This window comes from Antechinus flavipes, chromosome 1, assembly GCF_016432865.1.
Source record: "Antechinus flavipes isolate AdamAnt ecotype Samford, QLD, Australia chromosome 1, AdamAnt_v2, whole genome shotgun sequence".
NCBI lineage: Eukaryota > Metazoa > Chordata > Mammalia > Dasyuromorphia > Dasyuridae > Antechinus > Antechinus flavipes.
This window is the reverse complement of record NC_067398.1, coordinates 562,954,898-563,099,076: the sequence shown is the minus strand read 5'-3', so window position 1 is coordinate 563,099,076 and position 144,179 is coordinate 562,954,898. Positions and strand designations below refer to the sequence as shown.

Below are 144,179 nucleotides of genomic sequence, written 5' to 3'. Positions count from 1 at the left end.
ATTGGAGATTTGGAAGTGATGGTGGTGTGCATACAATGCACTTAAGAAACTGACTTATCCCAAGATCCCTCCTTAAACAAAGGTTTTGGAGCACATTGCCCCACCAAGAGGGTAACAATGAAATGTATATCAAGATTGTCTTCATACACTTAACTCTGATAAACCCAATAACCAAATATGTTTCCAGGGGACTGATAATGAAACATGGTACCCTTATTCTAGGAGAGGTGAAAGACTTGGTAAAAAATGAGACATTTCTTGGACAAAGAGTGGGAATTGTAAACAACTGTGTATTGTCATGAAGGATTTAATTTGCTTTTTTCTTCATCAGAAGGTAGGGGAAGAGGTGGGTTGGGGAAAAACAAGATTTTCATCAACTGAAAAAAAAATGTATATATGGAAAGCTTTTGTCAGGTGTCTTGCAGATTGAATCAAAAGGACTTCAAACTAAAAGGGACGGGAATGGGGAATAAGCCTTCTTATGTATATCCTTACAAGTACTACAGAAAAGCTACAAAGAAAGAAACCCAAGTTTCAATAATAAAACCAATCAATGGTCATAATCAACAAAGAAAACCTAGGGGTCCTAACACAAAGAGGTAAAAGTTACTTCTTAGGGATCACTAAGATTTGGTGGGTGATTGGACCAAGGCTCTAGATTTATATATTTGTAATACACAAACACAAGCTTCACTTGCCTCCTTTGTCATAACAGTTTGTTCCATTCTTTAAATTTGAATCTCAATCACCTAACAAAGCATTTGGCACAAAGTAACTATTTCAATTAATGAATGAATTAATGAATTCAAATCACATGGCCTAGAATTATATACTCCTCTGGAAAAAAAGACCTGACAGATGTAACTTTTGAATCAGTCAATCAACACTAGGTACCTGTTATGTGCCAGGCACTGTGCAAAGTGATGGAGATACAAAGAGTCAAAAGATCCCTGATCTCAAGGAGCTCACAATAAAATGGGGGAAATAACAAGCAGATATAAACAAACAAGTTATATACTGGATAAATAGAAAAATAGCTAAAAAAAAAAAAAAAAAGGAAGGCATTAGAATTAAGTGAAATTGGAAAGTGGAATGGAAAGATTTCCTAGAAGATGGGGTTTTAGTTGAGGCATAAAGGAAGGCAGAGAAGCTGGCAGGTAAAGATGGGGAGGGAGAGAAGTCAAGGCATGGGCAACAGTCAAGGAAAATGCCTGGTGCTGAAATGAAGGAGGAACTTGTTTTTAGAAAACAGAAAGGAGATCAGTGCCACTGGAATGCAGAATATTTACATGGCAGGGAATGAGGTCTAAGAAGAATGGCAAGGTAGAAGGCATTATGAAAGGTAATACTTTTGCATTTCACAAGGATGATAAGGGAAAGGCATGATCAGAACAACTGATGAAATAGATTTGTTTTAGGCAGACTCTAAACTCACTTAGTCAGCAGTGTGCTATGGCAGGCAAAGGAAAAAAAAAGGGGAGGGGGGAGAAACTTGGGGTATACTAGGAGAGCCATGGATTTCAAAAATAAGGAGATGGATGCTAATCATACTATATTCTGCCCTTCTCAGGAATACTGTTCTGCTCTGAACCACAAAGCATAATTTACATAGAACTTCAATTAGTTGCAGTGTTGAGAGGAAGGCAATCAGGATGACAAAAAGCCTAGAATTCTTATCTTTTGAAGATTCGTTGGAAGATGTTTAGTCAAGAGCCTTTAGTCAAGGCTCTTTATAAAGGAGAAAAAGGCAGAACATTAAAATTATATTCAAGTAGTTGAAAGGGAATATTGTTATGGAAGAATGATTAAACAAGTTCTGTTAGTTCAGAAGGCAAAAGTTGGGGCTGTAGGTAGAAGTTCCGTAGAAGTTCCAAAGAAATAAACTGAGCTCGACATCAGGAAAAACTTATCAACAATCAGGACTGTATAAAAATGGGATGGGTAACCCTAAGGAGGGAGGCTGTCAGAAGTTGGATGACAACTTGCAGGGTATGTTATAACAGGGATTGGTTTTATGCATGGATTGGACAAGATGACTGCTTTGGTCTTATAATACTCTAAAATTCTGCCACTCTATGAATTATGACCACCATAAAAACACAAGTTTCTTGCCACACTGTCAATTTTAGATTTGATGGATAGTTTTCCTAAGAGTTAAAGTAAATGTGTGTGTATCTGAGTTTCAAATATACCCAAAATATGTAATAGAATGAGACAACTTAATTTGTAAAAGCAGATTTATTGGATGTTTCTTTTAGCATGCTTTGTGCATTTACTATTTCACTATTGAGCAACAGTGAATAATCTGCATGTAATAAATAGAATATTAACTAGTCAGGGGTTCTTAAGTATCTTTTTTACTTTGATAGGATGGGGAAGAATATCACATCAATAGTAAATGTACTCTGACCATTTATTATTTTAAATGATAGCCCTAGGGTTTGATACTACCAAATTGACATTTTAATTAATTCCCATTTTCTTTTTAAGCTACCCCAGAAAGCAGCAGGAGACAAAAATCTACTCAATCCTGTTCTACCACATACTTTAGCACTCAGAGAGTGCTAAGAAGCTAATATCAGAGAATGATATATGATATAAAGTTAACTCACATTTGTATAGAAATTTAAGGTTTAAAAAGCAATTTCCTCAATAATTTTGTGAGGTGTACAGTGCAAGTATTAGCTCCATTTTACAGAAAAGGAAACTGAGGCTCAGAGAGATTATAACTTTTTCAAAGTCTCAGAACTATTAGATGTCAGAGCCTAAACTCAAAGGTAGGTCTCTTCAGAGTCCAATAGCAGTGTTTTTCTACCTCATCATACTCCTGCTAAGCATTCTGTAAGGTCCAGCTGTACCAAGTTGTATAAATAGCCATAAATTCTTGTCTCTTGTCACAGATACTCCCTCTGGTTAAAGTGATCAAATCAATAATGATTTGAGAGTAGTATTATAATGACATCCCCTTTTGGAAAGATTTCTATAAGGGAAATTGTGAATTAGTTTGAAAGTGATGGTTGGTTAAGTGTCAGCCAATGGAGGTTCCAAATTGAGGTGGTATTTTTTAATATGTTTCCGTAGGAGCTGCTTATCAGGAGAGGAGTAGCAGCAAAAACTACAGCCAAATGTCTCGCCTGTGTGGTGTCGCCGTACATGAAGGTCCAGACTCTTCTTCTGAATACTGCAATAAAAAAGAAAATGGGCAAGTCTTTTTTGTGAAATTTTCTTAAAATGGAGCCATAAATATTTCTGTTTTCTAAAAGCAGTGCCTTTTGAAAGTTTTTAGAAAAAGGATAAAGAATAAAGCTTCAGAACCTTGTAATCTGAACCAGAATGTCATAGGTGTAGTTTATGACTGAGAAACTCCCCTAATGCCAATTACTGTTTCAGTCAAACAACTCACATCAAACAAACATCAAACTAAAATGGCACATTATACAGGGCAGAACTCTATAAATCTGTCTCATGGAACATATTCACTTAGGAATAGTGAGGCTGCATCCAAATGTTTTGCTATGTTGTTGCACTGTTCTTATCCTTGAGAAAATTATCATTTTTTTGTAATTTGTTCCTTAAGTCACTATTTTTCAGGATTAATTAATCTCCATGTAACTTGAATTCTTTCTTCAAATGCCCTTCATTGATTACACTTTTTATTACATTATGGTATAATTATGAGAGTTGTTTTATGCCATAAGCAGCACATTTTTATTTTTATAAAAGTGCCATACACAGCTATTCTCTCATTTTGCATTCAACCATAATATGCCATATCTAGCTTTTTAAAGATTCTCTTCAAACTGTATTTATTTTTTGGTTGCCTGTTTCTTCTTATAAGTTGAATAGTTCTTTAAAAAAAAATGACATTTTTTGCTCAATATAGTCTCCTGTTTATCTTTTTTAACCATCTGTTTTTCCTATTGCCTTTTCTGAGATCCTAATGGCTATACTAGCTTTTCTGAAATTTCCTCAAGTATATTAATTCTTCTCTAGTCACTCATTTTAATTCTGTGTAATTCTTTATGTTTTAAAATTTTGTTATAAATTTATTGTTGGATATTGTCTTCTAATCTGTTAAGCTAACTTCATCTATTTTATGGGTAAGTATAATCACTTTACATTCATGGTCAGAACTATAATTTTGTCAAATGCAGAAAAGATAAAAAAAAAAAAATCCTAAAAAATATCCTTTCCATAACCACCCCAAACCACAGTAGGTAGCATAGAACAATCAACTGTAAACATTTCACATTATTATAGGAGAATAACCCTTTAGTTATTCATGTCAGTATTTCTAGAAGATAGAGCCTTAGGGGAAGCAAAGAGAATGAATATAATAACTGTGAAAACAACAGAAAAGGTATCCTTACAAGACAGAGACAATGTTAATAAGATAAAATATCATGTAGAGCACATTAAACTAATAATTTTGTTACAATATAAATAAACATATATGACTGATCTTTTTTTTTTTCCTTTTTTTGCCAGGAACAGCAGAGTCTTGTCTCCAACTTATTTTTTTTTTAATGGGAAATTTGTCAACTTACCTACTATATGAACAAAGTTGGCATTTGTAGGGTCTTTCCCGTGTGTGGGTCCTAAAATGTCTGCGAAGGGAACTGGCATCAATTGAGGCATAGGAGCAAACTTCACATTTAAAAGGTTTCTCACCTATTGAGAAATGTAAAGTCACAAATGGAGACATCAATTGCATATAAAAGATCAGCTCTTCAAGATGAAAATAAAATATATTCCAGAATTTTAGAGAATCAAAACTGGAAGAAAGTTTTAAGTAGTTTAGCTCCTGCTGATTATAGCCACAGAAAGAGTCTTAAAGGAGGAAAAAGGAAGAAAGGACTGAAAAGGAAAGGATAGGAAGAAGAGGGATTCCTAACCAGACACATTATTCTGGGCAAATGCTATAAATATTATTAGCATCTCAAGCTGTCTGAATAGTCAATTCCATGGACATTTCCTGCTTATTTTTCAAAGAAGTAAAATAATTTAGTACCATTTAATCACTTGAAAATTAAGTTGGTAATATTTCTAGTCACTGTAAATCTAAAAATAAAAAAGTTGTAGTATATGAATGTAATGGAATACTATTATGCTTTAAGAAATGATGAGCAGGCTGATTTCAGAAAAACCTGTTAAGACTTATATGAACTGATGCGGAGTAAAGTGAGCAGAACAGGAAAATAGTGCACATAGCAACAGTAAATGTGTGATGATTAATTGTGATTGACTAAACTCTTCTCAGCAATACAATGATTCAAGACAATTACAAAAGACTCATGATGGAAAATGTTATGTACATTCAAAGAAGGAAAGAATGAATTCAGATGGAAGCATATTATTTTCACTTTTTACTTTGTGTTTTTCTCCTTTTGTCCTGTTTCTTTTTTCACAACATGACTTACATAGAAATATGTTTTACATTATTGTACATATTTAACACATAAGATTGCTTGCCATCTTAGGGAAGGAAAAAGGGAAGGACAGAGAAAAATTTTCAATTCATAATCTTTCAAATAATGACTTTTTTTTAAGTGATTTGCCCATGATTACACAGCTAGGAAGTGTTAAGTGTCTGAGGTCACATTTGAACTCAGGTCCTCCTAACTTCAGGGCTGGTGCTCTATCCACTATACCAACTAGCTGCCCTAAAATGAAATGCCCCCAAAAAAATGAATCTTGAAGACTGTCTTTACATACATATAATTGAAAAACTTAAAATACTATTCATTAAAAAAAATTTTAAATGAAATTTATTTAATGAGTTACCATGACAAAAGAATTAATCATCATGTGATCATAGATTCTCAATTTAAAAAGGGTTTGGAATTTATTCCATATACAAAAGCAATAAGAAACCTATTTCATGGGATATTTGATTATTTACATTACAGAGATTAATAAGTATTTAGAAAAATATCATCATAAAAATCATAAACATTTATGCATTTTTATCTATTATTAAGAATGAAGGGGTACATAAATTCTATAAAGAATTCAAAATCCTTCAAATTAAATAAACATATTGATCCCATGACAATCATAATTTCAATACAAACACAAAAAGAAATATGGTGAAAAATAACTTTAAAAATAGTGAATTAATGAAATAATGAATGAAAAGAGGCCAAAACAGAAACTTTATTCACACATTATAAATATTTTCTTTGAGAAAGGAAAAGAAAGGTGCTAGATAAGGTTAAGTACCTAATAAGAATACAATAACAACAACAACAAAAAGAACATGATTATACTGATAGAAAACTACTCATTATAAATGAGTCATTTTAAATTTTTTATTGAAGTGTTTTATTTTCAAAACATATGTAAGGATAATTTTTTCCACACTGACTCTTAAAAACCTTGTATTCCAATTTTTCTCCCCCTTCTTCCCACACCCTCCCCTAGATGGCATGTAATCCAATACATATTAATAATAATGTATGTTAAAACATGGTAAAAATATATATTAAATCCAAAATAGGCATACATATGTTTTGTCATGAGTCATACTCGGTTCCCACAGTCCTCTCTCTGGATGTAGATGGTTCTCTTCATCACTGAATAAGTGGAATTAGCCTGAATCATCTCATTGTTAAAGAGAGCCATGTCTATCAGAACTGATCATCATATAGTCTTGTTGCCATGTATAATAATCTCCTGGTTCTGCTCATTTCACTTAGCATCACTTCATGTCAGTCTTCCCAAGCCTCTCTGAAAACAACCTGCTTATCATTTCTTACAGAATAATATTCTATAATACTCATATACCATAACTTAACTCTCCAACTAATGGGCATCTATTCAGTTTCCAGTTTCTAGCCACTACAAAAAGGGCAGAAACAAACATTTTTGTACATATAGGTCCCTTTCCCTTCTTTAAGACCTCCTTGGGATATAAGCCCAGTAGTAACCCTGCTGGGTCAAAGGGTATGCATAGTTTGATAACTTTTTGAGCATAATTCCAAATTCTGCTCCAGAATGGTTGGATGCATTCACAATTCCACCAACAATGTATTAAGAAAGTCATTTTTTAAAAGTCTAACAATTTGATCACTGTATAAAAAGTGGAATATGAAAATAAAAAGGGACTTAGACACTGAGGGGTTAGAACAACAAGTAGTCGTGGGAATTGAGGGTGCTACCTTGAATCAATTTTGGAACTAGCTCAGTGCTCTTTCTATTTAATTGTGGATCTAGTCCAATTTCTATCTTGTGATAAAAGTAGTCATTTGTGAAAACTTTGAGAGAATTTTATTGCAATGTTTAATAAATCTAGACCTGTGTGACTAGGAAATTGGACCAACTCTACCTCCTGCTTAGATACCCTTAACTAAGGACTGAGGTTATGCTAATCAGAATCCCACATAGGTCCAAAGATTGATCCAAGTTTCCTCACAATTATACATCTCAAGTAACCTATATGTCTTATCTGAGAACTGGCCTCACTCTGATTAATCAGTTATTGTTTCTATGTTCCTTTGATTGTTCACACACACTTGGGGGGAGTGTGATACCTTTTTTTCTGATTTCAGGGAATTGTACCTATTTGCTCTCTCCCTCACAATTTGAAAGCCCCTATTCTTTCCTCCAATTAGAAATCAGATTACTTACTATTGTTTTCTGGTGTTTTCATTAATTGATTTTACTTGATTAATTGTTTTTAAGTATAAGAGTCTGTTCTCCTCCCACATTGGGGGGTCTAATGCCAAAACTGAGGAAGGTGACTGGTGCTGATTTATCTTGTAATTGGTATACACTGATTAAAAAAATTGATATGCTTGAAAGCTCCAACCTTTTGTTTTCTCAGTCACTTCATCCTTCACCCACTGCAACACTAATTACAATAATGGCATAAGAAAATCTAAATTGAAGAAATAAGTTGCCATGGCAAGGTATCAAAGAGCCTAAACACCATTTGAAACAACAGCACTTGACTTGTCTAGCAAAGAGATATAGCAACCAATGACAATAACAATTTGAAACAAATTCTACCTCTTTGTAAAATCTTATGGAGATGGACAGCAAAAGATTTTTAGCAGTATCCACAGAGAGAAGCAATGGTAGATTTTTTTTAAGAAACCTGGTAAGAAACTCAACTAACCAGTCATCCTAAGGGTAAATACCCAAGGGAGAAAGATGGGGCAGAGTTAAGACAGAAGAGTAGAAGTAACAAATCAATTGAACTCTCCCAACATTCCCCTCCAAACAACTTTAAAATCACAATTCAAATTAAATGCCAAAGTAGTTTCCCTGTTTTGACTTATTTATTTCTATTTCTGCCGTTTTACTTTATAAGGGATAATTGTCACTTTTTTTTTTCCTTAAGAGTGTCTAGTGTTTTAGTGATATAGTTTACAGAATTCATTAATATACACACAAACATATAATATATACTAAATAGACACTGCAGACAGACAGATTGGGCACATAATTTAAATAAGAGAAAAGCAAGCTTAATTAATTACAGGGAATTATAGCACCTCCTTCATGAACTCAATTTCATGGTGGAATGAAGACCTATCTTTTAAGTGCCAATCAGTATTTTATAACCATTATTAATAGTGTAACATTATGTTTTCCAAAGAATTAAAATTGCAGATCTATTTGAAGCTAATGGTGAATGTAAACAGGTCAAGACACATAATAAATAAGGAACTATGTAGGAGATGTAAGAAAAGCAAAGGAATAACCAATAGATTATCATGTGTGTTTCACTGGTTTATTTCAAGAGAAGTCAGAGCTGTGTTCATTCAGTGAAACCCCCGTAAAAATTCTATTCTTATCCACACTTTCTATTCTAATCCACACTTTTTATTCTAATCCACAGACTCCAATCATTGTATGAACACACAATCTGCCAAAGTGATTTTCCTAAAGCACATTTTTATTGTCACTTCCTTACTAAAATGTCAGTACCTCCTTATTCCCATTATTCCTTATTCACTAGAATCAAATATTATTTCACTTTTATGTCATTAAAATTTTTTATTGTAAAATTTTAATGTACATATAATCCCTCACATAGTAACTGATATAACCAAAGCTAAGAAAAGCTCACACATAGAGGCTATAACAATGTAAGTAGAAAGAACAACCAATATAAAACAATCAAAAATGAATGTTAAAAAATTACAAAGCAGCATAGTTTCAAAGAAGAGATATGAGAAGACAACTCCATTTTAGTCTTTTATGGAAATAAGAGGTCCATGGGTACAGAACGTATACATTTTCAGACTTTTTCTATTTAATAAATTTGGCTCATCTTTTTTTTCTTTTTAAGTTTGCTTAGTATTCTCTAATAACATAAAATATTTTTATTAACTGGAGAGTATGTTGACCAGGCTTTTTTCAGAAACCTTAATGATTATGTTTAAGTATACAAATGCTGCCTGAAGTGACTAATTAGCATTATTTATAAATGTATGTATGCATGTATGGTTGTGTGCGTGTGTGCATATGTGTATCAGAAAAGACTACATCACTAGGGGAATTAAATCCAGAGTGTATCATAAAAATATTTGTTCAAATTAGCCTTAGGTCAGTCATTAATAGAAAACTCCCCTTATGCACTCTATACCACATGATTCCTTGGTTCTCAATGTCACAATATTCTTTAAAAGAGAAAAATAAAAATGGCCAATGCCTTGGTATGCCTAAGAATCCCATATAAAACTAGATTAAAATAACACTTTGTGGTAATCCAAGAACTCTATTGACTGCCACTTATGTTCCATCAGGAAGAAGGAAATGAATGTAACTATGGAAATGTACTTTTCCATAAACATAAGTCTCAAACAATCCTCTCACTCCACCAAACCCATCAACATCAATGAAATAAAGAGTCCTAGTTCTCTAACAAAGAACTTAACATTACATGAAACAGTAAATGAAAAGAAATCTTTCCTGAAATGAACACTTCATCAAAAGATCCAATCTCATACTTTTTAAGCTGAGGCAGGTGCCTTTTATTTGAGGAAATGAACAACTGTTAGGAACTATAGAAAAAGGCTTTAAAAAAAAAAAAAGCAGACTATATATAACACATAACCTAAATTTTGCCACCTTATCAAGAAAAATCACTTAATTATACTGTGATATTTCAGTTCTGGAGTAGATTTAGCTATTTCTGTTCTATTTGCTGACATGGAAAGGTGTGTAGAAGAGTTAATAATATTCCTCGATTGAAACCTACTTAAAAATACCTGGAACCCAGGCAAATTTTTAAAAGTTGACACTTTCTTGTGCCAAGGGTCTGCCTGTCATGTCAGAATGTTCTTTTTCCTTTCAACTAAACCACTAAGATGAAGAAGAAAACAAGATGCTAAAGGACCATGAGGAAACTTTTTACTTCACCTCCTAAACTCCACCTTGTGGCTAGTCTAAAACAGAGCACACTGAGAATGGGGTCTAAAAAGTATTTCTCTGCCAGGGGCCAAACAGTGGGAAAAGACAATTCATAGTAGGAAGGGAATGTTAACTCACGCACTTTTTGAGTCACTATGAACTTTCCATTCATTTAAATCCTAGAATACACCATGCCATTAATATGTGTAAATGAACATTTAATAAACGCTTAGTGACAATAATAATTCATATTTTGAAAGGTACTTGGCATATAACAAAGAACAGTGAATGTGGAGTCAGGAGCTAGACAGAACTATAAAAATATGATATATTATTGCCAATGGAAAGGAAGAAGGGATTATTTATAATGGCTGTCAGAAGCCACCAGCACTAAAATTCTATTATTTCCTAGCTTTAGAGAAACAACTTTTACTGGCTAAGTAACTGAAGGTTCTTCAAAGCCAGGAAAGGTGAATGAAAAAATAAAAATCTATTAAGTACTATTCTTGTGAAAAAAGGAAAGGGGGGGGGGGTGCTAAAAAATAAGCAAGATGTCATCACTTTATATATATATAAAACTTAGATTTTCCCATCCATTATTTCTGATCCAAAGAGCTTATATATACCCCAGCTCATTTTAATTTTAGAAAGCAAAGGAGGATCAGCCTTTCTCAAAAGTAGGAAACAATTTATTAGCAAAATAGAAATGGTTATTTTGGGGTAAAAGTTGGCCCAAAAATTCTATGCAAAAACTATTGATATTTCAGCTTTAAAAGGCATAAACATGTTAAAACAAAAATCCCAACTCTTCAAAACTAAGCTGCTGGCCCTATTTGTAGTGGCTAGAAACTGGAAAATGAATGGATGCCCATCAATTGGAGAATGGCTGGGTAAATTGTGGTATATGAATGTTATGGAATATTATTGTTCTGTAAGAAATGACCAGCAGGATGAATACAGAGAGGACTGGCGAGACTTACATGAATTGATGCTAAGTGAAATGAGCAGAACCAGGAGATCATTATACACTTTGACAACGATATTGTATGAGGGCATATTTTGATGGAAGTGGATTTCTTTGACAAAGAGACCTAACTGAGTTTCAATTGATAAATGACGGACAAAAGCAGCTACACCCAAAGAAAGAACACTGGGAAACGAATGTGAACTATCTGCATTTTTGTTTTTCTTCCCGGGTTATTTATACCTTCTGAATCCAATTCTCCCTGTGCAACAAGAGAACTGTTCGGTTCTGCAAACATATATTGTATCTAGGATATACTGCAACATATCCAACATATAAAGGACTGCTTGCCATCTAGGGGAGAGGGTGGAGGGAGGGAGGGGAAAAAAATTGGAACAGAAACGAGTGCAAAGGATAATGTTGTAAAAAAAAAAAAAAAAATTACCCTGGCATGGATTCTGTCAATATAAAGTAATTATTAAATAAAAATTAAAAAAAAAAAAAAAAAAGCTAAGCTGCTGGAAGAACATGTTAGAAAAGAATAAGGAGCAGAATATTTGTTGAAGAGCTAATTCTACTTTTAGGCAACTCTCAACTACTCTAGACAACAACAAAATAATCACAACTTAATGCTTCAAAATGATAACGACTGAGCTTGGCCTTAAAAAAGATAGATGAGGCGGTATCTCTCCTGAATCTTTGCAGAGGTAAAGTCTGTACATGTGGAACAATGCATATTACTTTTTCAATATGTTGGTTAGTTTTGTTGGTTTCTCCCATCCCCTACTTTTTTTTTTTTTTTAAGGGATGACTCTCTAGAAGAGAGAGTGAAGAAGGATATATTGGAAATTGTAGATGAAAAACAAAATATATCAACCTTTCTGGGCTTCAGCTCCTTTATTTGTAAAATGAGTGGTTTGGATTAGAGTTGCTAACAGTCCTCACAGCATTAATACAATGCTAATTTCCCCAATGAAAGTAAAGGACAGGAGAGTTAGAAGTTCTGTATATTTAATACAGTGATATGATTGAGTTTATGACTTTTTTCTAAGGGAGCAACACCTGGGTACTTTGAAAAGTTCTTTTTTACCATTCTCTTTTCCTTTATCCTCCTATCTCTTGACAGTTATCTAAACCTTGCCTTTGTTGTAGGTGGGAGTTCAGTTAAAAATTACTTAAGTGCTTTAGCTTTCAAATTCTGATTCTGGTTTTTGCTTTCCCTTTTTATACAGACCTATAAATTCTAAAGGCTTATTTATGGTGACTCATCAAGCTTTAGATAACTGTCAAGAGATAGGTGAATAAAGGAAAAGAGAATGGTAAAAAAGAATCTTTCAAAGTACCCAGGTGTTGCTCCCCTAGAAAAAAGGCATAAACTCTATCATGTCACAGTATTAAATATACAGAATCAATTTAAAAAAAGAAAAGAAAAAGGGAAAGAGGGGAAAAGAAGCCTGTTCTAAAAACTATAAGATAGGACTAGAGCACCACCTACTGTAAAAGAACTGGCTCTTTATATAAAACAATGACTTAAGGATTGAAAGGGCTTACTGACTGTTGAAAGGCAGTTCAAGCAAGCAGAAGAAAACCACTGGCTTACCAGTATGAATCCTCATGTGTTGTATCAATGAAGCCTTCAGTCTTGTTTTATAGTCACAGTGCTGGCAATGGAAGGGCTTAACTCCAGCGTGTATACCCATATGTCTCTGCAAGGCCAATTTGGAGGAACATTTCCTATTGAAAAAGAAACAAGATTTGTCAAAACATAGTAAAATAATTTCTTAGGTCCTCTTCTATAAAATGGCGGGATTACAGTAGGTAAACTCAAAGGTACTGAAATCTAGATACTAAGATATTAAGACTATTTCCACACTTTACTAAGGAATATGAATCTAAAGATATGACTACTATTTTAAAAAATCACCTGGAAAGTATCAAAATATCACTACAAATGTTACTTTTCTGATTTAAATGTCTAGCAAGAGGATTCTTTAATTAGGAGCACCACAAAAAATAACTAGTGAGTGGCAGAGTAGATAGAGCACTGGGTTTGACTTCAAAGCTATGTGACCTTAGAAAATCACTTCAGCTCTCCGTGCCTCAGTTTCCTCATCTGCAAAAAGAGAGGGATGGACTTGATGTCCAGTAAGTTCCCTTATGGCCCCAAGTCTATGATCTTATGATTTAATGTCCTCTAATGATTTTTAAATTTCACATATTAATAAGCATTATCAGAAATGCTTATCAGGCTGCCAATTTATCATGGAATCTTGTTTAAAATATCAACTCAGAACAGATCCTATTATAAAAAACAACTTATTGACAAAGAATACATTCAACTAACAAGTATTTATTAAGTATCTATCATGTATTAGGTAGCATAGCATGGTAGATAGATTGCTAGATTTAGAGTCAGGAAAACCTGGGTTCAAATTTTACTTTGTAACAATGAAAAAAGTTCCTACATCAAGTATTTGTTAGAACAAAATTATAAGAAGAGAAAGGGACCTGTATGTACAAAAATATTTGTGGCAGCCCTCTTTGTAGTAGACAGAAACTGGAAACTGAGTGGATGCCCATCAATTGGAGAATGGCTGAATAAATTGTGGTATATGAATGTTATGGAATATTATTGTTCTGTAAGAAATGACCAACAGGATGATTTCAGAGAGGCCTGGAGAGACTTACATGAACTAATGTTAGATGAAATAATCAGAACCCTTCAACAACAATACTATATGAGGATCAATTCTGATGGAAGCGTCTATCTTCAACAATGAGAGGATCCAAATCAGTTCCAATTGACTAGTAATGAATAGAACTAGCTACACCCAGTGAAAAAACATGGAAAATGAGTGTGGATCACAACATAGCATTTATACTCTCTGTTATTGTTTGCTTGCATTTTTATTTTTCTTCCTAGGTTATTTTTACTTTCTTTCTAAATCTAATTTTTCTTGTGCAACAAGATAACTGTATAAATATGTTATACATATATTGTATTTAACATATTTAACATGTATGGGACCTATCTGCCATCTAGGGGAGGGGATGGAGGGAAGGAGGGGAAAAGTTAGAACATAAGTTTTTGCAAGGGTCAATTGTTTTTTGTTTTTTTGTTGTTTTTTTTTAAATTTTAATAGCCTTTTATTTACAGGTTATATGTATGGGTAACTTTACAGCACTGACAAATGCCAAACCTCTTGTTCCAATTTTTCCCCTTCTTCCCCCAACCCCTCCTCCAGATGGCAGGATGACCAGTAGATGTTATAAAGTATAAATTAGATACACAATAAGTATACATGGCCAAACCATTATTTTGTTGTACAAAAGGAATCTGACTCTGAAATATTGTACAATTAGCCTGTGATGGAAATCCAAAATGCAGGCAGGCAAAAATATAGGAATTGGGAATTCAATGTAATGGTTCTTAGTTATCTCCCAGAGTTATTTCGCTGGGCATAGCTGGTTCATTTCATTATTGCTCCATTGGAACTGATTTGGTTCATCTCATTGCCGAAGATGGCCAGGTCCATCAGAATTGGTTATCATATAGTATTGTTATTGAAGTATATAATGATCTTCTGGCCCTGATCATTTCACTCAGCATCAGTTCGTATAATTCTCTCCAGGCCTTTCTGAAATCATCCTGTTAGTCATTTTTTACCGAACAATAATATTCCATAATATTCATATACCACAATTTATTCAACCATTCTCCAATTGATGGGCATCTACTCAGTTTCCAGTTTCTGGCCACTACAAACAAGGCTGCCACAAACATTTGTGCACAAACAGGTCCGCAAGGGTCAATGTTGAAAAATTACCCATGCTTATGTTTTGTCAATAAAAAGTCATTAAGAAAAAAAAAAGACTTAAACACCAATCATCTAAAAAACAAACAAACAAAAAACAAAAAAGAACAAGATTATAGTTATGCCCTCCCATTTTTTTTTTTTTTTTTGCACTCAGGCAGTTTACATTTGCATAAAGTAGTGACAGTCAAAAGACAGAGAGCTAAATATTACTGATTAGTTTTTAAGTTTAAAATTTATTTTATATTAGTAAGAGAAAAGTAGAGAAATTATAGCAAGAAGAGTATCAGAAACAATAAAATTTATGCCAAAAAAAGCTTTTCTTGTTCAGTTATATCTTATCTCTATGGGCCATAGCATACCAATGCTATCCATGGGATTTTCTTGGCAAAGATACTGGAATAGTTTGCCATTTCCTTCTTCAGTAGATCAAGGCAAACAGGGTTAAGTGACTTGCCCAGTGTCACACAGATATTAAGTATCTGAGGCCAGGTTTGAACTCGGGTCTTCCTGACTTTAGACCTGATCTTCTCTCCGCTGAGCCACCTAACTGCCTCCAAGCCACTTATTAAACTTTAGATTGAAAGCTCAAAATTTTCCAGAATTTTTATGTAAATCCATATAATTCCAGTGCTCATAAACTAGAAAAAGATGGGAAGCCAAAAAATTCTACTAATTTAGCAAAATTGACAAAATTTAAGAGCAAACACTTTTATTCTGAAATTCCGATGCAAGCAACTATGGCAAAATAGTGTATTTAAACAATGGTTTTTATGTGATAGTCTCAAAAGCACCAATCAAATCATAATCAGATGCCCATTATGTGTATTATACATACAAATTATGGATATGTTGTTTTTCTCCAATTAAATGTAAGTTCCTTGAGAGAAAGGGACTAATTTTTTTTCTGTACTCCTAGCATTTGGTACAATGCCTGGCACAAATGCTTGAGTGTGAATTGGATATCAGAAATGATTTCTGACCTTTTTTAAAAGGTCCTTTTGAAAAATTCTTAGGGATTTTTCCTACATGAAAATTATTATATTCTCATGAGAGAAATCCTTTAAACTTCTACTTTAAAAAAATTGGTTCTACTTTTAACTAACTATAAAAAAAAGCTGAGTTCAAATCTGTCATCTGTTAAATTCTGCCATTTCCTACCTATGTGACCTTGGGCAAATTATATAATCACCTTGAGCCTTCTACATCTATAAAATGATGGTGTTTAACTGAATGACCTCTATGGTCCCTTTCTTTATGGGTTTAGTTTTCTTTTTTTCAAGTTTTTTTTTTTTTTTTTGAGAAAGAATTTGTTCATTAGTTCCTGAAGCCTACTATGTTCTAGTGACAGAAATGAGGCATCCAAACAGCCATGATAAAAATCAAAATAAAGGGCATCTTAAACCACTTATTAGAAAAAAAAATGGGGTGGAGACTCATTGGGAAAAACAATTTAATCTCAAAATATCATCTGAAAATGCCTTATTAATCCATCTGTAATGCCATTAAAATCTGGGTATAGAAAAATTTAAATGATGAAAGATGTTAATAATGACTGCATAGTTTCCTTTATACAAAATAAGATTTTTTTTTTTTAATATGGAGAAATTATAGAATAAAAATCTTAGAAACAAAAATATAACATCCAGCATGAAAAGTTATGTGATATAAAAAGACTTGATTGAGAGCTGACATAGTATATAATTGAATCCTGATTTGCCATCAAAAGATCAGAATTCCTAAGATCACAGAAATGGAGCTAGACAGGCCCTTACAGGTCATCTAGTCTAACCTCTTCATGACAAAACTGATGCAGGAAAAATTAAGTAACTTGCCCAAGGCACACAGCTTGAACGCATGCTCTCCAACTTCAATGAACCCAACAATATCCCTATCCTAACCTCCCAGCCCAGGTCTCCTACTTACAAGCTGCAAGGCCCTGCACAAGACAATGGCCCTCTCAAAGTCAGTGTCCTCATAGATAAAATGGGGTTATCACTTATAATACCAACTTCATTCAAAGAGTTGGAGTAAAATACAAATGAGAATATATAAAAAGTCAACATAACTATTCATTGTTAAGCAAATAACATTTATAAATTGTGGATAATTTATACAACAGGATCATAAATTCCTGTGACAACCCTTCTTCATCTACAATGATGGCAGGTAGCAATTATAGAAGAAGCAGTTCAAAATTACCATTTTTACATTTTCTATAAACATTAACTTGTTGGTTCTCTAAAGAGTAAAAGAAATTTGCAACCAAATGTAAAGATAATTTACAAATTCCCCTAAGAAATACAGAATTGTCTTAATTGTACATCAAAATATAAGAAATATTTCACAAGACATTTGATGATCTTGTATTGGAGTGCTTCTTCTGTAATGCATTTGCAAAATTCCATCACAAAAATAATCACATCTTATGTTTCAATATTTATTGCAGAGATTATGGAAATAGAAATTCTACAAAGAACTCAAATCTCCCAACTCTTCCCCAATTAAATCAACATATACTGTAAATACATTTCCGTGCATGGTAAGCATAGGTGGTTCAAAAAAGTGAAAGGCCAAAGCTTACAGACTATGCTGAGATCACATATATCCTCATAAATATGAGGATAAAGTCATAAGGCATTGAATATGGCAAATGCCAAACAACAGAACAAAAAACTAAACTGATTTTAATATATGATATTAAATATATGATAATTAATACATAATATTGATGAAAATGTGGCCAACTTTTCCAAATCAGCTATATATTGTGAGACCACTAACTTGTCAATTCTAATGAGATTAACGATCAGCTTTAAGGATCCTGAACAGCTGGTTCTTAAAAAAGAGCTGAAAGACAAGAAAGACCTAGTACTTGGGAAAAAGTCATGTGCCTTCAATATGGAAAGCTACAGGTTTATCTTATATAATTAAAAAAAAAAAAGATGCTATTATGTACAAAGATCTTCAATTTCACAAAACAATTCTCTATTTCTCTTTCACTATGTACCTATTATGTAAGATGTGCAAATTTAAAGATATCTCCATTCCAAATGTTTACACGGACTATTTGTGCACAGCCTTCTGAAGTTGTATTGGTCCAACCAAGTAGACTTGAACACACTGTACCTTGACCCCAACATAGTGATGTTATTTTGGTCCTCTTTTAGAACAAAAGACAATAACCATATATAGACAAGTGTACATTTGATTTAGTGTTTAAGTTCAGAAAGAAGAAAACTTATTTTAAAAACCCTGGACCTTATTTTTTTTACCCATCATCTACCTTCCAAGGGAACCAAAAAAAAAAAAAAAATCCTTCTCATCACTAGTCTATGACAAAAATCCTAAATTTGTAAGATCTTTATCTATAAATATGTTGATAACACTATTAATGAAGTTTTAAGATCAGAATAAGAAGGCTTTCAAGAATATTAGTATGTACCTTGCCCATAACAGGTCCTTAATAAATATTTGATATCTAAAGTATTTGATAACTAAAATATCATCTCTACAAGTTGTTTTATATTATATTTATTTATTTCAAGGGCCTTTTGGCCTTTGAAGTTGGGAAGAGAAAGAAGTATTTTCATATTACTGTTTAAATTTTTTTTAATTTACTTTTTTTTTTTTTTAAACTGAAACCACGAATATAATAATGTAGAGATTTCTCAGTGAGGAAATTCCTTCCAATGTCACAGGTTGGCATCTTCTCTTTAACAAGGAACTTTTTTTTTCAGGAGAAAGGGTCATTTTTCTTTTTAAAAACTATTTGTTTTTAGCATTCTTCCAGGAAAAAAATATTTGAGTTCTAAATTTTCTCCCTTTACTCCCTCCCTCATCCTTTGAGAAAGTGAGCAATATATCAATTACGCATATAAAATCATATTAAACATTTTCGTATTAGCAATGTGTAGCATGTTGTTATTGTTATTTTTATGAGGCAATTGGGGTTAAGTGACTTGCCCAGGGTCACAGAGGTAGTTTCAAGTATCTGAAGCTAGATTTGAATTCAGGTCATCCTGACTCCAGACCCACTATAACTACCATGAACATTTAGTTTTAAAGAATAGCCTGGAACAACCTGTTCTGAGAGGTTAAGTGACTGTCATGAAAATTTAAAGGAGAGTCCCATTAAAAAGATATATAGAGTAACTTAAATCTGAATCATCTAGCATCTATTAGATGTCAAAATGGCAGAGCTGGGATTTGCCTCCAAATCAAGTGTTTTTTCTGTTACCAAGTCAACAAGCATTAAGCATCTACTGCATATCAGATACTGTACTGTGGAAACAAAGAAAATAAAATAGTTTCTCCCCCAGAGAATCTCAATCCACTGGGTGAAACAGCATAAAGAACCTATGGCACAAACAAAATTTACACATGACAAAATGAAGGAAATCACTAGCATTAAAGGATATTAGGGAAAGTTTCTCAATTCCCCTTCAAAGGTAGAAATTTGAGGAAGTCAAAGAAATCCAGAGATAGAAATGAGAAGGGAGAGAATATCTGACAGGGAGGATAACTAGTGAAGATGCACCAAGTCAGGGGTAGTATTGGGTGTAAAGAACAGCAAAAAAACTATTGTTGCTGGATTTCAGAGTACTTGGGCAGGCAGTGCAGTAAAAGAAGATTGGAAAGATAGGAAAGGGTAAGATGTGAAAGGCTTTAGACAAGTCAGAATGAAGACTTCATACTGATTCTGGAGGTAACAAGGAGGTACTAGGATTTATAAATAATGTATGTCTATATGGGGAAGAATGTATATGACATGGTCAGATTTGCCCTTGAGGGTATCAATTTGACTGCTAAGTGGAAGATGGACCAAAGTGGGGAGAGAATGAGGCAGGGAAACCAACCTGAAGATTACTGCAATGGTAGAGGTATGAGGTGATCAGGATAATGGCAGTATTGAGGAAAAGGAGGCAGCCTATGAAGAGATGTTACAATAAAAGAACTGATAGCAAGCCTATAAGAGTCAGTAGTTTCAGCAAAAGGAGCCAGGAAAAGGACATGACTTGGGGGGGAGAGAAGAGGGAAGGGTATCAAGTTTGGTTTTGGAGAAGTTTAAGATGTCTACATAACATCTTAAAAGTTGATATGGGGTCTACTACATGCAAAATGTCCAATTGGCAGTTGAAATGTGAGAGGAGGTCAGAAAAGAGGTTAATGTTGGATAGGTAGATTTGAAAATTATCAGCAAAAAGATAATTGAATTTATGAGTAGACAAGATGGAAGCCATAGGAGAAGAGAAGGTGATCCATGACAAAGACTTGGGGGCCACATAAAAAGGCAGTTTAATTTTGCCTCTCTATTAGGCAGGGAGTTATTTTTAGCTAAGAGAAGAGCCTGTTTCTACAAATGTTGTGTTGCTTATAGATGGCTTATTTATATTTCAAAGTGAAAAGAGCCATTACTGTAAGCAAAATTTTAGTTAATTTTATATCCTGGATGCCCAGGGAAAGTTAAAATCTTAAAGTCACAAGTCTATGTGGACCATCTTTATTCATAATGATGGCCATCAAACTGTTAAATGAGGCCCCAGATGTCTCATCCTCCTAGTTCTTTTTATCATCTCTGTGGCTGAGAGTTTACAGTTTGTTTTATGTCATAATACTTTCAAAACATTCAAAATAAACCTTTGAATCATGAAACATAAACATTATTTTTTGAGGTCTGTTGAGGCCATAGTGGAAAATTATTTTTTTTAATGAGAACTTTTAGTGATAGAAAATAAATCAACTGTTAAAAACAAATTAATTTAAGTTGGTTTAAAAAGCTTTAGAAAATAAGAACTATATAAATATGTTAGCTACCTACATTAAAAAATTAAGATCAGATTCATGAAAAGCAGCAAGGATTAGCAGATTTTAAAAATGGAATTGAAAACAGGAAATATAAAAATACAAAGAGTCTGAGATTACAGGATCTCAAACTATGTTACAAAATATTAATCAAAAAAAAAAAAAGATGTTGGGAGAAGTAGATCCAGGAATAAGATTATAAAAACATGATTTAGAAGAATATTAACAATATTGCTCAATGTTTCTTAATTCTGAGACCTATTGAGGAAAATATTCTGCTTCACAAGTATAATTAGCAAAACCAAAAAGTGATTCAGCAGAAAATAACTTCAGACCAAGATCTCATTCTTCTATCACAACCAGATAAACTATGACTAATGTAATTCAATCCATAATGTTTTGTTTGTAGATGCTCAACCTTTTCTATAGTGATATTTTTACTATTTAGTATTTTTTTAAACAGCAAGTAAACTTCCTTTTCTCAATGACATGAAAATAAACTGATAAGAAAAATGAATAAATTTTGCAGAGTAAAACCACAGAATAAAAAGAATTATTTTTTTTTGAGAGAAAGGCAGAGAGACAAAGAGAAAGAGGAGAAGGGAGAGAAAAAACAAAGTTTAGCATGCATGCCTAAATTTAGCCCAGAGTGATTAAGACAAAAATGTGTGATACTTGAGGAAAAGGTTTATTTTGCATTTTGTCTTTGTACCCCCTAGTGCCTGGTATATAATGAATGTTTAATGATTACTTGATTTAATTAAGTGACTTGTATCAAATCATATAAGTAGTAATTGTTGGAGTTGGAATTTGAATCCAAGTCCTCTATTTTTTTTTCTATAGATAATAGTCATCACTGAAAATGTTATATTAAAAACTTGAGCATGTAGCCACGGTTTTACTATGTTTTAATTATAAATCTAATAACAATTTGAACATATACAAATCAGTAAGATAGTCATAAAAGCCCAACTGTACACTGACAAAAGAATTTTTAAACCAGAATAACTACTTATTTGCTATCTTCTATGATCTTTTCAACTGTGTATCTAAAATTATATATACATGTAAAAACATTGTAATATATGACTTGAATCTTGCATCTATTTCTCTGCCTCATTCCCCACATTTCTTTATATAATTTATCACTTTTATAATGCAATATTCCATTGTCATAGCACAATTAAATGTCATATCCCAACTGTCAGATATGCTAGTTCTTTCCAATTTTTAACAACTATATGGAAACCATGGACTAATTAATACATGACAGGTCTTCTTTCTTTTTTTAGAGCTTGATCTTATCTACCCCTGACATTAAAAAAATTAATATTTTCTGTTTCTTACATCATCAGTTATCTCAGGTATCCCTGTCCCTTGTGTGCTTTCCCAAAGAACCATCTCATATGACAAATAGTATTTTAGAGAGGAATATCAGCATAACTAATCATAGAAAAATTCTGAAAACATGTGCAATGTGTAACATGTCAACCTTCTCACCTCCATGTACAAAAAAGCTTAATTTTCTCCTTTTAATAACAATGTTAGGATACAATTTTTTAAACAGGATCACTGAATAGAAGGCAGGGCTTTGCAGTGGAAAGCATGATGGATTTGGAGTCAGAGAACCTGGTTTTTATTCTTCACTACATTAATCAGTACTCACATAATTTTTGGCAAATCCAAATCTCTATAGGCTTCCATGGGCTATGTAAAATAAAGGAGTTACACAGAAAGATTTCCTCACAATTAAAAGCTTTGATCCAATGAGGATCCTAAAATCACACATCAGTTAAGGGATCTTTAACCTTATTTGTATCATGGATCTCTGGCAGGTGATGATATCCATCAACCCATTTCAAAATAAAATACATATAATTACAAAAGAAATTAATTGTTATAGTTGTCAAAATATTTGTTTAAAAAATAAATTCTAAAACATATTAGCAAGGAAAAACTACTTATTTCAGTAAGAAAAAACTGCTGAGAAAACTGGAAAGCATTCTGGCAGAAATTAGGATTAGACCAACATTTTATACCAGATTCCACTGTTCATTCAAAATGGATATGCAATATTAAGTATCATACTATAAAAAAAAATTGAAAAGAAACTGATCATATACCTCTTACAGTGTTGGTTAGGAGCTATACTTTTTTTTTTTTTTGGGGGGGGGGATAAAGCAATTGGGATTAAGTAATTTACCCATGGTCACACAGCTAGTAAGTTTTAAGTATCTGAGCTCACATTTGAACTCAGGTCCTCCTGACTTTAGGCTAATGTTCTATCCACTGTGCTATCTAACTGTCCTCTACCTTTTTTTTTTTTAAGGAAATGTATTTCTAACCAAATAAGAGAGAAAGCTAATTACAAAATATAAAAAAAGATAACACTGATTATTTGAAACTGAAAAGCATTTGCATTAACAAAGTTTTAATACACACTAGGATAAGAAAGGATAAGTAATCTAATGAGAAAAGAAATCCTATATATCAAAAGTCTCTGGATAAAGATTTTAAAATCCTGTAAAAACGAAACACACACACACGTATGACTAATAGACATTCTTCAATAGATTATTAGGTAGCTAAAGGATATAAACAAGTATTTCTCTGAAAACTGTAGAGAACCACAAGAAAAAAATGCTTGAAATAACCAATAATGACAGAAATGCAAATCAAAATAACCTTGAGATTTTATCACATACTGTGCAAAGTGGCAAAAATGACAAAATGTTGGCAACAGTCAATGTTAAAGGGATTGTAGAATGATAGGCACACTAATATACTATTATGGAGCTGTAAAATGGTCAAATGGAAAGCAATTTGGAATCGAGCAAATAAAGTTGACTAAAATGTCCATATTTTTTGGACCCAAAACTCTATTACTGCTTTTATATCTCAAGGAAGTCTTAGATAAGAAATCCTCATAAATTCCAAAATATTTATGGCAGCATTATTTGGAAACAAAGTAGATCCCCATCAACTGGGGAATAGTGCAACAAAATGTCATATAGGATATGAAAGTAATACAGTATTATTATACTATATGAAAAAATGATAATTGTTGTTATGATACGGGAGCCACCTGCCAGTGGCTGCTGGAAATCTAACTCAGACCTGTAGAATGGATCTCTTCATGTGAGAGGATGATGATGATACAAGGAGACTGAGGCTGTTGAGTTCTCTGATCTCTCTCCTCTTCCCTCTGCCTCCAATTTATTTCATTCCCAATTCACAAGCAACACCTGTCAGTAAAGGCACTTTGCAACTCCTTCAGATGTTATGATCTACAGCTGTGGAGGCTCTCAGAGAATTGATCTGCCCCTTCACTTAGGCATGGTCCTTAATAGATTGTGATGACAGGTAAGCAGAAAATGAAGAACTACAACATTAGCATTGGAAAGAATAGCTATACACCAAAATTAAAACAAAAAGTAAATGTAGCGAGATTATAAATAAATTAGAGGAACATAGGATAGTTTATCTCTCAGACTTGTGGAGGAGAAAGAAATTTGTGACCAAAGATGAACTAGAGACCATTACCGATCAAAAAATAGAAAATTTTGATTATATCAAATTAAAAAGCCTTTGTACAAACAGAACGAATGCAAACAAGATTAGTAGGGAAGCAACAAACTGGGAAAACATCTTTACAATTAAAGGTTCTGATAAAGGCCTCATTTCCAAAATATATAAAGAACTGACTCAAATTTATAAAAAATCAAGCCATTCTCCAATTGATAAATGGTCAAAGGATATGAACAGACAATTTTCAGATGAAGAAATTGAAACTATTACCACTCACATGAAAGAGTGTTCCAAATCACTATTGATCAGAGAAATGCAAATTAAGACAACTCTGAGATATCACTACACACCTGTCAGATTGGTTAAGATGACAGGAAAAAATAATGATGAATGTTGGAGGGGATGCGGGAAAACGGGGACACTGATGCATTGTTGGTGGAGTTGTGAACGAATCCAGCCATTCCGGAGAGCAATCTGGAATTATGCCCAAAAAGTTATCAAACTGTGCATACCCTTTGATCCAGCAGTGTTTCTATTGGGCTTATACCCCAAAGAGATACTAAAAAAAGGAAAGGGACCTGTATGTGCCAAAATGTTTGTAGCAGCCCTGTTTGTAGTGGCTAGAAACTGGAAAATGAATGGATGCCCATCAATTGGAGAATGGCTGGGTAAATTGTGGTATATGAATGTTATGGAATATTATTGCTCTGTAAGGAATGACCAGCAGGATGAATACAGAGAGGCTTGGAGAGACCTACATGGACTGATGCTAAGTGAGATGAGCAGAACCAGGAGATCATTATACACTTCGCCAATGATATTGTATGAGGATGTATTCTGATGGAAGTAGATTTCTATGACAAAGAGACTTAACTGAGTTTCAATGGATAAATGATGGACAGAAACAGCTACACCCAAAGAAGGAATACTGGGAAATGAATGTGAACTATTTGCATTTTTGATTTTCTTCCCGAGTTATTTTTACCTTCTGAATCCAATTCTCCCTGTGCAGCGGGAGAACTGTTCGGTTCTGCAAATATGTATTGTATCTAGGATATACTGCAACATATTTAACATATATAGGACTGCTTGCCATCTTGGGGGGGGGGGGTGGAGGGAGGGAGGGGAAAAAACGAAATATAAGCGATTGCAAGGGAGAATGTTGTATAAAAATTATCCTGGCATGGATTCTGTCAATACAAAGTTATTATTAAATAAAATAAAAAAAAAAAAAAAAAAAGTAAATGTAGCAAAATTATTAAGCAGGACTCTTAATAAAGGGTATCATCTTTGTGCTAATTACTCTCCAACTTAATTAAATTTTCCTCTTACTATCAAGGGCATCACTTTCCTCTCATCTTACTTCTCCATGCTTTTACTCTCTTTTTCTTCACTCAGCCTCTTTAGTTTCCCTGGCTTCCTTCCAAATCCAGCTCAAATCCCATATATGCTGGAGGTCCTCCCCATCTACTCCCACTCCACATTAGTGTTTTCTCTCTGTGATTATATTCTCTACTCTGTATGTATCCTGTATATTCATATTAATTTGCATGCAGTCTTCATCATTAGAATGAGATCCTGCAGGTACAATGTTTCTGCCTTGCTTTGTATCCTCAACACTTAGCAGAGTGCTTGGCACAAAAAAATGCTTAAGAAATGCTTTTTGATTCAGTGAAGTATTTAGGAATGAGAAAACCTGGCACATATTAGCATTTTACAGAGGTTTTTAATACTGACATGACATGTATTGCTCTGCAGCCCAATAGCTTAAAATTTATGGACAAATTAATACTCACTTAAAGCAAATACATAGTGACTTATAACAAGCATAAAATAACATGGCAAAAATTATATCTTGATGCAAAAAGTAGATTGGTAGAAAGGAGATAATTATATTTAAGTAAAATTAACATGCATGAAGGCCCAAAAGAATGAATTGGCAAATTAAGACACAGAATGGAAAGCAGATTGCCAGTTAGTGCAGAGCTATGCTGGGTAACAAGAAAATTAGATCCAAAAGACAGACTAAGGAGTCAATTTTGTTATCTGAAAGTAGAATATCAAAGAGAAACAGACATGCATAATGATGTTTTATATGATCTTTGTTTTGAAATTTAAAAATTTATATAAGACGAAAAGTAGACAGTAGATTTTTGAATAGAGGGATAACTTTTTAAGTTTTCATTTACATCTATAGTTGTTGGTCAAATGCAATGGGTTAGAAAAAGGTTGGCTATGTGACTGCCTGCAATACTCCAAACAAAGTATATAATAGGGGCTTAAAATAGGTTAGTCCTGTGGAAATGTAGGCCATATCTTAGAGATATCACTGGGGAAATGCAAGATAAAAATAAGAAAGGAGTATAAAAGATGTCAAAGCTATAAGCCTAGAAAACTAAGAAGATGATGTAATTATTAATGGAGAAGCTGTGAGGTGGTATCTATTTGGGGAAGACAAAGTTAAAAACATTTTTTTCCTAACACAATAAGTGAATATTTGATCACCATATCCTTTTCCCAACTAAGTCAAATTATGACACACTCTTGTCTATCCATAGATATTTTAGACAATGGTAGAGCCTGTGCTCAAGTTAATCTGATATTTATTAATGTAAAGTGCTATTAAATCCCAGAAGTTAATGCTAAAAAAAAAACCTTTTTATGTTAGTGACAAAAATACCTAAAAAAATGATCATTTTATTATTGACAAAATAACAATTGCCAAATATCAAGTCACTATATGAAAAAATAAGCAGCACATTATATTAAAAAGATAACAAGTATAACACATGAAAGATTTGTATTTTAAAGAGCTTATAGCTTGACTATTTAGAAAAGGAGAATCCTGGGTGAGAGGTAGTTCAACCATAGCAATTCAGTCTTGGATAAGAACCATATCCACACCTGCAGTCTCACAAATTATTTCATGGAATGTATGAACAGCAAAGGAGCTTTTACAACTTAAGAGAAAATGTGAAAGAGTAAATGGATCTTGATCAAGTAACACCTGATTTATACAGTGTTTATATACTCTATCAAATGGTAATGTGTTTTTTTTTTTCCTATTCAGAATACATAGAATTCCAGAATCCAGTAAAATATCTCATTACAGATTTGAAAATAAGGCTTAACACAGATACCAAGTAGCTAATGTAGCATTAAATGAGCAGAAACAAATTCAAAAATAGACAAAATAATATCAAGTAGTAAATGCCTTAATGCTGCTGACAGTTACCATATCTAACCATAATTATCTAACTTTAACAAGTCATACCTGTTGCAAATTTTGCAGGTAAATTCAACAGCATTTTTCCTGGTTCTTGCTGTGGCTTCTGTGCCTGAATAAATGAGGCTAATCTCTGTTTTTTTTCTTTTTTTTCTCTCTTTTATATTCAGTTTCTGATGCACATGCTTATGATGCCTGCTCAATTGACGTCTGTATTTGAATGTCTGGTCACATAATGAACAAAGAAAGGCCCTGGCTTTCTTGTGTTTGGACATATGCATCTTCAAATCTGTTCTATATAAATGGGAAGGAAAAAACCAAATCAAAACAGAAGAATTCATAGCTAAAATAAATTTCAAGAAGTACAGTTCCATTTACACTAAAAAGTGCTTTAAAAAAAAACCCACCAAAATTCTTATGCCTTGGATACAAGGTATTAGGCCCACTAATTAGTACCACATCCAAGCTAATAGGAAACTAATTTAATATTTAACATATCAATGCTGAACAAAATCCAATAAAAAATTCTCCAAGATAGCTTTAAGCAATCAAAATTGAATACTAAAAAGAGATACCACAGTATCCTGTACAATACTTTTCATTTCAGAATCTCAGAGCAATTTAAAATTAGATTTATATTTTATGGATATTTAAACCAGTCTAAAATGATTTAATAATGATTAAAAAATTACTGACATCCAACTAAGACATCCAGACCTACCTGCTATGTTCTAAAGACATACAATCATCTTTCTTATCATTGTAAAAACTTGTTTTGTTCTTGAGCACAGATTAAAGAGTAGCAACTCAACCTAAAGAATTAATCATGTTTAAATAAATATTTGGTGGGTATTTTATTAAGTAGTAAGATGATTTTAAAAAGCAGACTGACAATGAAACATGATGTCCATTTCCATTTCTACTAAAATTATTCAATGAACAACATTTTCAAGTTAAATAAAGATGTAGGGAGTTGCATTATTCCTGTGATGTTTTCCTTTCACTGGGAACAGAACTAGACAAAGAATAAAAATAGACTACATGATGTTATTAAGGCTCAACATTTCTGATCCAGCTGGACAATTACATAACATCATATGATACTAAATGGTGCAATTCTACTAGAATTTCCTGAAATGAAAAAATAAGAGTAAGCAGGATAACATATTTATCTAAAAACTCACTTTCTAAAGTTCAAAAATTGCTTTATATATTTTAGCCTGAAAAACCTGAAAATTCAAAATTCTTTATATCAATAAGTCCTTTAAAAAATATGCCAAATGATTAAAAAGAAAAAGAGAGAAATGAGAGTAATAAAACACCTTTAATTTGGAGAAAATCTCTGAAATGAAAGTCCAGAGTAATGCCCTAAGAAATGGATAAAATAGTAGCTTCTGAAAATTATGAATCAGTTAAATGGCTTTTAGGATTGCCTAAAGAATGGACATTTTTGGGGGGAGAAATTAAATTACCTTCATAGAAAAGAATGTAAAAGATTCTGTGATACCATATATGATATCAAATACAATCTACGTGATCTGAAAGACAACCACAGTAACTATAATAAACATTTCTTAGAGTTTTGCCAAAAATAAATTAACATTAAATTTTTTGCATTATTAGGGGATTTAGCATATTGTCAATCTACCAATGTGACAAACATACCAACCATGAGACAGATTTACTAACTTGATTTTTTTTTAAAAAGTCTTTTTTTTAAAATTTTAATCTAAATCCAATCTATATTTGCTTTCAAACATTAACAAAAAGAAAATCTCTTTCCCAGGATTCTTGATATACTATCATCTCCTTCTGCCACCCTGCTCTCAATTTTCCCACCTGCTCTTAACCCTTGATATTTCAAACAAATTAGTTTCAAAAGAGAGTTATGATAAAGGTTACCTACATTCTGAAGAACTTTTTTTCACACTCAGTACATGGATGTGGATTGGCATTATAGTCATGGGTACTATTCAGATGTTTGTGGACCTTAGGCCAATCGCTATCTGTTTTAAAGATTTAAAAAACAAAACAAAAACAGAAATATATATATTTAGAAGAACTATTAAATTACAATTTTTGGCATGTTTTAATATTAGTGGCTACTAGAAAATTCTTTTATTGTGATTATATACAGTACACGTACTGTAAGCATAATTTTAAAATTACATTATAGATTATCTCCACTGAAGTTCTCCTTGAATGTCTCATTATCGCACAGATTAGATTCTAAATTCTCAAAGCCTATGCCAGTGGGAGGGGCAAATTCCAAGAATTTATAACACGCAGAAAAATCTTCAATTATGGTACTGATGATTATTTTGTATGTCTTGTTTAAAGACTACCCTGGCTCAGTTCAGAGAGAATACCAGGAAATTGGTCACCATTGGTCACTAGAAATATGGCACAATTGGTAATAATTCAAGAAAACATCCTGAGACATGAAGGGATTATAATATGCAGAGAGAAGAAATCGAAACATCAATCTTTTTTAATATATATACACAGGTACATCATTAGATACCAAATAGTCTAGTGCTATCAAAAATAAAGTGTAGTTCAAGCAACAAAACATAAATGTTGCTTCTAAGGTTAACAAAGCATCTTCCCTGAAGTTTCCATAATCTGTTTTGAATAATCTCTCTTGCACATCAATTCTGCTCCTCTATTTTGCTATTCTGCTTACCTTGAATCTGTGCTCCTCTTTTAGGACAGTAGTTCATTTCATCTAGGAATAACCATCACTAATATACACAAAAGAACTGTGGTTTGTTCTCAATATTTTCTGGATGGTCTGTGGCTAATCTGAGGGTAAAGTAACTATGTCTGAATTTTGTTTCTGGCAAATTTATTGAGAGGAACTTTTTAAAACTTACAAACTCTCAAATGTTCATTCAATAGTTACATTCTCATTTATTTCAGTGAAATTATAGAATTATAACTCAAGAACTAAAAAAGATCTCAAAGGCCAGGAATTCTTTTATGGGAAGAGAGATAAATTAAGCAGTTAATAAGGACTTTTTTCTCTTCCAACATGAAATACTACAGTAAAAGGAAAAAAACAATAACATGACAAAAAGAAACTATAAATTCATTTTCTCAAAAACATAAAAGAATTTTTTCAGGGATTTTTGATTTAACCTTTCTCTTTGGCTCTGATAATCCCTGAGTAAAATTAGCATGAAAAGGTCACTGTGATAAAGTGACCATTTACAATATCTATTAATCATATAAACTAACTGCTATGGAATTTATATTTTTGAGTTTGATGACCTTAAAAAACAAAAAGGAAACTTAAAATTATTTTCACAATTAAAATGAGAATTTGCCATATTTCTTAAGGAAAAAGACAGAGCTAACTACTCAATAATACTTTATCTAGGACAAGATCCAAAAATGTATAGAAAGAAAAATGTACCAAACTGAACAGTGATAATGAAATCACTGACTAAAATGTGCAAATATTAATTTACAGATAGACATGAAATCATTTTACTCAAATCTCTATAATCTCAAAGAGATAAATTTATTGCAGACTAAATAGAAAGATTACTGAAATGGCAAAATTAGATTTTAAAAATTAAAACTTGGTTATAAAAGTTTATAGAAACCCTTTATATTTTAATGTTATTTTTTTTCAAGTAACTACAAGTTGAACCAGAAACATAGATATGGATTAAGTTGCAGAAATTATAGACTAACAGGAGAAAATGTACCAAAAAGTCATTTTCTACATACACATTTTCCATTAGAACTTGTTTATATGAAATTGCCCTGTAATTACCACAAGTTGTAAGATGCTGATAGTAAAATTGGGTGCATTAGGAAAGCAGGGGAGCACCATTAATGTCTAAACAGAAACTTCCAGAGGTTAATGACGAGCACAAATGCTGAAGGCAACTTTTCAGAACTCACCAATAAAATCACAGTGAGGGCATTTAAACAAACCCTCATGATGGCAGGCCAAGGAGAGATTTTCTGCTGGATCTGTCTCATAAAGTGGCTTGCCCTCTGGGTGCTGAAGAAGGCCCTTCCTCCCATGGTGACTCTCCTTGTGCACTTTCCAGGCACTCTGGGTCATAAAAACCTTCTCACATATTAGGCACTGATAGCTCCTCCTCACCCGTTTGTGAGATTTTAAGTGTTTATCCATTAAACTCCACTCAGTCACACTGAAATTACAGTAAAGACACTGAAATCCTTGATTTCCACTATGGCATCTATCATGTATTTCAAGGGCATCTTTGGACATGAATTGCTGGTCACAAGAAGCACATCTTAAATGTCTTTTGTCACCACTCTTTAGGGAGTAAATATCTTTCAATGGTTGAGATGAGTTATTTTTGTCAATTGTGTCTTTTTTATGACTTCTACCTATTTCCTGTTTGGTACCTAATTTGGGTATCTTTTGTTCCATGGCTAGCGATTTCACACTAGAAATACGGCACAAGCCAAGAGACATTAGATGCTCAGACTGGGCTTCCTCATCTTCCTTGCTATTTTTAGATTCAGAGAGATCTGGTGAATAGGAGAGTGCATTAGATACCATGGAACTGGGCTCCTCCAGATGGAATTGTCCAGATTCTTCTTCAAATAGTGTGTTTACATCGCACGAGTTGGGTACATGGGTACTGTCATTGTGATTATCCAGGCTTATATCACAACATTCAGGGCTCATGTTATGAAGCATTCTGTACATGGGCAAAAGGAAAGACATTTTCTCCAGATTTTCTTCATTCTCTTTGTTTTCTTGACTTATTTCATCTCCAATACTGTAGGAATCATTTTCATCTGGATCTGTACTCATTTCTTGGCATTCAGAACTAGGATGGCAACCATCCTGTTCATGAATATTAAATACGTGTGTCTTGATTTTGTTTTTTATGCTGCTGGTGAACTGGCAAAGCTTACATCTGTATACCTCTACAAGAAACATTTCTACCAGACTTGCAATTTTGGCTTCAAAACCTTCCACAGAAGAGGAAGATAGCTTGGATGTGGTGGTTTCTTCAGATAAATGCACAGTCACAGGTGGTATGTATTGATATTTAAATTTAAATTCATTCATTTTTCAAAAATACAGCTTATGAGGACCTACAAATAAAAAGAGAATAGTTAAAAGATGTTATGAAATTTTGTGAATAGCCTAACAAGAATTTAGGTAGTTGGTAACTTAGCCTAGGTTCCTAAAAATGTGGAGCATAACATAAATGAAGCTTTCTATTGTTGTTGTTAAATGTGGGCTATGTGAGACAATAAGGCATAGTGTGCCACCTATTATCTGGAAGAGTGAAGGAAGTGAAATATTCTACTTAATCACATTTCCCAAATAGATCAATTCCCAGAATAGTAAAGACTTTTATTTATCTATATGGAGATGTTATTTTTTAATATTTATTTTTAAAGTAAAATAAAAATAAAAACCTATATAAGTTTGTGTAGAATATGAGATTCAATTCATAAGAATATTTTAATAAATGTTATTCTTTTTTAAAATGTTTACATTATTTTCATTCCCAAAAATATTCTCCCTTCCTTACCCAGACAACCTTACCCTAATGACAAAGAAAAAAAGAAAAGTAATTCAACCAAATTAACCAAGCCATCCCCCAAATCAATCAGTACATCCAGGATCCCTAACATCTGCAAACAAAAAAAAAGTACATTTTCTTCTCCCTTCTTCAGAGTCAAACTTGGGCATTGTGATTATCTTTCTTCTTGATCTTTCTATTTACATTGTCTCTACAGAACATTTGTAAAATTCTTACCACTAGTTGCCAGATACAAAGACAAAATTCAATCTATTACTTTAGGAATTTACACTCAACTGAGCAAAAACAATAGATACACAAATAAATACAAAGTTAATTCAAAAAGGAAGAGAGTAAAAATACCGGAGAAGGATTGGGGGGGGAGGAAGTGCAAATTTAGAAATGCCTTCTAAAAAGGTAGCATCAAAGCTGTGCTTTGAAGGATGCCTGGGGACTTTAAGTAGTAAAGGTGAAAAGAGTATTTTCCAGATGTGGAAGACCATTTATGCAAAGGCACAGACAGGAAATGGTACAATGTTGTGTATACAGAACAGCCAGAGCATCAGTTTGACTAGAACAGAGACTGCAAGAAGATGAAGTAATACAAAACAAGACTGGAAAGATAGGTGGCAGCTAGACTAACTTAAAGAGTGATTTTGTTTTTTATTACCTCTAAAACAACAGGGAACCATGAAAAGCTCTCAAAATGGTTAGGTTAGTGTATATTTTAAAAATATCAATTTGATTGAGTACAGACTAAAACATATTTTAAAAACTTTTATGTTTTGTTTTGTTTTATGCATGTGTATGTTCAACATGAGTAAGGAGGAAATATATTTTGTATGACTTCATATGTATAATCAATATTATATTGCTTGCCTTCTCAAGAGATGAGAGAGAGAATTTGAAACTCAAAATTTCAAAAAGTCAATGTTAAAAAATTTTACATGTAATTGGGAAATATTTAATGAATAAAAATGTTTTAAAATATCAATTTGAAAGATGGAATGGAGAAGTGAAAAAATGGAAACAATTAAAATAATATTTCAATTGGCCAAGAAAGAGGGGCCTGAACCTGAACTAAGATAGAAATTTTGTGAGTAGAAAAGAAAGGGAATATACTAGAAACAGGACTGACAAGACTTGGCAACTGATTGACTGTTAGGGTTGAGAAAGAGTCCAGAATGATGCCAATTTTGTAAACTTAGGTGGTAATTCACCCATGCTAGCTATCTTAGGGCATCTGGGACAAAAATCATACATCCCTTCCAGGATGAATTAACCTACTCAAGCTGGAGCTCCCTCTGAGGCTTGTTTGGCCAGTAAAGATTATGCAAATTATATCTAGCTAACCTCAAACCATGTTTCACATGCATAGATCCTGGATATAATGCTATCTTGTGTGCTGCTGTCAAAAAATAAAACAAAAGGCTGGAGTAGAATGCTATTATGCTTCTAGAGATTTTTTAAAAGTAAAGATGGCAATCAGATAAGGCAACAATGAAAGGAGATAAATTGGTTACACTTAAAGACACCTTGGATAATGAAATATCAATGTTTGCTAAATAAATAGCATGGCATTTATGTGTTTATTTCCCCCCAATAACATGAAAAACAATTAACATGTTTTAAAACTTCAGAGTTCAAATTCTCTCCCTTCCTTTCTCTCCACCTGTCATTGAGAAGGCACATGTGAAGTTATATAAAACATTTCCACCTCACCCCCCAAAAAAGAACCTTAAGAAAAATAAAGTTTAAAAAATTATGCTTTAATTTGTATTCAGACACAATTGGTTCTTTTTGGGGGTATGGATTACATTTTTCATCATAAATCCTTCAGAGGGGAGCTGCCTTAGACCATCTTGTTGTTGAAAATAACAGTCACTTATAGCTGATCATTGTTTATTATTGTTGTTACTTTGTACACTGAACATTTCACTTTGCATGAACTCATGAAAGTCCAGGTTTTTCTGAGAGCATCCTATTCATCATTTCTTACAGCACAATAGTATTCCCATCATAATCATACAGCACAATTTATTCAGCTATTTTCCAGTTGATGGGCATTCCCTCAATTTCCAATTCTTTGCCTTAAGAGCTGCTATAAATATTTTTGTAATATAGATTCTTTTCCTTTCCTTTAAAAAAAATTTCTCCTTTGAGAAACATGTATAGAAGTAGTATTATAAGGTCAAAGGTTATGCATGAGTTTCTAATCCTTTGGATATAGTTCAAAATTGCTCTACAGAATGATTGAATCAGTTCAAAATTCCATCAACAATATATTAATGTCTCATTTCCCCCCACATTCCCTAGAACATTTGTCATTTTCTTTTTTTGTCCTAATAGACATTAGGTAGTACCTCAGAACTATTTTAATTTGCATTTCTCCAGTCAATAGTGGATTAGAGTATTTTTTTATATGACTGTAAATAGTTTGATTACAAACATTTCATATCTTTTGGCCATTTGTCATTTGGGGAATAGCTTTTTCATATATATATATATAAACTTGACTCTGTTCCCTATAGGCTTGAGAAATGAGACTTAATCAGAGAAATTTGCTTCACAATTCTTTTCACAATACTACTGTATTGTGAAATACTAACTGTATTTCCCTCCTGTTCTATTTTCTCTCTTTTCACCCTGAACCTATTTTGCTTCTGATTATCTCCTCCTCCATAATAATTATGCCCTCCCTTCTCATATCCCCTTCTCCCTCCCCTACTTTCCTGCACACATCTATATCTTTAAAAGAAAGGTTAAATGATTTATGGGGAAATAAATAGAAAAACAATAATGGTTAGGGACCTCAGCGTTGTCTTTTTTCAAGCCTAAACAAATCTAACAAAAAGATAAAACAAGAATCAAATTAAGGACCTAAAAAGAATTTTATTAAAAAGTTAGAATGCATTAGATCTCTGATGATCAACAAATGGGCACAGAAAAGGACATACACTTCTTACCAAACTGGTGAGACATATGAATTGTTATAGAGTGAAGAGAGCAAAATCAGATCCATGTAAACAGTAATAACAACATTAGTGAGACAAAACTTTGTAAGACTTAATTAAGAACTTTGATCAATCCTTTTGCAAAATCTTCTGAGCCTTTTCAATCTTACAAGGGAAGGCTTTTACCCAATTAGTAAAGGTGTCAATAAAAACCAAAAGCAGTTTGAAGCCTCTGCAAGAGGGCATATATGTAAAATCTATTTGCCAATCCTCCCCTGAGTATGTACTTCTCCTCTCGATGGGCTTCAAGAAGGGGGGAGGTTAACAGCCCTTTCAAGATTTACTTGGACACAAACTGAGAAGGCCTGGCAAACCTGTCTAATTGTTTCTTCCAGCTTGAGACCAGTAAAAACAGGTTTCAATAGGGATCAGAGACTTTTTTTTTCAAGTGAGTAGCTTGATGTAGGACAAAGAGAAATTTCTACTTCTGGCTTGTGGGATTAGATACTGATCTTCTGAATACCTTCTGAAGGTGTTTGAAACCACCCAGAAGAAGAAAGCGTGTACTTCCCTTCTTTAGCAAGGGCTTGTCCCTCAAAACTATGAGAGTGTGTAAGAGTCAGAGTTGGGAATTAAAGGTGTCATGGTCAGGGGCAAACTGGTAGCAAACAGGGCAGCCTGTTTCCCTTGGCCTAAAGTGAATCTCCCTTCTGATGTCGTTTGCAAAATATAACAGAAACCTCTTTAGGTCCATGGACTGCTTGCAATAATTGTAGAATTTCTCTTGCATATTTAATGGAGGCTTTATTTATTTATTTTTTTGGCAACGGTCCCTTTTCTTTTCATATAGCCCCATGAGAATGTAAAACATGAAAGACATTTTTGGAATCAGAAAAAAAAAAAAAAGAACTTTGATCAATAAATATGAAGTTCTATGATTGCAATGGACAGATAAAGCATGTTACTCAGAGTGGGATATATTCAAGATTCAGAATGTTACATTTTCAGAAATAGCCAATATAGGAATTTGTTTGCTTGACTACAAAGCCTTTGGTTTTCTTGTTTCTTAATTTGGGAGTGGTAAGGAGTAAAGATGCAGGGAATAGCTAGGGATACAAATGCCCAAAAGGAAAAATAATAATGATAGAACATCAAAATATATTTTTAATAAATTTTTAAAAAGAAAGAAGCCAAAAGGAATCAAGAAATAAGACAGCTTTGAAAGTAAAATATGGGATTATATTTAACATATACTTTAACATATTTAACATGTATGGGACTACCTGCCATCTAGGGGAGAGAGTGGAGGGAATGAGGGGAAAAGTTGGAATAGAAGTTTTTGCAAGGGTCAATGTTGAGAAATTACCCATGCATATGTTTTGTCAATAAAAAGCTACTAAAAAAAAGTAAAGTAAAATATGGGGTCAGCTAAATGGTGCAGTGGATAGAGTACAAGCACTGAAGTCAGGAGAACCTGAGTTCAAATCCAGCCTCAGACATACCACACTTTACTTGCAGTATGATGTTGGATAAGTCACCTAATCCTGATTGTTTCATACACACACAAAAAAGTAGCATATTGAATTCATTCTACTTTTTTTTAAAAAGCTAATTATACATAATAGAGATTCATATACATTCTTCCCCATACTCCTAAGTATATGAAAGTATTCATAGATGAAATGTTAAGTTCAGAACAACTGTAAACCAATAACACTAATGGAATATTAACATAAAAATACTGAATAATAAAGCAACTATACTAACATATTAAAAAGATGATACACTAAGAGCAGATTGGATTCATACTGCAGATGCAAGTAATATTATCAACATTAGGGAAACCATAAACATACCATGTTAACATAAAACAATGGAAAATAATTCATATAATCTAATTTAACTTATTCAGTATCATATCAAACAACTGAAAGATTATTTTATAAAATAAGACTAAACAGAATAATGAAAAGTAGACAGAAGGAAAAGAATCTAGTAGTACTAGAGTTTCAATTATAGTCAAAACAATCACTATTAACAAAAATTGCAGTAGTTAAAAATAGAAAAGCTGATTAGTAGTACAGACAAGATACAGAAGATACATAGCAGCTAGGAATTTAATAAACACTAGAACACTAACTACAAGGATAAAGGACTTACTATATCACCCCAACTGCTGAGGAATCAGAATATAGCCCAGGAGAAATTCAGCTTATGACCATATATCATTTCATATATTCTACTAATCTTCAAATGAATAACAACCCAGATATAAAAAAGGTCTTATAAACAAATTAAAAATGAAAATACTTTTTGCAGTTATGGGTAAGAGGTAGAGTTAATGATAAAACAAGGGACAGGTTATCAGGAAATAAAATGGATAATTTTGACAAGACAAAATTGAAGACTAATGAGTCAGAACAGAAAGAGAAAAAGTTAACTGGGAATAATTAACTTTGCAGCAAGTTTTTATAACATAAGTCTGATATCAAAACTATATTAGGGTACACCAAAAATCTTAGTGCAGTGAGATTTAAACTAATCTAAATAATACTTTAAAACTTTGTTAGCTTACAAATGAAGTAAGATTTTATGGGCCAGAACTCTGAATTTGAAACAAAGGATTCTTACAAGGCATTAAGTCAGTGGAATTGATAGAGACAAAAGTTATCTAATTTAGCATGATTCAGTATGACTGATTTAATCCTACAAGGAAATGTTATGGGCCAGAATTTGAAACAAGGTACTAAGTGGAATTGAGACAATGGTTAAATCTAGTTTAGCATTGATTTAATCCTATAATAAATAATGGTTTCCTAGTGATATAAGGGTTGGTCTAGACTCAGTGTGGAGCTTATAAGCAAGAAGCTTCAGCCAGGGAGATTCAGAGAGACAACGGACAGAAGGCTGAAGGCTGAAGGCTGGAACACAAACCCTTGAACTCAGAGAGATTCATCCCATCTCACACCACTGTGGTGGCAGGCTCACCTCCCTTCACTTCTCCACTGAAACCAAGACTCGGAAGGCCTCCAGAAAACTAGCCGAGCCCCAAGTGAAGGAGATAAGACTTTGAAAAAGATAATAAAGGATTTGGACTTTAATACCTGGCTACACTTGTGGTGATTACTGAAATGAAAGGAAGGCTGCTCCAGGGACCCAAGAAAACCTCAACAGAGAACATTACATTTTAGAGAGAACATTACATAAGACTTTTGGAACAGCCTTACAAATATATAAGAACTAGAGCATTCCTCCCAAAATTTGTGACTCAAGGAAGAAACCCAAGCTATCAATAACTGTCTGAGGGAGGGAAAAAAAGGCCAATTAAAACAACCTTGAGGTTCTATATCATAACCATCATCAAATGAGAAATGACAATCACTGGAGAAGCTGTTAGAGGGCAGATACTCTTGGTAGGTGTGAAGAATAATTCTGGACCAAAAAATTCTGGAAAGTGAACTGAATTATAATCTGAAAGTCATGAAGCTGTTTCATACCCTTGATACGAGGATACCACTTATCCAAAAAGAATGAAGACAGAGAAGGATCTATATGTACCAAAATACATATAGCAGTGCCTTTAATTATAGCAATGAATAGAAAACTAAAGGGGTGCCTCCCCTTAATTGGTGAATGGCTGAAAAAAAATTATTGTATATAAATAGAATAGCACTGTGCTTTAAGAAAAGATAAATTTGGAGAAATCTAGAAGGACTTGCATGAACCAACAGAGTGAAGTGGAAAAAGGGAGTAAGATGATGAAAATATTTACAACACTAAAAAAAACAAACAATGCTGAAAGATTTAAAAGAACTCACATTAGTGAAACAGCCAGTCACAATTTCAAATGGCTAATGTTGAAGCATACTTACCAATTCCTGACAGTGATAAACTCTAAATTGGGAATAGGGGCACCTAGATTACACAGTGGATAGAGTACTGGTCTTAAAGGCAGGAGGACATCAGTTTAAATTCAGCCTCTGATACTTAACTAGCTGTGTGACTCTGGGAAGTCACTTAACTCCAAGTGCCACACATGTCCCCCAAAAAAGTTAGATATAGCATGAGACATATATTTTTGAGCACAATCAACCAGTGCAAATTTATTTTGCTTGAATATGTTACCAGAATAAGGAGAATAAAAGGTGATGAGGAGTTGAGGATAATGATAGGGATAGTAGAAAAAAAGAAAAGTCAAAAGTTTTTCAAATACACAAAAGAAAAATCAAAAAACATAAATAAGAGGGGTAGTGTTAGCTGTACACAATAGATTCACTGTCATATGCAAGACATTTTCTATTCTAAGAATAAGAAAATACTTATGTCATATGTCTCTATCTGTATGTGTCTAATCACACACACATATCACAATAAAAAATTTGCTCCCCAAATTAATCCTACAAATTCTAAAAAATTTCATCTACAAGTCCAGCAAAGTTTATATGAGGACCAATCTAATTAAGTATGAAAACCTTAACACTCTAAGGTTAAAAATTACACTCTATCCCCACCCTCCCTGCCCCATACAGCAACATGACCATAAGATATAGAGGAGTTGTGTGATGTGTCAGCGGAGAGGATACTCAAGCCAACAAAGATAATAAGTAAAAGATTTTAAAAAACATTTTACAGTCAGTTACTTCAATAAAGAGATATAAATATAGTTTGTAATGAGAATTACATACCTGTATTTACATTGTTATTGTTTTCAAAACTGAAATATGCCCATAAAATTTTGGGGGGGACCTATCATGTATTATTAATTCTTCTGCCAAGAAAAACAATCTCTAAAAATATCAAGGGAATTATTTTTAAAAGGCAGGAATGAAGGAAGAATAGCACTTATAGGCCTCAAATAATATTATACAGCAACAATCATTAAAAAAAATTGATAACCAAACTATATAAACTGATATATAACTAAGTCATTTCCCAACAGATAAGTGCCAAGAGAATATGAACAAATATTTCATAAAACTGTAAATAATTTTAATCATATGATAAGATTACTCTATAGCCTTAGTAATTAAATCCTAAGTAGTATGTAAATCAAAGAATAAACCATAAAATAATTATGTAAAATAAAATTATGATGATAAAACAACAAATTTCTGAAACATCCTTAAAACATCCTAAAAATTATTTCCTTATAAACATATTGACATAATAGAGTTAAATTAATAAACTAAACATAAAAATGTCAAATTTTTAATTTAAATTAAAAAAAAAATTTTAAACCTAGAGACCTAGCAAATAAACAAAATTGAAAAAATGGGTTGTGTGGGGGCGATTTTAAAAATTGGAGAAGAAAAAGATCATTGGAAAACCAAAAGACTATAAAACTGATAAATTAAAAGCTGGTTCTTGAAGACTAACAAAATTCGTAAACCTCGAATGGACTTGATTAAAATAAGGAAGGCAGCAAAGCAAAATCAACAAAATAAAATGGAACATAACAAAACCAGAATAAATTTAAAAGAATGATCAGAAACTAAGAGCCAGGCAGAGTGGTACACACATCTTGAGCTTTGTAGTTCAAAGTTGTAGTAGGACTAAGTGGATCCAGAGTCATTGGGTTCTGTACCAATATAGTGAGTTCCTCTGGAGTAGGAGCCCCAAGGCTGCTATGAGGGGTGAAATAGTCCATGGCAGAAATATGCAGAACAAAGCTCCTAAATGTAGCAGTAGTGGGCCTATAAATAAATAGCCTGATTACTTTTAGTGGAGAGTGAGAAAGTAGAACCTAATCTAAGGAAAAGGAAACTACTATGATTTGTCAATAAAATTGTAAACACGGAAAAAAGAAGATTAAATTCAAAAATATACAATAGTTTTATACCTGGTAAAATTCTTAAAATAATCTTTTTTTTCTCTTAGAAAAGGAATTATCAAGGAAAACATTCTGGTCTTGATGGATTTACAGGACAATTCTAACAATTTTTTTTTTTCAGAGAGAGAAAGTTTATTTATTTTTATTAAAGTTTTTATTTACAAAACATATGTATGAGTAATTTTTCAACAGTAACCCTTGAAACACTTTCTGTTTCAAATTTTCCCCTCTTCCCCCCCATCTTCTCCTCCAGATGGCAGATAGTCCAATACATTAAATATATTAAAACATATGTTAAATCCAAGGTATTTTTACATATTTATACAGTTATCTTGCTGCACAAGAAAAATCAGATCAAGAAGGAAAAAAAACTGCAAAAGAAAAAATGCAAGCAAACAACACAGAGAGTGAGAATGCTATGTTGTGGTCCACATTCAGTTCCCATTGTCCTCTCTCTGGGTATAGATGGCTCTCTTCATCAATAAGCAAGTAGGACTGCTAACAAACTTTTAAAGAACAATTAATACTTTTACAAATTATTCTCCAAAATTGAGAAAACATTGGACCAAATGCCTTTCATGAGACAAGTCCAATTTCATGAATAAAGCAGGAAACTGCAAATCAAAATATAAACTATTACACAATATCATTAATGACATGATAAGTGAATATAGATTTAAAAAATGTTAATATAATCCTGTTAGATAGGGCAATATAGCTAAGAAATCATTAATGATAATCAAGTTGTAATTATATAAGAAGGCATGAAATTAACTATTAGTAAAACAATAAAATTAATCACATTAAAAATAAAGTTATCCAAAACTATAAAATTAACTCAACCTATGCTGAAAGAGCCTTTAAGAAAGTACAAGACTCACTTAAAAAAAAAAAAAAAGAAAAAAAAAACACTATAAAGTATAGGCAAAAAAGGATCTTTTTTTACTATGATTAAAAAAACCTTAAACCCCAAACCAATCATCATGTGCAATGGGAATATACTAACTTTCCCAGTTTATAAGAACAAAGCAAGAGAAAAAATTAAAAGCATAAATTCAGGCAAAGGGACAAAATTATTCCTATCTGTTGACCGCATGATAGTTTAATTAAAAACTGGAGTTCTTAACCTTCTTGTTGTCATAAATTCCATCTCTGTCAAGCTAGTGAAGTCTATGGATCCTCTTCACAGAATAATTTTTAAATGCATAAACTTTTCTTAAATTTTAGTAAAAAAGATATCAAAGCAAAACAATTATATTCAAATATAGTAATCAAAAACAAAAAAAAGGTTAAAAACTTCTAACTTAGAAAATCTTAGGGAAAATAAGCAAGAGAAATTAATTAGAATAAGAGCTTTAGCAAAGTTGAAAGTACAAAATAAACTCACAAAAAATGAAGTAATATTTCTATATAATAAATTCCAAAAGGCAGCAACAGAAAGAAAAATCTCATAAAAAAAAAAAAAAAAACTCTACAAAATATATGAAATATTTGGGTGTAAAACTACTAATGCAAACTCAATACCTGATTTTATTTGACTGATGGTAATAGTCAATAGTTAATTCAATTCCGAAATACTCCTTAAATAAAGCATTTAAATAGAAGAATATTCAGTGTAGCTAAAGGAATATTCAGCACTCATTTGTGATCTGTGATAATATAATAAAAATAGCAAGACAACTAAAGGTAACTGACAGATTTAATTCCATGCCAAATTACCAAAGGGATATTTTTTACAGAGCTAAAAAAAAAAAAAAAAAAGAAGAAGAAGAAGAAACAAAATTCATTGGGAGAAAGATATAAAATTTAAGAGAAAACAATGAAAAAAGCAGGAAGAGGAAATAGTACTTTTGTAATTTTTACTAGACTATAATAAAGCAGCAATTACTAAAATCACTTCACAATGGATTTTTTTAAAAAGAAAAGATCAATGGAATATACTATACAAAGGAAGAATCAATAATAATGGAACTTAATAACTCTGTTTAATAAAGCCCAAAATATCAATTTTCTAGACAGTACTCCCTATCGAATAAAAACTTTTGGAGAAAAAAAATTTAAAAGTACTCTGAAATTAGAAATTAGGCTTAGACCAATATTTTAAAACATTTTACAATAATTAAACACACACATACACACACAAAACTATATAACCTGAATATTAAAGATCATAGAAGAGATGTAGATAATTTGCAACTCGAGCTAAAAGAGAGCAGGTAGCACAATGAAAGTACTGAATCTGAAGTATGGAAGAGTCCAAATTCATCATGAGACACTTATTAGCTAAGTAATGATACTGGGCAAATTCCTTAACTTCTCTTTAACGCTTAACTTTTTATATTAACATCTATAAAAGAGGGATGATTATATAATAGCATTGTCTCCCTAGGTCGTTAAAGGATCCAAGGAGATATTTGTAAGGGCTTTGCATATTTTAAAAGTACTTTATAAATGCTAGATGGATTAGAAGATATATTCTTTTTTTAATTAATTAAATTAATTAATTTAAAACATGTTTTCAAAATAAATGCATGGATAACCTTCAATATTCACCCTTGCAAAACCTTGTGTTCCAGTTTTTTTCCCTTCCTTTCCTCTAGGCAGCAAGTAATCCAATATATGTTAAACATGTGTAATTTAGAAGATATATTCTAAATCAAACAAGGAATATAGGCAAGTAGAAAAGATAAATAATTTTGATTACATACATGAAACTGTCAAGCTTCTGCACCAAGAAAATATCAGAGGAGCTAGGAAAAAATTGGGACATTAGTGCACTGTCAGTTTCTAAATAAGCACAAGCAATTTTGAAGGACAATTTGGAATTATGCAAACAAAATGACAAAAATGTTCCAATCCATTCCCATTCACTTCAAAGTCATTGATAAGAAAAAAGCCCCCCACATACAACAAATTATTTGCAATAGCACTTTTTATAGTAGCAGAGAATGATTTAACAAAGCGCCTATCAGTCAATTAAGAAACGTCAAGGCAAACGTAGTACATGAATGAATGTAATAGAATAAATGGAAAGGAATATTATTATGCTAGAAGAAATGATAAATATGATAATATAAAGAAATATGGAAAATGAATGTTGCACAATTACAAAGACTAATATGGCCCAAAAAAAGAGAAATAAGAAGACATACCCACCCCAATTCTTTTCCAGAGATGTGGAGTAATACATATATATCCAGATTTTTTTTTTTTGATGTATTCATTAAATTTTATTGACTTTTTTCTTCTCTTTTCCTTAAAAAAAAATTTTTTTTTTTTTTTTTAGTTACATGGGACGGTTTTTTGAGAAAGGGGAGGTAAACATATTTGAGAGAAATTCTGGTGATAGAAAAACACAATATAACATTAAAAACATTTTAAAACAAAGAAAAAAGACCAAAAAGGGAAGAAGTCATCTGGGAAATTTTTTTCTTAAATAACTTTAATAAAAGCTTGATAACTTAGATATATAGACAACTAACAAATATATAAAACCCCAAATTATTCTCTAATAGGTAAGTGCTCAAAGGTTATGAAATAGTCTTCATATGAAGATTTGCAAATTTCAATGATATGAAAGACTGTTCAAAATCACTAATAAGAGAATTGAAAATCCAAACAACCTTGGCTTTTTACCTTACCCACAACAAAGTGATAAAAGGTGAACAAAATGAGACCAGTCAACATTAGTGGCATGTGAAAGAAGCACTCCAATATATTTTTGGTAGGGCTGTGAATTAGTGAAACTCTTCTAAAAAGCAATTTAGAACTATGCAAATAAAGAAACAAATGTCCACAACCTAGAGGTACCAAGGCTAGGCATGTGTTCCCCAAAATGTGACAAAAGACTCTAAATACAATTCAAAATGAATGTTTAAAAATTTATAAAGAACAAGCCTGACCACAAAAAAAGAAATATGAAAGACATCTTTTCCTCCTTCTTTGAAGAGGTATGGAACTTTGCCTATAATAATAATATGGTGCAGCTCCTAGAGAGGATATAGCAATATCTTTAAGGCCACCTGGTCATATAGAGTAAAGTGGGGTAATGATAACCTAGGGGAAAGAAATATATCATTTCCAACCCAAGGCCATGGGACTTTAGGATTATTGGTACATCTTCTCTAGATTCAGAGGGAATGAATGTACTGATCAGTTTTGCAAATTATTTTGTCTTTCTTTTTTCTCCCTTTAAATTTTTTTGTTATATGGAATGGTTTTTTGGGAAGTGGATATTTGGTGTGATACAGTACAAGGAAAACCTAGTGATATCAAGAAAATTTATTTAAAATTTTTATTTAAAAATTAAACATGGTCACTAAAATCTTACTGGTGTTAGTTTCATTTACAAACTTTTTCTTAAGAATAAAACATAGCAGGGCAACACAGGTAGTGCAGTGAACTGGCCCTGAAGTCAGGAGAACCTGGGTTCAAATATGATCTCAGACACTTAACACTTCACATTGCTTAGCTGTGTGATCCTGGGTAAGTTACTAAACTCCAAATGCCTCAGCAAAAAAAAGAAAAGAAAAGAAAAGAAAAGAATAAAACATAGTCCCTAATTACCACAAATACAAAATAATTAGAATCTAGCAAAGTAGCAGAGTGATTGAAAAGACCTGTAATCCCTACTATGTAAGAGGAGCAAGGCTGGTGGATGATTTAAATTCAGGAGTTTTGATCAGCAATATTGTTGAAGTTAATCAAAGATCCACACTAAGTCCTGAATCAATATAAGCAGCTGCGGGAAGGCTGGGTAGATTTAGTTACAAGACAACCTAAGGAAGGGAAAAACCAGCCTGATGGGGTGAATGGACTCCAGCAAAAGACTATGTCCCTGGCAACAACTCAGAAACTGAGTGGGCTCTCGTGGAAAACTATCTCTTTCTGCTGCAGGAACAAACTGACCCTCTAGAATTATGTAGTACAAACAGAACTGTCCTGCACTAATGCCTACCTTATACAATCTGGAGGTTAAGCTATAAACATCAACTCCCAAGGCTATTTTATATAAATAGAATGACCATGACCACCAAGGTGTTCTATGATATTAAAACTACATTTGATAGTAGCTTCTCACAGATGAATTTGTTTTCCTTTAATGAAAATACTTGAGAAAGAAAGTTGAACTTTTAAGAGCAAGAAGAGATGATATTTTCATAATTACTGATGATTGAAGGCAAGTGCCTCACAAAGGAGGGGAAAAAGCAGATTCGGAAAGAAAACAGCCAGTGGTTAGGAACAGGGTATCTAAGAATGGAATTTAGATTTGTAGACAAAAGCTTATAACACGGGAATGACAGGCTTTTGGTCAAAGATAGACTGTCTAAAAAAGAGCTGGTGAAACTATCTGGCTGGAATCTTAGAAATCAAATCAAAGGGTCTTTAATAAACTGAAAAGAAAGATAAAGGAAAATTACCCATATATCTCAACCAAGCAAAATAACATGGAGAGCAACTACAAAATAACAATGAAGTAGAAAATAAAAAAACTGACACGATTTCACAGGAAATAAATTCCAAGAGAGCATTGGCCAACAAACTCATTTGCCTCAAATGTATAGGAGTTACTAAAGTGAGGATGAAAATATGACATGGTAAGTTAACAACTGATGTTCAGTAGGGTGTATTTCATGAATATGATTCTGGAAGGCTATACCTTATCAAAAGCAAATGGATAGGAAAAAGGGTAGAGAAAGGCATAGAATAGCACTGGATAAAAAAGCATATTCTTATTGAGAAACCCAGGAGTTAGATTTGGCAAGCATAGTGAAAGTGTCTTAGATAATACTCAACATTAATCCAGAAGCAGAATTGACTGTCATTAGAGCATACTACATGTCACCAGGGCAGAAAAAGGAGTAGTAGTTTAGGAAACAGATCACAAGCCTGATATGCAAGCATCATGTAGTAATAATGAGGGAGGGAGAGAGAGTGTGAGAGAAAAGGAGAGGAAGAGAAAAGGAGAGGAGGAGAAGAGGAGAGTGGGAGAGTGGGAGGGTAGGAGAGGAGGAGAGGAGGAGAAGAGGAGAGTGGAGAGTGGGAGGGTAGGAGAGGAGGAGAGGAGAGTGGGAGAGGGGAGTGGCGAAGGAAGGGGAGTGGGGAGAGAAGGGGAAGGGGAGAGAGGAGGGGAAGAGGGAGGGGAAGAAAAAGGAGGGAGGGAAGGGAGAAGGGGGAGAGGAGAGAGAGAGAGAGAGAGAGAGAGAGGTCTGAGAGAAATTAGACATCTGCTACAGTTCTCTACTAGAGACAAAGTAGCTAAATAATTTGCCTTTGTGACAATTTCATCCTTCTGTTTTGAAAGCAGAGTGATATAGTGAATAATGTGAAAGATATAGGGAGCAGTAGATGAGAGCAGCAGTGCTGATCAGGAACCTGAATTCAAATATGGCCTCAAGCACTTACTAGCTGTGTGACTCTGGGCAAGTCACTTAACCCTGTTGGCCTGGGTTTTCCATCTGTAAAAATGACCTGAAGAAGAAAATGGCAAAGTTCTCCAGTATCTCTGCCAATAAAACCCCCCAAATGGAGCCACCAAGAGTCAGACAGTCAAGTCTGAACAAGAACAAGTTAAGCTTGTACTAAATCACTTAACCTTTTTGAGTCTCACTTTCCTAGTCTGTAAACTAAAGGGACTGGGTTCAGTAACAAATAAATTATCTAAGATCTCTAAAATCTTTTACTGTTATAAAACTATGACCCTATTGATTCATTTCTTTCCAAGAAGAACTAGTTGCTGAGTGTAAATGACTGGGATAGTTGAAAATATCAACTCTTTTGTAAAATGATTAAAGTCAGTCATACTAAAAACTGGACAATAGATTTGGGACAATAAAATCCTTTATGCATTATTAACCAAAAAGGCATTGAAGGTTCCTAAAATTCTGAGGGTATGAGGGGGGGGAAAATCCCAGAAAAGAGTAAAATCATGGACCACAATGCAAGTATAAGAAACTTATCAACACAATTTTTTTTTTTTTTTAAAGATCTGGATAGTAGAATTAAGAAACGTAATGGAAAAAATGCATATAAATGTATTGGTCCTGGAGAAAATGGTAGGAGCACTTAATACTCAAGATGAACTGAAATAATTTCTTTATTATTAAACACCTACTATGCCCCAAGACTTGTGCTAAGAGCTGGGAATACAAATAATAAAGTCCCTGTCTTCAAGGAGGTTACCATTTAATATCGAAAGACAACACAAAAATTAGCTGGAAAGAGTGAGAAGAGGGGGTATAGAAGAACACCACTTGTGCAATAGAGCAGAAACCAAGCAGAACTACAGATGGAAAGTGGAGTGACCTTAAAGTCCAAATCCTGAGTCTAAGGAAACATTTTGGAGGGAGTTTAGTGCTCAATCCTCCAGCACTACAATCAAGAGGGTCTCAAGATGAGGATGAAAAATCTTGTCCTTTACAAAGGGCAGGAATTGGTCTTCATTAATTCCACTCTCCATTTGCTACTATACTGGACTTCAGCAACACAGATCAAGATGCGCCTCCCAAAATACTACAGGTCACCTCTAATCTCATCACCACACAGATAATAGTCCCAACAACAGTCTCTTCTCTCTAGATCATTATCATTTTTTTGGCTAGATAACGGTGGGCTAAAAGTACTTATATTTCACAATGTGAATGGGAAAACCACTAGAGAAACTTTAAATTCTAAGGGGCAAAAAGGTGTTATTGTGAGCTAGATTCGAAATCAAAAAATAGGAACCCTAATTCTGCTGTGTGTTATCTTGGACAGGTTATTTACTCCCTTCTTTCTTCAACTGAATGAGGCTGAAAGAGTGCTGTTGTCCTACAGTATTCTTCAGCTGAAAATTCTATTAACTTCTGAGTACCATACTTATCTTTATATCCCTATCTTGTATGTAGCGGATAGCTAAATGAGAAAGTTTAAAAAAAAAAAAAAAGCTTCCTTATTTCTACCTGGAGTTTATCTAACAAAGTATAAGCATGAATAGTCTGGGGAGGGGGCGGGGGAAGAAAACCAAGATGAAAGACATAAAATTCCCAAGGAAATCATGTTTTATTCCTTTGAAATGAACTCATTCAGACCCTGGGCCAGGATAAGGAAGCCATGAATTCCTCAGAGGTAAGAAACTGAGGCCCAGGGAGTTGACCGGATATTCCTCTATTTAACTCGCATTTATTGCGCAACTGCCTGAGATTAGGCGCAGTGCTAAACCTACAGTGTTAAGACAAAAACAAAAAACACCAAACACAAACAACAAAAAACAAAAAAAAATGTCTTCGCCAGCCCTCATGAGGCAGGTGTTCACGCCTCTGCACCAGGTCTCCGGGCCAGGTAAGTGGCAAAATCCAGGACTCCGCTTCGCCTGAGCTATAATCTGCCCCCTAGGGCATAGCTTCGGAAGAGAAAAATCTGCGCCCCTTAAACAATCACATCAAATCAAACAACGGCGCGCGCTTCCCGGAGTGGCCAAAGAGTCGCCAGCGGAGGCCGCTCCACCCAGTCCAGCTGCAGGCGATCTGCGTCACTTGCTCCCGGCCCCGGGCTCCCCACCTGTAGGCGCCGGAGCTCAAGTCAAACTCACCTACAGATTGGCCGGGCCGGCGCGGCGGGCGGCATCCACTGGCTGTTAACGGTAACAGCCGTCGCAGGGTCCGCGCCGGGCGCGCAGCGAGGGCTCCCGCAAGGGCCGGCTGGGACGGCGGCCGTTGCGGGAAATCTCTCTGCCGGCCTCGGCTGGAGGGAGTCGACTCTGGCGATTCCGGGGGACCCAAGGCGGAGCAAGACAGGGGCCGCGCGGCTCCCCCTTTTGAGACTAGTCAGGTTACCGCTTCCCCGTCCGCTCTAGTCCACCTGTTCCTTCCTTCCGCGCGGCCTCTCCGGACCGCCCCCACGTGTGCTGTTAGGCCGGCGCCTCCAGGCTGCTGCGACAGCTGCAGACTCCCTCCCGACCTGGTGGCTCTCCTAGCTCCGCCCCGCCGCCAGGACAGCTAGGGACGCCCCGCCTCTCTCCCCGCCCCTTCTCTTGGCCACGCCTCATCTCCTTTCCTTCTATCCCTACTACAGGACTTCCGGGGCCTCGCGGGAGGGCCTTTGCGGGAGTTATTGGGAACCCTCCGCCCGGTTGCTTAACTCTCCATCTACGTGAAAGCCCGCCATGCGGCCCTTCAACCGGGCGGTGCGAAAGGGTCGGAGTAGGGCAAGAGCCTAGCGTAGAAGTGGAGAGTTAAAGAACAATTTTCAAGGATCTGAATCGAGTCGAACTGTTACATAACAAAACCTTTATTTTACGATTGAAAGAAATTGTACTTGCTCTAATCTGGCAATGTCTCCTCCAAGTGTATATCCCAACGACAGTAGCTTTTCTGGCTTTTCTCAAGTTTCAGCTAAACCTCTGTTCTTCTATTTTAATATCTTTCCCCTAAAATTATCTCCTTTTGATCCAGGCTATATATCTTATTTATGGATAGTTGTTTGCATGTTGCCCCTCTCATCAGACTTTTGAGTTCCTTGTGAGCTTAGACGCTTTTCACGATCTGTTAAATTCAAGACTCAAAGATGAAAAGTACTCGCGTATTCATTATCTTTCCCTCTACTCCTCTTCTCCCTATCCCCAATTTCCCTGTTACTGTAGAGGGCGATGCCATACCCCCAGTCCTTCATGCTCGCAACCTAGAAGTCATCAAGAGTTCCTTATCTCCTCCTGCCCCCTAAATCCAATCTATTTTCAAGGCTTGTAGATTTCACCTCTACAATTTCTCCCAAAAATCCTCATTTATCCTCTGATATTAGGAACACTAGTGCGGGCTTTCACCTCGCATTTGACTACAGCAATAGCCAATTGGTGAGTCTAACCTCAAGTCTGGATCCACTCCAACCCATCTTCCTTTTAACCACTGAAGTGATTTTCCAAGAGTACTAGTCTGATTGTGTCATACACAACCCCCACTAAACTCTTATGGTTTCCTATGTCTCCAATTATCATATGCAAAATCCCATTTAGTGCTCAAAGCCCATCATAATTTAGCCCTCCTCCAACCTCAGTCATTCATATTTCTCAACTAGTACTCTTTCATCCAGCATCTCTGCATTCATTGCATCTCTCCAGTCCTGACATTTTTTTCAGGCTGTCCTGCATGCCTGGAATGCTGTCCCTCCACTCCAACCCCTGACCTTTTTAGTTTTCTTTATGTTCCAACTTAAAAATCTCTTCTTTCACTGGAAGCTTTCCTCAATCCCTCTTTGCTTTCCAGCTGACAATTCCTGTTTTCCCTATAAATAGCTTGCTTTGTATACATTTTTTGTATGTTGTCTTCCTCATTAGATTGTATGCTCCTTGAAAACGTGCTGCTTTTGAATTTTATTTATTTATTTATTTATTTTGGTAGCCCCAATGCTTAGCTCAGTATCTAGTACCTAATAGGCACGAAATAAGTGCTCCTACTAGGTAGCACTACTATTGGTTATCTATGAAAATATACCAATTCTTTTTATGGTAAAAAAAAACAAACTGGAAACCAAGGGTATCTGTAAGAAACAAAATATCTTACCAGCTCCACTGATTCACTGATGAATGCAGGAAAGAAAATTTTACATTCTTGCAAGAATGGATAGCTAGGTTAGCAGGTACACCTTTGAAACTCCAAAGGCAGCATTTTATTTCCTACCCTGATGCACAAATCCCTCCCCTTATTCCTCACTAATTAGATGTTACAGAAGTTATTGGACATGACTCTCCACTCCTGCCCCCAAAGAGCTTACTTTCTAGAAGGAAGAAGGTAGTGGAGGAGGACTAAGGGCAAAGAACAAAAGACGGTTTTCAAATCTTAGGCCACCACCCCTGATTACAAAAGTCAGTCTCTGTCTCCAAGGAGCTTCCATTCTTTTGGGGGAAGATAACCTCCACCCTTGATTATTCTTTGACATCCTTGTGGGTTTCAATTTTCTAATTTGTTTCATTTCTCCAATTTAATTTTCCTAACTGTGTAAACCAAATAAATGCCCGTCCATTTCTCACAGTATCCATCAACTAGTAGAATGGCTTAAATTGTGGCATATGAATATAATGTAACATGATTGGAAGACATGTCTTTTGAATTGTGAAATAAGCAGAATCAGAACAATTTATAATATAACAACAATGTAAAGAAAAGTGACTTTGAAAGACAAGACTCTGAATAGTATAGTGATGAATCTGTACATTCAGAAGACTGACAATAATGATGGTGATGTACTTAGAACATAAGACATATAGGACCATTAATATTGGATTGTTTTGTTTGACTATGAACATATATATGTGAGAAAGTATATGTTATATATGTATACATATATATGAGTATAATAGATGAGGAAGGAGACGAGAAGAATATTTGTTGTTCACTCATAACTGAGTCTTTGGGACCCCATTTTAGATTTTCTTGGCAAACATACAGGAATGATTGGCTATTTCCTTCTTGACTTTTACAGATGAGGAAACAAGGTTCATAGCTAATAAATGTCTGAGATCTGAATTTAACTTAGCTCCTCTTAACTTCAGGCCCCATATTCTATCCACTGTGCCATCTAGCTGTCCTAGGAATAGCATAGTAAAAAAACAAAAGGAAAGGAAGTGAAAGGTTCAGTGAAACATCTGTTTTTTTTTAACTGCAGTACAGCAGGCCAGAAAGAAAAACAGACCACCATCCCCCACAACATGTACATTTTCTGCTTCCTTGATTTAGAATGTAAGCTCCTTGAGGGTAGTAGGGACTGTCTATTTGCAGATTAAGCACTTAATAAATGCTTATTGATATGTTCTTACATATATTTTTTTAAAAAGCAAGAAGTACTATTTCATGCACATTCCTGTTATACTATAAATATGAAAATATTCATTTGTAAATTTCAGAATAAAAAGAGCACATAAAAAAAGCTGATTTAGAGTAAATATAAAGTCATTCACATGGATTCAAACAATCTACTTCACCTGTACAAGAATCAGGGATGGAGGGGACTGAACGACACACATGCCTAGATGAAAAAAATGTGGGGCGTTTGAATATAATACAATATCAAACATGAGACAATAGTATGATATTGTAGCCAAGAATTCAGTGAAAGGTGCCAGGAGAGGAGGAAGGAGGAAGAGAAGTAAATCATTATCCAGGGATTTTCTGAAAGTGATTTGGGAGAGGTGGTCACTCTCTGGGGGAGAGAAGAAGAGTGGAGGAGAAATTTAGAGGAAGCTCTTCATTATCTAGTATAATATGGCGGGAGAGAAGAAGAATGGAGGGGAAATTTAGAGAAAGCTCCTCCTTATTATCTGGTATAACATGGCCAGACCATGGCAACTAAGTGGATCAGAGAAGGCAGAGATTAGAAATATAGACCAACTAGAAGATTATTTCAGCGTCTGAGCAAGAAGAGAAGTAGGATAGAGAGAAGGGAATAAATACAAGAGATGTTGTGTAGCTAAAATCAATAAAACATGGCTACTAATGGGATATCTGGAAATGAATGATGGTATCTTCAACAGAAATAATTGTATGAAAAGGGCAAATTTAGAGATGAGGATAATAAATTCAATTTTAGACAAAATTTGAAAAGGTAACTTCAAATCATTTGTCCTTTGTAAGCCACACTAACAAAATTGTCAGCCTTTTTCTCTCTTCTCAAATCATTGAAGTCCAGTGGCAAGACAAAAATCTGGACAACTGATCATATTCTGGAAAGCAGTGAATGATATTGGCATCTTTGATGTCTGACCAAATTCTAAACACTCCACTGTATCTGCTTCACCTTCCTTGATGGACACTGTAACAAACTGTTCCTATGTGCCCATTCTACTGGGGAAAGTTTCCTAATACTTGGGATGTTTATCTCTCTAACTCACAGATTTTAGGTCTGTCAGTTACCTTCAGTCTGGTTTAGCCATCTGCCAAGATGGTTTACCAGGTGTGGCTGCTGTGATTTCTGTAGCTACATTCCTGTAGCAAAAGCTGTAGCATATTGAAATCACCTTTCACTGAGAGATAAATGGGTGAATCAAGCAGATTCAAAGATGAATGAACTACCCTAAAAAGGATTTGGCAAATCTTCACATCTCTTGAACACTCCACACAATAGATATATCTAGATAATTAAAGTTGTCTTAACCAGATGAAGTCATGACTCCTCTCCAAGCTTTGCCAACTTTTCCTGAGGACTTTTTCTACCATGACTTTTTACTTTCTCTACCATGCTACCTTATTCCCTACCTCATACTCCCATTTCAGCTCCTTTTTATTATTTTCCCTCATTAAAATATAAACAAGGATTGCTTTTCTTGAATGACTTCAGCAGATAATAATGTGGGACTTAAAATTCTGGGGACTGATGAAATTTGGATATGTAGATTTGGGAGTATCAAACATGACCCTTGAGTATATAATAGCAGATGAAATCAGAAAAAGCCCAGGACAGAGTGGACAACCATACTAATGGTATAGAGAAGTTGGAGAGTGCTCTTGCAAAGAAGAATGAAAAAGAATGATTCAAGAAACATCAGTGTCAGGAAAATCAAGAGGAGCATAATTTTTTTGTTTTCATGAAATATATCCCAAATTCTACAGACTATTCTTTTTATCTTCTTCCAGATGAAAGTCCAGATTCTATTAGTGGCTTATTCAATAGTTTATTCTTTATCTGATGGAAATACCAAGAACTTTGTAGAAGGGCATGTCAAAATAAAAAAGAAAAATCAGAGGTAAAATCTAAATGTCTCTATACTTTGCCTTTATTTCTTTTTGATCTATAAGGTTACCTAAAGCCTTTTTTTTGTTTGTTTGTTTGTTTTTTATTTTTTGAGCTTGCATGACTCTTAAGGTGTTTTAGGAGTTGCGTCATCACCCTCACCCCCTTTTTTAAAATTCTGGGATTTGATAAAAAAAATTTTCCTATCCACACCTTCAAAATTTCATAGCATCTATTTTTACCTTCTTGGATGTTCAAGAGTATACACGGTTATTTTAGATTTTTTTTCCTGCTACCCAATAAATGTGGATGAATCGATGTAAAAATTTTATTTTCTTTATAAGCTTAGAGTTGAGTCCCCGACTTACATTTCTACCCATGAAACTCACTAGCTGTGTGGCTTTGGAGTATCTGGTTATCTTTTGAGCCTTAGGAAATCGTCTAACCGGAGACAAAAAAATGTTGAGACCTTTGACATTTCCACATTACACACTCATGAAGTGACAGGTCCTTAATACGTGGCCGGAATTGGGGGAGTTTAAATTTTTGGCTCAAATCCATGCCAAAACATGGGAATTAAATTCTGGTTTGGAGACTGTAAATTGGAAGGGGACGGGGACAAAAAGAAACGGAGAAAGGATGCAAACAGCACTCCCTCTTGTATACTTAATTGTGAAGACAAACCTCAACGAGAACCTTTATAAAGTTAGTTCTTAAAACTATTTAATTACTGCCCCCAAATAAGTGCTAGGAATATTAAACTTCCCACCCCCTTTGAAGGATAAAGGAGCGTATCACCGCGCCCCTGAGCCTGCCGGAAGTGCGTGTGGACGTCCTTACGCTCCACCCTCCGGATGAAGGGTTTCATATCCGGATTGTTATTGAGGACTCATTCCTCTTTTCGTTCTTCTCCGGGTGGGGCGCATGCGCGACGATTCCTTTCCAACTACCACCTTCCCCTGTCCCGGCAGCCGCAGCCGCTGCCGCCAAGGAGTCGGGAAGTTCAAAATGGCCGCCGTAGAGTCTCAGCCGCCGCGGGAAGCGCCTGAGTAAGTGATAATTCTTGGTAGCGTAACGGCGGGAAGGCTAAGGCCCGGGAGGAGAACCAGAAGGCAGATACGGGTGAACTGCACGGGGGGGAAGGGAAATTGAGGCCTAAGAGTGAGAGCCAAACTTTGTCTCTCTCTTTCTATTATGCTGTGGGAAGTGGAGGACGCAGTGGCAGCTACAGGAGGACGGCGAGGAGCTGGCGGGCAGCTCGCGAGCCTCGCTCTGCACCCCTCTTGCTCCGGCTGTGGCTGTTAGAGCCCGAGGCGGCTGCGGCCTGACGCGCGTCGTTGCCCCGGGAGGCGCAGGCGCGAGCGGCCTCTACAGGTCCGGTGCGCGTGGCCGGCGCCTGCGTCGCCCCTCCCAGGAGCCCCTCCGGAAACGGGCTAGGGAGCTGGCTGCGGTGGCCTCGCGCTGGGAGTGGGTTCCAGGAGCGGACGTGTGGCTGTTGCCATGTGTACTCTGCCCTGCTTTTGTCATCCTATACCATGTAATGAGATTTAGGATCCGGAAAGGGGGCGGCAGGGGCACTCTTAGATCGTTCAGCTTAAAACTTAAATCATAGACTATTTTTTGGCAGATGGCGGGAGGCAGGAGGACCACCCAACTCCTTGTGCCACCTAGTAGGTTTCCCAGTATTTATTGGCATTCTGATTGCTGACAATTAAACTTAAAATATCATGTAGCCTACCGTTTCAAGGGCTCGAAGTTTGGCTCCAGATTGTACTCTTGATGAGGATGGGAGGAGGAAGCAGATGATCTAGGGAAAAGGAGGATTATCTGCAAAAGTTAAGATGATATATTTAAGAACTTAAGAAATATAAAAGATAAAGATGCCAAAAACAGTATCGCTATACTGTGAATGTTTTTTTGGTTTTTGTTCGTCCACTAAAAATAATTTGTGGTTCACACTCCGCAAAAACTGCAGATGAGAAAGGGGTAAAACTGCCTTTGGAGGGAAAAAGTAGTTGGTATCATTGACATTTGTAACTTGGAGGCTAAAGTTTTTTCAGTTAAAAGGACTGAAGCTCAAGTTATCCTCTGTATATTAGTACCCCCATTCTGAGCCCTTTATAGAGTAAGCTTTTTACTTTTGCCAGCTATAAAATTAGAGTTTTAATTTAATATCGCTATATTAATATTGCTAATAATTTAGCGATCTTTTGAAACTGTCTGATCTTATACAGGAATTCAGATTTCTAAATTAATGCCAAATCTTTTTCACTGATGGCACAACTGGAACTAGAAGAATGCTTTGGGTTGGGGGTAGTTTGTTTTTCTTTTGATCAATCCAAAAGCTTGCAAGTACTGTGAAATATCTGAATTTTTTTTTTGAGGGACTAATTTCTATTTGATTCATTTCAGCAATTACTTGAATACCAATTAACAAACATTAAGTGCTTCATGCCCTCATCATTCCTATATTTTAATGATCCTTCAGTTTGGAATAGTAACAGTGTGGATTTTTATTATTAAATAGTTTCAAAACTGTTTACCCAACTACAGTTTTAAATTTTACCAAATTAGTTTGTTTAGTAAAACATTTATTAAACATTTGTGCACAGAAAATATTTTATTAAACATAGCGATAGATAGACAAAAACAAGGTCCTTATCCATTTGAAACTTACAGAATAATAGAGTGATAGGACACAGAAAAATGAGTAGTATATTTAGATAATCCATAGAAGATCAAAATAGTATTGCAAAGATGCCAGAAGAAATAGAAACAAAGGCAAAGTAAAAAGTCTGGGTAGAAAAATAGTCATTTGATGGGGAAGGAATTTCAAGGAAGACCTGAAGAAGATGACATCTGAGGTAGGTTTTAAAACAGTTCTTAACTGGGGGATCCATGATCTTGTTTTTATTTGAAAAATGTTTTGATAATTGTATTTCAGTTTAATTGATTGCCTTAATAACATGACACACATGGTCAATAAGCTTTACTTTAGATGAGTAGATAAAAGTTCAGATAGAATGAAGAGGGTATTCTAGATATAGGAAATACAATAAGGCCTGGAAACTAAAATATTGGACAAATACGGGAATGGTTAAGTAGTTAATGTGGATCATAGAATGTGAAGGATTGATTAATACAAGATAATACTTTAAAAAACTTGAGTGTCTCCAGATTGTGTTAAATGACAAGCTTAGAAAATTGAACCTTAATCATTAATCATTGAGAGCCCAGGAAGACTTTAGAACAGAGAAGTTACCTACCATTTCTGAATAGAGTATAACAGCGGTATAAAGGAAGTTTTGATTGAGAAGAGTTGAGAGATTAAATACAAGAACTATTAAAAGGTATTTTCATAGTCAAGACAACATAGTTGTTTTGGAGATGTAGGAAAAGGATGTGAGAGATTATAAATGTAAGAGTAACTCCTCCCTTAATTCTCATGTCCAAGGATAACACCATAGTATAAATCCTGGAAGACTGAGTAAATAATGTGACTTAGATTCGCTAGTGAAGAATAAGATACTTAGAAGTGTATTTTTTATATGCAGAATAAAGTTTGAGTGGAGAGATGTAGATTTAAACATTGTTTGCCTAAAAGCAATCATTGAAGTCCTGGAAGTAAAATTCTCAGTGCAGTCCAAAATAACTTTTATCTGAAGGATTCAAGTGATTAATTATATGGAGAAAAGCAAGTGAAGAAAATACCCTGAAGGAATATTTAAGAGGTGTTTTAAGAGTACTGGGAACTAGAAAGTGAAGAAAATTGGAAGGGTCTGTTTGAGAAGTAGGAGAGCATGGTTTTTGATGCCCAGAGAAAAGGGAAGATGGTCCAGTGTCAAATACTAGAAATGCCTAGGAGAATAAAGACTGGGTTTGGTGAGGAGGAAATTATCAATAACCAAGACGTTTTATCCTAAAGGGAAGCCTTCAGAGTTTGGGAAAATTGAGCATATTTATAGATCGATGGAGAAGAACCCATAAAGAAGTAGAAGATTGAAACCAGGGAAAATAGCTTCATTCAAATGTAAAAGGTTTTTTAATACACTGTTATTTGCTTGTATTATATGGCTACCTTTCCTGGAATTGAGCACTTCTTTGTAACAATGAAAAAAAAGTTAGAAAAACTTTTTAGAAAGTTTTCAAAAAACTGGTTAGAGTAACCACATCAAACAAATTTAGCAACATTCTGCTCTCTGAAATGTCTCTCTTAAACACTAGTCCTTTATCACTGACTTCTTGATGAACATCTGTCTCATTTTCATCTTGAACTTGGCATATCCAAAATGAAACCCATTTTCCCCTCGCAACTTCTCCTGTAAAGTTTTAATTTTTTTCTTTTTCACTGTTATTTAATAATTATAATTCGCTCTACCAAAAAAAATTACAGTAGCTTATATAAGAAACATTGAATCTTGGTTGTGTGGGTTTTTTTTTTTTTTTTTAATTACATCCATGTGTAAACATTCTAGATTTCAGTTTAACTGGGTAGTAATAAACCTGCTCTACTTGTTTCTTTTCTTTTAGAAGCTCTTTTTGTTTTCTATGATTTTAATAATGTTTTCATTAATTACATTTTGGGGGAGTGCATTTATCACATCTCTAACTTAGCACCTCCCACAACCCCTTCAGTTAGAAACCCTTACTTATTACACATACATAGTCCAACAAAACAAAACAATCTCTTTAATTCTGTGTCTTGAGTCAGTAATCTATATTTCTACTTGTCTTATTTATGTGTTATCACTTGGTTGTCTCGCTAGTATATCAAATTCAAAAGAATACAAAAGTGAGCTTCTCTTTTAAGACCTTGCTCTTTATGATGACTGTGGGCAATGTCCTACAATTAGTGATAGGGAAAGAAGTGAAGCCACAGATAGAATTAATTTGATCTAGGAGTAGGTAACACTTCCTTTTCTGAAACAAGAAAGGAGAGAAGAATGAATGATAATGCTCACAACTTTTGAGTAGAAAGGGGGAAACTGAAGAAGCTTTCTTCCAGACTTCTCCAAAGTCTTTTAGTGATAGAGGAAACTAAGTCATCTGTTGAAAATGGGAGTTGGGGACATTGTGAGCTTGAAGAGAGAAGAATCGAAAGGGAATAAAAACAGGTGTTGCTTAGAGTAGAATAAGATTTTTAAGCAGCAACGAGGGCAAAGGTGAAGTGAATTGTCAACTTTATTAGCAATTAAACAAAAGGACTTTAGGGGGAAACAGGTCATTTGATTTGGATCTGGATGTTCTAGGAACAGGGCTACTTTCAACAATATTTTCAAGATTTTTCACTTTTGTTCTTATTGTATAAAATGTCCATGAGTTTGGGCTTCCATGACTAGATTAAACAAATGGTTTTACAATGAAAATACAAATTCAAATAGTGTTTCTGAGAGATTCAGGATATAATAGAGAAGAATGCAGATGGTGTAATATATTTATTTAAAAACAAACCTTCCACTGCAGTCCTACTCTGCCAATGTTGTGATACTCAGGTAACAGCTTCTCTTATCCTCACCATTCCAATACTTCAAGACCTAATAGAGCATAAGCTTTTTGGCTGGTTCTAGGAAGCTGAAAATATTACAAATATAATCCCACAGTCTAGCCCCAGGTTGCTTCCGCCTCTTGATTTATCACCTTAAAAACACCAACTCCGTAGAACTGTTAACTATTATTTGTTTCTCTGGAGTTATCTGTCAATTTGTTTAAATGAATGGAGTATCTGCATGAATAACAGGTCCTTGAAATATTGAAATTACTATCAGCTATAGATCTATCTAGAATACATGTTACTTCTGCTACTGTTTTAATTACATCCACTAATAGAATGTTAGCCTTGGAAGGAACTTAAAGAGATTAATCATTTACTTAGTGAGGAATCTTCATAACATTCCTAAAAATGTACATCCACCCTTTGCTTGAATGACTTTGATGACGGTGTGGGAGGTAGTATATTTTAATATTTTCTAAAAACTAGTTAAACTGATTAGAAAGTTCTTCCTTAGATTAAGATGAAATCTGTTTCATTTCTGCCTATTTGTGCTGCCTTCCACATGTTAGTTCTTGAAATATTTTTGTCAGTGTCCCTATTAAAATAGGATAACCAGTCCTGAGTTCAAATCTCACCTCAGACACTTAACACTTCTAGCTGTGTGACCCTGGGCAAGTCACTTAATCCTAATTGCCTTAGCAAAAAAGAAACAGAATACCTAGAACAAAACCTAATACTTGTCTCATCAATATAGGATACATTATAGTGAATTAATATCATCCTTATATGGATACTCTTATGGCCTAAAATTACATTCTAGGTCTTTTTTTCCTTTAAACTTAGATAGGATTTTTTAATCAGAAAAATATTCTACTCAGCAGATTTTGTGAAGCATATAAGTAGTCTTTGCCCTTATGAAACTTAGAGTATAAGATAGAAAGGACTCAGAGGCAGATAACTATATCTTTGCATGATATTACATAATCATAACGTTTTGTCATATACCTATATCCCTATTAAATTAAATTTTGTTTAGTCTTCAATTTATAGTATTATGAGATCTTCTTGAATCTTGATTTACTGAAATGCCAAATGGCATTTACCTTTGTATTCATGGTTTGAATTTGAAATTCATATCTTCATACCATTGGAGACATCCTTCTAGATCAACATGAATCTGTCAAGCTAAAATTTAGTTTGTGTTGTTCCACCAACTACAAATTTGTTTAAATAAATGTACTTTAAACCAGTCTGTATAGGTTCATTTTGTTTATAAAGATGTGCAGACATTATCTGGATACTTTATTGAAATCAAAATATACTTGTTGCATAGAATTTTTTTGACTTATTAATTTAATCTTATGCAAAAAAATGGGTTTATTTGCAATATTATGTATGAGTTATTATGTATGGGTTTGGTGAAATCTATTCTCACCCTGGATAAATGTTAATGACTTTAATAAATTATTAAAAATTAACGGGTTCATTGGTTTATAGTTATACTTGTTTTGAAATTAGGATAATATATGGTTATTTCTAGTCTCCTGGAAGCTCTTTCGTTCTCTAATTTTTATATATATATGTGTATATATATATATATACATTTTTTTTCCCTACCCTTCTCCTTACTAGTTTATTTTAGTAGCAGCATAACATTTTCCCAGGTACTTAAAATTATCAGGGACCTCAAATCTCTCTCCCTGGAGCTTGAAGACCTGTTCCATGAAGAGAGCCTGTACTGTCTTTTGTGGCAAGATAGAAGGCAGAGTGACAATTGAAGGGGAAAAAAAAGGATGCTTTCTTGTTCCAGTAAGAGCTGATAGAACCATAAATCTACATTAAGTTGGAGAAAGACTTGCTTAAAAGAAAGGGTTCTTAAACCCAGGACAATAACTAGAAATATTTTTACTTAATGGCAAAATAAAAGTAGCCCACATCCCAGAGACTAGTAAGTGAAAGAGCAGGGATTTGTCTCTTGTGTTCAGAATCCAGCTCTTAGTTTTCCTGTCACACTACATTCTAATTTTCTCCTAGAGTGCTCCACTCCCTATACCACCCCCGTTGTTTAGATCACTGCTAGAAAGGAAACATTTCCCATCTTTCTCCACTTGTACGTCTTCTAAAAAAGTAGTAAAATATCAATTTCTTGTTACCAGTTTCCTATCAGGCAGTTTTTAAGAACTCATTTCCAGACCAAAGATGCAAATATATATCAACTTCTGCTATGAACTAACCATGTTCTTCTATAGGAAATCTTGAGAGTTACTGCTGGCCTATATTTCTTCAAAAAGTTCAGAAAGATCTTGTAGATCTCAAGCCTATAAGGCAACCATTAAAGGTTGGCGTGGGAATGAGGGGGGAGATAAACAGGCATTCTTCCACTTCAAACACAAACATATTTGCATTTCCTTCTCCAGAAAGGGAGGTGATAATTCATGTTTTTTATTTAAAGGGAATGAGTTATGATCTCATTTGAAACCCTTCCTGTTCTTGGATGTAATTTATTTGTGCCTAGAACTTTATATGCAGCAGCTAGGTGTAGCAGTGGGCCTGGAGTCAGGAAGATCTGAGTTCAGCTCTTGCCTCCGATGCTTCTAAACTGTGTAATCCTGGGAAAGAAAGCACCTTTCTATGCTTCCAATTCCTCAAATGTAAAATGCAGATCATAATATCACCTATCTCTCAGGTTTGTTGTAGGAATCAAATGAAATACACACACACACACACACACACACGATTTTTTTTTTTTTTTTTTTTTTTTTTTTGAGGCAACTGGGCTTAAGAGACTTGCCCAGGGTCACACAGCCAGGAAATGTTAAGTGTCTGATGTCAGATTTGAACTTTAAACAGGGTCCTCCTGACTTAAGGGCTGGTGTTCTATCCACCTAGCTGTCCCTAATCATATGAAATATTTGTAAAACACTTAACTACATTTACATAACACTTTTAATGTAATGCTAATATAAGGTTCTGAGAACAATGTTAAGTCATTATTACTTTGGTTTGGTGATATCTCTTAGTGTATTTCAAATGATTCAAATACCTAGAAGTTATTTTTAAAATGAATCATTTTATATAGTTACAAATTTTTAAAATTATGGCTTTTAAGATTTTCATTTTATATATTTCTAGGATGGAAGATGCAGATAATTCTGAAAAAAGCATAAATGAAGAAAATGGAGAAGTATCAGAGGAGGACCAATCTCAAAACAAGCACAGTCGACACAAAAAAAAGAAGCACAAACATAGAAACAAACACAAGAAACATAAACATTCTTCAGAAGATGACAAGGACAAAAAACATAAACATAAGCATAAACATAAGAAACATAAACGAAAAGAGGTTATTGATGCCTCTGACAAAGAAGGTGCATCTCCAGCAAAAAGAACTAAAATTGATGACTTAGCTTTGCTGGAAGACTTGGAGAAACAGAGAGCTTTGATTAAAGCTGAACTTGATAATGAGTTGATGGAAGGAAAAGTTCAGTCTGGGATGGGGCTAATATTACAAGGATATGAGTCAGGTTCTGAAGAAGAAGGAGAAATACATGAAAAGGCAAGAAATGGGAATAGATCAACTGCTAGGTCATCAAACACTAAGGGGAAACTTGAACTTGTTGACAATAAAAATAGTTCAAAGAAAAGAAGCAAAAGCAGATCAAAAGAACGGACTAGACATAGATCTGATAAAAAGAAAAGCAAGGGAAGTGTTGAAGGAATTAAAGAAAAAACAACTAGAAGTAAGTCTAAAGAAAGAAAAAAGTCCAAAAGTCCATCTAAAAGAAGCAAATCTCAAGATCAAGCAAGAAAATCAAAATCCCCAGCACTTAAAAGGCGATCTCAGGAGAAAATTGGAAAAGCCAAATCCCCTCCCGAGGATAAGATTAAAGTAGAAGATAAAAGCAAATCAAAGGATCGAAAGAAATCCCCAATTATAAATGAAAGCAAAAGTCGTGATCGTGGAAAAAAATCCAAATCTCCAATAGAACTAAGAAGCAAATCCAAAGACAGAAGGTCACGATCCAAAGATAGGAAATCCAAACGATCTGAGACTGATAAAGAAAAGAAGCCAATTAAATCTCCTTCTAAAGATGCTTCTTCTGGGAAAGAAAATCGATCCCCAAGTAGAAGACCAGGTCGTAGTCCTAAAGGAAAAAGTTTATCTCCCAAACAGCGTGATAAATCAAGACGAAGTAGGTCCCCACTACTTAATGATCGGAGATCCAAGCAAAGTAAATCACCATCTCGGACTTTGTCTCCTGGTAGAAGAGCAAAGAGTCGATCAGTGGAAAGAAAACGAAGAGAACCAGAAAGGAGAAGGCTTTCTTCTCCAAGGTAATTTCATTAAAAATTTTTAAGCTCAATCCTTTTAGTAAATTTATCAGTACTTAAAATTTGCCCTATCTTTTAAAAAATTGCTAAGTGATTTTAGTGAATGCTTTAAATTATATTTTAGAGGATTAAGTGCAAACTATTAAATTTTTGTTCATTTTTAATGAATTGTGGGGAAAAACTATATAGCTGGAAAAACGTTTCTTTATTCTACCATATATAATGATGTTTAAGATAAATAACATTCTAACTTGAAAAACATGCCTTTTTATTTGCTGTGTGGGGAAGTGTATAAATGATCGGTTAGCTTTAAGTCATTAGTTGGAATCATAAAAATCACAAATTTGTAGCTGGAAAGGGCCTTAAAGGTCAACTAATCCTACCTTTTTGTTGTACAAATAAGGAAGATGATTTCTGAACCCCTTTGAATTTGTAATCAGTGATACAATTAAGGATCTAGCAGTGTAATCCACCCATGACTTAGTAAAACTATTCTGGAGTTTATTATAGAGAGATAGCAGGCTGCCTTTTGAGAAAGAATACTGACTCTGGAAGGGATCTTTCTTCTCTTATTAACTCTGTCACCTTCTATATGAGTGACTGATTAAATCACTTCATCTGTCTGGGCTCATTAAGGAACCTTCTAATGGTCCAAAATTTTTCTGATGTGCACTTGTGTACATGTATTGCAGAGAAAACAGTTTTATGTAGACAGCTTCTGTTGTTCTAATCTCCTAGGTAAAGATAGCAAAGCTCCAGGTCTTAATTAAAATTTATCCAGGTTATGAAATAAATACAAAGAACTATACTAACAAGGCTTTAAGTATCTTTAAAGGTATCATTTACATTACAGAACTGGAGTTTTATTCCATGAGAATATTTTCTCTTTTTTTGTGTATTCTCATAAAAAGTATTCATTTTTATTGTCTGTTATATTTGTTGAATGATTTTGTGTGACTTGTTTTTAATTCTAAAAGCAAAAAGTTTTAAATTTTTTTTTGTTTCTTTTAAAAATTAAATTGAATTTCTCCACACTGTTCTTTCCTTTCATCTACATGACAATATTTAAATGACTATGTATCTTAACTCTTCCCTGTTGTCATCATAAAGAATAATATTTCCTTAGTGCAGAAAGTGAAGAAGCTAGTAGGACTCAACTAAGAATTCTATTTTTTTTTCCCATCTTTTCAAAACCCTTCTTGTCTCACCTCTAGGGAGGTCTGGATGTTTTTTCCTAGTAATAAACAATAACTTATTCTCAGAGAATAAATTCAATCCTTCCTTGCTACTAGCCTATTTTTATGAACTAGAGTGGCAAATCTCTGGTCTTTTTAGTATTGGGGAGAATATTTACTCGATTGAAAATTGCAGGTGATGTTTGAAAGTTTTGTTGATAATGTTGATAAGTATATATGATAAATGGTTTTGCTTTGGGTCCTATCTGAATTAAACATTTAAAAATTCATATTTGTAATTCATATTAATTGAATTACAAATTAAACATTATGGGAAATAATCTTATTTTAGTGAAAAATAATTTGTATCAAAATCAGTGTCATAATACCACTGGCTTTTACATTGTAATTAGATTTTATACATGTATAAATGTGCTTCAAAAGTTCTTGAAAACAACTTTTTTAACTTTCCTATTAACTCATGACTCTTTTCTCTCATTAACAAATCTTCCTACCCAGTCAACCATGTAGATTGTCTCCACAGCCACCACTTACTTAGAACTCACTTCATCTCTTAACTAGACTTAAATATTTTAATAGTCTATTCTTGATTTAGTCTCTTAATGGTCTTCCTGCCCCTAGCTCTCTCTCCTTTCCAATCTAGCCTCTGTTTGACTACCAAATATTTCTTTCTTTTTTTAATAGCTTTTTATTGACAGAACATATGCATGGGTAATTTTTATAACATTGTCCCTTGCACTCACTTCTCTTCCAACTTTTCTCCTCCCTCCATCCCCTCCTCTACATGGCAGGCAATCTCATACATGTTAAACATGTTAAAGTATATCTTAGAATATATATGTGCAGATCCATACAGTTCTTTTGTTGCACAAAAAAAATTGGATTCAGAAGGTAAAAAATAACCTGGGAAGAAAAACAAAAATGCAAGTAGTCCACATTCATTCCAGTGTTCCTTATCTGGGTGTAGCTGATTCTGTCCATCATTGATCAATTGGAACTGAATTGCATCTTCCCTTTGTGGAGGATATCCACTTCCATCAGAATACATCCTCATACGGTATTGTTGTTGAAGTGTATAATGATCTCCTGGTTCTGCTCATTTCACTTAGCATCAGTTCACGTAAGTCTCTCCAAGCCTCTCTGTATTCATCTTGCTGACTACCAAATATTTCTAAAGAATAAGTCTTAACTATGTCATTTTTCTTATTAGGAACTCTCCCTCCCTTCTTCCTCCTAGGTTGAACACAGATTTTTCAGTTGAACATTTAAAATCCTCTGCTTTCTAGCTTTTTAGTATACTTCTTAGCTTATTTTTCATGCATGCTGTGTTCCAACCAAACTGGCTTATTTTTTAGTCTTGGAATTCAACATTCCATCTCTACTCTTTGTATCGGCCTTTGAACAGACTGACATCTATATCTGAAATGCATTTCATCCTCACCTCCCCCCTCTTAGAATACTCAATTTTCTTCACATTCATTTACCCTCTCCTGTGTGGAATGTTTCTGGATTCATTGATAGGCACACTTCTTAAATAATGAGGCATATACTTAGTTTTTTTGTTAATTGTACATTCCCAAGAAAATAAAAGTAAGCTTATTGCAGTTAGTTGGTGCTTAATAGAAGGCTTTTTGGGTTGGTAAGCTTTTTTTCTGGAGATACTTATATCACATTTCATATTATGCTTATGAAGTTGCTTATTTCAGTATAATTCTAAATGAAGGAAATTGCAATTATGAATTTTCCAGTACATATGTAATGTGTATCATATTGGCTTTTAATAGATGACCTTAGATATAAAGCAGTTCATTTTATTAAGTAAGTATCTACTGTGTGCAGGGGGTTACAAAGACAAAAATGAAACAGTGATTTCCTTAAAGCTGCATACATTTTATGAAGGGGGTTATAACACATTTAAAAGTAAGTAATACAAAATATGTACAAAGTAATTTCAAGAGGAAGAACATACATACTCTAACAAGCAGGGAGAAATTTGAAGAAAGGCAGGTAGTTAGTAATATCAAAACTATTTAGAATTTTGGTTAAGTGAAAGCCTATTCCAGAAACAAGAGACCATTTATACAATGCCACAGATAATGGAGGTGGGATGCTTTATATAGGATTTAGATTAGCCAGGTTAATTTGACTATAGTGGTGAGTTCAGAAAGAGGAAAAATATAAAATATTAGAAAGATATATAGGAGGCAAATTGAGGAAAGATTTTAAATACCAGTTTGAGTTTGTATTTTATCCTAAAGAGAATACTGAATTTGAATAGGCAGCAACATGGTTGGACGTGTTCTTTGGAAACATCAGTTTGACAACCATGTGGAAGATGGATTGGAAATAAAAGAGTTTGGAGGCAAGGGATGAATTATGAGATTTTTTCAATAGTACAACTAGCAAGATGCTGAGGATCTGAAACAGGGAAGAGGTGTGTGATTCTAGAGTAAGGGTTGGAAGCCATACTTGTTACTTGGTATTTGATTAGACAGTGGAGATTGAGAGTCAAGAATTAAAAGATTATAAATGTAGATAATTAGATGATGGCGGTACTATCAATTATAAAGGAACTTTTAGAGTTATAAGTGTGGAAAGTGAAAATAAAATAAATTCTATTCCATTTACATACCATAGTTTTTTTTTTTTTTCATTCATTCTTTAACCAATGGATATTTTTGTTCTAGTTCTTTGATGGATTTGTTCCGTCAGTTATTGTATTCAATTCTTCATGACTCCGTGAACCATATGTGCCAGATCCTTCGAGCTATTCTCCTCATATTGTCTGTCCAAGTTCATGTTGACTGTTGCCATGACACTATTTCTCTCATCTTCATTTTCCCCCAACATCGGTCTTTTTCAATGAGACCCTTTTTCACATTATGTTATCAAAAGTTTTTAAGCTTCAATTTCAGTATTTGACCTTTTAGTAAATAGCCTGAATTAATTTTTTTATGTATTGATTGGTTTGACCTCCTTGCTATCCAAGGGACTCTCAAAAGTCTTCTGTCACCATAAATTGAAAGTATTGAGTCCTGTAATGCTCAATTTTTCTTCTAAGTTCACCTTTCACAGTCATGTATTGCTAATAGAAGAACCATAGTTTTTAATTTGCTGTATAGATTTGCCATAATTTTCTTTCCAAGGAGTGTGGCGGCAGTCACTTTGCAGTGATCCTTGAGTACAAGAATATATAATCTGACACTTGCTTCCATTTCTTCTTCTGTTTGCAAGGAAATGATAGGACCAATTGCCATGTCCTTAGTTTTTTTGATGTAAAGCTTAAAGCCAGCTTTTACACTCTCTTCTTTATTTTTCATCAAGAATCCCAACTCTTTCTTTTTTAAATTAAAAACATTTTTCAAAAATATTTTATTTTTTCAAATACATGTAAAGATAGTTTTTGATACTCATTTTTGTAAGACTTTGGTCCAAATTTTTCTTTCTTTCTTCAGGACAGTAGGTAATCTGATATAGGTTAAACAAGTGCAAGTCCTTTTAAACATTTCCAAAGTGAAAAAACTATGCTTTGATCTATATTCAGTCTCCATAGTTCTATCTCTGGATGTAGATATTTTTTATCCTAAGTCTGTTGGAATTGCCTTGGATCACTGCATTGTTGAGAAGAGCCAAGTCTATTACAGTTGAGCACTACATAATCTTTTTTGTTGCTGCGTGCAATGTTCTCTGGTTTTCACTTCACTTAGCAGTAGTTTATGTAAGTCTCTCCCAGTCTCTCTGAAATCATCCTACTGATCATTTCTTGTAGAACAATAATATTCCATAACATTCATATCCCATAACTAATTTAGCCATTTCCCCACTGCTGGGCATTCACTCAGTTTCCAATTACTTGCCACTACACAAAGGACTGGTACAAATATTTTTGTACATGGGGGTCCTTTTCCTTTTTTTATGATCTCTTTCGGATGCAGGCCCAGTAGAGACATTGATGGTTTAAAAGGTATGCAGTTTTATAGCCCTTTGGACATAGTTCCAAATTTTTCTCCAGAATGGTTGGATCATTTCTAGAGACCCATCTCTTAATCAAAGACTAGCAGAGGAGTAGGGAATGGGAGATAAGGGTTTTGAAGTACTGAATGAGAAAAAAGAATGACACTTTTCTTCACTGAAAATAGGAGGTGAGGCCCTCCAATGAATAAGATGGGACTGTGGAATGATAGAGATAATACTTGGAAGAACTATTAAAAAGGGAATGATTAGGTACTTCATGGTTTTCAGTTGTGTCTGACTCTGGAATTCCATTTGGGATTTTCTAGGTGAAGACACTTGAGTAGTTTGTTATTTCCTCCAGATCATTTTGCAGATGAAGACAATGAGGCAAATACAGTTAAGTCATTTGTTCAGGATCATACAGCTTGTCTCTTGAGACCAGATTTGAACTCAGGAAAAGAGTCTTCCTGATTCTGGGCCCCGAATTCTGTTACATCACTTAGCTGCCCTTATTAATAAGGTAAAGAGAAGAATAAAAGGATTTTTGTGCAATATGGAGGGCCCATGATATTAAATAGCATAAATTTTCAATGAATATATTGATCCTAATTGTATTACTTTGTTCAATGTGAATGAGAACAGAGAAGTGGCGGGGCCGGATGGGGTTTAACCACAGTTGAATTTGAAAAGCTGTGGCTGGCCTATAGAACAAGGAGGCAAGGCATTCTCGGATGGCTGAGTGTACAATTAATCTGGCCCACAATAGGATCAAGACTGGAAAGAGAGGCCAAAGCAGGGGTGAATAAAGGGAGAATGAAGAATCATGGAGAGATTCTAGAGGTCACTAAAAGGATTAAGAATTCAAGAAAGTTCTCTTTAAAATAAGTTGTTAAAATCATAAAAATGTATTTGATCATATGAACCATTTTTCCTTTTCCCTTTGAAATTGTGAGTAAAAGGGGCAGCTAGGTAGTGTAGTGGATAGAACATCAGCCCTGAAGTTGGGAGGACCTGAGTTCAAATACAACTTAACACTTCCTAATTGTGTGACCCTGGGCAAATCACTTAACCCCAATTGCCTCAGGGAAAAAAGAAAAATTATGAGTAAATTATTTCTATTTTATAACTTTGTCTTCTGAAGTTTAACTTCTTAGTTTTAAATAAATTATGTCTTAACTCCTCCTTTGCCATCATTTGCAGCTTTAACTAATTACCTCACCATATCTTGTTTTATAAAATGCAAGAATAAAATATTTGTAATCTATTATATTCATCAGTGTTAGGGGCCAGAACTCTGAACTTGAAACAAAGGATTCTTACAAGGTACTAAGTCAGTGGAATTGATAAGAGACAATAGTTATCTAACTTAGCATGGTTCAGTATGGTTGATTTAATCCTACAAAGAGTTGTTATGGGCCAAAAGTTGAAACAAGTTACTAAGTAGAATTGAGACAATGCTTAAATCTAGTTTAGCATTTATTTAATCCTACAACAAATAATGGTTTCTTAGTAATGTAATGATTGGTTTGTACTCAGTGTATAGCATATAAGCTAGAAGGTCTCAGGTCCAGAAAAGACAAGTGCACTAGAAGCTCTGGAGAGGCTGAGACGGATTCATTCCATCGTCCACCTTTGTGGTGGCTGCAGGCTGAAGCACAAATCTTTGGATTCGAAGAATTCAGAGGGCAGAGAAGGAGGCAGGAGCTTACTTAAGCACTCTGAGCAAAGGAGAGAGATAGGCCTCTAAGAAAGCTAACCTGGCTCCAGGAAAGGAGACAAGACTTTGAAAGAGACAATAAAGGATTTGGACTTTAACACCTGGCTACACTTGTGTGGTGATTACTCTGAATTGAAAGAAAGGCTGCTGCCAGAGACCCCAAGAATACCTCAACAGAGAATATTACATTTTAAAGATGATATTACACAATAGGGTTTTCAAATAATTGGTTTCGTTGATAATCTACCTTCTCCTTACTGCCCTATTTCTTTATGACCCCTATTCAGTAAACTCCTGTAGATCATCTCTCTCACCATCAGGTTCAAAAATAAAATTTTTGACATTCAGAACTTCTAATACAAGACAATCCCATCTCCAGAATCTGGGCATTCACTGGCTACTTCTCATCCTTCCTTACCTCTGCCCCTTGTCTTCTCTGCCCTTATCAGCTAAAATCCCATTTTTCTTTGGGAAGCCTTTCTTGATCTCTGTTAATGTTAGTGTTTTCCTTCTACCATCTCAAATTTTTGTTTTATATAGGCTTTTTTTTTTTTTTTTGGCAAGCTCTTATTAGACTGCTTCCTGAGGGGAATTTTTTTTATTTTTTATTCTCAGTTCTTAGCAGTGCCTGGCACATAGTAGTTACTTCATTATTTGCTGACTTTTAAATAATGTCTTCTGTTTCCTAAAGGTTCAGATTTTGAAGTATCTGCAACAGAAGTAGAGTAACAGGTAGCACAGGAGTGGAGCTAGCACTTAAACTAAGCTTTGAGCTTAGATTGTGATTCCTATCTAAATTAGTTTGGAGCTCCACTTAAAGTACTGTAAGGCAAGCTTTATTCTAAGTTTTTCTTTGATATTAAACGAAGTTCTATATTGAGCTTGTATTCATCTCATCGCATAAGCAGATATATTTGTTAAAATGACTCTTTCCTTTTATTCTCCCATATAAACAGGAATTGTGTATAATTAATGGCATTTATCTTTACATCAATCATTTTCATCTTTACTTCTCCGGATTGAACATTCTCTTTTTATCAAAGAAAAATAGTTTTAAACAAAAACATCTTAAGCAGTGACCACATTTAACAATATATCTAACATTTGTTCCAGTCTACCATAAGGGCAAAGTTTTGTTTCATTACCTGTTCTGTGGGAGTTAAACTGCTTTTGTGAACTTTTTATTTACTTGTAGTCATTATGTATATTAATCTCCTTTCTGTGTATTTCATTCTGCATTACTTTATACAAGATTTATACAAAGTTCTCTGAATTTTATATATTCTTCATTCTGAACAATAATATTCCATCTCATTTATGTGACAGTTTTTTTTAGGTGTCTCTTAAACATTGAATGCTTGTTTTGTTCAATGATTATTTTGGTATATGTCTTTTCATTTTTTTTTAACTTCATTTATATTGTAATCATTGTGTATTGTCTCTTGGTTCTGTTCAGTTTGCTCTCTATTAATCTGTACCAATTTTCTCATGCTTCCCTGAATTCTAAAAATTTATTGTTTCTTATAGCACAATTGAGATCTTTCTTTCTATCTTTGATCTCTTTGATCCTTTTGAGTATTTATGTATTAGGCAATCGTTCTTCATGATTTTTGTTTTGGAGATTGAACTATTGATATGTGGTGCAAAGAATTTTTCTGCAGTTTCTTTTCTAATTTTATCTTTTTTACTCTTATTTATGCAAAAACTTTTAAAATTTCACAGTTGTCTTTTCTCTTGTGATCTTTTTCATCTTCTGTTAAGAAAAGTATTCTGTCTTATTTATTCTCTTCTAAATTTTAAGTTGCGACCTTTTATTGAATTCATATTAAATATCCATGTTGATTATACTGTGTTAATAGTGCAAGATGTTGGGCTACATCTAATTTCTTCAAAATTCTTGTCTAATTTTCTTTTTTGCCTGTTACTGTAAAAATGCGAATAGTTCTCAACAATTCATGTTCTTGTATATGTCAGATTTTAGGTTACTTTTTTTTGTTGTTTTGTTTTGTTTTTTGTTTGTTTTTGCTTTATGATCTCATTATTTATTTTGAGAATTTAGGTATTTTGCTCATTGTCAAGCTCTCAGAAATATCCTTTTGATAAGTGAATATAGTAAAGTGATGAAACTGACAAGATTCTTTCAAATGACTTCTTGAATTTTTATAAAATGATTTGTAGTTTTGTTGGTCATTGTGTTTTATGCAAATTTTTCATCTTTCTTGAAAGTTTATTTCCTGTTTCATATTTTTTAAAAATGGAATTTCTTATTCTTAGGTTTTATTAGTATTATACAAAAATACTGTTGATTTTTACGAATATTTTTCATTCAGCTATTTAGTTATTTATATTGTTTTATTATATATTTATTATAATTTATTATTAGATTAGTTTATTTGCTATTTTCTTTGTATACTATCATGCCATTTGCAAATAAAGGATATTTGTGTATTTTGTTGCTTATACTTTTAATTTTTATTTTTTAGTTTAAGTTTATTCTATTCTATTATTTTATTCTCTTATTGCTATAGCTAGCATTCCAGGAACTGTGTCAAATAATGGTGGGAGGAGGATGCTTCCTTTGTTTTATATCTGTTTGTACTGAGAAAGTCTCCAGTGCTGGAGTGTGGTTTTAAATATATTCCTTATCATATTAACAAATAAGGACTCTTCCCTGTTTGTGTATTTTCCGTATCAGTGAATATTAATTGTTTTCCTAATATTGAATCATTTCTGAATCCTTGGTATGAATCCATCTTGGATATAATGAATTATTTTGTTGTCTTTTTATTATCTGAATTTTATTTAAAATCCTAGTCAGTTTGAATATATTCTTTAAAGATGTTATTACTAGTAATAAGCACAAAAACCAAAACCAGAAATGATCTTGGCTTTGAATAATAGTGATTCACAAGTATTTATTAATTACCTATTATGTGTCAGGCTCTGGGGATTCCAAAGACAACAAAATCATTATAAACCAAAAAAAAAAAGAGAATCTGGTTCTCATGTGGGAATTGCCTTTTTTCTTTTTAATCTTGCCTATAAAGTCAGAGCCAACAAGTCTAATATAAAATTAATGTTTTAAAAATAAATTTAAAAAGTTTTTGTTTAGCTGTGAAGTCAGGGCAGAGGGGTTATCTGGGCTTGTACAAGTGGACTTTAACATTAGAGAGAGACAGTTTCACATAAGGAAACTTGAGGCTCTTTTTCAATACTCTTCTCCTCCCCCTATATCATTTGGTGCATGTGTGTATGTGTATTTGGGGTTTTTTTAATGTTTAAATTTCTTTTCTTTTTTTCCTCCCCAATATTCTAGATAATAGAAGGATTTTAATTTATTTTTCTATCCACTTTTCTTATTCTTTCAAGAACACGTCCTAGAGATGATATTCTTAGCAGACGTGAGAGATCAAAAGATGTCAGTCCTATTAGCAGATGGTCTCCAACTAGAAGAAGATCAAGTAGATCTCCTATCCGTAGGAGATCTCGTTCACCACTCAGGCGAAGTAGAACTCCAAGGAGGAGAAGCAGGTCTCCAAGAAGGAGGTAAAAATCCAGTTGAGAATAATTTCTTTTTCCTGAAATGATAGCATGCTAAATAACTGATGTTCTAGGAATAGATAATTTTTTACTTAATATAAACATATAATGTTTCCTAGCAAAAGATTGTAGCAGTTATACTATCTCATATCCATGATTTTCATGAGAATTCCTTGTTTTGTGTTAATTTTGAAATTCTGTCAGGGTAGGTAGGTATGATAATACAAATCTAATCCTAGCTACTAAAGTAAGCTGAAGTTGATGGATCTCTTGGGTTTAAGAGTGTTGAGCTGCAGTGTTATTTTGTATTATGTTGGATGTGTACTAACTTTGGTATTAACATAGACAGCTGTTTTGCACAGTGGGGTAGAATGCTACATCTGGAGTCAGGAAAATCTCAGATCAAATTTGACTTCATACATTTACTGAAATGGGTGACCTTGGGCAAAACACTTAACTTCCTCAGGCTTTAGTTTTTTCTTCTGCAAATTATAGATAATAATAATAACAATTTCCTAGAGTTGTTGTGAAGATAAAAAAAAAAAAAAACTTTATGATGAGCTCTCAGGAGCATCCAGACTCTCTAAGGATGATTAGAGCAGAGCAAGTCAAAGCTTTCTAGCCCTTCAGTATTGGAATCAGACTCACGAGTATCTCCTGAACTTTTGCCTGGCAAGATAAGGAAGCCTAGTCTTGAAAAAGTTAAATAAAATTAATCCATTACACAGTTGTGCTGTAAAACATGATTGATTAAAAACTTAAACAGTTTTCCTTCATTCGCTATGTTTTATGAGTTTATTCAGAAACAAAAACTTGTAAGGTATGTTATTGAGATCCTATAACTAGATACTCTTGTGGCAGTCTGTCTCACCTTCGTCAAATCATTTTACCTTTTTAAGTCTTAGTCTTTTTATCTCTCAGGGGATCAGTAACTTTGCTTACAATGTTGAAGTTCAAATGAAATTTTATATATATAAATAACCTTATGAACTTTTTTTAAATGGCTATAAGAAACAAAAATGGCAAAGATAGTTTTCAACATTCACCTTTGCAAAAAAAAAACTTTGTGTTCCAAATTTTTCTCCCTTTCCCCCCTCCCCAAGACAGCAAGTTATCTGATATAGGTTAAATGTATGCAATATTTATAAAAATATTTCCATATTTCCATGCAATTCTTTTAAAGATATTTGCATATTTGTTATGTTGAACACAAAAAAGTTAGTTTAACAAACAACAGCAACAAAAACAATTGAAAATATTGTGCTGTGATCCATATTCAGCTTTCATAGTTCTCTTTCTGGATGTGGATAGCACTTTCCATTCCAACTCTTTTGGAGTTACCTTGAATCACCTCATCGTTGAAGAGAGTCAAGTTCCTCATAGTTGATCATCATATAATCTTGTTATTGTGTACAATGTTCTCTTGGAAGAATTTTATGCATTTATGCATTTTATGTATTTTAGTGTTAGTTTAGAATGAATTTCACAAGATTTTTAGTCATTAAAGAGTCGAGGATGTAGGAAATATCCAGTATTTGTTAAATAGCTATAATGTTATACAATTAAGAAGTAATAGAAAAATGTTGGGTTTCATCCTACAAAGAGTTTACTGTCAAGTTCATACACATTTGAAATAACTAAAAATCAGAATTATAAAGTGCCCCATTGTACTTATTTTTAAATGAATAAATTGCCATTATTTTCTTTAATAATTTTTTTCTCAACAGAGATAGAGGTAGACGGAGTAGATCTCGACTTCGACGGAGGTCTCGATCACGAGGTGGTCGTAGGCGCAGAAGCAGAAGCAAAGTTAAGGAAGATAAATTTAAAGGAAGCCTTTCTGAAGGAATGAAAGTTGAACAGGAGTCATCATCTGATGATAAGTAAGGATGGAACTCTATTGGAATTATCTTTTTTTTTTTTTTTTTTTAAATCAGAATTCAAAGGAAATACTACATGGTATACACAAATTCTTTGCAATCTCTTTGGCTAGCCGAACATCTGTCATGACCAAGTTTTTTGTGGAGTTTGTGTTTTGAGGGGAAGGAGGGACTCAACTTCAAAATTAGCCTTTTAAACATTTAATGAACAAAGCTTTTTTATTTCCTTCTGTCAATATCAGTGTGATAATAGGGTTTAACTTTAATTAATTTTTTTTCTTGTTTAACAAGTTTCTTTTCACCTATTTCCCCTTTCACTCTCCACTATTATTATAAAGAAAAATCAAAACTTTAGTAATATACATTGTGGAGCAAAATTTCTGTTTTTATCATGTTTCCAAAGTATATATATCTCACTCTTCAGCCTGAGTATTCTGTCAGATAGTTGGGTAGCATTCTTCATCATCAGTTCTCAGCAGTTAGAAGGCTGATCATTGCATCAATGAAAATTTATAAGTCTTTCATTGTTTGTCTTTCTAAAATATTTTTATTATTTAAGTTCTGGTTCTTCTCATTTAACTTTATATCACTTCATACAGATCATCTCTGTTTTATGTGAAAAAATCTTTGATCTTTTCTTGGCATAGTTGTATTCTGCTATATTCTTATACTATAATTTGTTCAGCTAATTCCCAATTGATGGTCATCTACTTAGTTCTTGTTCTTTGCTACTGCTACAAAATATATGCATGAATATGTGTGTTCTTCTTAATGGAATCAAAGAATATGCATAATTTATTAACTCTTGTGATATACTTCCAAATTGCTTTCTAGAACAGCTGAATCAATTCACATTTCTAAAAACATTGCTTTAATGTGTCTGTTTTCCCACATTTATTTTCTAACATTTGTCATTTTCTCTTCTTCTCCTCCCCTAATTTGTCAGTGTGATGATACAAGGCAGAACTTCCTTGCTTTAATTTGTGTTTTCTAATTATTAGTGGGCAGGGGCACTTTTTTTCAGAGGCATTCTGGTGTAATGGCTAGAGAGAATGCCTGCGTCAAGACAAGACAACCTGTAAATTGTGTTACTCTGGGGCATTCCCATTAATTTTAAGTGCCTTGAGAAGAAACTAGCTTAGAAATTGAGGGTAAGTAGGTCACTATGCTTCTTCTGTTTTGCTATCATTAGGGATACTTTTTCTTCAGCAATCTGTCTTCTATAGTGACTATTTGTGAAAACAATTAATTTAAAATACCCGAGAACTTTGACACACTGAATTGAGGGGCACATATTCTTTCCCTTACACGGGCAGCAAAGTAATCATGCTAACTAGTTTCTAAAGTTACCTTAATACACAAAAGTGCTATATTTCTATTTTGGGGCACTTTTCTTCTTTCATCTTTATAATCTATAAGGAAAGATTTAAATGATTATGCAGCAAAGGTGGGAAATGAGGTTTTTTGTTGCTGTTTTTAAATAAAATTTGATCCAATGAAGAACATATGGAGAAACCATTTTCTTTGGTACAGCTTGCTAAATCTTAAACAAGCCAACAGTAAAACCTATTACCAGGTGAACTTAATGCTGACTGACAGTTATGTTAAAATCATTTAAAGCAACATGTTTGTATCTTTGCCATGAAACTTTTCAAGCAAACAAAGTAAAAATTAAGCTGTAGATTTAAAATGTAATACCTAAGAATCATTTCCTAAAATGTTTATAGAATTGTAGAGTTCAGAATTGAAAGATCACATAGTCCTGACTTTTACAGGTGAATGAAATGAGGCCCAGAGAAGTTAAATGACTTTTTCCTAGATTTCCCAGGTTGTAATTTGCAAAACAATAATTTGGACCCAGGCCTTGTTACTCTAATTTCATTGTTTTTCCAACATTAACCTACATAGTTTTTTTTCCCCCTCATTAGTATTTTATCTTTCCAAATACATGGAAAGATAGTTTTCAGCATTCATTTTTGTAAGACTTTGTGTTCCAGATTTTTCTTCTACCCTACCTATTCCTTCTTTAAGACAGCAAGCAATCTGATATAAGTTAAAACAAGTGGAATTCTATTTGTTATGTTGTACAAGAAAAATTAAGATGAAATGAAAAAACTATGAGAGAAAAGGCAAGCAAGCAGAAAAAGCCAAAAATAGTATATTTTGATCCACATTCAGTCTTCATAATTCTCTCTCTGAATATGGATGGCATTTTCCATCCCAAATCTATTGGAATTGTCTTGAATTATTGCATTGCTGAGAAGAGCCATTTCCATCACATATATGAAACTGGTAACAAGGAATGGTAGTTTTCCCTGTAGTGAATAGGAGAGTAAGTAAGCAATCCCAACTTCTTTCCTAAATATCTATGAACTGTTCATTTTAGGACACAAAAAAAGGAGAGAGGATTCAAAGATGGAAATCTCAAGGTTTACTTCTCCTTTAAGTCTAAAGTAAATTTAAAAGAGGTCTATTCCTTTCCTTTGGACCTCATCCTAGGTCCTTTAAACATTGCAAACCAAAAGGCCCTGTAGCCACATAAGTCCTACAAAGCAGAATTTCCAATATTAGTGGGAACTTGTTGACCTCTTTTAGTTTTATAATTATCTCATTTTAATGATAAAAAAATGCACCTTTTGTCATGAGTTCCCTCTTTTATATTCTCCATCTCATCCCCATATCGTCTTCTCAGTCATTTATCCTTTGCTTCCTTTGAAGAAAAGCTGACTTTCTATTTTTATATCTTAGTATCTTTTTTTTTTTTTTAAATAACACTCATTTTCTACTCTAGTCTAGAGCCTCTTTGCCTCTATCTCTTGGACTGTTGAAATAGCTTTCTGAGTGGTCTACTTGTTTTTAGTCTATCTGCTTTTTTGTCATTTTGTCATTCATCAGTTTTAAGACCACAGGTCTAGCTGTCATGTCACTTCTGTTCAGAAATGTTCTATGGATAGTTGCCTGTAGGACAAAATATAAACTCCTTATGGCATTTAAAGCCTTCTACAATCTGTCTCCAGATGATCTTTCCAGATTTATTTTTACTTTATATCAAAGCTAAGCTAATACACTTGCATATATTTTCTTCTCCCATCAGTGTAAAGCCAAGGCCTTTGCTCTGACTTTCCCATATATACACTTCCAACTACCATCTCTTAGAATATTTGGTTTCTTTGAAAGTTCAGGGTGGCACCTTTGGAAAATTTCTCCAAATTATGATATATTTATTTATTTGTGTATATCTCTTTTTTAGATATCTACCCCTTCTCTCCTCCCCCAAAGAAATATGTTTTGTTAGATTACATTTTAAAAATAATTGATAAGATACAAAATTATAAAATTTATTCTTTTAGCCTAGAAGACTTTGATGTTGAAGAAGAAGATGAAGAAGCCCTAATAGAGCAGAGAAGAATCCAAAGACAAGCGATTGTTCAGGTATGTGCTTATAAATAAACGAGTATATATAACAGTGCCCAAGTTAATTTAGTTCAAGTTAAATAAATATTGCCTCAACATATATGAAATTATCACTACCCTAAAATCTTTGAAAAAATTTCAAAATCTTTTTGATTTTGTCTGAAAATCTTTGACAAACTAATCTAATAGCAGTGTATGGGCAAAACTTTGAGTTGAGAAACTGACATTTTAAAGTATGTTAGAGGTAGAATTTCATTAGGTATTTCTGTATTGTTGGGATTTTTTTTCTTTCAGATTTATATAATTCTAATCTAAGCCCTCTATCTACTCTCTAAAGAGTTACATAAAAAATTGATTCTTCCCAATAAGTCATATGAGCTGAAGTTATTCCAACTTTATTTTAAGTTGCCTCCAAAAGTCTCATAGAATAAAACATGCTAGTTACCCAAAACTGATTGTTTGACAAACAATGTCTGCCTATTATAGTGATAGTTATGAAATATTTTGAAATTTAGTTACATTGAAAAATATTTGAGAAATTAGTTCAAAATAAATAAAATATTAGTTCAAGTAGGCTTACAACCTTTGTTGTCTGAAAGTGGATTAACTCGAGAACTTTCAGGATTTTTGTCTAAATACAATCCATATTCAGTTTAATAGGTACAAAGGCTGAGGATAGCCAGAAGTAGAGAAGAAAATAACAATGAAATTGGTAGAGGTTTCATAATAATAATAAAATTTATTTGAAGTGAAAAAGAAAAGTGGGCAACTTTTAAAAGCTACATTTAAATAGTCACTTGCATGCAATAGTTCTTCTTTCTGAAGAGCCAGTCTTTTAAAATATAGACTATAATTAAGCCAGTCAAGCATTATACTTCCTTAAATTACTGAGAAAATTGTGTGTATGTATTTCACAATTATGCTGTAACCAGTACGAGTTTGATGCCTTCATTAGTCACGCTTTGCCAAATACTATATTGAAATAAATTTCTAATCATAGGTAGTATGAAATGGTAATCCCCTAAAGAATGTCATAGCTTCTAGTGGAGTCTTGTTAATGCCGGCTCCTGGAGTGCCCTTATAAAATGTGGAAATGTCTTTTCTTGAGGTCAAGATACTCCTGTGCCTGCTGGTATGTGGTGTCTAGCAGATAGGACAAAGGGTATGTTGTTAAAGGGTGAGCTTTTTATAAATACTTACACTAAAGTAAAAAATAGAATTGGAAGAGGAAAGATCAGAGTCATAATGGCAGCTCAGATACCACAGGGACCATACTCACACTTTATCCAGGTTAGGATCAGGCTACTAATTTAAAAAGGAGGTAGAGGGCAGGGATAGATGGTGCTGGGATTTGTGGCAAGGGAAGAAAGAGAGTGATGGCACAGTGCATACAACCAGGAGTTTGATATACAATCATGATAGAAACTTAATTTACTAGTATACTTGGTCCTGTGTTTGTGATAACTGGTGTTTTTATCTGCCTTAGCCACAGCCATATCACTACAATTAACAGCAGAGACTTTTCTAAATTCATGTAATTAATATTTACTGTCTTAATTAATTTTCTAGGTTTAGAGCTGTAAGAGAGAAAACTTAATGTTTCTTCAATAGTATATATTTTACTGAAAATAACATTTTACTGAAAATTCCTATTGCAGAAGTACAAATACCTTGCTGAAGATAGCAATATGTCTATGCCATCTGAGCCAAGCAGCCCTCAGAGTAGTACTCGAACACGTTCACCCTCCCCTGATGATATTTTGGAACGGGTTGCTGCTGATGTTAAAGAATATGAAAGAGAAAATGTTGATACATTTGAAGCTTCTGTAAAAGCCAAACACAATCTTATGACAGTTGAACAAAATAATGGTAAGTAAAGTGCTTTTTAAATCATATACTCAAATTATTAATGACTAAATTAGCCATAAGATTCATTGTAGGCCATATGGTGGGCAAAAAAAAAGTGTTGACATTTCTTGCTCTGTAAAATGTTAAGACTGCATTATTCTGAATATTTTTTAAATGTTATTGATAGTTTTATTTATATTCATCTTCTATGTAGTGTGAACTCTCCTTATGTCAGATTTAAAAAGAGAAAAAGAAGTTAATCAGAACTCAACAGCACATTAACCAAGTCTGACAATATGTGTTCCACATACATAGGTCCCTTATCTCTGCAAAAAAGAGTGAGGTGCATTTTCTCTTTATCTGGGACTACATTTGATCAGTGTAACTACAGTGTTCGGTTTCATGTTATTTCCATTTCCATTGCTCGCTCGCTCTCTCTCTCTCTCTCTCTCGTGTGTGTGTGTAGAAAGAGGGATAAATTTTCCTGTTTCTGCTTCATGTTGCATCATATTCATCTTAAGGGTTGTAATAATCATGTGCCATCATTTTTTATTCCTTTCTCTAGTCATTGGCTATCTCTTTTGTTTCTATATCTTTGCTCTCCCAAAAAAGTATTGCTATGGATATTTTGGTATATATGGGACTTTCTTTTTGTCTTTGACCTCCTTAGGGCATATATCTAGCAGTGGAATCTCTGGGTCAAAGGGTATGAACATTTTGGTCACTTCTTCTTCAATGTAATAAAATTAAAAAAAACCTTTTTGTTCTATTTTGCTTATTTAGTATCCAGTATAATTATTATTTTAAACAAGAAAGTAGAGAACTTTCAAGGGAATTAATAGGGAAAATTTGGATTATGAACATAATAGGGCTTCTTCATTAGAATTATGTGAGATACGTCTATAAAATACTTGAATAAAGATTACATATCCTCATAAGTATTTGAAAGGATTTTAGAACTGTTATATAATGGAAATCTTTTATTAGATAGAATACATTTTGTATTGTCTTTAGGACAATTGCTATTAAGTTATTCTGTTTTCTTTTTATAATCAGTTTATGATAGTACAAATGATTGCTATGAATTTCCATTAAGGTTCAACTCAGAAGAAGCTGTTGGCTCCTGACATGTTCACTGAATCAGATGATATGTTTGCTGCATATTTTGATGTAGGTAATTTTAAAATTTATTTTCCAGCTTATATGTGGTAGATCACCAAATGAAAATTATGTAATAGTAATAAAAAAAATAAAGCACAAGTCTGGGATCTGAAAATATAGTAGAGGTTTGTAAAGCTGAGTGATCAACATTTGAAACATAGCAATCTGAAGAAACACTAAAATGGTCAACTATATTATAAAGCAGGAGTACCTTACAAAAGTATCTGGTGGCAAGTCAAGATAAATATGAAAAACAGCAGTGTTGTAGAATCAAAATGGAAGGGTATAAGATGTCCCGATTTGTTCAAAAAGCCCAGACAGTAAATAGCTGAATTAATCTGTCATTTGAAAAAAAATTTGAAACCAATACATATTTTAAAAGTAAATTGAATGAAAATTAAATGATTTTTAGGCAACAGATGTCCCACCTATTGTTAATTTAGATGGCTTGTTGCTGGGTGACTGTGGTTGAAGAGGAAAAACTTATCTTCATTTTTCTTTTTCTGTAAAGCAGATTCAGTGTGGGTCATAAGAGAAAGGAAATTGTTGAAACAAAGGGTAATATATAATGCTACAATATACAAAGTACTTTCCATATGTTAATCTTATTCAGTTCCCACATTTTCTCTTTAAGAGAAGAAATATAATCATTACCTCTGTTTAAAGATGAGAAAACTGAGGTACTTTTAAATTAAATGACTTAACTGTGGCATGACCTGGATTTGAATCCTAATCTTGAGGCACCACAATAAGCATACTTTCCATTCTACCACACTGCTTATTTTCCAAGAAATACTTGATCACTGGAGTGTGAAATTTGAAATTGAGTGAATATTCTTCATATCAAATTTTTATTTACCTTAACCAGCATAGTTTTATCCAGTACAATGTGTGGTATGTCATAGGCATTTAATAAATATTATTTTTTTTTCTTATTTCTTTATTTAAAGAACATTAATAAGTAGAACAGTCTAGATAACTATGGTTGCTGGCAGTTTTAACATCTGCATATTATATGTGTCTATTCACAAAGTCTTATCAATGGCACGGTACAATTTTTTATATAGTCCCTTTTACTGTCGTCATCTGTTGTTTGCTTTTGGAGATATTGTCCCTTAGTTTAATTGTAGTGTTTTACTAGGAGAAATATCCACAGTATTAGTTTTTGGACTATATTTAGCACAAATGCCAAATTAATTTTAGCATTACTTTTAAAACTGTCACAGAGCAAAACATCAAACTCCTATCTTATTTCTAATCTTTCTTAATGAAAATACTAAAATGGTTTTATTTGGGAAGACTTCACTGACTCCTTAACTTATTTAGAAACACATTATAATGTTCATTGTTTTTTATTCTTTCAGAGCGCTCGTCTTCGGGCTGCTGGCATTGGAAAAGATTTCAAAGAGAATCCCAACCTCAGGGATAATTGGACTGATGCAGAAGGCTATTATCGTAAGTATATATTCTTTCTTCAAAGTTGTTTGTGAAGTTTTTTTCAGTTTTGAAAGCATGTGTATTGTGTGCTAAAAAGCATTTTTCTTAAATTCTGTGGAAATACCATTGGGTCATGTGTGGCATATCTGGCTGCTACCTAAACTATTAAACAATAAACTATTAAGTAAAGTGGCCTAGAAGTGTGTCACAAATTGAAGTGAATTTAAACACTTAATATAAAATTTTAAATGTATCCAAAATTATTTTCAGTTTTAAGAACTACCTCCAGAAGGAAAGGGCACATTCAGTATTCAAGGTCCTCAATTAATTGTGAGAACATTTTCATAAAATGGGCTTATGTGGACACACAACATCTAACCTCTTTTATAAGCATGTAACCAGTGGCAGCATAGTTTTGGTTCTTACTGTTCCTCACAAAACCTAGTGAATAGGAGGTATCTGTCATAATTTCTGAGCGACAACACTATCACTTTTTCCTTCTGATGTATACAAAATGTTGTTTTAATTTTTTATGAGTACTCTAATACAACCAATTGTCTTAACATTTTGTTTTTTAGGTGTTAATATAGGTGAAGTCCTAGATAAACGTTACAATGTGTATGGTTACACTGGCCAAGGTGTCTTTAGTAATGTAGTAAGAGCCAGAGATATGGCAAGAGCAAACCAGGAAGTGGCAGTGAAAATCATCAGAAACAATGAGCTTATGTAAGTTATTTTGTACATTTAAATTATGACATATCAGGAAAAATATTGAAACTGCTTATTCACCATTTAGTTTTAACTTTTGATTTAGATTTTGCTAAAATTAAAGGATTTGGCAACATAGTTAATGAAAGCCACTTTCTTTTGTGGTTGAAGGAATTGGTTCATTTTATTAAGAATTTGGTGTGCGCATGAGTCTTTGGAGTATAGGTTAGTTTCTGATTTCAAAACTTACTCTGGTAAACAGAAGCAGGAAAAAAATACAAGTAATGGTAATATAATCTAAGAGAATGTACATCTTCATTCTAAGATTGGATCTGATATTTTAGTCATATCCTGAAAGAAGAAACACCTTTATTACATAGACTACTACAGGTTTTGTTGTTATTTTGCCCATTGTGCTATTTCTGAAATTCAATAATATTGAGAAAAGGCATTGATTTAAAACTTAAGATTTTAATTGTTAATTTTTAAAGTTTAATGTGGTCAAGTTTGGAGGTTTCAGTTGTATTTTTTTAAGCATAATGTAACTTTCTGTGTTGTATTTTTTTAATATATGTAACCTTTCCACCAATACTGCCAATGATTGAATTAGCAATGAATTGAATTAGCTCTTTTAATATATTACCTGCTAATAACAAGCTGAGCTGTTAACAGACAGTACAAACAACATTTCAAAGAAAATAAACAACAGTGAAAAGAAAGAAAACTGGTAGCAGGAAAGACATGAGGTAAAGGAAACATAAGTAATTTAATAAAAAATTGTAATTCATTGAGATAGAAAGTAACTAAATGAACTTCTTAATTTATTATTTGGAGTGGATATTTTAGGTAACTTTTTCTAAGGATAAATATTGTAACTGTATAATAATGTATATAAAAGTAGAAAATTGTTAGATGAATCATGAATACTAATTGATATTAAGAAGCTTGTATTCAGGTCAGAGCTGAATAGGGTAGTTATAAGAGTGGTTGTAACTGTTATTGTAGAAAAATTCTGATTTAAAAAAAATGGCATATGCATTTCCTTTATTGTTTAATTTAATAAGATTTTTTGTTCCTTTCATCTAATCCAACTTCTAAAAAATGTTACAAAATAATGTATTCTGTTTTTCCTGCCAAGTTTGATCTCTTAGTAATTTCTTCAAATACATTAAAATATCTGTAAGAAGTAAAACACAACCAAAACAGGGCAAATTTTTTTTTGTTTACTAAATATGTTTCAACAAACTTACTATTGCTTATTTTTTTTTTTTTAGGCAAAAAACGGGTTTAAAAGAACTGGAATTTTTGAAGAAACTTAATGATGCTGATCCTGATGACAAATTTCATTGCCTACGGCTCTTCCGACATTTTTACCACAAACAACATCTCTGCCTTGTATTTGAGCCTCTAAGGTAAAATGTCAAAATATGTAAATTAAATAGAAATTTCTTTGTTAGCATCTTTTATTAGGCAAAACTTTTTGGTTTTTTTTTTTTTTTTTTTAATTTTCCTCAGTTACATGTAAAACAACTTTTTTTTTTTTTTTAAACATACTTTCATATGAATGATGTTGGGAGAGAAAAATCAAAACAAAAGGGAAAAATTAAGAGAAAATAAATAAGAAAAAATAGTGAACAAAATATGTGTTAATTTACATTCAGTCTCCAAAGCGCTCTCTCTGTATGTGGATGGCATTTTCCATCCATATTTTATTGGGATTGCTTTGGATCATTGAACTGCTGAGAAGAAACAAGCTTATCATAGTTGATCATTGCACAGTCTTGCTGTTGCTGTGTACCATGTTTTCCTAGTTCTGATTGTTTTCACTCAGCATCATTCAGATGCTTTCCAGATCTTTTTAAAATCAGTCTCTTCATCATTTTTAATAGAACAATATTTCATTATTTTATATACCATGTGTTATTTTTTAGTGTACTGAACACTATAGCGAAATTTCCTTTCTTGATGTAAACAGTTTACATTTATGGTCAGTTTCTTTAATTAAGAGCTCCCAGTCTGATTAGGTTGTCCTTTGAAACTTAAATTATTTATCTAACTCCTAGAAAATATTTAAACCAGAAAGAATAAGAGCTAAGAATAAGATAGAAAAATATTTTCTTCTGAATCAGATTTTTAAAATGTAATTTTGTTATTTTGAAATTAATATACTTCTTCAAATGATCTATGATTTAACTGGTAAGGATATTTACACTTTCCTCTGCTTGTTATTTAAATAGAATGTCCCAAAAGCTTTAGCTTAAAACGTTCCTAAGACTTTTGGGATGCCCTGTTTTATATTGGTCACGTTCAGGAGAAGTGAAGCAAATGTCCTTAGTAATAGAACCAGAATAATTTATTTCCTGATTTAGTATTGTCTCCATTCCAGATTTGCTTTTTTAAAACACTTTTTTTTTTTTCCTGAGGCAATTGGGGTTAAGTAACTTGCCCAGGGTCACACAGCTAGGAAATATTAAGTGTCTGAGGTTAAATTTGAACTGGTGCTCTCTATCCACTGCACCACCTAGCTGCCCCTAAAAAAACCCCACATTTTAATAAAATATGTATTCCCATGATTGCACTTATTTTAAGTAGCCTCATTGTACTGTAGAGCAGATGATTATAACCTCTTCATCTTTAAGATGACTTATCACATTACCTCTATTACATGCTCACTCATCAAACTCTTAATCTCTACTCTGCCCTGTCTCTCTATCTTTTGGGTAAAAGTTCTTTGTTAAGTCTTAGAGCTACAGAAACGTATTTCCTGCTCCTCCTGATGTTTTTGTCTAAACCCATGGGCTTATTCATTTTACTCTTCAGTGGTTTGCCTACTTTTCCCACTTTGTCATTGTTCTTTGCTGGTTTGTTATCCTCTTGCCTCCACAGTTGTTTACTTTTGTTCTCTACCTTTGTGTTTCCTTGACAATCTCTTCTGATAAATTTTAGTTTTCACTCTGTGCATGTGCCTGTCAGATATGTTTAAATAGAGCCCTAATCTTTCTCCTTTAGTTTCAGTCTGTATCACCCAGTAATTGTTGCATATGTCTATCTTGATGTCAAATCAAAGTCCAAGTCATTTTCTAAACCTGCTCCCAGTCACGTGTATTTTTGTTGATACCATTACCTTGTCTACTTAGGTTTGAATTCTTCCCTCATTCTTCTCTCTCCTGTGTTGTCAGTACCAAGCATTTATTAGTCTCACACACTTTTTTCTCCCTTGACCATCTTCTCTGCTTAGCCCTACATTGTAGAGAAAGGGTTGTTAGCACTGCCCGCTTGGGCTATCATGGAGCAGCAATACAATGGGTATACCTGATTCCCCCCTTCCTCTCCAGCCCATCCTAACAAGCTGCTAGCATTATTATCTGTCTCATCTAGATATGAGCATGCCACTTTCCTAATGAATTCCTTTCAGCAGCTCTCTATTACTTAGAAAATGCAAACACCTTCCTCAATCAGACTTGAGTTTACTTTTCCATCTTTCCACCCTTATTTTTGTTTCTGAACAAAATGTTCCTCTATCACAACCTGCCTTAGTATAGTGATGTAGGCTGTATCTGAAATGATTTTTTTTTTTAAAAAACCTTTTTGATGTTGGGTAGTACTTTTGACTAGGAGAGGACTTGGTAAACTGAAAAGAAGCCAATGCACTTTTTTCAGAATGGATAAAATCTAAATTTTTACAAACAAATGGTTGTTATCCCTCAAAGTCAATCTTTTAATTATATGGAATAGAATTCAATCAAAGGAAAAATTTTCTTTTTAATCCAATATTGCCATTGTGATTTTGCAAATGTTTATTTCTAATTTTATATTTATGTCACATTTTATAACCTGCTTTTTCTCCCCTTTTGTTGTAAAAAGTATGAATTTACGGGAGGTTTTGAAAAAATATGGAAAGGACGTTGGTCTTCATATTAAGGCTGTAAGATCCTATAGTCAGCAGTTATTCTTGGCATTAAAGCTTCTTAAAAGGTGCAACATCCTACATGCTGATATCAAGCCAGACAATATCCTGGTAAGTGAAATATACTTTCAAAATATACTATATATACTTACAAAATATTTATTTTGATAAAAATGAATTTTCTGTTTTCAAACTACAGCTAATTCTTGAACATATAATTCGATATTGTATTGAACAAAAAATAGACAATGCCTCTAAAATAATCCCTTTTTGAAAGAAAAAGGAATAAATACTGAAAAGTAATACTGATTATAGATTGTATTTGGTTTTTAAGCAAATCATATTTTCTAAACAATGCAAATATTCTCAAAAAGTACTTTTTTTTATTATTTGAAAGAATAAAAGTAAAATTTTGCTCAGCAAGAATGGATTTTCCAGAGGATTAGAAAATTAAATTTAACTTTTAAATTGTAATGAACAGATATTTTATTTGAATAATGAGATAAAAGAAGATGTTGCTTCCTTCCCTTTTCTTCCTTATGTTTATGAATTTAACATAGCACTTATTGTGCCTTCTCTTGGTATAGAGATGATTATGAATTCAGAAAGTCTATGCTTCTGTAAATATCTACCTAGCGAATTTTACTGGGAAAGCATCGTTATATAGATCCAAGGGCTCTGTCTTATAAGAATCATCACAGTTCAGTGAAAAGGGTCTTATCACTAAAACCAGCCATGATTCTGCAGAAGTGTGATGTGGAGTTGTAAGTGGAAAGGATATAATGATATAATTGATATCATATATATATATATATATATATATAATGATATAATTGATAATGATATAAGGAGGTATCTGGAATTGGCCACAGACTTCAAACACATAACAGTAGGTATCATTTAAATAGTACCTACTATATGCCAGGCACTGTTCTGAGTGCTTTAGAATATTCTCATATGATTTTCACAAGAGTCCTGGGAGGAAGGTTATTCTCCCCATTTTATAGTTCAGAAATAGGCAAACAGCAGATAGGCGATTTGTTCAGTCACAGCTAGTAAGTATTTGAAACTGGGTTTCACTCCAGGTTCAGTGTTCTATCTACTACACCACCTGACTACCTCTATTTTGGCTATATTATATTTATTGTCTATGGTAGCTTCCCAAATTACATTTTGTGATTTTATTTTTTAAGGTAATAGATAATCCTCAATGGGCATCTCTCATATAGAACAGACAGCATCAAAATCCTTATCCATAAACCTTTTCCCATACCATATTTGCCCTGTGTTATTTAATTCAAAATAACTTGATGGGCAAGGGCAACCTAGAAAGTTATCATTTGTTGTTGTTAGCAAGTTAATGTTTCCCAGGAGTATTTCTTAGCAGCTCCACTGTTGCTGGTAAGGTGGCTGATAGTGGTGGTGGTGGTTTTTCACACATGTGTTTGAAAGGGATCAGTTTCTTTGTGAGTCAGTTATTTAGGCTTTAGTTACCACATCTGTAAAATGAGGGTTTGGACTATATGTTCTCTTGCAAGTCTGCTAAATCTATTAGCTAGTAAAGATTTCTTGCAGATGTTTTTTAATATTAGTATCAGTATTAAGTTGCCTTCTGTTGCTACTTGCCCTACAAATTTATTTCTCATAGAATCTTGTTCCTCAGGAAACTAGGTGGTAGCTTCCTAATTTCTACATCTATGGGGACAATTCTTACAATTTGACATGATCTTCCCTCCCTTCATTGGGTTCTCAATGCAAATTCTATGCCATACACCTTTAATTATGTACTTCACTATACCATTTTGTTTTCATGATCTCTGAGGGACGCAGTATTTCAAAGCATACTATGTTGTGAGCAGTTTTGATTATATAAAATAAGCTGGTAGGTACCTTAATATTTATTTAGAATTGAAATTAAAAAAAAACACATTGCTTATATATTACTTAGGTCAGAGTCTTAAATAAGTTCACGTATAGTTAACTATAATTATATATAATATCAGTTTAATAAAAAAAATTCTGAAATATTAATATACATGAGAAAATGTATAAAAACTTAATATTTCTTTTTTCCTACAAAATCCTTTTATTGTGTTATGAATCTTAACAATGAAAAGTAAAAAAGAGTGCTGAAGTACTAGGAGCTTTTTAGATTTAAAAAATTTGCTTAGCCAACTTGAGTTCTGTTTTGCAGAATGTTCTTTGTGATTGTTTTGGTAGACCAGCATGAGTCCTACCTTTCAAGCTTTCATATGGGATAATGCCAAATATGGGCTTCATTTGAGGTAGTCCCCTTTGTTTATTTTCCCTTCATTACTCCCAAGAAAGAAATTGAACCTTAGAGGATGAGGATTATAATAAGGCAGTGAGTTCAGCAAAAGGTTTGCCATTTGGGGGAATGAGTAATAATATAAAATGTTAAACAATGGCATATATATATATTTTGATTATGGCGGTACTATATGAACTATTCCATGTAGTACTAATAATGTATACATCATACGTATTTATTTTCAAGATGTCTTAAATCCAAACAATTCACTGATGACAGATTGATTTGAAAATTCACTTTAGAAATTTTATTTTAAGCCATTAACATTGCCATATTATAATGTCTCCTAGAAGTTAAATAAAATTGTTACTTTAAAATGTCTTTTGGCTTTGGTAGCTTCCAATTTCAGAAGGGTTATTTATACTTTGCCAGAAATCAGATTGATAATCTCTTAAATGAGTTTACTCTGGCATTTCTTGAACAATTAATTATATGCTAGTAAATTAGGCATTATATTTATATGTCTTTGGGGTGGGGAAAGTAGCCTGAGTTCAAGTCCCAACTCAGAATTTGTGTGTGTCTTTTTTAAAGGGGGGAAGGGACTCTGGAATGTGAATTATCTTCACTTGTTAATCCTGATCATGCTTCTGACTCATGAATGGCAGCAGTCATGGGAGCAACTTCCAGCCTTTCTCAGCAGATGTCACTGTTACTGTGTATGTTGAAATATTTGAAAAGGGAAGAAAACAAATGACTAATATACAATTCATATTTATATTTTTAAATGTTTGCTGTTTTCTTGACTAATATATGGGGGGGGAGGATGTTTTTCAAATTCCATCTTTTTCCAAGTGATTTCTATAAATTTGAATATTCCAGCACCTTTGGATGAAGAATGCATTTTGACATGGTGTAATGATTCTGCCTTTGTTTTCATTGAAGTTACATCAATAATTAATTTCTTATCCATTTAATATATAGCAACTACTAATTCAGGGAAATTTTAAAAGACATTAGCCTCTGGGTTTCTTTTTTGTATTTTACAGTATTTAGAAAAATGGAATTAAATAACTTTGCCCAGCATATCATCATTGGAAAAAACCTCTCTTACTAAAATGTAATCAAGTGATAAATATTTGTTTCTTTTTAGATTATTTTATAGCAGCAAATATAAACTTAGTTTAAAATGAAGTTCTATGAATGTGTCAGTTAACTTCCCAGTGTTCATTTGTCTTGTTTTGTTTTAGTTATTCATGAATCAACAACAATTTTTGATAATGTTTTACAGGTTAATGAATCAAAAACTATTCTAAAGCTTTGTGATTTTGGATCGGCTTCACATGTTGCAGATAATGACATTACACCCTATCTCGTCAGTAGATTTTATCGGGCTCCTGAAATTAGTAAGTTTCTCCAAATGTCCTTTTGCTCTGGGGCCATCACATGCTGTGGAAACAGCATATTTAATTTCTAAGTACTGTTTTCCATCGTACTTCAGCAGCTGCTCGAGCTCATTCATGAGGAAGGGAACCGTAGCAAGTTCAACCTCCTCAGTTGGAATGATGGTAGTTGTGACAGGAGTCTTGATCATGTCGGGCAAGAGTAGCAAAACAATTGTGGAAAATCCTCGACTTTAGAAGACTGCTCTTGATTATTCAAGGTCTGATTATCAAATTTGTGGATTATCTGGGACCTTTGCTTTTTCTTCTCCCTCCTGTTGGCCTGTATTCTGAATTTACTGTTCATTATCACCTCTGCCAGAGGTGGGAATGGAAAAGGAGGTGAAAACATATTTTTGCTGGGTTTTTGTTTTTTTTGTTTTTTTTTGTTTTTTGGTTGTTTTTTTGGTTTTTTAGGTTCTCTGTTAAAAAAGATTTGGTGGGAGAGAGAAGTTCAGTCAAATTATTAAAATGAGTTTTGGGAGTTATATGTCTTATTTTCCCAGGCTAATCTCAATCCCCGATTAATATGAATGATTGAGTTGTATTTCATTATTATTACCACTACCACCTCATTGATTTTTAAATTTAGTTTTATTAAAATATCTTTCTGTTTCAGTTATAGGAAAAAGCTATGACTATGGTATAGATATGTGGTCTGTAGGCTGCACACTATATGAACTTTATACTGGAAAAATATTATTTCCTGGTAAAACCAATAATCATATGTTGAAACTTGCTATGGATCTCAAAGGAAAAATGCCAAATAAGGTAAGTTAGCAGGTGTATTCTTTCTTTCTTGAACTCTATTTTCCTAAATGGTGTTCAGTAATAACAACTTTAGCTTGTGCATGGAGAAATATCTATTAAAATAACTATAGCAGAAATATAGGTTGGACAAGTTGAGACTAAATCATTTCTTTTCTGCTGCTCCCTTTCTCCTCCCCCCTTTTACCTTTATCTTTAAGTAGTGATTTTAGTTTAATAGGAAAAGGATCAAGGATGAGACTGCTATTAATGCCAGATTAGATATATATGATCAGTATATAGGATATTTACTTCCATACCTCTATTTTCTATCCTACTTTTTAGTTGGTGTCTATCAGACTGTCTGTCTTGTCTGTTTCCTTCCTCTGGATTTCTGTTGAAAAAAAGATCTGACAAAGTATGTGATAGACTGGTCACAAGAAGAGAAAGGACTTTGACTCAGAGCTTTAAATGATCTGGATATTAGGGAGAAAGGATAACAATTGTATTTGGAGCTGGGTAGTATGATTATTACTAATGATAAAATACTCATGATTTGTTTCCTGTTTGTCTCTCCCTTGTCTTGTCCTTTAAATTGTTATGTGTATTAACAATACAATAGGAATGTATCTAAGAAGGGTGGCAAAAAGAAGGAATTGGTAGATGTGTCTAAAAAGAACATAATAAATTTATTTAAGAGATGGGAATTGTTTAGTTTTGAAAGGTAACCCTTTGGTAACCCCCCAAAAAGTGTTGGTAAAGGAGGAGGCAGCAGAAGTTATGGAGAGGCAGAATGTGCTTTGATAAAAGTAAAAACTTCCAGAATTGGAATTGGTTGACTTGGGAATTAGTGGTTCGCTATCACAAGAAGTCTTCAGATAACTTAGTTTGCCACTGGTGAGATAACATGGAGAGTCCTATTCATGTATATATGATGTATAGGTGGAACTTTGCCAGATGGAGTTTCACATTTTCTTCCAAGGTCCTATGAATAAGGGTAAAATTTTTGAATATGACAATAACTTGATTTGGAAAGATTTTAAAAAGGCTTTCCCCCCATTTTTCTGTTCTCTTCCATACAGACCGATATCTATTTTTAAGAGACTATATCTTTATTTTTTCTGTTATGGCAGGGATTGCTTGGGGAAAAAAATGGGCCTTTGAATGGACCTTGTACTTTTAATCGTGAAAATTCTCTTAGTGGTGGTTGTTGCAATGGGATATGGCCTATATCATGAGAGATGTTAGAGAATAATTTACACAGATTTACACAGATATCAAATAATAGTTAAACAATTGATTGACAAAAGAGAAGTAGCAACACATGATCTTGGGAAGGAAACTAAGAAAATTATACATCAAGCTAATGGATTTTTTGTCTATTTGGTTTAGAGTGTTTATAATGATTTTTCAGAAGTCATATTAAATATCTTAGAATTAGAGATTAGTATTTAGAACCTGAGAGATTATTAGTCCAACTCTACCTACTCCTTATACAGATGAGTGAATAAGCTCATAGATAAAGTAATGACAATCAGTTATTTGTAAAGGTTAAAGTAGTGGGTCTTGAAGATCTAATAATAGTCCAAATGTAATTTTTTTTCAGATGATAAGAAAAGGTGTGTTCAAAGATCAACACTTTGATCAAAATCTCAACTTCATGTATATAGAAGTAGATAAAGTAACAGAAAGGGTAAGTATTTTAAATGTAATATTTAATAAGTAGTATTCATTTCTAAATACTGTTACTTGTAAGTGAAATTTAATGCTAGAATTTCTGATTAAAAGCAATGGAAAAATTCCATTTCTGCCACATAATGATAGTTATACTTTCATTTAATCTGATTCTATAGGAGTCATCACAGAAATGATACATAATGCTAAAAACACTGTGAGTTGTCTGACTTTCTAGAATAATTTTCTTTTTAACCATAGCTCATATTATTCAACCTTTCTTGCATTTCTGATATAATTGCTGACATTTATATAGTGCTTTAAGATTTACAGAATCCTTGACATAACATTTTTTGAGTTTCACAACAGTCCTATAATTATGTATATTGTCTTTATTTTACAAATGAGAAAGTTGAGGCTCAGAGAGGTCATTTGCCCATGATAATATAGCTAAGTCATAGGTGTATTCTAAGTCAGTTTGAGGTTAAGAGACTTTTATTAGGTCAGCATTCCCAGCATAATTACTGTTTGAAAGCATAATTCAACAGTAAGTATTATTTACTGTTTTTATTTTTACATTTTCCTGGTCAGTGGACATAATGGAATATTCCTTTGGTTTTCTAATATTTGAAATATACTGAATGACAGTAGAACCAGATACTTAGGGATTACATGTATAGATAGTACATGGTAACTGCCTTCAAGGACTATGCAAATCTAATGATTAATAGAATAGACATTTTAAGATAAGATTTTTTACCATTGTACATTTAAGAGTCTTAACTCTACTTGATTGAGCTTTTTAATTAGTTTTAATTGTTCATATTGCCTTTTTTTAAAAAGTAAGTAATGAGAATGGATAAGTTGAAGGACAGTAGTGTGTGGGTTGGTTTTTGTTTTGTTTTACAATTTAATTAGGAAGTAGTATGCATATCAGTATGGAATTTTCTCAGTCATTTTTATGTAAATATAAATTTAACTGTTTTTAGGAGAAAGTTACTGTCATGAGCACCATTAATCCTACCAAGGACCTCTTGGCTGATTTGATTGGGTGCCAGCGACTTCCTGAAGACCAACGCAAAAAAGTGCACCAGCTAAAGGACTTGTTGGACCAGATCTTAATGTTGGACCCAGCTAAACGAATTAGCATCAACCAGGCTCTACAGCATGCCTTCATCCAGGAAAAAATTTAAATGAGATGAAGAAGCTCAAAGGGTTTGAGTAATTAAAATACAAAGACTGAAGAAATTTCACAGCAGTTTATTAATGTATATAAACTTATAAATATTTCCCCCGCAAATTGAGGAAGCATGATATATTTGAATTAACACCAAGGCTGATATTTCTTTTAGAAATGTTAGAGTAAATCTGTTTGTGTCTTATGTGAAAATTTTCACTGTAGAACTGTTTTAATTGCTGAGACTGCACACAAGTACAGTGCTAATGTAAATGGTTGCAGTTCACATCAAAAAGAAAAAAAATCTGTTATAAAATGAACAGTAATACTGGGTGGATGATTGGTTTTTTAGCAGACTTGGCTTCATTTTTGTCTTTAAAAAAAAAAAAAAAGGCCAGCATAAATGCTGTTTATATTCACGTTTTCCTAGGTGTGTGTGTGCAGGCCACAGCAGCATGCCCTTGGTGTAGTCAGTGCCGAAAGGGGTCTGTTCCTTCTTGAGCCTGCCTGCAGGGATGGTCTCCTCTTTTAAAGCAGGTTGTGTACAACTTTCAGTACACTGAAGGTAAGCTAAACCATCAACATCACTGGTGTTTTAAGATGTTATTTTACTGGAACAACTGGCAAATGAGGGACAGTAGCTTTGTGGCAGAATTCCCTGCATGTTCAATAACTGATCTTGTTTTATTTTTTGGCATTGCAACTGTGGCGTAGTTACAACTTCTGTTCTGTTCATCACATTTAAAATTTGGAGAGTGCGCGCTTGATGGGTAAAGCGCCTTCAGTGTACTGTTTCTTATTACTTTAATTTTTTAAATCAACTTGCTATAGACTTTGTATACATTTTGTTAAATACAGTTCCCAATGACATAGTACCAATACTTACAGTTTTCATTTACTAATTATAAATGTTGGGGTCTAATTCTGAAAGTCCTCATTTAAAAGTTAGATAGACAACATAATGAAATTTTTAACTATTTGTATGTCATTTTGAAAGTGTACTGCTTTATGGTAAAAGTGTTTCATTTGTTCATTGTTTTCATTATTTGTGATCATGTTGTCTTTCAATACAGGCATAAACCTTCCACTCTTGAACAAAGCAGCTGCTTTTTAAAAGCGGTAATTGCTTCTTTACCTTTTATTTCTTTTGTAAATGAAGCTTTTCTTTAAGATATGTGACTTTAAAGTGTTGTCTATTACATAAAACAGTTGACACTCACTTATTGTAAAGTGAAGATTGTTCTGCTGCATGTAAAGTGGACCATGCAGATTTCTGTATGTTTTCAGTATGCATCATTAGATAATAAAGTCTTTTGTGAACAAGGCATTTGTAGCCATTTTTAAAAGTTTTTGTCTTCACTGCTGGTAAGTCAGATAATCCGTAAAAGTTGAAAGAAACCTTCCATTTTTCTATAAATCCTTTATTTAAAGGGATTAGTAAAAGATGTGAGTCTTGCCAAGTTCATGTGAGGCAAATAATTAGAATCCCAATTATTTTCGTAAAATCCTGCCAATACTGTGAGCTTTCATTGTAGTGCATTTTTTCCTGTAGGTTATGGGATTTAATTCAGGATATAACTAATGTTTCTGCTGTTTTCTCACTTTTCCTTTTGATGGTGCTGAAAGAGAAAAAAAGAAAGCGGGGCACAGGCCATTCAACGCCTTCTCCAGGGGGCCTGATTTGCTGAGACACCAACTTCACCTTCTTAACAAGGTTATTTCTGACAGCATGTGTAGATAAACATTAGCAAAAAAGTTAAAAGAAAATCATTTAAAACAGTTTGGTTTTTTCAATTCCAAGAAACAAGAACATAGTAAATATCAGTTTTTTAAATGATAGGGAAATCAAGTATAGTATCTTGTATTTGTTGAGCAATAAAAATAATTACTTGTTTACTTAACAAGTATGGAAAATCAACTTTTAGATTTTAAAATAGTTTAAGAAATAGTAAATGGGTTTTTTTTTTTTTTTTGTTCACCTAGGCACGTAATTACAACAAACAGGCACATTTGGTGCATTCAAGGATGGAAAATCAGAACAGCAGGTATTCTGCTGGTGGGTTGTGCCCCATTAAGGACATGAAACTACAACAGGCAGGTGATGGGTGACGTAACATAGCTATCTGAACCTACAACCTGTCTCTTCATGTATAGTCCTTAAAATCAAAATCGATTTTTATACTATGTCTTTTGAAGACAACCAAAAATGCAGCTTTTATATCATAGACTACTAGTTGTAGTTCTTCCAGTGTCCTTTATTTTACATAGGTGATAACATGCTGCACGTTTGAATTTTCTCATAACAGTTCCCTACAGATATAATTTGATGCTTCTGCTGATTTCATAGCACCATTTTACATCATTATTTAATAATGAAATGTGATAACATCCACTAGAAACACTTCACCTTATACCTTCAAAGCATATTAACTATTCTTTAAAAACATAAAGTTGCTTGTTTACTTGTTCTTTGTGTTGTAGGTGCAGCTCAAGGAAGATGATGACAACCAGAAGACATGAGCTAAGGTTTCTGTCCTATAAAAGATACAAAAAATACTCTCCATTTAGTTTTGTCTAATTTTTTAGTTTTCAGCATTCCGATTTAGGTTTCATGTTTTTGTATTTTTGATGATTCCTAGAATAGTACTACTATTGTGATGTTCATCTGTAAGGTGTTTTTGTTTGATGACTGTGCTTTTTCTTTGTTTGGAATGAAGGAAGAGCATAAAATCGAGCAGAACTGTGACCCCTAAGGTCCAGCTCTTAAGTCTATGATCCTGTCATTTGAATTTTTTCATTTAATGTCACTTACATTTTTTGCTTTCAAAAGGCAATCAAGTAATGAAATTATTTGTGCAAATTATATATTTTAAAATAGCAACTTAAAAATTATTTTTCTAAGAATTATTGGGGGGGAGGGAATGGAGAGTCATTTACCAGAATCCATTTTTTCTTTAACTAGTTATTTTCAGTCTTTTGTTAAATAGGCCAGGTGCAGGGAAGATTAGCAAATAATTTACCTCCTAGTAATTCTTAATCTTTAATAGTTTTATTTTAAGAAAGTATTCCATTAATGATCTTGAAATTTTCATAACAGCAGGATAATCAAAGATTATTTTTTCTTTTTCTTCACAATCATAAAATCTAAGTGATATATAGTACTAGGTGTGAAAAACTTAGAGACAGGCATTTTAAACTTAGTTCTCTCAGGCCCAAACTTAAGTTTTGCCAAAGAGATTTAAATTCATGAAAATATTGAAGCCCTTTATGAAGACCTTATCTATTTCAAGCTCCTACCAATCTCTGTAGTTATCTTTAACTTATAGCCATGCTAATTTCCCAGTGTACTAACGGCTTACTTTTCATACTGATTTTAAAAACATTAGATTTTAGAAGATGATGTCATATATATTAGCATGTTCCTTACAATAAAATTCAGGTTGTTCTTGATCATTTTAGTAAATGTCTTTGAACCTGGGGCATTTTATTGTACTGACAAATAAGCTTGTCAAATTATCATGTAGAAGACATAAAACTTATTGTTTCATTCCAACATTTGCTTTCCCTAAACTCTGCTTTATCTGTACTTTATTTTCAGAGTACTTAAATCAGAAGCACTGTGGCTCTGTAGGCCAAAATTTTTGTCATTAAAAACAATTCTTTGCCTAATACAAAATTAGGACAAGGATTATATACTGTACTTTTTGTTGTTGGTAAAGATGTATAGCTGCTTCTTTTTTGAGGCATATCATATGAAATTAGAGATGTATACAGTACTACATTACCAAGTATCTAATCACTCTCCATATGCCAAAGGCACAATTTTTAAACTTTTACTTCTCCTGGATGGAATGTACTATTTTACTGGAATAGTCACCAAGTTCATTTGTCTTTACTGTGTCATAATGTATTCTTAAGTTAATTTATAAGTAATCTGCAGTCATTTTTGTAGGTAAAATAGCATGCTATCCCTTTCTTAATCTCTCTTTTCCCTCCGTATATAGGGTAAGTGACTATTCTTCAGAAGAACCTTTTGCATTTAAATGATCAAGATATGGGAGCCTGTTTCTCTGCAATGTTGAAGATACAACTTAATTATTTCATGGCATGTTGAACTGTAATAAGCATTAAGGAGCACATTCTCTTTGCTTAGTTATTGGTCACTTGATGAAATGTGCCTCTCTTACTCTAGTCTTTTTTTTTCTCCTTCATTTGAATTTGGTATTTTGTATGCCTTTATTTTAGAAGGATGATTTTCAGAAACATTTCTAAACTGATAAATAGCAAAAACATTGTTTTAAGTATTTGTGTTGTATGTTTTATTCCTTTTAATATACTTTTAAAATACTTGATTGTTTCCCACAGTAGCAAAAACATATGCTGTAACCTTATAAATTATTCATTAATAAAATGCTTAGGTATGCAAATAATGCTGTTTAGCTTTTACTATCTCAAAATAGCTTTCAAAGATAGACCATATATATATGTACATATATACATGTATATATGTATATATACCCTAAATCAGATCATGACAATTTTTTAGCATCAAGGAAAATACAGTACAAATTTCAGATACAGAAGTAATGTACATTTCTTCCATTAAAGGACACTCATTTGACAAGAGAAAGAAGATTGAGTTCAGCATGCTTTTGCTTTATCTTTTTTTTTCTTTTTTTTTTTTTTGGGGGGGGGGAGCTAATTTTGATCTTGAGGTCAATGTGTTAGCTTTTTTTCCCTAATTGGTCTTAAGTACTAGACCTGCCAGGAAAAATGGTAATAAAACTATTGCTTTAGAAATGGATAGCCTACTGCTGTGAGTGCTCAAAAAGTCTATTATGTGAAGGTTTGGTGACTAGAATCCATTGTTTATTTCCTATCTTTCACCCTAAGACTAAAATGAACAAATTTCTCATAAACATTTTTGGGAATTTTATATACTTTTTCAACCAAACTTAGAATTCACCACTTCTTAATTTAGAATTATTTGTTCTATTTTCCAAATATTGAATGCAGTGGGCTGCTATAAAACTGCATTATAGTACATAAAAATTGCTGTGTTATTACTATACTATTTATATCATTTGCCATAAATATTCTGAGGCATTTAGTCTTCTATATTTTACAGCCAGTTAAGTTTTAAAGTTAAGATTCTAAGAAGTCTGTTTTGGAAGGATAGATTTCATATCTCCAGTCTTGTTTGCATGCCTCTGAAATGAATGGGAAAAAAGCAAATTTTTGGGATACATCTTACAATAAGATGTAAGGCAAATAGTGTAGCGTATCATATGAGAATGGAGACACATAAACTATTTCCAAGTTTTTTATATAAGGACACAATGAAGACCCACTAATTGGAGCATCCCAAGGCTCTTTCTGTTTAGTCTTGATTGTTTTGAAATTGATTATCCAGTCTTTATTTTCTAGATTTGATTTACTTACTGGTTTTTCTTAGACCACTGTGTTTATTTAAATAGACTGTACTTGTGTTGGAAGTAATCAGCTTTCAAAGAAAGGATAATTTCAATTTTTTGGCCATTTAGCAAAATTTATTATTTTTAAAGATTATAAACAAAAACAGAACTGAACTTCTTAAAATTTGAAGGACATGAAATTTTAAGTTTTTTGGAACCAACAGTACAAATTTCTTCTTTTATCAATTTGAACTGTATATCATTATAAGAGTTTCTGAAATAAATATGCTTCTCTCTGAAAATGCTCTTTTGTTTGTTTTTAAGAAGTGGGGTTGGTGATAACTGGGATTTGTTTTTCCAGATTGAATCAAATGAGCTAAAGTTATTGCTCTCCTTATCTAAAAAGGAATTAACATCTACAGTACAAATAGTGCAGGGGGGAAATGTCTGAGAAGACTTTTAAGTTGGGCCTTGAAAGAGGCAGAGACAGATCAAGGATGTTTGCACCCCTGTGTAATGTTTATATTTACTTGAATCTAAACAATTATCTTATAGGAAATCTACATCTTTCAGAGGAGTGTCATAATAGGAATGTGACTTTACCTTAACAACCCATATTAACATTTATTAAGCAGCCAGGTCACAATTAAAACATAAATGACTCCTGGCAAGTCATAGCCTCACTCTGCTTCATTTATAAAATAGAAATGATAGCACCTCCTTCCTACAGTGATTGATTATACTACTTGGTAAAGGCTTTTCAAACATTGTAGGGCTATATAAATATCATTACTAATGGGACCCATTCCCATTCAGATTTGCCTATTCCTATCTGACCTATTCCTTTCACCTGGGCCAGATTGTCATCCCTCAGGAAAATATTCTTGGGGACTTGCTATGACTGATACTCAGTGTTGACAGCCAATCCCCTGGTTGTATTTAAGTCTTCAGAATCTAAGCTCAAAATCTTCAGTCTCCGGGTCCTTGGCAGCAGGGATGATAGGCATGGGCCATTATGTCCCACTTGATCTTCACATGTAAATATAAGAGAAGTAGCCTGAAGTTGTGCAGCACAGAAGATTTGGGTTCCTAGTCCTAAATGATAGAAGCTGTGATGGCAATTTTTTTTTTTTTTTGTCTCTGTATCTTTTTTTTTTTTTTTTTAATTTTTATTTAATAATTACTTTATATTGACAGAATCCATGCCAGGGTAATTTTTTTACAACATTATCCCTTGCACTCGTTTCTGTTCTGATTTTTCCCCTCCCTCCCTCCACTCCCTCCCCTAGATGGCAAGCAGTCCTATATATGTTCGATATGTTGCAGTATATCCTAGATACAATATATGTTTGCAGAACCGAACAGTTCTCTTGTTGCACAGGGAGAATTGGATTCAGAAGGTATCAATAGATGGCAATTTTTTATATCCAGCCCGCTGCAGGCAACTAAGACTTGAATGAGTTGCTAATATGCTTTGGTTGAGGGATTCCACAGGGGGAATTCATACTCATAAAATTATAGATCCAGACCACCTAAAATCTTATTCTAAAGTCTCACGGCACGAAAATAACCCTGGTTTCTTGAAGGCTAAAGGCAAATTCCAATAGGTTAAGACCTATTTGGAAATACTAACTGAATCCAGATAAACTGACTAAACCTCAGGGTTTAGAAAGGCTCATCAATGCATTGGTCAGAGCAACTTAATCGGCTAATGAGGTATAAAGGGTCACAAAATGTGTGCTTATTGGGAGAAATATCAACATAGCAAGAGTTTGAGGATTTAAAATGGGATATGAAGGTCATAACTGCCTCTGTAGTATAAATCATTTTATATCTGGTTTTTGGAAATGTTTCAGTTGCAAATTCGCCACCTCCCATGTTGGCCGTCTTTGCAAAGTAATAATTCCATTAGGAACTGTTTGAAGGAAATTTCAAAAATTCTAATTACAAAATCTCATTCACTGAAGTTGTTCTCTTATACTTGGGGTATCTATAGTTATCATAGTCAAGATATAATTTTTCAAATTGAGGCAATTTTGAAAGTCAATTGCTAAATTATAAATTAGTAATTTTTTTTTTTTTAATTGGTGTGATATTCCAAATGAAGGAATAGAAAAACTAACTACCATCACTTCTTACAAAGGATTTTTCTTGTCACTGCTATTGGATCATAGCATTTTAGGACTAGACAAGACCTTTGAGGTCATCCAGTTCAATCTCTTTAATATGGCAGAAAGCCTCACTACGTCATCCTACATTCAAGATGGCCATTCAGTCTCATACTGCTTTTGATAAAGATACTTTTGAAAGCATCTCTTACACAGGGCACTGTTGCATAATCTGGATGCCATTCTATATTGTTATAAAATCTATATCCTTTGGATCTTAATTTTCAGTTTGGAACAATATAACACTATAACACAAATCTGCTCCCTGTTCTAGATGATAGTCTTTTTAAGTATTGAAAAAGTTGAAATCTAAACTGCTGAAAGTTAACATGTAAATTCATATATAATCAGGTACACATAAAAGAGTTTTATGTGCAGCAAGATAAATGAGAGAAACATTAAAAATAACCAAACTATGGTTTAGTGGTGGTAGGAGGAACAGAATTCGATTAAAAATTGTTTTGAGTACCCATTATGTGCATACTATTATCAAGTGCTGTGGACAATAAAATAACACATTGTTATTTCACGATTCAATCTTCTCTACAGAGGCAACTAAGGTTAGCAGAAATCCTGTCTAAGAATTATTGTATGTCTCTAGGCAAGTCATTCAACAGGACAATCTGGACAATCTACAAAATTTCTGAGCAGCATTGGTGGAAAAATGAAAAGGGATGGTTTTCCTACAATGATTAAATCACAGTTTTTTATTCCTAATATGTCTGTGAAACAAGTAGACCTAATCTCAGATCTTTTTGATTCATCCTCTAGCATCCTTTTTAAAAACACCTGACAAGGCCCAGGAAATAGAAATATGTCTTCAAAAGACGTGGTATTATTAATTTAGCCCTTGAGTTAGTAACCACTTTAGCTTTAATTGCCAATATGAATTCCCTGAAATACATTAATACATAGGCAAAAGACAGGTATGAAAGAAGGATAAAAAGAAATGAATGAAAAAAGATAATTGTGCAGAGGGCCTGAACTCTGGAGAAGTATACTTGAAATAAGGATACAAGGTGTTAACTCAGTGGAATTGATGAGATAATAGTTCTCTAGTACTTAGTATGGTAATGTAATGGTTTTCTAGTTCACACATATTTAGCATACTATAATGATGTAATTGTTATAGGGTATTTAAGGGCTGAGAGAACTAGGGACAAGGTCAGTCAGTCACAATGAACAGACAGTGAAGGAGTCAGATTGGGACAGACTGTGAAGGCCTGTCTGAAGGACTCTAGAAAGCTAGCCCGGACACTACATAATTGGAATAAGGAAATTTTTTTAAAAAGTTGCAGTAAGGGGAAATGGTAGAGGATCACCAAAAATTGCTATTATAATATCAGTATATATTACATATGATATTCTTATTCAAACAAAACAAATGAATATTCCAATGAAATAATTAGCAATACAATTAAAGTCAATTATCCAATTTATTGATGTTTGATGTAATTACACTGGAAAACAGTCACAGCAAAAGGACAATCTAGAATTTGGTTTTCTCAGTAAAAATGTTTCTTGGTGACAAAAGATTTCTTAAATCTGTCATCATTAAAACTCCCACTTTTATGTGAAGACAAAGTAGTAATTTTCACAAGATTTACTTCACATCACTTCAATTAATCTTTGGGGTTTTAGTTTGAAATACCTTTAACTGGGAGTGATAAATCAGATTTCAATTAGTTTGGTGGGCTAGGTTTGTTCCCATTGAGAATAAAGACAGAAAAAAAAAGGTTATTTTTGGTCAACATGTGAGCACTTCTCACATTTAGCTGTAGATGAAGGAGATAAACAATGCCTCTTCTGAACATGTAATGGTCTATTAACAGCTATATTTTTCCGATAAAGTTTCTTTTTGCTTCTTGATGGTTTGCCTTCTTGTGCCTCAGGCAAAAAAAGAGAGAGGGATGTAACAGGTATCGGAGACTTTGGCTGTAGACATCTTGTTGAAACCATTTTAACCAATGGTTGAGTTGCTTGAGTAATGGAATGGCTTGACGTGGGCCTGGATGAAACTTCTTGGCATGGACTTAAAGAGGAACCTTTGGGAATTTTAAAGTCATCATAAGTAGCAATGATCTGTTTTGTAGTAGAAGAGCTTCTGATAGATGGTGGTCTGGAATTCCACTTATATTTACCACCGTTGTTCCAACTGCATTTTGAAGTATTCTGCTCAAGTTTGCAAAAATTAGTGTTTTTTCTTTTTTCTCTATTTTTATCTGTACAAGTTGTCTGAAGGGGCAGAGATTCAGGATATTTTGCTGGCTTCTGTTTGGATGAACCTTTGGATGAACTGGGCCTTTCAGTAACGACTTGAGTAGAGCAATTGACTGGTATTTTTGGCTTTTCCTTTTGTATAGTTAGATGCTGTATCCTTTCCATTTCCAATAAACGACCTATCAACTGCTCAATGGAGCTTTCTATAGGATCTAATGCCACTTTCCAATTTTCAGATTTTGAGAAGGCCAGTTTGTGCAAGTCTATAGTATTAAAAGGTGGTGGGAGAAAATCAGGATATGAAAATACTTCACTTGGCTGTTCTAAAAAAGATTCTTCAAAGTCTTCTATTACTTCTGGCTTTAAGTTTAGGTCCATCTTTTTAAAGTAAGTGAGTAATGTATCACTTACTTTTTCATTTTCTGATAAATCACTTTCGTCAGTAAGATTTTCTTCTATGCTGCTATTCCCATATTTTGTATTCCAATTTGAAGCAGATAAAGTTTCACCATTATTGCTTTCTATAGCTAGATATGAGTTACTCTGAGACTCACTTCTATCTTTACAAAAGTCTCCATCAGCATAAGGCCAGCAGAGACTTAATGGCATGTCTTGTGGCAGTCCAGGGTAAGAACTAGCTTGTTTGTCAACTGAAGCATCTGTTAGTGAGTGGTTCAGAGTGAAGAGCCTTAGAGGATTACTATTTATATTAAAGCCACTTTCCATTGAAGATTTTTGGAAATCCCTTCAAAAAAATTAGATTTATTTACTAGATTTAGAATGTTATAGAAATGAACAAAGTAATATAAGTAATAAAATTTAAAGACTGACAAATATCAATTTTGAATTTTAACTATAGAAACCTATACAGAAAATGTTAACTTTCAGAATCCCAAATAATTATGAACTAAACCAAGTATTCTGAGTTAATTTACCAATCAATGATTACAGCCATATTTCTACTGAAAGGCCAGGACTATTTTGCATAAATATGCAAAGTAAAATTATTATTTTCATTTCTAATTTCATCTGGTATTCAAGGCATGACAAATTATTTTAAAATTAATTTAAGCACATCCTAGATTAGAACAGATTAGAGATACCAAAAGTCTATCTACCCCCAACTCCCAGAAGCATCATAACCAGAAATAGCATCTTTACTATTCATTGATAGTGTTTACATATAATATTAATAATAACAGCTCACATTTATATAAGTGCTCTCCAAATCTGGCAAGGTAGGAAATATGACCCATTATCCCAATTTTCCAAATGAGGACACTGAGCTTCAGAGAAATGTCTTATCCAGTGTTTCATATATATCTCTAATAAGTGTCATAGTTGCAACTAAAATCCCAGGTCTTCTAATTCCAAAACTAAATGTAAATTGCTATGTAAATGTCAGCTATTATTTATTAGAAGGGGCAACATCACATTTCATATCTAATCCAAATTCCTGTCTGATCCTAAAGGCTTCTCTATCTTCCTCAATCTTCCCAATTTTACCAACTTAATTGTTTGTTGTTCACTGACACGCATCCACCACAGCCTTTCACATTTGCTGGCTCCCCTAGAATCACAGAAGAATAAGAGCTTGGAAGGTACATCAGAAGTCACATAGTACCCTTTCTAATAACTAAAATATAATAATCCTGACAAATGGTTAACTAGTTTGGGCTAAAAGATTTACTCCCTTTTTTTTTTTTTTTTTTTAAAGATTTACTCTCAAAGCAGCACATTCTATTTTAGATAGCTCTCATTCTAAGAAAGATTTTCCATATATTGAACAGAAATTTGCCTCTCTAATATTCACCTACTGATTCTTGGGGTTACAGAACATAACCCTCTAATTCTACAAATCTTTCTAATATCCGAATCTTTTTCTCTAGGCTTAACATTCTCATTTCTTTCAAATGATATTTATATGACATGTTTTTGAATATATGTATCCTCCACCTGTCACTCTTCTTTCAAGTCCTTGGAAAAGTCCTACACCAAATGTTGATAGCCAGAATGAAACTCCTATATATGTGTTCTGACGAGGACTATAACCCGCTTTGGAATATAACAGAGTCTTGCATCCAGTGCTTTGTACCAGCTATTATTTCTCCCAATAGAATACACAATTCCCTCTTTTTTTACCCAGAGTCTCCATGCTTCAAAATCTGGTTCAACTATATCTTCTAAAAGATATTCCCTAACTTATCTTGTCTTATTTCAATCACTAAAGTACACTGTATTACATAGGCCTCACCATATCAAAGTAGAGTATGATGCTTTTAAAATATTTTGAAGACCTTCTTCTATGCCATGTACTTTTATGTATTTTTGCATATATACCACACATATCCCTTTCCCATGGATTTAATTCCCCCTTTAGCTTTAATATCTAAATCATAGAATTTAGATCTGGAAAACCAAAGCAGCAAAGAATAAAAAGGCAACAATACTGGATTTGAATTCACATTCCAAATCCTGCCATTTACTAGCTACATGATGATGAGAAAGCCAGTTAAATTCTTCAAGTCCAAATTTCCTCATCTGTGAAATGGGGATAATTCAAATGCTATCTACTCCCAGAGTTGTTTATAACAGTATTTTGCAAATTACAAATCTGTAAAAAACAAGTGTGTGAATTGTTAATATTTAGTCCACAAACAGACAAGGAAAGGAAGACATGGGTGACATGTCCAAAATTATATGGCATCTTAATCTCAGAACCAAAACTACAACTCAGACTAAGGAGTTTTAAAAATAGACTATATGATATTTAGGGATGCATCTGCTTTCCTAATTCTAGGAAAAGTATAAGTGTTTATATTATATTAAGAAGAGAGGAAGTAAAGTACTATACAATCACAATTAAGAAAAATAGGACCACTGTATTTAAAAATTTCTTGGTAAAAATGGCATATCACTACTGTTAAATAAAAGAGGAAGCTTCAGAAGAAAGGAAGATTCAGGAAGTGAAAAGCTTCTGAAGAATATGTGTCTGAGAATAGGTATAGAGTCTTGGTACAAGACTTAAAATACTTACAATGGATCAACAAACACTGATAAAATACATGTTTTTTCCTTTATTTGAATGGCTTTAAACTGGGAAAAGCAGCAGGAAGCCAGAAAGCACCAATTATAATTCTGAATATAAGAATGGCAGTAAAGAGGCTTCTTCATTCAGAGGAATCTATATTCAAGAAAAAAACTGGCAATGAAATCCACAGCTTCAGCTATTTATAAGTGAATACAAAAAATATGGGTGATTAACAGGGTAAACTAGAAACCCTGATGGAGACAAATTTAAAACACATATGCTATCCTTAAGATCGAGTGCGATTAGACTTATTGTAACATGACTATGGAAAGATAAAAAATTCTTCTATAGCTATATACCCAGATCCTCACACAATACTTGGCACACTGTGGGCACTAATGAGCTGAATATTTAGTTTAAAAGGAGCAAAAAAAGAAAGGAACAGTAAAGTAGCACTGAATATTGAGGAAATAAACATAAAGTAAGAAAATCCAAGAACCAGAGAAAAGAGGGGAAAATGGAAAAAAGGAATAATCTAGAGAAGATCAACAGAGAAAGAAGTGATACTATTGTGGGAGTATATTTTATTGACTCCTTGGAAAGAAACTGAAAAGGGATTCAGGAAACATGACAAATCTGACGCTGAGCTGGCTTATCTTAATGATGAAAAACTTTACATCTAGTCACTTCACAAAAAAACAGAATTTAATGGTTATTTGTTTCTTCAAAATAAAGGAAGCAATAAGAGAAGTTACAATGCTGAATCTTAATCTGACCAATAAGGAAAAAACTGCTGATGTCAAAATTATGGTAACTTTTTTTTTGCACTAAGGCTTACAATAACTAAAAATATTATATGCATGTTAGCTATTATTTTTACTGAAACACAAAAAGAGAATAAGTTAAGAGGCAATCTTGTTTAGTGGTCAGAGAATTAGGGTTAAGTGACTTGCCCAGGGTCACACAGGATATGTTAAGTGTCTGAGGCAAGATTTGAATTCAGGTCCTCCTGACTTCAGGGCTGGTGCTCTATCCACTGTGCCACCTAGCTGACCCTTCTTATTGTAATTTTTAAAAGAAACTGACCACCCCATCTTAGAAACAGTAATGCAGGAAAAGAAAGGTAGACATAGTCTGACATGTACTCTAGATTTATGGAAGAACATATGTGAAACAGTTTAGAGGTAAGAACCTACAATCTAATATTACACCAGTCCAAGAATGAGAAACTCAAAAATTAAATGTCTATGAAACATGATTCTGAAGGGGGAAAAGGACAGCTACCTAAAAAGATAAATGTGCATTAAAAAAATTCACGTTGAGAATTCTAGATAAGTGAGATAGGTAAGAGTGCTTCTAGCAATCAGTCCTCAAGGAGGTCAAGTCACTAAGCCCTGATGAACTACTACATAGTACTAAAAGACCTGGAAGTTATGTTTCTGAGTCACTGTCAGTGAGATCTGTGTTTCCAGTATGGCTTTACAACATCTCATAGATTTAAAACTGGAAAGAACCTCAAAGGCCATGGAGTCTAATCCCCTCATTTTATAGATAAGGAACTTAGGCACAGAGATTTGTTAAGTCATTTGCTTCCACAGAGTGGAAGAACCAAGATTTTAACCCAGGTCTATTGACTTAAAATCTAGCATTCTTTGCTATACCACAGAGACTAGATTGTAGCAGCAACTGTTTGAAGAGTAGAAAACTCTGTTGTGTAGTGATAGAGTAGGACTGATGTAGAATATTGAAAATACTGTCTGAATTCTCAGATGAAGAAATTGAAATTATTTCTAGCCATATGCAAAGATGCTCCAAGTCATTACTAATCAGAGAAATGCAAATTAAGACAACTCTCAGATACCACTACAAACCTGTCAGATTGGCTAGAATGACAGGGAAAGATAATGCAGAATGTTGGAGGGGATGTGGGAAAACAGGGACACTAATACATTGCTCGTGGAATTGTGAATACATCCAACCATTCTGGAGAGCAATTTGGAACTATGCTCAAAAAGTTATCAAACTGTGCATACCTTTTGATCCAGCAGTGTTTCTACTGGGCTTATACCCCAAAGAGATACTAAAGAAGGGAAAGGAACCTGTATGTGCAAGAATGTTTGTGGCAGCCCTGTTTGTAGTGACAGAAATTGGAAACTGAGTAGATGCCCATCAATTGGAGAATGTCTAAATAAATTGTGCTATATGAATATTATGGAATATTACTGTTCAGTAAGTGACCAACAGGACGATTTCAGAAAGGCCTGGAGAGACTTACACGAACTGATGCTGAGTGAAACGAGCAGGGCCAGGAGATCATTATATATTTCACCAACAATACTATATGATGATCAATTCTGATGGACCTGGCCCTCTCCAGCAATGAGATGAACCAAATCAGTTCCAATGGAGCAGTAATGAACTGAACCAGCTACACCTAGCAAAAGAACTCTGGGAGATGACTAAGAACCATTACATTGAATTCCCAATCCCTATATTTTCGCCTGACTATATTTTGGATTTCCTTCACAGGCTAATTGTACAATATTTCAGAGTCTGATTCTTTTTGTACAGCAAAATAACGATCTGGTCACGTATACTTATTGTGTATCTAATTTGTACTCTAATATATTTAACATCTACTGGTCATCTTGCCATCTGGGGGAAGAGGGAGGGAAGGAGGGGAAAAATTGGAACAAAAGGTTCAGCAATTGTCAATGCTGTAAAATTACCCATATATATATAACTTGTAAATAAAAAAAAAAAAAGAAAATACTGTCTGACAGCTACTGTCCCTGTAGCCCTGTCTATAAAAGAAGCTGGTAACCTCCTTGCCCTGAAGGCAGACCTTAAGGGCTTTTTAAAAAATGAGCAAAAAAGCCAAGTGAACTCTAACTGTAGATAGCTTCTATACAGAAAGAAAGCAGATTTCCAACCATGAGGAGACTAATAGCAGGCAGTCTCCAGACAAAACCCCAAAAGGGGATATAACCTGATCTCCTTCATACAAGGCTCTCCTAGAAGAAATTATAAAAAATCTTAAAAGAGAGTTAGAAGAAAAATTGGGGAAAGGAAAGAGAAGCTCTGCAAGAGTGTATGGAAAAGGTATATAACTCATTAAAAGAAAGATTTGATAAATTGGAAAAAGAAAAAACCTCTTGAAATGTGAACTAGAAAAGGTAAAGAACTCCCAGGGAAACAGAATTTGTGAATTGGAAAAGATAAAGAACTCCCAGGAAAGTAGGATTTGTGAACTGGAAAAAGAAAATAACTCAGTAAAAAAAAAAAAAAAAAAATTAGTGAAATGGAAAAAAATTCCATAGAGCAAAACAACTCATTTAAAAACTCAATTGAACATATATAAAAGGAAGTAAAAAAAGCTAATGAAGAAAATTACTCATTAAAAATCCGAACTGAAAAAAAATCAGAACTGAACAAATAGAAATGAATGACTTGTTCACACATTAAGAATCAGTCAATCAAAACAAAAAAAAATGAAAAAAATGTTAAATATCTACTTGGAAAAACAAGAGACCTGGAAAATAGATCTAGGAGAGATAATCTAAGGATTATTGGACTTCTGAAAATTATGATGAAAAAAAGAGCCTAAGACACTACTCTTTTACAGGAAAACATCAAAGAGAACTGCCCAGATGCAACAGAATCAGAAGCTAAAATAAACACTGAAAGAATTCATCGAACACCTTCTGAAAGAGACCCCAAAATAAAAACTCCAAGGAATGCTGTGGTTAAATTTCAGAACTATCAGACTAAGGAAAAAATATTACAAGCAGCCAGAAAAAACAAATCAAACACCAAGGAGCCAGAATAAGGATCACTCAGGATCTAGCTGCTTCCACATTAAAGGATTGAAGGGCCTGGAATCTGATATTTTGAAAGGCAAAAGAACTTTGAATGCAACCAAGAATAAACTACCCTGCTAAGCTGAGCATTTTCTTCCAAGGAAAAAGATGGGACATTCAATGAAACAGGTGAATTCCATTTATTCCTAATGAAAAAACCAGAGCGAAACAAAAAATTTGACCTCCAAATATAGGACTCAAAAGCATAAAAGATAAAAAGAACTCTTGAGAACTGTATTTTTGTTATGGGCATAAATAAAGAGCATATGTATAATTTGATTTTACTGTTATAATACAAAAAAAGGGAAGTAAAAGTGGAAAGGGGATAATATCAGAAAAAGGGAGAAGGGGAGATAAAAACAGGGAAATTACATCCTACAAAGAGGCAAAAGAAACTTTATCATATCAGAGGGAATTTAGGGAGATGGAGGAACATTGTGTGAATCTTACTCTCATCAGATTTGGCTCAAAAACATTGGATATATTTGGTTTACAGCAAAACTTCTCTCACCCTCATTAAAAAGTGGGAGAGGAAAAGAGAAAAGGAAAAGAGTAACAGGGGAAAGATATAAGAAATGGAAAGGGACTCAAAGGGGGCGAGAGGAATTCTAAAGAGGGAGAGCTGCATGAGGCAAATGGTGCCCATAAGTTTAATACTGGGGAGGGGGGGGTTAACAGGGGAAAGAAAAAGAAAAGCATAATCTGGGGATAATAAGATGGCAGGAAATACAGAATTAGTAGTTTTAACTGTAAATGTAATGTGAATGGGATGAGCTCTCCCATAAAGTGGAGGAAGGTAGCAGACTGGATCAAAAGCCAGAATCCTACAATATGTAGTTTACAGGAGACACATTTGAAGCAGGGTGATACATACAGAATAAAGTAAAAGGCTGGAGCAGAATCTATTATACTTCAGGTGAGGTTAAAAAAAAAAAAAAAGCAGAGGTAGCCATCCTGATCTCAGATCTAAACAAAAGAAAAAATGGATCTAATTAAAAGAAGGAAGGAAACTATATCTTGCTAAAAAGAATAGCATAGATAATGAAACAATATCAATACTAAAACATATATGCACCAAGTGATATAGCATCTAAATTCCTAAAAAAGAAATTAAGAGAGTTGCAAGAAGAAATAAACAGGAAAACTATAATAGTGGGAGAGCTCAACCTTGCACTTTCAGAATTAGATACCACAAAACAAATAAGAAGTTAAAGAGGTAAATAGAATATTAGAAAAGTTAGATATGATAGATCTTTGGAGAAAATTGAATGGAGACAGAAAGGAGTATACCTTCTTCTCAGCAGTTCATGAAACCTATACAAAAATTGACCATATATTAGGACATAAAAACCTTAAAATTAAATGCAAAAAAGCAGAAATAGTCAATGCATTCTTTTCAGATCACGATGCAATAAAATCTACATTCAACAAAAAGCTAAGGGTAAATAGATCAAAAAGTAATGGGAAACCAAATAATCTCATCCTAAAGAATTAATGGGTGAAACAGCAAATCATAGACACAATTAATAATTTCACCCAAGAGAATGAAAACAATGAGACAACATACCAAAATTTGTGGGATGCAGCCAAAGCAGTAATAAAAGGAAACTTTATATTTTTGGAGGCTTACTTGAATAAAATAGAGAAAGAGAAAACCAATGAATTGGTCTTGCAACTTAAAAAGCTAGAAAAAGAGAGCAAATTAAACCCCTCCCCCCAATCAAATACTAAACGTGAAATACTAAAATTAAAAAGGAGAAAATAATAAAATTGAAAAGTTAAAAAAAACTATTGAATTAATAAATAAAACTAAGAGTTGATTTTATGAAAAACAAAATATACAAACTTTTGCAAAATTTGATTAGAAAAAAGAAAGAAGAAAATCAAATTGTTAGTCTTAAAAATTAAAAGGGAGAAATTTCCACCAAGGAAGAGGAAATTAGAGCAATAATTAGGAGTTACTTTGCCCAACTTTATGCTAATAAATTTGATAACCTAAATGAAATAGATGACTACCTTCAAAAATATTATGCTTCCTGGATTAACAGAAGAGGAAGTAAATTGCTTACATAGTCCCATTTTAGAAAAAGAAATAGAACAAGCTATCAATCAACTTCCTAAGAAAAAATCCCCAGGACTAGATGGATTTAACATGTAAATTCTACCAAACATTTAAAGAACAATTAACTCCAGTGTTGAAAAAATAGGGAATGAAGGACTCCCACCCAAATTCCTTTTATGATACCAGACATGGTACTGATACCTAAACCAGGTAGGTTGAAAAGAGAGAAAGAAAATTATAAACCAATCTCACTAATGAATATTGATGCAAAATCTTAAAATATTAGCAAAAAGATTATAGAAAAATATGCCCAGAATAATACATCATGACCAAGTAGGATTTATACCAGAAATGCAGAACTGGCTCAATATTAGGAAAACTATTAGCATAATTGACTACATCAATAACCAAATTAACAAAAACCATATGATCATCTCAATAGATGCAGAAAAAGCATTTGATAAAATCCAATATTCATTCCTATTAAAAAACACTCGAGAGTATAGGAATAAATGGACTTTTCCTTAAAATAGTCAGTAGCATCTATTTAAAACCATCAGCAAGTATCATATGTAATGGGGATAAACTGAAATCATTCCCAATAAAATCAGGAGTGAAACAAGGTTGCCCACTATCACCATTATTATTCAATATTGTATTAGAAATGCTTGTTTCGTCAATAAGAGTTGAGAAAAAGATTAAAGGAATTAGAGTAGGTAATGACGAAACCAAATTATTACTTTTTGCAGATGATATGATGGTATATTTAGAGAACCCCAGAGATTCTACTAAAAAGCTATTAGAAATAATCCACAACTTTAGCAAAGTTGCAGGATACAAAATAAACCCACATAAATCATCAGCATTCTTATATATCACTAATAAAATCCAACAGCAAGAGATACAAAGAGAAATTCCATTTAAAGTAACTGCCGATAGTATAAAATATTTGGGACTCTTATCTGCCAAAGGAAAGTCAGGAACTATATGAGCAAAACTACAAAACAATTTCCATACATATAAAGTCAGATTTATCTAACCAATTGGAAAAATATTAAGTGTTCTTGGATAGATCGAGCGAATATAATAAAGATAACAACACTACCTAAACCAATCTATTTATTTAGTGCTATACCAATCAGACTCCCAAAAAACTATTTTAACGACCTAGAAAAAAATAACAAAATTTATCTGGAAGAACAAAAGGTCAAGATTTTCATTTATCTGGAAGAACAAAAGGTCAAGATTTTCAAGGGAACTAATGATAAAAAAATCAAATGAAGGTGGCCTAGCTGTATCAACCATTTGGTATTGGCTAAGAAATAGACTAGTTAATCAGTGGAATAAGTTAGGTTCACAGGACAAAATAGTCAATAACTTTAATAATGTAGTGTTGGACAAACCCAAAGACCCCAGCTTTTGAGAAAAGGATTCACCATGTGACAAAAACTGCTGGTAAAACTGGAAATTAGTATGGCAGAAACTTGGCATTGACCCACACTTAACACTGTACACCAAGATAAGGTCAAAATGGGTTCATGATCTAGGCATGAAGAATGAGATTATAAATAAATTAGAAGAACACAGTATAGTTTACCTCTCAAATCTATGGAGGAGGAAGGAATTTGTGACCAAAGAAGAACTAGAAATCGTTATTGATCACAAAAAAGAAAATTTTGATTATATTAAATTGAAAAGCTTTTGTACAAACAAAACTAATGCAGACAAGATTAGAAGAGATACAATAAACTGGGAAAACAGTTTTACAGTCAAAGGTTCTGATAAAAACCTCATTTCCAAAATATATAGAGAATTGACTCTAATTTATAAGAAATCAAACCATTCTCCAATTGATAAATGGTCAAAGGATATGAATAGACAATTTTCAAATGAAGACATTGAAACTATTTCTAGTCATATGAAAAGATGCTCCAAATCATTATTAATCAGAGAAATGCAAATTAAGACAACTCTGAGATACCACTACACACCTCTAAGATTAGCTAGGATGACAAGAAAAGATAATGCTGAATGTTGGAGGGGGTTGTGGGAAAACTGGGGCACTGATACATTGTTGGTGGAATTGCCATTCTGGAGAGGAATTTGGAACTATGCTTCAAAAACTTATAAAACTCTGCATACTCTTTGTTCTCCCAATTTTACTACTGAGCTTATATCCCAAAGAGATCTTAAAGAAGGGAAAGGGACCTGTATATGCAAAAATGTTTGTGGCAGCCCTTTTTGTAGTAGCTAGAAACTGGAAATTGAATGGATGCCCATAAATTGGAGAATGGCTGAAAAAATTATGGTATATGAATTTTATGAAATATTATTGTTCTGTAAGAAATGACCAGGCAGGGTGATTTCAGAAAGGCCTGGAGAGACTTACATGAACTGATGCTAAGTCAAATGAGCAGGACCAGGAGATCATTATATACTTCAACAACAATACTATCTGATGACCAATTCTGATGGACATGGTTCTCTTCAACAATGAAATGAACCAAATCAGTTCCATTTGTTCAATAATGAAGAGAACTAGCGACACCCAGGGAAAGAACTCTGGGAAATGAGTATGAACCACAATATAGCATTTCCAATTCCTTTGTTTTTGTCCACTTGCATTTTTGATTTCCTTCTCAGGTTAATTTTACCTTATTTCTAAGTCTGATTTTTCTTGTGCAGCAAAATAACTGTATGGATATATGTGTGTGTATGTGTGTGTGTAAATATATATGTGTATATATATATATGTATATATAGTATTTAACATATCCTTTAACATATTTAACATGTATGGATATGTGCGTGTGTGTATGTGTGTATATATATATATATGTACATATATATAATATATATATATATATATAGTATTTAACATATCCTTTAATATATTTAACATGTATTGGTCTACCTGCCATCTGGGGAAGGGAGTGGGAGGAAGGAGGGGAAAAGTTGAAACAGAAGGTTTTGCAAAGGTCAATGCTGAAAAACTACATATATCTTGTAAATAAAATGCTATAATTAATTAAATAAATAAAATTTAAAAAAAAAAAAAAGGAAGTTTTTTTTCCCATGGATTTTTCCATCAGGATTCAGTCTGGTACACTTTCTAGATCTCTTAGGAGAAGTTTGTGGCCAGAAGCTCATTGCATTGCTTTCCATCATCCTGCCATCTTAGCTCTCTCTCAGCAAGTTTGTTTTTTTTAAACAAAGTTGGATTTCTAAATATAAGATGTTAAATGTAATTTTAAAAAACTCAATAAAACAAAATAAAACTTAAAAAAAGAAAATATCATCTAAAATCATCAGCAGTATGCAATCATTCTTATATTTTTTTTTCTGGACTACTGAATTCTGTATAGGAAAAAAGTGAATTTGTATGTTATACCATTCCAAGATGCCCTGGACAAACCGATAGGCAGTAAGCACTTTTCAGTTTTAGATTTGATTATCCTAGGAAAAGATGATCCCACCCTCATTCCATTAGGTTTCTATCAATTTGAAAACATACCCCAGGGGATTTCTGGGACTCCTGCTATTTTCAAAAGCAAATGAAAAAAATCATTGGGTGATTCTGAAGAAATGAATGAAAAGAAAGGAAGTGGCAGTAACAAGTATAAGATAACTTCGACTAAATTTAGAAAGCGAGGAGACCTATTCAACAACAGCAACTAAATTTAGAGAGAAGACCTATTAAACAACAGTTTGAGGGGAAAGTAGATTCAAGTAAAGATTTTTTTTCCCCCAGGGCACACTCTGGCATGTCTGTAGGCAACAGGGACAGATCTTTCCAAGAAGAAATTAAAGGGAGGGAATGGAATGACTGGCAAAGGGATGTGAAGGGCTAGAACCAAGAGAGCAACTATAGCAGATGGCATGGTTAGAAAGAAGAATAACGTCTTGGTCAGGAACTGAGCAAAATAAGAGAGAATAGGGGATAATGTGGAAGGATATTGAGATGAAGAACAGGGAAGATGGAGCTTTGGGTGAATGTCCTATGCTTTCAGTAAAGTTTGCAAGCAAGGTCCTCAGCTGAATGGGAGGAGATAGCAAGTGGTTTAGGAGACTTCAGAAGATATAAGGATGTTTTGAAAGATTATTGTGGAGTCTAAGATAGATTCAGTTAGGGGAAATGGAGATTACATAACATAAATTGTAATGGGGCCATCAGACTTTTCCCAACTCACTAGCACATCAGTAGAAACAGATGGAAGAGAAAATGTGTAAAATAGGGAGGATGGGAGTGCGGGGGAAAGATACACAAATGGTGACAGGAGTCAAGGATTTAGATTTGGCAAAGCATAGCCAATAAATGAGAGAGGGAACAAGTGAATCATGTTTCGAGAGGACAATGTAAGATTAAGCTAATTAATAACAGGTTAGAAAGGAATAATAGGTTAGAAAGGAAAGAAAGTGAAACCAGAATGGAGTGATAACCTGGGAGATTAATGAGGGGTAAGAAGATTAAATTATAATGAAGAAGAATTTTAAAGAGTAAAGCAGAGACAAAGATGGAAGCTTACTTAGGTAGTTATGGTCAGACAGAGAAAAATCAGAGTTCTTAGTTATGGAAATAGACTATTCCTGTGCATGAGTGAAGTGGTGAGAAAGTAAAGGATATGGGAGATGAGGCACTGTTGAACCTGGAGGTCAAGGTATTTGAGAGAACATCAGCATGTATACTGACGTTTCCAAGTATAAGAGAGTATTGGTGTGAAAAGGATACTTTTCATTACAGTTGCACTTGAGAAAGGAAGATTATCTATAGGTTAATAGAAAACTGTCAAACTCAATATACTAATATAAATAGATGGAGCAAATCTCAAAGGAGAGGTTGCTATGTGATGGTGGCAGGCAGAGAGTCTGGAAATGGCAATGAGGAGCAAAAAGTATGCTTATCCTTCTCCTGATTTAGTGTTCAGCAATGCTAGGGAAGGTTCATCCAGGACTGGAAAGCGTAGCTAGGGATTTGGTGTCTTCTGGAGGAAGCCAGGATTCCCTGAGTATCACAAAGTAGAAAGAACACAAGAAGAAAAGATCTAAGATAAAGACAAGTTCATTAATAATAAAACAAAAGGTTCCAGAGAGCAAAATGGAAGATTAAAGACAAAGGCAGGTAGAGATTTGACTGGGTTGAAGTAGATGGAGATGAGAAAATGGAGAATAGGACTGGGCTGGTTCTTTCTTAGGCAGAATCTTAGGATGCTGCATGACATAGACAGGGAGAGGAGGAAGTAGGAGTTCGCTAGCCATAGGTAGAGATGTCTTCCATTTTGACTGGGCCTCCCAACCTCAAGTTTTGTCTGTGGCATTTCTTTTCATTAGGGAATAAGGAGGATTGGGTCTGTCAGTGGATGGTGGCCCTTATTGTAGATGAGGTCCTGGCAGCAAAAAGTCTAGCATCTAAATCTTTGATCTTAGGCTAGGATCCCGGAAGCAAAGATCAAAGTTGAAGGCTCTGATCCTGGAGATTCTAATCTTCAATGTGACTTGCCCTCATTTTTCTCCTAAGCTGCAGTCCACCAACTCAACCAACTGGACATTTTAAACTAGAAGATCTAAAGGCATTCCAAACTTGACCTGTCCAAAACAGAGCTCATTATCTTTCCCCTAAAACCTATTATTCTTCCATATTTTTATCTTTTCTATAGCAGCATTAATTTCCTTTCAATCAACCAAGTTTATAACTTCAGTGTCACTCTCAACTCCTCAACTCTCCTTCATGTCCCAGGTATCCAATCTATAGTTCATTTCTACCCACACAACATTTCTCCAATCTATTTCCCTTTTTACCGGGACAATTACAATCCTAGTTCACAGCTCCCTCACTCTTCAATTGGACTAATGCAATAATATACTAATTGATCTCCCTACCATGTCTTTACCTTTTCAACCTATCCTCCACATAGCTGCCAAAGCAATTTTCCTACAACAGTGTGATTTCCCTGTTCAGTAAACTCCAGTAGCAACTTGATCCAATAGATAAAATATAAGCTTCTCTATTTAGCACTTTAAAAACCCTCTATAACATGACCAACTTCTCCTTCCTTCTCAAGCCTTATTATAGAATACTTCTATAACATACTACTTTAGTAAAAACAAATTGGTCTTCTTTGGATTCCTGTCACACAATACTTCATCTCCTATCTCTGTAACTTTTATAGCCCATTCCCCCCATGCCTGAAGTGGCCTTTCCTCACACTCAACTTTTTTAAATTCTTAGTTTTCTTCAAAACTCAGTTCATGATAAACCTGATAAAAAATTCTTCTTGAAACTGTGCATACCCTTTGATCCAGCAGTGTTACTACTGGGCTTATATCCAAAGAGATTTTAAAGAAGGGAAAGGAGGGCCTGTATGTGCAAGAATGTTTGTAGCAGCCCTCTTTGTAGTGGCCAGAAACTGGAAACTGAGTGGATGCCTGTCAATTGGAGAATGGCTGAATAAATTGTTGTATATAAATGTTATGGAATATTATTGTTCTGTAAGAAATGACCAAGCAGGATGATTTCAGAAAGACCTGGAGAGACTTACATTAACTGATGTTAAATGAAATGAGTAGAACCAGGAGATCATTATATACTTCAACAATACTATATGATGATCAGTTCTGATGGACGTGGCTCTCTTCAACAATGAGATGAATCAAATTAGTTCCATTTGTTCAATTATGAAGAGGACCAGCTATACCCAGCGAAAGAACTCTGGGAAATGAGTGTAAACCACTACATAGCATTTCCAATCCCTCTATTTTTGTCTGCCTGCATTTTTTATTTGCTTCACAGGTTAAGTGTACATTATTTCAAAGTCTGATTCTTCATGAGCAGCAAAATAACTGAATGGACATGTATACATATATGGTATTTAACATATAATTTAACATATTTAACATGTATTAATCTATCTGCCATCTGGGGGAGAGGATGGGGATGAGGGGAGAAATTGGAATAAAAGATTTTGCAACTGTCAATGCTGAAAAATTACCCATGCATATATCTTGTAAATAGAAAGCTATAATAAAAAAAAAAAAAGAAAAAAGAAAAAAAATCCTTCTTGATTCCTTCAGCTACTAAGTGGTCCCCTTAGTCCACTTAGTAGTGGTCCCCCTCCCCATCAATTACTTTTTATTTACTTTATATATATACATGCTTAATACACACATGCATGTTTTATTCTATACAATTAAAGCTCCATGAGAACAGGGATTTTTTTTTTTTTTAAATCTTTGTTATCCCCATTGCTTTGCACCCAGTAGGGACTTGTTGATTATCTGAGTTTCAGGTCCTGGATTGGGTCTCAAAAGTGGGAGTATTAGTATCTGATGCACTACTCCCAGACTAAGTCTAAAGTTCCAACAATCTTTACCCTATTCCAGCTTGGTGGGAATATGCAACTAGCATAGAGGGCAAAAGAAAGAAATGTGGTGGAAATCATTTAACAACCCGCTCTCAAAAAAAAAAAAATGACAGATGTACTTTTAACCTTAATTTGAATTAACATTTTTTCCATTCTATTCTTAAGTCTTGACAATAAAATAATACATCAAACCAAATTTATATGGTTTGTCAGTTTCTTGAAGTATAAATGTTCACAGAGCAAACTGAACAATTGGCTCAGCAGAGAGTTCAGGAGGCCACAGCATCCTTCCTTCCCTTCAACTCTTTTTATAGTTCTGTTGCAGTAAACTGAGACAGGATAGCAGCATTAGACTCCAGGGCAGTTGTTTGGTGGAAAAAAGGCTAAAGAAACTGCTCATTATATACAACAATGCTGTCCTGACTACTCTAATGATGCGTGATTTTGTCATTCAGATAAGACTTGGCAATTGTTAAAGAACTCAATAAATATGAGGAGTTATTAATAAATTTTGGGGTTGGTAAAATCATATTATATGAGACTCTTCTGTTGAGAGAAAGGATGTTAAGCTCTAAAAGTAAAGAGATCCTTTAGCTAGGAAAGGAAATCACAGAGTCTAAAAAAATAGGGTAAGAGTCTAGATGAAGTGTGGTACTAAAACATTTTTAACTTGTTCTGAAAGCAGAATCAACATGCTATGAAGCTGAATAACAACTTAACTGTTTCTTTTCCAAAAATTTTCACCTCACTTTATATTAGGAAATTTAATTCTGTAAGAACATACCTTTATAATTGTAATAAAAGTCAATGTGAAGAAAGGATTTGCTTTACCGCTTAAGAATGCATCTTTTACAAAAGATGAAAGATAAACATTAGTGGAGAGCCTAGTTTTTACTTATCTTTCTAATAGAATAAATTTTAATTTTATTTTTTTAATTTTATTTTTATTATTCTTTCTGTAAGGCAAATATCTGAATATCACTAATGACAAGTAATGGTTAAGAATAATTACAAATTGATTATTACAAAATTAAGATAAAACATCCCTTGTATGTCCTTCTAGAATTAAAATATACTTTTGTGAAATGTTTGAATGATACTGAAAGCTTCAAAAGATACTCAATATTGTTTGATCTGCAGATAAACAAGTCATAAACAAAAATTTGATTACAAAGTGCCTTAATGTAATAAATAAATGATTCACCATTAGAACAAAAGCAGTTAATTATATTCATATTTTCCCCCTATAATCATAAATAAACACAATACTTCAACTATCATAATTGAAAAGTACCAGTTACCATTGAAGCCACATGGAAAATTTTACCTTGTTTGTCTAGAATGAGAGATAAGGAAGCTCTTATAATAAGTAGTGAGATAATTTAATATTGTTTCCAGTTATGCCAATATGTGTTTTTAAAAATCATTCTGACAAACATTAGCAAATTTAAAAGCAAAGTAAAAAATTTAAAGAAAAATACAAAATAAAATAGATCGCTTCCACCAAAGAAAAATGTTTTCAGGAATAATCATCTACCTACTAGCTAGATGCTATGATTTCATTTTTAAAATAACACTTATAATGAAATGAAAGAACAAAGACTGTGTGACAGAATTTTGAAATTAATGTGAGGAATAAGCATAGCTATTTTGGCTTTTTTATTTACCAAGCCAATTAGAAATATCAATATTACTGAACTCTTCATCTACAAAAATGCAGTGATACCATTTTCCTGATGCTTATAAATCCAGCTTTCCTCAATTTAACATAAAAACTACACATCAAATCTGTCTGAAATTTTTTGAAAATTTCATTTTTTCTATTAAAATGGGGGGGGAATTATTATTTGTGGACATATAAGTCACTTATGTTGGTCTAATCTTAAAAAAACAAGCACTGAAAATTAATTTTAAACATTCTATTAAGTTTAATTGTCTCCTGCTATTAGATTGGGGGAGGAGATAATTCTTAAGTACTGACCCAAGTACTGACCCTTGCAATGAAACTTGTCTTTCTATCTCCAACTCCAATTTAATAAATTATACTTCCCTATTCCCAGAAAAAAATTCAACTTTTGGAACATTTCATTACAAGGCACTTTAAGTCTCTCAAAATGAAAATTCTTATCCATCAATAAGCTGCACTGCTTTGACAGCAGCCCTTCACCTAACAGGATATGTACTATACTTTTTGGGCATACACATTAACAATATATTTTGTCACCATGGATGACAAGTTGTGATGTGACAGCAACAGAGGGCTTACTACAGCTTACCTTGTTTTTTTTTTCCTTTTGGTAATTCTAATACCATCCACTGACCACAAAGGAAGATAATTTATTTAGACAGCTGTTAGCTATGGGTATGTCACTTTTTCCAAACCAGTGAAGACTTTGAAATAAACCTTGTTTATTTAAAACATCCCTCTTAAAATGATAGTATATGTTTTCTTCTCTTCAGACATACACACATATTATACATGTACATGTATGCTTATATGTGAAAGAACACAGATTAGTGTCTACAATGAGGAAGTCAATTCATGAGATCTGCTGTTCAGTCCTGTTCTTCTAGACACAGAAATTTAAATAGTATTTTCATTTAAGCATCACTTACATAGTACTTCTGTCTTGACAGGGTTCTTAAAGGATTTGAATTTCAGAGGTCTTTCATTTTACACTAGAATTAAAACATTTAACTTTGACAATAGAAAAATAAAACATCAGGAGTACACAAAATACATTTACTAATAAGCTGCGATTCAAAAGGATGCCAAAAGTGAGCTGAAAAATGTAAGACAGAGAAGTGAAATAGCATAACTAGTTCAGTGACATTGTCAAAAGAATAAGCAGACCTATCCAATAGCCTAAGTGACTATATGGATTAGTCAGAATGTGAGAAAAAAAGCAACTATACCACAACTGTGCAGTAAATCAAATATTGTCAAATATACATGAAAACATTATAATTGACAGGCAATTCTTAACTATCCACATATGGATTATTATATGACTTTCCTATTAGTGAAAGGAACATTTTTCATTGATGTTCTACTGGAAAAGGAAGATTTGAATCAGAAGATCTGAATGTGAGTCCTGAGTCACAATTTCTCTGAACCTCAGGTTTTCTTATCTATAAAATGGGGACACAGCACTTCATAGCATTATTTTGGAAAATATTTTCTGTGTAGCATATAAAATGTCTTATAAATATGAGCTATTATTTTTATCCATGCTAATATGCTTTCCTCCTCCAGTTAAAAACTTAGTAATCATTAGAAAGCCTTGAAACATTACAGATCTTGAAGATTTCATATTTAATTAGCTAGCTCATTCTAAAAAGTAATATTGCTTCATTTGATTTAGCTTTTAATAATATTTCTCTTACCTATTCTCCACAGTTATAGCTTCATTATGAGGGTAGCTCCAGAACTGAAACATCCCTGATTTACTATTGTTCTGATAACAAAAAATTAGCATTTTAAAAACAGCCAAAATGCAAAACAAAATTAAAACATGTTCTTTAGTTTATGTTGAATATATCTCACCTGTGATCTTTTTTGTGGGTTCTCTGACAAGCTAAGCTCTATCAGTTGTTCTACTGGGATTTCCAAATGATTCTATAAAGCAGAACAACATTTTTTTAAAAAAAGAAAAATATAACATATCTCAGATTCCTGTTCATGTTCTATGTCAAGAAATACACAGTAAAACCCTGCAATAGGGTGCTCTTACATACAAATAAATAATCCCTGGTAATTTTAGCAGAAATAATCAACATATGCTGAAAAAAGAATTAGATATGTTTGTTGTCTTAAAACTTTTGTATTAAAAGTGTCAATGAAATATTAACTGTTCAGCCCTAAACAGATCTAAAGTTTACTCTTTTTAAAAGCATTTTACTTTTAACATTTTAATCAAAATTAGAAGGATAAAGTATTTCCTACAACCTCAAAATGAATTATTGACAATAATCTCAAACTTTCACAAAATTTGCAAAGCAATATATTTGCTCTTTCCAAAAAATAACTAGGAAATGTGCTCATTTTATTATCAATGCTAACTTCCTTTTCTGGGATTACTGAACCTAATAAAAATTTAACATATTAATCATGTATTAATTACAATGAGTAGTCTACAGTCTCATTAAATTAACTAATGGTTCTAACATGTAAGAATTCTGAAGAACTGAAATTTAAAACAATATACTCTGGTAAAAAAGATGTCTTAAAATACTATATTATGTAATAAAAATATATTTTATATATTGACATCAAACTTATTTATCCTTACCTTTTTCAGTTTACCTGAAAGAACATGTATGAAAAAATAACAGTTAGTTTTTATATAAGTTTGGTGGTACATTAAAAATAAACCCCCTTTAAAATGAGTTATCTTCCAAGAGAAGTATGAACATCTAGGATTGCTTACCACCTGCTGCACTCTCCCTTCCAGATGGGAGGTTTTTACTTTCAGGAATGAAGACATCTGATTCCAAACTCCAGTGAGGAAAATTCTATAACAATATTTGTTTTAGAATAGACTTAACGCTAAGAATTAAAGAAGGTCAGCTACATTTTCTTAACGCAATTTTTATTATTCACTAAACATTATAATATATAAATTACAACTCTAATAAGCAATAATGCTTCAATTTCTTTTTTTCCCCTGTGCTTATCATATACATTATGGTTCACTACTAAGGTTGGGGAACAGACAAATATTGTTATCAATCCAATACAAACCTGAAACACTTGATGCAAGCTTTTAATCCAAAGGTAAGAGATAGGGACTGGACCTGTGATTTCACTGATGTAGAGAACTTCCAGATGAAGAAATTCCTTTTACCAATGCAAATTGGCACCTTCTCTGCAATTTATAGTCTTAAAGAGTTGCCTAGCACACTGAGAGGTTAAATTACTTGCCCAGGGTCACACAGCCAGAATAGGTCAAAGGTAGAACTTGAACCCAGGTCTTCCTAGTTCAGAAGCCAGCTCTTTCTCCACTATGCAACACTTCCTTTTAAGCCAAAGGAAAACAGGTTTTTAAAGGGGCTAATGTTTTAATTATCACAGATGTATTACAAATAGTTTAATTTCTCTCAATACCTTGGCACTTAATTGCATGTTCATTAAACCTTCTGCATCTGGGGAACCACTATCAGATCTGAGATGCCACCATCTTACCATATTTAAGCCCATTGTTCCCATTATATTTTCAGCACTGGTCATACCTTTACTAGTACTGGACTCCATAACTGGAGAAAAACTTAGGAAAAATTCAAAAAGAAACTATAAAATTGATTAGAAAATTAAAGAATAAAGTCCTCAAAAAAGAGTGAAAAAAAGACTAAAAACACATGGATCAATTCATTCTAGTGAAAAGAGAAGTATTATGGAAAATTATTTTATTAAGAATCAAGATCAGCTGTCCTTTATCTCCACTGAATATGAATGAATTCAGTTTAATTACAAGAAAAAAATGTCCTGACTGAAGAGTTAGTCATGTAACAATGGAATGGAATACTAAATGGACTACAGAATCTCCTTCTCTTTGACTGATTTAAACCCCTTGTTTCCATTTGGGATAATATGGGATTGTGACTATGACTTTTTGAAAGTAACTTTCAATTTAGGGATTTTATTAGTACTCTAGCATACTACTCTAACATGTGCTGCAGAAATCATTATGTAAAGGGAAGTTTGTGAACTGTGTTAAGATTAGATGGGAACCTTTTCAACAAAACCCAGTTTTACTTTCTACTAATAACCTGAAGACTTGGTTCATCAAGTAACCATCATATTCTATACTATACTGTATCATGTCAACCAGATTGTGCTATAGGATTTTGATCTTAAGGGTAGGAACTGCCTTATTTTTTTTTCTTTTTTGTATACCTCATAGTACCTTGCAGATGGTACTCAGAAATTTTTTTATTATTAAGTCCTTTTGTTGTGAAGAGTGAAACAAGAAGAATACTGCCTGAACATATTAGTGAAGTCTTTTCCAAGTGGAAACATATTTAAAGCACAAGAAACTGATTTCATTTGATTTACCAAAACTACCAAGTGAAAATTTGATTACACCTAAGAATGAAATTTAAAAAGGATTCTTAAAAATATGATTCAATTCCAGCTGGTAATAAGAACTACTGTTCTTACAAAGTATTTTAAATTCCAAATGATATCATACCTCATGAGGGACATTTGAGATAGGAAGATGACTGCCACAGATCCCACCAAACGAATTTCTTTTCCCCATTATGTTGAAGTTGCTTCTCTGTTTCCTCAAAATCCTCCTATATAAAAACAGGACAGGTACATTTATTTAAGTGTTGTCTTACCCATAAAAGTAAAGCAAAAGTTTCACATTTCCTGTCTAAAAAAGAGGATAAGGAAGTATCAAGAAGGTAAAAATGCCAAGTAACACTGTAAGGAATCAGCCAGTAAAAGAAAATTAATTATAGTAAGGAGATACTTCGAAGCAGCTAGAAGTAGATAAGAAAGACCAGGCTAACAAGAAATCAAAAGAGGAAAGTGAGAGAAGATAAATTCTAGAAAAAGTAAAACAAGATGAATTATTTGGAATTAATAAAAGTCATGGGCTTTCCTTTACTAAAGTTCATTATGATCTACATAGGTCATAGACTTAGAAACAGGGCAGGCACCACATACTCCATGCAAAATGAGAGGTACTAAAGATTTACCTACCTAAAGACCTTTAACCTTTTAAAATTCTAATAAAGTACAATTTTGTTTAAACTCTCATGCACTTATATCTATTTTATAATTTGTTACCTCTAAAGTAATCTTTCTACTCAACTGTTCCTGTTAGAAAGTTGGTTTAAAAAAGGGGGGGAGGGAGGAGAAGACAGTCCCTTTGTTGGTGCAGTGAACACCAATTCTGAAGCCAGGAGGAGTTTCATTCAAATCTGGCCTCATATATTTAATACTTCCTAGCTGTGTGACCTTGGACAAGTCACTTAACCCCAGTTGCCTCAGCAAAAAAGAAAAAAGTTGTTAAAAAAGTGTTGTTTGCTTTAAAAAAGGGGCAATTTTGTTCATACCTCACATGCAATTATATTTATTTTGTATTATAGTAATCTGTTACCTCCTCGGTTGTAATCTCCCTATTTACACTGTCCCTGTTAGTTAATATATGTTATTTTGCCAAAAAAAAAAAAAAAGCAATTTTTTGTTTATACCTTGAATGCACTTATATCTATTTTGTATTGTTAATCTCCCTACTAAACTGTCCTTGTTAAATAGTTGATAAAAGTTGTTTTGCTCAGCTTTTAGATGAGGAAGCTAAGGATCAGGGAAGGAAAACATTCATTTGTCAAGGTTACATACATAGCTAGTATAACAATACATGGTTCGCCATAAATGGAGAAGAACTAATTCAAATTTCCTGAGTCCAACTTTAGTATTATAGAACTCAACTTTTTTACTCTAACTCTATGCCCTCTTTAATTGTATTTCTCCAACCCAGAACGGTGTTTTTCACAATAATAGGAACACAGGAGTCACTGGATAAATGTTTGTAGTTGAAAGAATTCTCCACTCTAATTTCTGTTACCATGCCAAAAATTCCCAGCCTTCTTTAATGCTATTTTGCAAACATGCTTATAAATTGAGAGTGCTAAAAGATTTAGAAAACACTCCGAGTGCCACACTAGAAGCTAAGGAGGGCCTTTAGAGACCAGGAGCTAGAGTAGGTAGAAGCTGGTCTGTCATGAGGAAGGCGAAGTTTTGTGTGGTGTATTAGTGTCACACCCAGCGCCCCGCCTCCGCTGGGCCACAGGATGCACTCCTAAGGCTGGGAATGCGGGAAATGAAGGATGAGGAAGGGAGAGGAGGCAGGCTTGAAGTCTTGAGGACCGGAGCTAGGGGCTGGGCATGGGGGGTGGGGGAAGGGGTGGGCCTTGGGCATAAAGGCCCAGGAGAAATGGTCCCAAACAATAGGGCTTGGGCCTGGGGGAGGTGGAGAACTCAATTTAGTGGGAGTCAAAGGCGGAGCATCAGAGAATGTCATCCCACCTCCCAGTGTTGCCCCTTTCGGGTCGGGAGGCAGTGACCCCCAGGATTGAGCGGAAGCCCCTGGAGAGGAGTCTGCTCGAGAAATGAGGGATAAGAGAGGCCTTGAAAGGCCCCTTCTCCCTAGGCAAGTGTTGGGCATGAAGCTGGGAAGGAGAAGATTGGAGAAGGGAGTAGGGATTTGCCTGGCGGTCGGCCCGCTTACCCCACGGTGCCCTGGGCCCACGTGCCGTCCCTGTCTTCCTTGGCTGCTCCTCTCCCCGCCTGGACGCTGGCCTCTTCCAGATGCAGTAGGAAGGCCCGGGAACAGAAGCCCGGACCGGCCACGCTGAGGGAACAGGGCGGGGAGGTGCACAGGGCTGCATCGCCATTGATGGACATGTGGGCCCCACAGCCCGGCGCGGTCGAGGGCGCCGGGCCGGACCGCGGGCCTGGGGAAGTGACCCCTGGCCGGTGACGCGGCGGCTGCGGCAGCGGCGGCTCCCCCCGAGGGGTTTCCTGGGTCCGGGTCGCTAGGCAACTACAATTGCCTCCGGCCTCCTCCTCCTCAGGGGCCCCGTTCCACCAGCACGGGGAGCATTCCCGGGGCCGGAACCTGGACCCCGAGCCCGGAGGGGTCCTCACTACTGCCTCGGGCGATGGGCGGAGCCGGGGGGAGGATGATGTTGGCCTGCGGCCCCGAGGAGCCTCGGTTTCCCATTTCTGCAACTTGTCGGCAGCGCGTCTCCTGGAGGGCGGTCTCGAGGGCTCTAGGGGACTGGGGAGGCCCCATACCTCTAATGGAGGCGGGCGCCCTGGTGGGGTGCTAGGGCCTCTAAAGGGCATCCGGGCCCCTGCCGACTGCCCACGAGCCAGCTCTGCTGATCGAGAGCCTCGGCTGGCACCCAGGGACCCGTTGCTCCTGGCCCTAGGCTGCTCTGCCAGCCTGTGGAAGCCTAGTCACAATGACTGCCGGTTCTGGGTAGGCGCCCAATCTCCACGTGCTCCTAGGCACCTCCAGCTTCCGAACCACGTGCTCCTTGTCACTTTTGGCTTTCCTGTCACCACGTGCCCCCAAGGCGTGAGGAAAGGTTCTCAGTGTCTTCCAGCCCCAGCCCTGTTCTCTTGGCTGTGCTGGGTCAACGAGTGCTCCCCCGTCGCTGTACTCCCAATCACTGCCTGTTCCCGCCCGACACATGCTCCCCCAGTCCCTAGGTGCTCCCCATCATTCCTCTCAGCAGCCTCAGAGATACTCCAAGCTGCTGCCTGCTTCCGGCAACTCAGCCTTCAGCAATTTGACGCTCCCAGTCACTCAGCTCCCAGTATTATGCTGTCAGTTGTCGTTCTCCCTGCTAGCTGGCAAAGCTGCTACAGGGCTGGGGGGGAGGGGTGTTCAGCAGACTTGATCAGGTTCAAATCCAACTCAGAGTACCTGCTAGCTTTGATCCGCTGAGCTAGATTTAACTTTGTCTGCCTCAGTTTCCTCAACTCCAAAATGGAGAGCATAATAACTCCCTCCCTCCTCTGCACTCTATGCACTGCCATCTAGCTACCCATATAATATAAGCAGTCTACTTCCAGCTACTCTTTCCCCACTAATACTTTCCTGTCATGTCGTGCTTCTTGCTTTCAGGGATTGTACACCCTGGCACTGTTTCCACATTACTACTTTTTCAGTGATTATATTCCCAGAGAACACAACTCTTAGTTTCTTCTCAGTGATTGTATTTCCAAGTGGTACTTCCATTTTCATCATGAAATGCTAAGTTTTACAGATGATATTACTCAGTTAAGTTTCCTGTCAAGCTTTCTTTAAGTTTGCCTTTTCCTTCCACTGGTTCTTGATGTTTTTATAAGGTAATAATGCCTCATAATCCTCTAGCATTAAACAATTTCATATTTTAAAAATCTTTTTATTATAAACCTGACAAACATGAACAATATTCCCTTAAAAAAAGGAACAGGAAAAGTATGTCAATATGTGACACTAAATATTTAAAGGTTTTAAATGTTATTTTTGTTTTTATTCTGGATATAAGAAGTGCCCCCCAAATGATCATTTTACTATACAAAGTGTAATAGAAAAAGAGGATTTTATATGAGAAAATGCAAACCTTTATTACATAAAACTTGCTTTAAAAAAGTATATGATAAATTAACATGTAACTTTAAAGTTCTCCTTGCCTATGTTTCTTTGGGCTTTTTTTTTCTATTTTGTGTATTTTAAAATAGCTTCTATAACTCTCTTTCATTTTTTTCTTTAATTTTGGCAGTAAAACAGTATTTCTAATATGCCTTCTCCCAACCAAATATAGCTCTTACTCCCAAATGAATAAAACACAATCTTTATAACAAACAGTCAAGCAAAATAAATCTACACTTGCTGTGTCCAAAGATGTCTCATATACCTTGAGTCTATCATATATCAGAAATGTGTAGAATGCTTTATCTTTGGTCCTCTTGAGTCATGGTCATTGTACTTATAACTCTGAAGTCTTTCCATTTTTTTTCCTTTACCATGTTACTATTCAAATTATTTTCCTGGTTCTGCTCTATTCACTGTGTATCAGTTCATAATCTTTCCAGATTTCTTTGAAAGGATCCTTTGATCATTTCAAATTATTGAATTACTCAGTATTTCATGAGGTGTTCAAGGACTATTAGTATTTCGGTTGTGAGAGGGCTTGCCAGCTTCTTTTCAGGGCTTCTCATCTGCCTTTGGTGTCTACCTACCATAATTCTCATCTAAGGCTCCAAGAAGTTGTAGCATGTGCAGTGTTCACACTCAAGTAAATTATCTTGGCAGACAGGCCAGACAAAATTGAAAGTAACTAAAAGACCTCAAAACCATTGATGAGATAGCGGGGTATCTATCCCAAGCATGTGAAGATTTCCCTGGTGGAATGGGGAGACGAGAACAATTTGTTCCAAGGGCCATGAAGCAGGTGCTGTGGAGCACTCAGAGGTTGATCAGACATTGAAGATGCCAAATTCATCCACTACATCTCAGGCCATCACAAGTTGTCTTGACTTTTATCCTGCTACTGGACTTCGATGACTCTGGAAGAGAGAGTGAGGCTGACAATTCTGTGTAATATTGCCTCATTTAAATTAAATTCATGCATGAGTCAAAACATCACCCAATGATGTCTTTGGTTTTCTTTGAAAATAAAGGACACAGATTAGCTAAGATGACAGGAAAACATAATAATAAATGTTGGAGAGGATGTGGGAAAGCTGGGATACTAATACATTGTTGATGGAGTTGTGAACTGATCCAGCCATTCTGGAGAGCAATTTGGAACTATGCCCAAAGGGCTATATCAATGCACACCCTTTGACCCAGCAGTGTTTCTACTGTGCTTATATCCCAAAGAGATTTTAAAGGAGGGAAAGGGACCCACATGTGCAAATGTTTGTGGCAGCCCTCCTTGTAGTAGCTAGAAACTGAAAATTGGAATATCCATCATTTGGGGAATGGCTGAATAAGTTATGAATATATAAATGTAAAGCAATATTATTGTTCTATAAGACATGACAAGCAGTCTGATTTCAGAAAAGCCTGGAAAGGCTTCTTAAATGAATGGAAGCTCAGTGAAGTGAATAGAACCAAGAGAACATTATACACAGTAATAAAATTATGTGATGATCAGCTGTGGTGGACTTGGCTCTTTTCAACAATGAGGTGATTCAAGGTACTTTCAATATATTGACTTGTGATGAAAAATGCCATTTGCATCCAGAGAGAGAACTATGGAGACTTTAATTGAAAAAAAATTAAATCAAACAAAAGAATAAAATGAAATGTCATTGAAAATTAGTATGCGATCTGGTTTCTACTTCCCTCAAATAAAGTCCTTTAGAAACTCTAAAAATAATAATTTTAATTAGTCTCATGTATTTTGGATATTAGATCTTTATCAGGAAAATTATTGCAAATATTTTCCCAGTTAAACCTATTTATAATAATAACTCCATTGTTTGTATAAAAACTTTAAAATTTTATGTGATATAATTTGTTCCAATTTATATTCTATGATCTTCTCTATTCCTTGCTTGGTCATGAATGTTTTCTTATCCATAGTTGCAAAGGGCATTTTCTTCTTCAGTCCTGTATTACTTTTTCTAATTATGTGAGCTTTTATATCTAGTTTATCCATTTATTTGGAGTTTTTTGTGGTATATGGTGTGAAGTTTTTTTTTCTCAAACTGTTTTTCTAGTTTTCCCAGAAGTTTTGTTAAAGTTAATGTATACCCTAGAAGTTGAAAACTTTAGGTTTCCTAACATTTTGGTACTGTGTTCATTTGCTTCTATATGCTAAATACTTAATCTACTTCACATAGTAATTTTTTCATGTTTCAATTGATACCAATAGTTTTGGTAAATAACATTTTTTATATATAGTTTGAAATCTGATACTGACAAGCTCTCTTCCTTCCTATTGTTTTCATTATTTTCCTTGAATTTTGAATTTTTGTCCTTCCAAATGGATTTGTCATTTTTCCTTACTTTCTAAAGTAATTCTTTCATAATTTGATTGAAAATTAATTAATTTAGGTTAAATGAATTAATTTAGGTAGCATTGTCATTCTTAATATTGTCATTAATTGTTAGCAATAAATATACCTCTACTTACTGAAATGTCTATTTATAGTAAGTTTTTCATAATTATTTTCTTAGAATTCTTATGCAAATCTCAGTAAATGGATTCCTAAATATTATATGTTCTCTAGTAATTTTGAAGATTATTTATTTTATCTTTCTTCTGGACTCAATCAAGAGCACAATCAAGTGTAATGAGTGCTGAATAAGTATCAAGTGCTGAAGTGCTTTTTTTCCTCATACAAATACTTTGAATGCCAAATTTGAAAAGTGTAGAAGTAGACAAATGCTGACATACTACTGTATTTAACAAGTGAAAAGACTTAAGTTTTTGAAATAAAAATGCACTATTTGGCAAAAATTGTTGGGCAAACTGGAAAGTAGTATGGCAAAAACTGGGTATAGGTCAATTTCTTGCACCATTTACCAAGATAAGGCCAAAATTGATACATGACCTAAATATAAAGAGAAATTTTAAAAGAAAATTAGAAGAACATGAAAACATATTACTTATCAGAGTTATGGGTAGCCAAAGAATTTATGAGTAAACAACAACTAGAGAGCCCAGAAGAAGAGAAAGATTAAAAAAAAAAAATCTACAAGCAAAGCTCAAAAATAAAATGCAGCCTGGACATAAAATCAATAAAAATTTCTAGAAAAGTTAAAATAAGAATTAAAAATAGCTAAAATTATTTTTAAAACCAAATGAGAAGAGTAGAGAAATCATGAGAAAAGAAACAAGAACTAGAGGAGAGAGAATAAAATAGGATTAAAATGGCTTAGGAAAAGAGTTACAAAACTTTAGTAAAGAAAATAAGTCCTTGAATATTAAAGTGGTCAAATGAGAGCTAATAACTTATAAGGCAACAAAAAATAATAATAAAATCAAAAGATTGAAAAAATAGAATAAAATATGTACTATATATCATAAGATAGATTTGGAAAACAAATCAAGAATAGATCATTTAAGAATCATTAAACTATCTGAATACCATGAACAAAAAATGAGTCTAGATGTCACATTTCAAGAAATCATAAAAGAAAATTGCTCAGTTATCTTAGAACCAGAAATCAAAGTAGACATTAAAATAATACACTTGTCACCTCTTAAAAGAAATACCAAAATAAAAACTCCTAGGAATATTTAGTTCAAATCCAGCAACTCTAAACAAAGAAAATAAAAAATATTAAAAGCAGCTAACTGCACCCCCTCCCCAAACAAATTGAAATACCATAGTAAGGATCACATGCCAAAGGAGCAAAAAACTTGGAATATATTTAAGTAAAAGAATCTAGGCTTACTACCAAGAATAACATACCCAGTAAAACTGGGATAATATTATGTTGTGGGGAAATGGAATTTTAATGGAATAGAAGGCTTCTAAACATTCCTGATAAAAAGGTCACAATTGGATAGAAAATGTGACCTACAAACATAGGAGTCAAGTGAAGCCTTTCTTATCAGTCCTTAATTAGAAGGGAATACATAAGGTTATGCTATTTATCTTCTTATACAAGGAGATGATACATGTTCCCATAGGAACTTGATCATCACCAGGAATTTATCATTATAAAGAGTCTAATTAGACAGAAGGCTTTGAGGTAGCTACATTATACTGGATAGAGCACTGGCCCTGGAGTCAGGAGAAGACTTGAGGGTGATTCTGTTATATTTTGATGTTCTCAAAAGAAAAAATGGAAAGGACAGGAAAGAGGAATACAGAGAGGAGGGAAATAGAGGAAGAAAGTATAAGATGATCTTATAAACGGAATACACAAGTAGTTTATAAAACAAAAAGGGGAAAGCAAGTGAACCTTGATGAGTAAGTTCTCATCCAAACTGGTCAAAGGAAGAAATATACATTCAGCTAGTAACATAAATACTGTTATCCAACAGGAAAATCAGTGGGAAAGGGGTTAGAGAAAATGGAAAGGGAAGGAGGGTAAATTGAGGGGGTTGACATTAGTCAAAAGCAAAACAAACTTTTAAAGAGGCAACAAAGAAAAAAACAAAAGTATAACAGGATAAAATGGAGGGAAATATACACTTAACAATCATAATTGTGAATAAAATTAGATGAGGATAGCAGAATGGATTAGAAACCAGAACCCAAAAATATGTTTACAAGAAACACTTGAAACAGAAATACAGCGTTAAATAACTAAATAAAAGAAATACAGTTAAATAAAGAGCTTAAATAAAGTTAAATAAAGAACAGAATTAAATAAAGTTAAATAAGAATAGAATTTAATAGGCTTCAGGTGAACTCAAAAAGGCAGAAGGAGAAATCATGATGTCAGACAAAGCAGAAACAAAAATAGACCTAACTAAAAGAGACAAACAAGAAAAGTTACCAAACAAGCAGTTAAAAGTTATCAGGTTGTAGACATCTCAAGTTAAGATGGAGAAGTAGCGGCAGGAACTCACCTAATCTCTCCCCAAACCATTCTAAATTCCTTTAAATAATTAAACAAATTTTAGAGCATCAGAACATTCCAAAAAGATGGAGTAAAACATTTTTCAATTGTAGGCAACAGAGGGGGTCTGTAACACCAAGGTAGGAGTCTAGCAGAGGGTCTTGGTGGTGGCTACCTCAGTGTAGCCTTGGCCCCAGCCCCAGCCCTGACCCCCTGCCAGTAAAGCAAGAATAGGTCTAGGGATCTCTGAATCATCAGCAGTCCTGGTGACTTCCAGACTTCTCAGCTCAGAAACACCAAAGAGGACCTGGGTAGAAAGGGTCTGTGGCAACAGAGCAGGAGTCTAGTGAAATCCCAGTGCCAGAGTGGAATCCTAGCCCTAGTTCTGGCCCCAGCCCCAACCCTAGTCCTGGCTCCAGCTTCAGACAGCCAGAGGAGACACTCCTCAGGGCTCCATGGTCAGGTTTCTGGAAGGATCTCTGAAAAAAGCTGCACAAAACCCTTGAAGCTTGAGACAGCATACTCTCCATCCTGGAAACAGAGCCCTACTTTGACAAGGAGCCATCGTAAGCCAGAAAAAATGAGGAGACAACAACAACAAAAAACGTTTCTGACATAGAAAGTTACTATGGTGACAAAGAAGATCAAAATACACACTGAGAAGAAGCTAACAAAGTCAAAGCTCCTACATCCAAAGCCTCCAAGAAAAATAAGAATTGGTATCAAATTATGGAAGAGCTCAAAAGAAATTTTGAAAATCAGTAAGAGAGATAAAGGAAAAAATAGGAAAAGAATTAGAATGGTGCAAAAGGAACTGCAAGAAGCAGCTAGGTGGTGCAGTGGATAGAGTACCAGCCTTGAAGTCAGGAGGACCTGAGTTCAAATCTAGCCTCAGACACTTAATACTTCCTAACTGTGTGATCCTGGGCAAGTCACTTAACCCCAATTGCCTCAGAAAAAAAAAGGGGGGGGGGAGATGCAAAAAAACTAATGAGGAGAAGAATGCCTTTAAAAAACAAAATTGGCCAATTGGGAAAGGAGGTACAAAAGCTCACTGAGGAAAATAATTTCTTAAAAATTAGAATTGAACAAATGGAAGCTAATGACTTTGTGAGAAATCAAAGTACAATAAAAAAAGAAAAAATAGAAAAAGATGTGAAATATCTTATTGGAAAAACAACTGACCTGGAAAATAGATTCAGGAGAGAGAATTTAAAAATTATTGGTCTATCTGAAAGCCATGTTCAAAAAAAATTAGAAAGCACCTGAACATCATCTTTCAAGAAATTATCAAGAAAAATTGTCCTGATAATCTAGAACCAGAAGATAAATAGAAATTGAAAGAATTCATGAATCCTGAAAGAGAGATCCCAAAATAAAAACTCACAGGAATATTATAGCCAAATTCCAAAATTCCCAAGTTAAGTAGAAAATATTGCAAGCATCCAGAAAGAAACAATTCAAGTATAGAGCCATAGTCAAGATAACAGAAGATTTAGCAGCTTCTATTTTAAAAGACCAGAGGGAGTATTCCAACATAATATTCTGAAGTGCAGTGGATTATAACCAAGAGTCACCTACCTAGCAAAACTGAATATAAGGGCAAGATAATTAATTAGAAAAGGTGGAGGACTCAATGAAATAGAGGATTTTCAGGCATTTACGATCAGGGTTTAATGGCAAATTTGATTTTCAAATATAGGACTCAGGAGAAGCATTAGAGGGCAATCAGGAAAATGATATCACTTGATTTAATTGGGACTTGATTTAAGGTTTACATTCCTACATGGGAGGATGATATTTGTAACTCATTAGAACTTTCTCATGATTATGACAGTTTGAAAGAGCATATATAGATAAGAGAGCACAGGTATGAGTTGAACATGAAGTTGAATTTTCAAAAAAATTATGAAATTGAGGGGTGAGAGAGGAATGTACTGAAAGAAAGGGAAAAGGAGAAGTAGAATGGTGTAAGTCATCTGCCATAAAAAAAAAAAAGACAAGAAAAAAGTTTTTATAGTGGAGGAAGAAAAAGAGAAAGGAGGGTAAGTGAGTGAATCTTATTTTCATCAGAATTGACTCAAAGAGGAAATAATAAAGACACTCAATGTGAGCATAAAAAACTATTTTACCCTGCAGGAAAATAGGAGGGGAATGGGATATGGAAATGGAGAGAGAGTAATAAAAAAGAGGGCATGTTGGGAGGAGTGGTCAGTAGCAAAATGCTTTTGAGGATGGATAGTGCAAAAGAAGAGACAATAGAATTGGGGGGATAAGTTAATAAGTATTAAAAAAATACAATATATGTATACATATTTATATAGTTATCTTGCTACACAAGAAAAATTGGGCTTAGAAAGAAGGTAAAAATAACCTAGGAAGAAAAACAAAAATGCAAGCAAACAATGACAGAAAGAGTGTAAATGCTACCACATAAACTTTTAGGGAAAATATAGGTTAAGAAAAGGTCCCATAAAATTCCTTCTATGAAACAAATATAGTCTTGATACATAAACCAGTCAAAACAAAGAAAGAAAACTATAGACTGATTTACCTAATAAATATTGATGAAAAACAATTGAAGTAAAATATTAGCAGAGAAATTATAGCAATATATCACAGAGGTAATACACTATCACAACGATGGATTTATACCAGGAATACAGGGCTAGTTCAGAAAACTATAAACATATTTGACCATATTAATAATAAAACCAATAAAAAATCACATGATTATTTTAACAATAATAATTGAGAATAAAATAATTGGTCTGGGAAAAAGTTTTCTATAAAATATAACACCCCATTTGAAAAAAACAAACATTTGATATGCATAGAAATAACAGTTTTCCTTAAAATGATATTATCTATTGAAAAACCAAGAAGTAGTATTAGCTTAATGGACATAAGATAGCATTTCCAGTAAAATCAAGGGTAAAGCAAAGCTGTCATTTATCACTATTACTATGTGATAATGTTCTAGAAATGCTAGTAACAGCAATAAGTCAAGGAAAATAAATGGAAGGAATAAGTACTAGCAAAGAAGAAATAAAACTATCACTTTTTTGCAGATGATAAAATGTTTTACTTAGGGAACCCTGGAGGGTCAACTAAAAAACTAGTAGAAATAATTAACTTCAGTAAAATTATAGAATATAAAATAAATACACAGAAATCATCAGCATTTCTGTATCTTACCAACAAAATGCAGGAAGAGATAAAAGGAAAAATTCCATTTAAAGTAACTACAGACAGCAAAAAAACACTTAGAAAACTATCTGCCAAGACACATATGAGGACTATGTGAACACAATTATAAAACATCATATATAATACAAACCTAAATAACTGAAACTATTAATTGCTCATGGGTAAGCTTATCCAAAATAGTACACGTTACAATATTATCTAAATTAACATTCAGTAACAGGCCAATCAAACTATCAAAATATTACTTTATAGAATGAGAAAAAATAAAATTTAATTCATCTGGTTGAACAAAAGGGCAAAGGGAATAGATTCTTTAAAAAGTGAGAAGGAAAAGGGGTTACTAATATCAGATATCCATAATAATTAAAAAAAAAACAATTTGGTATTGGTAAGGGATTGTGTGATTGACAACAGAATATATTAGGTACTCCATTCTCCTCAGAGTAGCTGCCTAATGTCTTCCATATGGATGTGGATATTAGCAATTTGGTAATTTCTGTAAATATGCCAGATTCTTCAATTGACAACATAGGTAGATTTGAAAATTATTATCATATGATCAATTCTGATGGACGTATCTCTTTTCAACAATGAGATGAACCAAATCAGTTCCATTTGTTCAATAATGAATAGAATCAGCTACACCCAATGAAAGAACTCTGGGAAATGAGTGTGAACCACTACATAACATTTCCAATCCCTCTGTTTTTATCCGCTTGCATTTTTGATTTCCTTCTCACATTAATTTTACCTTATTTCAAAGTCCTATTCTTCTTGTACAGCAATATATATATGTGTATATATATAGTATTTAACATATACTTTAACATATTTAACATGTATTAGACTACCTGCCATCTGGAGGAGGGGGTGAGGGGAAGGAGGGGAAAAGTTGGAACAGAAGGTTTTACAAGGGACAAGGCTGACAAATTACCCATGCATATATCTTGTAAATAAAAAGCTATAATAAAAAAAGAAAATTATCATCATAGAGATGGCAATTAAATCTATGAGTATAGGAGGAGAATAAAAAAGGGCCCATGACAGAACTCCAAGGGATGCCTTGGAATGTATGATCTGGAGTAGTCAGCAAGCAGCAAAAGAGACAAAAAAGGATTAATCAGATAGGAAGGTGGAAAACCAGAAGAGAGTGGAATCCTGAAAACTTAAGAGAGATGAGAGTATCATAGAGGTGAGAATGATCAACAGTGGTGTAAAGAGGTTAAGGAGAAGGAGGACTGAGAAAAGGCCATTGGATTTGGCAACTGAGAGATCATTAGTAACTTTGGAGAGAGCAGTCTTGAGTTTGGGTGGAATGATAGTCATTATATGTCAGATTACAAGGGATTTATAAAAGAGTAAGAGGGAAAATGGATGCACTAATTGTAGAAAACTTTCAAGAAGGTTAGCTACAAAGGGTAGAAGAGATATAGGTAGATAGTGGGGTTGGAAGGATCAAGTGAAGATTTTTTCAGGATGAGAGATTTGGGTGTTTCTGTAGGCAGAAGGGACTGAGTAGGAAAACAGGAAAGAATTGAAAATAAGTGGAAAAGTGAGGATGACAGAGGGAACAATCTGTTGGGAGAAAATGGAATTATATGAATAAGTAGAGAGCTTAGTCTTGGTCAGGAAAAAGGCTATTTCATCATGTGAGACATCCCAGTTGGGAGATAGGAACTGGCTGCTGGAGGTGGAAGATGTTTTGTGATGGTCCAAATGGAAATTGTTATTTCAGGATTGATGAAAGATGCTCAGTCTGACTCTAGCATCCTTTCTTCAGGGTCACAGAGAGCCCAGTAGGAAATGGAAGGTTCAGAGCACTAGTGCACCCATGGTCTACACCTCTGGGAAATCTTTGCATTTGAAGTCCAACTTCTTAATTTTTTCCTGTTTTCTCCAAGGTTACCAAGCATCCCAACTTCTGTATTTGATGACTTTAAATTCTTACTCTTTCTTGACTTCTTTCTGCAACTTTTGATACTATGGGCTACTCATTTCCTCCTAGATATTTTCTCCCATCTGGCTTTTCTTGACACTTTATTCTCCCAGTTCTCCTTATGGATCTGATCAGTCCTTCTCAATCTCCTTCACAGGACATCCATTTATTTCCCTCTAGAATAGGTATTCTTCAGGGCTCTGTCCTAAGTCTTGCCTTCTCTTACTATAACTTCTCTTTATCTGCTTTCATGGGTTTATCTATCATATCTATGCATA

At 33.8% G+C, this 144,179-nt stretch overlaps 3 protein-coding genes across 11 annotated transcripts; 1 reads left to right on the top strand and 2 right to left on the bottom strand.

The window, feature by feature from the left end:
• Nucleotides 1-2,219: 2,219 nt before the first annotated feature.
• Nucleotides 2,220-50,956, bottom strand: LOC127544220 (zinc finger protein 26-like). Of its 5 annotated transcripts, XM_051970754.1 has the most exons (8): nucleotides 50,585-50,956; nucleotides 45,172-45,354; nucleotides 31,616-32,794; nucleotides 29,607-29,706; nucleotides 27,749-27,994; nucleotides 12,927-13,060; nucleotides 4,548-4,671; nucleotides 2,220-3,181 (listed from the first exon to the last, which is right to left on the bottom strand). In XM_051970754.1, exons 3-8 carry the CDS (start codon nucleotides 32,766-32,768, stop codon nucleotides 3,022-3,024), a joined length of 1,917 nt encoding a protein of 638 aa, XP_051826714.1. In that variant the 5' UTR covers nucleotides 32,769-32,794; nucleotides 45,172-45,354; nucleotides 50,585-50,956; the 3' UTR covers nucleotides 2,220-3,021. The 5 variants fall into 5 exon arrangements, with proteins under 5 accessions (XP_051826714.1, XP_051826711.1, XP_051826713.1 ...); XM_051970751.1 differs by lacking the exon at nucleotides 45,172-45,354; XM_051970753.1 differs by lacking the exon at nucleotides 50,585-50,956 and having other exon boundaries at nucleotides 45,168-45,635.
• Nucleotides 50,957-56,589: 5,633 nt separating this feature from the next.
• PRPF4B (pre-mRNA processing factor 4B) lies at nucleotides 56,590-103,323 on the top strand. 5 transcript variants are annotated; one of them, XR_007949405.1, is made up of 18 exons: nucleotides 56,590-56,762; nucleotides 64,337-65,539; nucleotides 75,773-75,949; nucleotides 77,671-77,826; nucleotides 81,174-81,255; nucleotides 82,896-83,106; nucleotides 84,182-84,255; nucleotides 85,611-85,701; nucleotides 86,262-86,409; nucleotides 87,666-87,803; nucleotides 90,256-90,409; nucleotides 93,859-93,973; nucleotides 94,629-94,780; nucleotides 96,363-96,449; nucleotides 97,420-98,172; nucleotides 99,234-99,321; nucleotides 100,089-100,133; nucleotides 101,612-103,323. XR_007949405.1 is itself a non-coding variant. In XM_051970748.1 (15 exons), the coding sequence occupies exons 1-15, from the start codon at nucleotides 56,638-56,640 to the stop codon at nucleotides 97,621-97,623; spliced, it is 3,117 nt and encodes a 1,038-aa protein (XP_051826708.1). In that variant the 5' UTR covers nucleotides 56,590-56,637; the 3' UTR covers nucleotides 97,624-98,932. The 5 variants fall into 5 exon arrangements, 3 of the variants coding, with proteins under 3 accessions (XP_051826708.1, XP_051826710.1, XP_051826709.1); XR_007949404.1 differs by lacking the exons at nucleotides 99,234-99,321; nucleotides 100,089-100,133; nucleotides 101,612-103,323 and adding an exon at nucleotides 98,681-98,932; XM_051970748.1 differs by lacking the exons at nucleotides 99,234-99,321; nucleotides 100,089-100,133; nucleotides 101,612-103,323 and having other exon boundaries at nucleotides 97,420-98,932.
• A 3,283-nt stretch (nucleotides 103,324-106,606) lies between these two features.
• FAM217A (family with sequence similarity 217 member A) lies at nucleotides 106,607-132,665 on the bottom strand. Its single transcript, XM_051970747.1, has 7 exons — nucleotides 131,961-132,665; nucleotides 129,912-130,017; nucleotides 128,151-128,235; nucleotides 128,013-128,026; nucleotides 127,268-127,339; nucleotides 127,108-127,178; nucleotides 106,607-108,154 (listed from the first exon to the last, which is right to left on the bottom strand). Exons 1-7 carry the CDS (start codon nucleotides 132,578-132,580, stop codon nucleotides 106,927-106,929), a joined length of 2,196 nt encoding a protein of 731 aa, XP_051826707.1. The 5' UTR covers nucleotides 132,581-132,665; the 3' UTR covers nucleotides 106,607-106,926.
• Between the last annotated feature and the right edge of the window lie 11,514 nt (nucleotides 132,666-144,179).

Coding starts and splice junctions, on each gene's coding strand:
- LOC127544220 (XM_051970754.1), bottom strand. CDS start 32,768: ATGAATGAATTTAAATTTAAATATCAATACATACCACCTGTGACTGTG. Junction 13,061..27,748: donor ACCTGCAAAATTTGCAACAG/GTATGACTTGTT, acceptor CTTTTTCAATAG/GAAATGTTCCTCCAAATTGG. Junction 3,182..4,547: donor CAACTTTGTTCATATAGTAG/GTAAGTTGACAA, acceptor TTTTTATTGCAG/TATTCAGAAGAAGAGTCTGG.
- PRPF4B (XM_051970748.1), top strand. CDS start 56,638: ATGCGCGACGATTCCTTTCCAACTACCACCTTCCCCTGTCCCGGCAGC. Junction 65,540..75,772: donor AGAAGGCTTTCTTCTCCAAG/GTAATTTCATTA, acceptor TATTCTTTCAAG/AACACGTCCTAGAGATGATA. Junction 86,410..87,665: donor ATCAGAAACAATGAGCTTAT/GTAAGTTATTTT, acceptor TTTTTTTTTTAG/GCAAAAAACGGGTTTAAAAG.
- FAM217A (XM_051970747.1), bottom strand. CDS start 132,580: ATGCCCTTTAGAGGCCCTAGCACCCCACCAGGGCGCCCGCCTCCATTA. Junction 127,179..127,267: donor ACCCACAAAAAAGATCACAG/GTGAGATATATT, acceptor TTTTGTTATCAG/AACAATAGTAAATCAGGGAT. Junction 108,155..127,107: donor GCTATAACTGTGGAGAATAG/GTAAGAGAAATA, acceptor ATTTTTTTGAAG/GGATTTCCAAAAATCTTCAA.